The sequence below is a fragment of the Cricetulus griseus genome (assembly GCF_003668045.3).
Source record: "Cricetulus griseus strain 17A/GY chromosome 1 unlocalized genomic scaffold, alternate assembly CriGri-PICRH-1.0 chr1_0, whole genome shotgun sequence".
NCBI lineage: Eukaryota > Metazoa > Chordata > Mammalia > Rodentia > Cricetidae > Cricetulus > Cricetulus griseus.
The window spans coordinates 190,185,596-190,329,774 of NW_023276806.1; the positions used below are offsets into that span (position 1 = coordinate 190,185,596).

Here is a 144,179-nt window from a genome sequence, read left to right on the forward strand (position 1 = left end):
CATATAAGGTAATGATCACATTTGGCAAGAGCAGTGTGTGTGGCCAGGGTGTGACATGACACCACACGCCCTGGGACTTTGATCCAGGGCTCTTAGAGGTAAGCGCTGGAATAAGTTTAGATCAAGGCTGCTAAATCATAATGAACATTCTGCGGGGGGGGGGGTTGTTATCAAAAATCAGTGTTAGGTAGAGTTTGACTTTCTTTAAGCTCCTATTAGAGTTTATGACCATTTAGCTTGTATTCACCTGAACACATTGCCACTTGTCAATGGTTATGCCATGAGACTTAGAGATCACAACAGCAGTGTTACTTGTAGAAAAAAACTCAAGACAATTTTTTTTTAAATAATATATTATGTATCATTACATGAAACATGGTTCTCAACTGTCTTTGATTCAGCAAAAACTGGCAATGGTGAAATTTAACATTATTTTGAAAAGTTACTATGGCATAGAATAGAATAGTGATTGTTTGGAGTATATTAGTAGACATTCTGGCTGAAGTACATAAAAATTATGTTTACCCTTAATGAAGCCCTGATCCCCCTTATCAATAATTCTCAAAATAATTTACATAAGAACTGCTTTAACTCGGGTGACAAGTATGGAAGACAATCTATCAGAGAACAGTATTCTAAGACAGCAAAAAGAAACGTACTGCCCAAAGTTCCACAGCTATGACTGGAGAGATGGCTCAGGGGTTAAGAGCATTTTTATCGCTCTTGCAGAGAGGACCCAGGTTTGGTTCCCAACACCCAATCCTCTGTGACTCCAGTCCCAGGGTATGCCCTCTTCTAGCCTATGTGGGTGGGCACCAAACACAGGCATGGTGCACACACATATATGGAGGCAAACGTGCACACATGTGAAATAAAAATAAATAAGTCTTTAAAATATTAACAACAACAACAACAAAAGTTTTCACAGCTGCTATTCAAAATGCTGGACTTAAGCGCACAAGTTTAAGGTATGCATATTATCCACTTCCCCCAAGTAACAAAATGAAAAAACCCCAAAGCTGAGGGCATGGTGGCACACGACTTTAATCCCTGCACCAGGGAGGTAGAGGTAGAAGGACCAGAGTTCAAGGCCAGACTGAACTGAACCCCTCTTTCCCAAGGATCTATATATTGTCAAAGTTTGATCAAACTGTGTTTGCAGAACAAATGTCAGCAGTACATTCAAATCAACACAACACACATCACCATATAACACATATTTAGGAAACTGATGAAGACTGTCAGAATATATAACTGGGTTACAGACCACTTACTTAGAGAATGGGAAACTATTGCTAATAAGGTATGCACACAACATTCCCCAGCCATCAGTCTTAGTAAGTAATGTGATGTGGCTAGAACTCATCATTCCCCCCGCCCCCCAAGCATGGTCTCGCATAGCATCGGCTGGCCTAACCTGGCTATGGAGGATGACTTGGAACTCGTGATTCTCCTGCCTCCCCCTTAGTGCTGGCACGTAAGTGTATGCTGCTATATCGACCGTACCCAGCTACAGCACAGGAGGCAATGCAACCAAATAAATCCTCACGTCAGCTGCATTTTATTCTGTCAATCTAAAGAAAACATCTTCTCTAGTCAAACAATTTAAATGCTTTAATATGAAGTTTACTATGGCAAACTAAAATGTTCTTGCATTTGTCAAATATTGGGCTACTAAAATGGTACAATGGTTTTATTCTAAATCTCATTTGGTGCTTTGTTCATCTGAGACTCCACCCCCACCCCACCCCCACAAAAAAAAAAAAACCCAACAAGCAAAACGGATACATATTTTTTCTCTCTCCCAGAAAGAAAATTAAACTCTAAATTAAGGCAGATCAATGATAAAATATGAAGTTCTGTTAAAAACAAAAACAAGCAAGCAGAGAGCCAGCAAAGAGATGCTTCAGAAAAAAATAACTTTTCCCCACTTATACCACCCCCTACAATTGATCTCTTCCAAACCCTGCAACATACTTTCGACTTGAAACGATAAAGACAGGGAACTGAAACTGGGTGGCCACCCGGGCACAAGCTGAAATCTTCTATCAAATATTGTTGTGCCCTACTGTATTATATATTTGACGGTACTACTAAAAGCCACACTACGAGCTGGGCATGGTGGCACACACCTTTAATTCTAGCACTCAGGAGGTAGAGGCAGGCGGATATCTGATATCAAGGCTTGCTTGGTTGACACAGTGAGTTCCAGGACAGATAGGGCGACAGAGTGAGACCCTGTTTTGATAAAACAAAACAAAACAAAAAAAAACAGGAAAAAAGCCACACTGAAAACAATGAGGCTTTACAAGCACCACCTGCACAGTAGGGGACAAAAAAAGAGAACAAAACCAAAAACCACCTAACATGCACACTTACTTCCTTAAAGGAAGCTGAAGAAAAGGTAGATCCAGAAATACAAGAAAACCTGGCCTTGAAGACCTGCTATGCCCAATGTCTCTGACAAGATAAAAACAAAAACAATAGCAAACATTTATTTTTCCTGATTTTCTTTAATGCATTTTCCATCTTACAGGGACACTACTAGGTGTGTTAATGCCATCTGTCTACACCTTCCCAGCAGGCACCCAGGAAAGAACTCTTCTTCCCACTTATGTTTGGGGAGGAGCGCTTTTAAGCACAGCAAACCAACTCTCATGGTTGGCCATAAGTAACGGGTAGTGACATTCTAAAAATGGATTATCACACACACTCAAACCACACTAAAATCTCAACTTACTTCAAAATCTATTTTCTTTCTATTGTAGCTTTTATTCCCAATTGTATGAAATCCAAGAAGTGGGAAGAATGTCTTTTCTTTCTTTGCTGTTTCTTCTTCCTCCTCTTATTCTTCTACACATTTCCTTCCTTCCTCTTTTTTAAATTATCAATGACAAGAGGTTAAAGAAATGGGTTATTAATGAAACCAAAGTCTAGTAAACAGCAAAAACAGATCAGAGAACTCACAAACCCTTCTGTGTCATGATGTTAAAATCACCGACAAGGCTTTTGTTTTTATTTGTATAAAGGACATTTTCTTAGACAGTATTTGGCCCTGGAGCTGCTTATTTCAGCAGTTGGCGGTCCTCCAAGCTCTTAAGACGCTTCTTCCGGGGCTGCACAAAGTCATCATCTGAGTCATCACTGAACTTACTGTCTTCTGGTTCATTCCTGAATTCTAGTTTTGGGAACCTTTTTTCTGGGTAAAGGTTCTTTAAAAGTTCTTCAAAATAGCTTTCAAGTTTTATACCAGCATTGGCTACTTCAGAATCAGGCTGTGGGATAAAATAAAGATAGGAATTAAAAACCAGAAGACCAACATTTTAGTCAATAAAACTAACCTCTGACAATTCTGTTCCTTTTTGTCACACAACTGTCAAACAACGGACTGTTGAGAGAAGTATTAGACATGTCGCTAACATAAAACAAGTAAAAGTCTGGGGCTACATGATGAGGACTCTGTTACGATAAATATTTCCGCCAAAAGCCTCCGAGACCCACCGCCACATGTGAGCTTTACGCCAGCCGCCTGCCCGAGTTAGGTCCAAATGAATACACAGAAACTTGTATTAGGTTCAAAGCTGCTTGGCCAATGACTAGGATTCTGCATCTGTTAGCTCAGTCTTAATTATCATAAATCTATATATTTTATAAGACTTATCTTATCCTTGCCGGTGGATCACATTGTGCCACTGGAGCAGGAGTGGAGGGGGAAAAAGGGACCCTTCCTGTTTCTCCTTCGCTTAAAAATGAGTCTCCTTGCTATGTCACTTCCTGCCTGGATTACCACTTCTCTACTACATTTCCCAGAATCCTCTTTGACTCCTAGTCCCATCTAACTTTCGGTCTCATTGGCCAAATCAATACACAGTACATTCCCCATCAGGACTCTAGAGAGGGCCAGCAAATAACAAGACTTTTTTTTACTGAATCATTCGAAAGGAAATTGACAGGGATGGATCACATCCTTCACGATCAGCAAGATGACAAGATCGTCATGCCTGGGGATCTCAAGAATGAAAAATGTCATACAAAAGAAGAACAAACAGAAAAACCAATGAGAAAGACATAGTTTGTCTAGACAGAGTGATACAAGATTGCTAAAAGAGTACTTTTTGGTACATTCTATTTCAAGATAAACACAGAAATCAAAGTCTAGAAGTACAAAGAGTTTGCAAAATAAAAGGAAGGGATGGTAAATACTTATGTATTTTCTAATCTGTCTGGGTATCAGGTGTCTTGCACTTACTACATGATACAACTGCAAATTACATGTGGGTAAGTCTTCCTAGTAACCTCTTTCACACCCTGGCAGACCTGAAGCACCAGAGAACCTCTTCCACTGGCACCGACACTGGGGGCGCCTCCCTGTTGGCAAGCTGTGGGCTACCATTACTCTTCCCATGTTGTTGCCTCTCCCCGTCTCACCTCATTGAACTCAGCACAGTTTTGAAAGATCAATCTAAAATCAGCCACAAAATCTTCAGGCTTTGTATACATGCAATAATCCTCCTGAAGTCTTTTCTTGATGGTTGATAAGTCCATTGGGTTTTTAATTATTTTATAATAATCAGGCACCTTACAAAACAAATGAATCAATATAAATAGGTAAACTGTACCTGGTTCTAGAATACATGCTATTTTTCTTTACAGTATTTTGTCACCGGTGAAAAACAAAATTAAGAAACAAACCTATTCATCGACATTTACAAGTGCCTACTGTGTTCCATGCCACAGGTTTTGTGGCACTTTCTCTAAAATGGTTTACATTCATTGAATATAGTGTTGGGTCTCAAACAGGTTAATGTAAGTATATCATGTATGTATGTATAGAATGCATCATGAACGTATCCTCCCTTCCTTCCCTTTAGCCCACATTCCGCTTTTCCCATCCCTAAAGTCTCCTCTTTGAAACTCCCAGATCCCTTTAGCTTTTGTGTGGCACATGTTTATGGAATACAGGAGACCCATAACTGAGAAAATATGCAACATCTTTCTGCATTTCACTTAATAGTTCTCTCTATTTGTATCTATTTCCTAGAGAATGTCATGCTTTTATTCTTTACGGATGACTAAAAATCCCACTATGCATACACACACCATTCTTTAAATCCGTTCACCTGCAGAGGATCAACAGTTAGGCTTATTCTATCAGCTACTGTGAACAGTGCTGTAATAAATGTGACCGTGCAAACGTCTCTCTTGTACAGTGTCCTCTGAACGATAAATCAGAAGAGATGAAGTATAAGTGGCCAATAAACATAAAGTGTTTAACAACCTTGTCAGCAAAGTCAAAACTGAAATAACATTGAGATTCTACCTACACACACACACACACACACACACACACACTCTGCTGATGAGGATACAGAAAAAAGCAAACCCTTCTATACTACTGGTGGGAATATAAATCAATTCATTATGGAAATCAGTATGGAGGCTGCTCAGTACCATATGATCTAATTAACAATGATAGTGAGATCCAGTCTCATTAAAAAAAAAAGAAAAGAAAAGAAAAAAATGAGTAATTGTAAACCATGGTTGCTATACCCAGCAAAAGCTATCTGGTAAATCTGATGATGGAGAAGCCTGGCTGTGCTGGTGCACTGGGGAGGCAGATTCAGGAGAATCTCTATGAGGGCCAGACCAGCCTGGTCTAGGTAGTGGGTTCCAGGCCATCAGAAGTTACATAGTGAGACCCCGTTTCTAAACAAGCAGACAAATACCCATTTAAAAAGGATGGGTCAATGTGATCTTGTTTTGTCCTATTCCAAGTAGTGAAGGACCCAACCCTCAGATCTGATGCTCAATAGCATGATCCTGAAAAACTCTAACCCTGCTGAAAATCAGTTTATACTCCAAATGAATAATCCTGGCAATTTCAGTGTAAGTTTTATGGAATGAGGGGGGGGGGAGAGAAAAAAAAGAAAAAGGGGTTAACTTGTGCCTACTGCTACTGTGAATAAAAATGCAAGCCAGAATCACAGAAAGTAACAATTTTGGGTTCTATTTTTAAGTATGCACTGGCAACACGAACACCCACTTCTTTTGGGTATGAAAGATCCTTTTTCCTAAAGGACTGATTTCCCTTTCCCTGAAGGATTGATATCCCTTTTTGGGCTGGGGCTGTATGTAGTTTATATTTTGCATATATGAGCACTGGGTTTGTTGATTCCATAGTACCCTAAGAAAAGTCACTTCCAAAAACTTAAATATTAGAAGTAGACATGGTGATGCAGGAGGATCCAATTCCTTCAAGTCCATGGCCAGCATGGTCCACATAGGCTCCCAGGCCAGGCAGAGCTACGCAGTGGGCTGTATGTTCACTGCACACAAGAATGGGTTTAACTGCAATATTTTCTAACATGAAACTGACTGTCCTAAGTTAACTTATTTATTAGTTTTCCTTTTTTCTACTTTGCATTAATTTTTAAAATCCAACAAACCACAAGTAGAAATGTAATTAGAGGGTGGAGGCAGGGGGATCAGGGAACTCAGGATCATTTTCCCTGTATACTCTGAGGCCAACCTCAGATATATGAGATCCTGTCCAGAAAACCCAACCACAATCACAGCTACTCAATTTCAAAAAGAGCTTACATACCCCAGAAGGAAAACACATTTTATGGGAGGGATCCTTTCTGATACTCTAAAGGTATCAAAGTTATTCCACACTTTCAATACAGACCTGGTTGAGACAAACATTCCTGGCCTTTTTCCATTATTAAATTCTACTTGCTATTCTAAGTCTAGACCTATCAAGAAAAATATAGAAAATTATAGAGGCCTTTAAAAAACAAACAGTGGCTATTTTCTCCAACAACTCATGTCATATAAGCCTTCTGAGATTCTGACAACATAAAAATCATCATGGCAACATGAAAGTCAATTGGGTGGGCCAAGAAAGTGAATCCAAGAAACAAATACAAAGTATCAGCCAATTGTCACTAACATATATTTATCTGTTTAGTGAAATGACATCATTTATATGTATCATTATGTTAAGTGAACTAAATGAGAGAAAAAGAAATGCTACATATGACATGTAAGTCAAGTGGAACTATGTGTGGGAGGAAGAAGCTTCAAAGTGGCGGAGAGGAAACAAGGCAGGGTAGCGGGAAAACAAAAGACAAGCTTTGTCCTCTGTCTTCTATAGAATTTAGATTTAACACACACACCCCTACACACACACACACACACCTACACACACACTCCTACACACACACACACACACACACACACACACACACACACACACACACACACACCTACACACACCTACCTACACATACATAAACACAGGCACACATACGCACTACAAGAAAGCAGATGGCTTGGGGAGAGGAAGGGAATCAGTGAGACAAGAGTATATAGGAGGATAGTGAGAGACAGACAGAGAGAGAGAGAGAGAGAGAGAGAGAGAGAGAGAGAGAGAGAGAATGAGCGAACTAAATGATGTGTAGGTTTGAAAATGTCATAAGGAAACCAAATATTTTATGAGCTAAAAATTAATTAAAATAGAAAAAATTAGCATGTATTTAATATGAAAGCATTGTATGTGTGTGTGTCTTTAAGATTTGGATTAGGAATCTGGGGAGACAGTTTAGTTATCAAAGCGCTTGCTATGCAAGCATGAAGACGTGTTTGATCACAAGCACCTATGTAAAAAGCCAGGCATGACAGCACACACTTACAAACCCAGCACTGAGGGGACAGAGACAGGCAGATTCCTGGAGAGTCCTAAATCCCATGGAGAGATCCTGTCTCACAAAACCACATTCAAGGGTGATCTCAGCCCCCTCACCCTAACACCTGTTCTCTCCTGCAGGACCACCCACAAAAGACTTGTATTAGATACAAGAAACTACTGAAATGATAAATTAGGTTCTCATGAATCAATTCCTAAAAAATTATTCCACCATGTAAACAACGTACAAATGACATTAATACTTACAGTTAGAGGAACAGGGTCTTGGAAAGCCAGGCTCATTTCATGGCAGTAAAGAAACAGAAGCAGACGTTCACATTTCTAATGAAAAATACAATTAATAAAATAGTGAAGGCACAGCTTATTTTCTAAAATAATTCACAGCCCTCAGAATAAAAATTAAAGCTCTAGGAATACATAAGAAAACACTGAATCTAACCAGGCAGTGGTGGCGCACGCCTTTAATCCCAGCATTTGGCAGGCAGAGGCAGATGGATCTCTGTGAGTTTGAGGCCAGCCTGGTCTCCAGAGTGAGTTCCAGAACAGCCAAGGCTATACAGAAAAACCCTGTCTAGAAAAATTAAAAAACAAACAAATATCAACTTAGGGAATACGGATACAAGAGTCCCTGTAATTGTGTAAATAAACCAATCTCATTAGAAAACACACATTTTGAGTTCTTCAAGATGAACCCCCCCTACCCCCTCATCACCCGTGTGTGATGTGTGAAGAGTCGGCAGTCACTGGAGGAAGCAATGTGGAGGCAGAGCCTGGTCCCTGTAAGCCCTGGTGAAGACCCCTCTTGCAAACAGAGCTGTCCTGCTGTGAACTCTGCTACTTCCTCCTTTCAGGCCAGTGAGTGCCTCCCAGTGAACATCTACAGTACTGGCACTGAGTGCAGGCTCTCCCCTCTTACATATCAATTTTCACATAGTTTCTTTCTTTCCTTTTCTGGTGCTAGGGGGGTGGGGTGGGGGCGGGCGCGGGGGTGGGAGACATGGTTTCTCTCTGTATCCCTGGCTGTCTTGGAACTCACAGAGATTCACCTGAGTGCTGGGATCAAAGGTGTGAGCTACCACAGAATGGCTTATTCTTTTTGATAAATTCTTTAGTAATAAAAAATTATAGTTAAAATGTTAAATAATAATGTGGTCAAAGTATGGAATTATTTGCAGAAACATTAAATAAAAAAAGTCAATCTCACTGTCAATTCTCAAAAAAATATTCTGAAAAAGAAAATCAATTAGTGTGAGAAAAAAATGAAACAAGACAGAAATTAAGGTAGGCAAAATTTAAAAGCTTAGACTAAAGCTAGGCACAGTGGCTCATTCCTATAAACCCAGTGATGGGAAGCTGAGGCCAGAGGATAGCCATCTGATGACAGACTGGACTAACAGTGACACCTTGTCTCAAAAATCAGAAACAAAGCGGGCCTGGTGAGCTGTAATCAGGTGTACTTGGATGTCCTGAATTCAAGGTGAGCATATTATGCTACACAGAGAGTTCTAGGCTAGCCTGAGCTACAGAGTGAGGCCAAGCTTTAGGTGGACAGTCAGTGAAGTCAGGAGTGCCAGGACTGAGTTCCATTGGGATGTAAGGGAGCTGGATGTGCTGATAACTTTAAAGCCTAGCAGTGCAGACATGGACCACGATGGCACCTCAGAGCTCAGCGCCCAGGAAACCTACCCCAATCCCCAAGCACCGAAGCAATGAGAGATATGTTTAAAAAATGAAGTCACCTAAGGCTGTCTTCTGGCACGCCCCCCACTCCCCCCCGAAAGCCCAGCTCTACCTACTGTATGTAGGACATACAGTTCACTCTGTTCAAGCACAGTGCTAAACTTCTACCTAATAACGCTCTCTTTTGTTTAATTAAGAAGTTATGGTTCACTGGGTCAAGTACTTTTCTATGAAAGCACAAGGACCTGGATTTGGATCCACAGAACCCAAGTAAAAAAGTTAGGCATGCTGGCACCCGCTGTAAGTCTAGTGTGAGGGAGAAGGGGAAAATGACTGAAGTTCAGGTGTGTGCTGCCTAGCCAGTCTAGTCCTGTGAGCTTCAGGTTCAGTGACAGGCCTTGTCTCAAATTAAGGTAGATAGCAAAAAAGGAAAATACGTTAGGTCAAACTCTGGCCTCCATGTGTAGAGGCATGGGTTAGAGCCCACATACATGTATACACACACGCACGCACACGCACACGCACACGCACACACACACACACACACACACACACACACACACAAAACACTATATAGCTTGCTATTGATTATTTAATATTCCTTTTCTTCTGTGTGTAGAAAGAAGGAAAAGGGAGAAAGAGACTTAAGCAACCATAACCATCCTAATACTTCAGTGTAGAAATGCGCAAAAAACAAAACAAACCCCAAACTTACCCTTTTATCTATTGGCGTTAATTTACTAAGGCCTTCGATTTTCCTTTTATCTGAGTTGTGACTGCGAGCATCACAATCATATTCAACTTCTGGCTTAGATAAGTCTCGGCAGAAAGTACAAATCCATTCTCCGCTGTTGGGATAATATGCCTTTGAGTTCTGAGTGTATCAGGGCTCTCTCCATCCCCCTTCCCACCCCCTCTGGCCATCTACGACACGCTCCTTTGGCATGGGTTTTATTCTCTGCTTATTTATCACTACTAGGTACAAAGCAGTATGGAGAACAAAGAGCAGAGCTGTGATGCAAAGGTCTAAGATGTTAGTAATATTAAACTCTGACTAAACATCACACTTCTGATCCTCCCTCTTGTCTCCTCCAGGTGTGTGCCACTAAGGCCAGCCAGGGCCTCTTACTGTTTATCACAACAGACGAGCTTTCTGAGAAGAACAAAGACCAAGGACCTGTGAATCGGGGTTAGAGATTATGAAGTATGCATTTGTGCCAAATGGAATTTAATCCTTCTAAGTTTTGTTACTAACAATTGTCAAAAATGTTACAATTGTTAATTAAAAAATCCTTCCACCTTACTTTCTTCCCCCTTCATTCTCTCTTTTCCTCCGTCATGCCACTGTTTCCAGACACATCCACTTTCTTGTAAACGCTGTTACTTTTTATTTCCTTAAAGCAGTGGGGAAAAGCACCCAAGCCATGTGTATGCTAGCCAAGAAGCCCTAGCACTATGTGACACTCCAACCCCCCCCACTCTTTAGAGGGAAGTAATGTCTTACCTCGGGAAATTGGTCAATGTGGGCACGTGGCAACTCAGATGGAATACTTTAGGACACTTTTCACAGCAAAGAAGCTCCCCTCCATTCTGACAAACAGCACACCAGTCTTCATTGGGATCGTCCTCCTTCCTTGCCTCTCCGACAATCACAGGGGACTTCTGAGAGGCATCCTGCCACTCGGGCTTTCCATTCGAGGAGTTTTCCTGATGAAGGACAGGTTGATCTCCTGTGCTGTCAGGAGCATCAGATCGTAACACGGCTTCCTCAGAAGAAGAGCTCTGATTAGTGTTTAAGAGGAGGGACGTAAGTATGCTTCTTGGATAGTTAGTCTGCAACCAGAGAGAACATTATTTATGTATGCATGCATGTTTTCAAAGTGACCTTGTAATCTCCCAATGGCTACAATAATTAAAGACTAAATGGGCAGTGTGGCAGTCAATCACATGAACTGTAAAGATGGTTTACTGTAGCTACTAATCCAAATTACACCTTTGGACACTGTGCTGGCTAGTTTTATGTTGACCTGATGCAAGGAGGAGTCATCTGAGTGGAGGGAGCCTCAATTTAGAAAACACCTACATAAGACTGGATTGTGGGCAAGCCTGTACTGCATTTTCTTAATTAGTAACTGATTGGGGAGGGCCCAGCCCACTGTGGGGCAATGCCAACCCTGGGCTGGTGGGTCCTGGGTTCTATTAGAAAGCAGGCTCAACAAGCCAGTGAGCAGCACCCCTCCAAGGCCTCTGCACCAGCTCCTGTCTCCAGACTCCTGACCCATTTTGAATTCCTGTCTTGAGGCCCTTTGATGAACTTTGAAGTGGAAGGGTAAATTAAATAAACCCTTTCCTTCCCAAGTTGCTTTTGGTCGTGGTGTCTCATCACAGCAATAGAAACACTAAGACAAAGATTACGTCTAAATTTTGTGTTTGACCCTAGGATGGTGAAAATTTCCAATTAAACAGAAGGTTTTAGCTCCTTAAAATTTTGTTTCTGAAAGCTGAAAGTAGCAAACATGGATATAATTAAAAATGGACATTCTTTGGAGGTTAATTATTTCCAAATTTAATTTGTTTCAGAACAGCAAGTTGGCTTAGTGGGGAAAAATTATCAGATAACCTGAGTTCAATCCCTAGAACCTTCATAGTAGCAGAGACTTTTATTCCAGAAAGTTGTTCTGACTTCCATATGCTGCCCCCATACAGACACACAATCAAGATAAAACGTTTTAAAATGTTTTTAGTTTAGTGTATGGAGAGCTGCCTTAGTGGGGAATCCGGGTTCAGTTCCCACTGTGCACATGGTGGCTCACCATCACCTGTAACTCCAGTTCCACTTCTTGAATGGACCTATACAGACATCAGACACACATGTGGCAGACATACATGCAGGCAAGACATTCATACAAACAAAATAAACCTATTTTAAACATTAGCTTGTTCTACTGTCTTCATCTTTCCTTCCCCCCCTCTTCTTTTTCTAAAGAAGGTTGAAATTCTGCCTCACTCTCTGAGTAGCTGGAATTGTAAGCACACACCAATGTGCTCAGTTTATCTCCATTATTACAGTAAATCTCTCCCAGTTTGCTTAATTCTCTTCGTATACCACCACTATGCCCATCCCCATGGGGCTGTTAAGACCCCTCTGACTACTGTCTGGATAGTTTTCTCCCTCCACAACTGCCTGTGGAGCTTCCGTTCTCAGACTATTTCATGGGTGTCCTATCAGGACTACCCTTTTCTTGCCTCTTAAATGGAACAGTATTGCAAGCACTGATGTAATTACATTTTGAGGTCTAGATTCTTCATCTGATTCTTGTTTTACTATAACAACAGGAAAATCATAATTTTCAGGTGGTCCACTGTTTTCTTGCTTTATTCGGATTGGCTCCAACATGACTACTGGGACTTTGTGTGTAGAATCAGCTCCTGCTGGTTTGCTGGAAGAGCCAGAGCTGTGAGGGAGAAAGGAGGGAAGGGACATAAAAATTAAGACAACCTAAAAAACAGTCAGTTGAAGAACATTCTGGAATAACTTAACTTCACAATAATAACCATATTTTATATCAGCAGTGAATGATGTTAAAATTGTGGAGTCAGCACAAATTTCCTTGATGACAGACTAACAGACTAACCTTTCAAATAGATTTATCAAGTATCTGAAAACATAAGTAAAACCTGGCTTGAGTATTCTAAGGTTCTCTAACTGCTCAACTAGACACAGGGTCTTAGAAGGAACATCTTTTTGGTCTTTCCCAGTTCCCTGTCTAGTCACGAGAACTCTAGGCCAACAACTCCAGGCTTTTATGCGGTTTGTATTAACACACTAGGATACCATTTGTTGGTGGTTCCTCCTTAAGGGTAGTAGCTAGACAGAACCCTTACACCATTAGCTACTCTGCATTTTTTTTTTTAATTTTAAGGATTTATTTATTATGTATCCAGTGTTCTGTCTGCATGTTTGCCTGCATGCCAGCACCAGATCTCATTACAGATGGTTGTGAGCCACTATGTGGTTGCTGAGAATTGAACTCTTGAAGAACAGCTGGAGTTTTTTTTTTTTTTTTTTTTTTTTTTTTTGAGAGAGGGTTTCTCTGTAGTTTTTTAGAGACTGTCCTGGAACTCTCTTTGAAGACCAGGCTGGCCTCGAACTCAAGAGATCTGCCTGCCTCTGCCTCCTGAGCGCTGGGACTAAAGGCGTGCGCCAATACCGCCTGGATCAGCTAGAGTTCTTAACCACTGAGCAATCCCTTCAGCCCAGCCACTCTGTTCTTATGGAACTACAGGCAGACCTCCTCTTAGAGAATGCTAATTTCAAAGGATAAACAAAACATGGAATTTAAGTCTAGAAGTAATGTTTAAAGACAATGAGGGTAGAACTAAATAATAACTTAAAGAAGGAGCTTAATTGTCAAAATTTTCTTTTAAAGTAGAACCAACGTTGCATCATTGTAACAGTCACAGAACCCTGAAAGAAAGATTGCTTCTTCACTCAGAGACAGGAGCACCATCACAAGTTAATAGGCCAGTCCCATCTACATAAGAGAGCTCCTGACCATGTGACAGCCTGTCTCAAAACAAAACACAACAGAACCCATGAGGAAAATAATGCTTGTTTTTCCTAAATTTGCCTACAGATCACTGTGTTATAAACACTTTTGTCTTTGCTAATATGATGTCAAATACTATCCTATTTTTAGCATCTAGACAAATACTATCTTTAAAGATTAACATTGTAGTTTAGCCACTCTATTAACATATAAAAAAGATACTCCGAGTGTCAAAAGATTGACAACTGCAAGGAATTTATGCACAGTTGGCTCTTAATGTCCATGGCCTTCACATATATGGATGGAAAAATACCTTGTGGGAGGGAATGTGCCTGTAACTGAACATGTACACACTATTTCTTTTTTTTGGGGGGGGTGGGGGTTGTCATTATTCTCTAGACAATGCAATATAACAAGTTTTACAAAGCAGTCACATTGTATTAGGCACCATCAGTAACCTAGAGATGATTTTAAGTATACACCAAAGTATGTGCAGGTCACATATAAATACTGTACCACCTTATATAAGACTTGAGCATTTGCAGATTTTGGTATTCTCAGATGAGTCCTGGAATCAATTCTCTGTGGATCCTGAAACAAGACCATACCAGGAAATATGGCTGAATCAAATTACCTTCCTCGGCTCCCAACGCTGGAGGCACTGGGTGAACGTATTGGGGGATGGACGCTAGTCATAGTAACAGGCCCTGAGGAGAAGGAAATAGACCATATATATATAATATATAAATTAATAATTGTGCATTCATGTTTGTTGAATGTGCTCACTTAAATTATAAATAAAATTCTTAGAAACAATAAACTTATCTATAGTATTTTGTTACACCATGGTACTATTGATTTCTGGGCAGTGGGGAGTTCTGTGCATCACCGGAGATATCCCCATCCTCCCAACCTTAAGTACTAGTAAAACTTTTTCATCAATTCTTTCTTGCAGTAGAGTTGCTAGAGGGTTCCAGTGTCAGTGAGAACTACAGAGGAGAAAGGGGCTGGTGAATACAGTGACACCTTAGAGGTTTAGGGTGCTTGTCAGCAAGCCTGACAACCTGAGCTCAATCCCTGGAAACAAATGAGAACAATTAATTGGAGAAGTCAAAGTTAGATTCAGATATGAAGCAATTAAAAAATGAAAATAAACATTTATTTTCAGCAGGTTCTGAACTGCTGTAATAAAAAAGAGAGTCTATGCTCAGGTTGCTGAGATGGCTCAAGTGGTAATATTGCTTGCTGCCAAGCCGGATGACCTAAGCTTCATCCCCATGGTGGACCCACCCATGGTGGAAGGAGAGCCTGGATCCCATAAAGAGTCCCCTGACCTCCAAGGGGCATGCTGCAGCACTCATATATAGACGTGCACACACACAAGTAAGTTAAGTGTAATAAAGTAAATCTATACTCTGGAGTCAGTATAGGTTGTATGGGATCTGTCTAGTGTCTGGCAGTCCACAGAAGATAAATGTTAGTCTTAGGATACTTGCAATAATGCCTTCAGAAATATTTTGCCAAGTTACACTATTATCAGTACACATGAAAGTAGCTGTTGACATTTTCATCAATGGAATTGTTACTATTAAAATCTTGACTAATTCAGCAGTAAGAAACCAACTCCTATTTAGGTGGTTCTTATGATGACTGGAGATAGAAAAAATTTTTGTTTAGTCTGTTTTGTTGGAAGTCTTTACTGTGTAGGGATTACCTATTTATGTGTCTTTCAGCAACACCAAGAACATTCTAATTTGTTCCTATGCACTTGTCCTTTATTTTATTGTAAATTCAAGTTTAAAATAAAAATCTCCACTTAAACTTCATAACCACCATATTTTTGGTAACACTGTAGGAAAAATTGAGTTCCCTCCTTTCCACTATTCCCTGCAGGTGCTGTTGTATGGCTGAATTCCTCAGAACTGAAGCAGACTCTCCTCCAGGGAAAGGGGAGGCTCCTAAGACTCTGGAAGATGGGGAAAAATAGGAGGCTAATGAAACTTTTCAAAATCAAGGAAGCTCAAGAAGTTAAGGTTCAGAAAGTCAGAACATTTACACAGGCAAGTGCCAGGACAGAAAAGACTCTGGTGAAGGGCACTGCAAATGGTGTAGCTGGCACCGGGGACCTGGCTCTGCTGAGTTACCCACCACACCGGGCAGGGATGGTGAGCTCACTGGTTCACCAGGCCAGATCTGAATGCAATTCTTTCTTTGGCTTGTAACCAGCACATTATTTGGATGTATTTGTTCATGTCTCCTCTGGAAGTCACATGACAGATGACTGCTATATCAAGCTCCAGGAGTAATATCTGGAGTGTTTCTTGGAGGAAACAGGTTGTTGTTTAGGTTTTTTTTTTTGAGACCGGGTTTGTTTGTGTAGCATTGGCTGTCTTGGAACTCACAGAGATCCACCTGCTTCTGCCTCCCAGATGCTGGGATTAAATGTGTGCACCACCAGCATCTGGCTCATGAAATATTATTTTTTTAGACGCTTACTTTTATGTGAATTGAGTGTCCTGCCTGCATGTACATAAGTATACCACATGCATGCAACACTTGGGAAGGCCAGCACTGAAGTATATGGCACTTGTAAGCCAACACTGGGTACTGGGAACCCTGTTCTGCTGCAGGAGCAGGAAGTGCTCTTCCCCACTGAGCCAGGCATCTCTCAACCTCCTCATAGAAAGCCATTGTTAAACACAACTAAACAACAAAGAACAAAGTACCAAAGAATGCTCTCTTGTTTATTTTAATTAATCAAATTTGACTCTAGACAAATTACATTCTAGAAGAGACCACATCACAGGCAACTAAATGAGGGTGTGCTAAAAATTTGCTCAATGGTTGCTGTAATGACAAAAAAAAAAAACAAAAAACAAAAAAAAACAAAACCTTGCTGAAATTGAAAAATGTAAAAGTTTAACTTTTGTTTCCTTCCTTGTGAGGAGTACTAGCTTTACATGGTATAATAACTCTGGATGGTGACATGAGCCCAGCGGGTTAAAGCACTTGTCACCAAGCCTGACAACCTGAGTTTGAAGCCCTACCTGGTGGAAGGAGAAAAATCAAGTCCAAGGTGTCCTCTGACTTCCACACTGCACTATGGCACACAGGCAGAAGTATACACACACACACACACACACACACACACACACACACACACACACACACACACACACACACACACACACGGAAACCTTAATATATACATATTATTATCCCCTCACTACAAAAAATGAGGCAGAGCGCATTTTTTAGTTATGATGAGTAAGGGTAGCTTTACCTGCAAGGCCTGGAGATGGCACTGATGAATTTGGTGACTGCACCGTTCTGTTTGATGGAGGTCTTGGCTGGCCATGATCTACACTTGTATCTTTCCTTGCAATATTGTCCAACATGATAGTACTTGAACAATCAATCTTCCAAGAGAATAAATTATTGCAGAGCAAATTAACTTTGCAAACTAAAAAAAAAGCCACTTTAAATTTGCAAGAAAGCTTCAATCCTGAGTTCTATCATTTGTTTGAGACAGGGTTTCTCTGTGTAGCACTGGCTGTCCTGAAACTTGCTCTATAGACCAGGCTGGCCTTGAACTCAGAGATCCACCTGCCTCTGCCTTCCCAGTGCTGAAATAAAGGTGTGTGCCACCACCTCTGGCTTTTCCATTTGGTTCTAAGTGCTATCAAGCAAGGCACCAATTGTGAAGCTCTGCTAGATGATTCCCCCATCAGCAAATCAAAACAGAAGTTTATTCTTTGTTATATTCTACCCACAGCAAATATACTGAGGACACGCACGTTACATTATGCACGCGTGCGCGTGTGCACATGGGCACACAGTCAGTCTCATGCTTTAAACGCACATACTTTGTCAGGCTTAAATACACCAAGTTTACTAAGAACATAGACAATTCCTTCATACATTTCTACCTTTCTCAATTGGGATTCTGTAAGAGACCTGTTGCGTGTCCTATGGCCAGGGTACAGACTGTCTATAATGAAATAACACAGATGAAAGGGAAGGAAAAAGTTTTCATTTTCTATGGACTCTCCTTTATGGTTGTGGGAGATGGGAAGCAGACAAGATCATTTGTATCTTAATATTCTTAGACACTACTTTAGTCACTAATTTTCAGATAGTACATAAAGGTTTGGGTTTCTTAATGTAATAGAAATAATTTATAGTGGAATAATCCTAAAAGCAAGATAAAACTTAAAATTTAGACTAAGGTTTCCAAAGTCTGATGTATGCATGAAGAGGTACACTCTATCCATTTAGAATACATGCATTATAAAAACTGAAATGACTGTGGTGAGATTAATAATGTAATTATTAGGAAATAATAATTGATCTCAACTTGGATTAAAGAAAATTTAAAGTTCTTTCATATAACATTACAGATAATTCCTTCCAATTAAAGTGTGCAAAATATTTCACCAATGGAAATGTTTTAAGTTTGGTTGTAGATACATTATGACATTGAGATTACCTAAGCTTGCAGGGTAAAAAAAAAAGGGGGGGAGGGAGGGAAATGGGGCTGAAGAGAGAGGTCAGCAGTTTAAAGCATTGTGTATTTTTCCAGAGCACTGAGGTTCTATTTTCAGCACCTACAAGGTAGCTCACAACTGTCTGTTAACTCTGTCCCAAGGGACCTGACACCTCCTTTTGGTTTCCAAAGGCATCAAGCACTTGTAGTGCACAGACATACATGTAGTACAAATAGTATTTTAAAAAATAAAAGGGAAACAAATGACGAAGGTGTGGAGAACCAGCAAGAGAACACTATTTTCTGCCCTTAGATTCTTAAAAAGTCATTTGTCAAGTTAAGGACCCTAAGGATGGACTGACTCATTACTTAATTTAAATATGCAAGGACCTGGCTTCTAACTCTCTGTGGTAATATGCTCAAGGAGAGAAGTCTGCTGTGGGGCTAAGGGCATCTCTGCCTCTTCCTGGTTCTTATATTTCTGGTATTCACTCTACTCTTATTCTCCACTTTCCAGCTGGAAACATTCCAGTCTTATCTGTCAGCCTACTTCCCTCCTTTCCCAGCCTTGACTCTACGATGCATCATCTACAAGCATCTTTCACGTCAGAGTCCAGAACATTCTTTTGCATGTCTTAAGTGTTCAGAATTTGCAATTTTACTCACATTTTATTTCTAAAGAAAACTAAGCTTTCAGAAAGAGCTGGCAAACCAATAAACCCACACCTTAAACTAAATCCAGATTGCTGACAATTTTCAAATGAAGTTATTAAAACAGATTTTACATAAACTTACATCTGGAAGAGATGGAAGATTGTAAGACCCTCCCACTGGTGCGCTCAGATCGATCATGGGTGAACTATAAGCCTTCCCATCGTACCCTGCTGCACTTGTGATTGTAGGACTGGAAGGAGTGGAGGGTGAGCTGCTGGCAGCTGTGGGCGGAGCCTGTCCACTGCTGATCTGCCACTGGAGTACCAAGATGAGAAAAGAAACAAAAAACCAATTAATGTAATTAGTCACTCAGGTATCCAAGACAGAAGGCACCGCCTGCTATTTCAGCTCAAATGTTATTTCAATGGAAACAGCAAGGGAGAGAAGATGGTATATCATGTGTGTGCACACACATGTGTCAATCAGATCAAAACATAAGTTTTTTTTTTTTCTTTCCTGGTAGAGAATAGTAAGCATATACCAGAAAACCACCCTACCTCCTTGCAAAATATACATACATATTCATGAAATGGACAAGAAATATAAGCACACAAATCAACTTCAAAGTAAAGCTGGAAAATTAAAAACATACATTTTCTTTTGTTCCTACATGAAATGCCTAAAAATAATCAGCCACAAATGAGGGCTGTCAGGTTTTTATACTCCTCTTTTCTTATTTTTCACATCTGAATGGGTAACTAAGCCTTACTGAGGAAGCCTTCTCATTCAAGTTGGAAGCTATGATAAACACAAAGATAATGCTAGGTATGCTGTGCTGAATGATACAAAATCTAACAAATGGGGAAGAAAATTAGTTGAATGCTTGAAAAATTCGAGGTATTTATACCTTAGAACAACTCTCAGCATAACTGCAAGGAACTCTTTATTTTTATAGCTGGAGTGATATCTAAAAATAACATACGTTCCAATGCCATAATCTAGGAAAAGAAATAGAATTTGATGCCAAGCAACAACTTAAACTTTCACTTATAATGATGAAATAGAACAGTATGAAATTTTAAGTATTATTAAATAAAAACTGGGGATGTTCAATTAGACCTTGACTACATAAACAGAGAGTAGGTAAGGACTCCTTGATGATAAAGCACCGAGATGTAGTTTTGTACCTCTGTCCCCACAGATCTGTTTCTAAGTGTGCTCTGGAATTCCTATTCATTTAAAAAGGCAAGCAGGCAAGCAAGCTTCTTCACTTGTTGCTCATTGTAAGTTCCTATGAGCCGAAGCACAGAATACAATGCACAGAAAGGTGATACACACCTGTTTTATGGCCTGTTGAGCCAAAAACGCCATCTGCAGGGGGTTGGGTTTTATTGCCTGTCGTGGTATATTCTGGTTTGGTGGATATCGCAGCTGTTGAGGATAAGGAGGAAGAACTGGTCCATTGGGTTTAGGGCTGTGATTCTGAAAGTTTATTAAACGTGGTGGTGGATGCTAGAAAAACAAAAAAAAAACAAAAAAACAAAAGCACTGCAGTAACAGTGTTCTCCTAAAGAGGCCCAGATCTTTCCTGTGTAAAATTCCAGAGGATAGCCGCTCTGCCATAGAAGACTCACTAAGACCACAAGAAGCAACGGGGAGGATGGCAGTCATCTACTTTTAAAAGGGGAAGGGGGAAAGTGACTGGGAAAGGGAAGGAAAGGAGCTTTCCTGGTGGAGGGGCCAGGTGAGGAAGCACACACCTGCTTGTCTCCTCTTCCTACTGCTGAAGCCAGTAGGCTCAGCAAACCCCAAGCTCTCATGCCAGTCTCTTTCCCAGCACTCAATTGTCTTTACAGTTGGGCATCTGCTGCTTCTTTGTTTAAGACACCATAAATGTGTATGATCAGAGCTTCTTAGAGAAGGAGTACGTCTTCCCTTTAGAGAAACAACTAAGTCCTTATCACCTATAAAGTACCAATACCTCAAACTGTGAAGGCTTGAAGTGTAGCTCTGCCCCCCTGCCCCCCAGTTTTTCCTACTTCTGCAATTCCTTTCGCCCTTTTTCCCTCAGTTAAGAATGTATTACAGAACCAGTGAAAAACAGATTTATATACTGTTTCTAGACTGGCTGAAATTCCACAGGTGAAGAACAAAATAGAATTAGTGGGAAACTGCACAGAGAACAAGTCAGAAGACCTAACAACTGTTGGTGATTTTTCTATGAAACTTACGATATGAGGGTTTTATACTATGAAAAAAACAAGCAGAAAATAGTGAGGACTTACAGTAGAGATTTTCTAAATTTTAAGGAAAAACACCCAAATGGTTTTTCATGGAGAATAGACATTTTCTGTCATCTGAGTCTCATCCTCTCGGTAACTGCTCAAAATAGTAATTCAACCAAAAAAATAAAAGACACTTGATGCCAGAGGTCTGGGACTAAATGCTAACCCTGCCTATCATTAAGACCCTTACAGGTGAGCAAAGTGTAGGTGGTATTCTACCCATTCCTGAACTGCTACAGTTGGGTTAATTTATGAGAATACTTTAACAAATCCAAAAGACTATTAAAAACCAGATACGATTTTTTTGGGGAGTGGGTGGGTTCAGAGACAGAGTTTGTGTGTCCCTGGCTATCCTGGAAATTGTTTTGTAGACCGGGCTGACATTGAACTCAACAGAGACCTGCCTGCCTCTGCCTCCCAAGTGCTGGAATTAAAGGTATGTGCCACCAACTGGTTCAGATATGATTTTAAAATAAATAGCAAAAGTAGTGATATTTTGTTTAAATAATTCATTCAAGAATTACAAGATGAAAAGAAAACAAATGAGGAAAATACCTGAGCATGGTGAAATTGCAGGCATGGGCACAGTGAGAACAATGGCTATAAATCACATATGGTGATAACATGCCAGTGCTCTCAAATGAACAGATATATCCATAGGGTGCAATAGTGTGGACTGTAGAGCACTAAATCAACAGTCTATCAAGTCTGCTCTGCTTATTTTTCTACATAATGAACTAATCTACATTTGCCATCACCCAGCACTTTAAGAAAGCAAGCGACATGGTTTATTTTTAGAAGAACTATCATGTAACTGACTTTTTATAAGCACAATGCTTTCAGTCTACCTGTCTCCATGGGCAAGTGCAGAATATGATTTGCACCCTGCACATAACCACAGACACAAAGACCCACCACCTGTCTCAGACAGGCAGTGCAAAAGTGACATGTGTATGCACAGTTATGGGCACAAAAGCTGGTAGAAAATGAAGAAACTAAAAATATAGGGAGATAGTAAACTAATAGCCAGGAAAAAGGTAGAAGTGGGTATTTGACAGAACAGATTTAAATAGAAGTTAAGAAAAAGGATAGAAGACTAAAAAATAATACATAAAGATGTAAGAAGTACTTCTAGATTAGAAAATTAAGTTGCATAGTAGAGACTTTTCATAAATTATACTACCAAATGCTACAGACTGAAAATCAAAAGCCAGCTTCTGAGAAAAGTAGGCTGAAGGCCTGAATGCTCATTTTGATTGTCATTGCTTTTATGTGAAAGCAACTTCTTTTACATGGGTAGTGACTGCTTTGGTTACTTCTTAATAAGAAGGCAATTAAGATGACGGATTCACTCCTTTCCAGGTTAAAAAGTATTGGCAGAACACGTGCAGGTGCCTGTGCAGGGGCCTGGGCTGTGTCCCGGTACTGTGAAATGCGCAAACAACAACAAAAGCATGGATGTCTATAACTCTCAATTCAGGTTGAAGGATTCTTTGAAAGCTATTTCAATGTATTACTAATTGCTATTCAAGAGTCTATGCCATTTGTATACTTTTTCCATAAAGAACCATTTTATATATACTAGTGCTAATAAACTACTAGTAAAATAAAGTTTTCCCCCTATTTAATTAATTAATGTCTCTTTTTTTATTCACGTCTGTATTATCCCCGTTTCCTTTGCGCTTTTGCTGCCAAGGCATTTTGAGCTAAGCTTTGTCTTAAATGTAATGAGAATTCTTAGCCTAGCTCTGTCCCTGCGCTTGACCTTTGTGAAACTCCAGTTCTCTTGCACCATTTACCAAAATCGTTACAGACTCCAGGTCCACACAGAGAATATAAAATTAAATAAAAATTTTATATTCTATGAAAGAGATGGATGAACTCTTTGCCAGGCCTTTCTTTATTCATCGAGGTACGTCCGTATCTAACCTAAACAGGATTGGTTAAAGTATTGCATAAAAGTACATGGAACAAAAACGGGTTTGGAGGGCTTGGAGAGATGACTCAGTGAATGGGTGAGTAAGATGCTGACGTATAATCTCAGCACCCAGGAGGTAGAGAAAGATGTTCTCCAGGGCAAGGTGGCTACCTAGACTGGCTAACTCAGTGAGCTCCCTGAGACCATGCCTCAGTAAGTGGCAAAGCCATACAAGAAGATACTGGTGTCAATCTCTGGCATCCACATAGGACATGTGTGCATGAGGACATGCACAGATACACTTGTTCATCATAAAACGCATACACATGCCAAAAAGAAAAGGATTGAAAAACGACAGAATATTACACATCTAGTAAGAATAGGAATAGTATATGGATTTGCTCAGGAAAAACTGAAAAGGCTGAAGACAGGATTCTAATGAGCCCCTGACTTTCTCCATTGTATATTACCCTAGCTTCTAGAATGCAGTGTGGGTTTCTAAATACTATTTCCAAAGAGATTCATGCACACATATAGGGATTAGAGGTACACAACTTTTTTATCCATCACAAGCATAAGTTATTTGGGAATGCAAACATTTATCCCTTGCCAGAACTGGATGACAATGTGTAGAGATTGAAAATAGATATAGCAAACAAATAAATCATTAAATCAGTTTGGAGCTGAGCTAAAAACTAGGTGCTAGATCAAGGATCCTTTAATGTAGTCATTTTTTTTAATATCTAAAGGAAGGACAGTGTGTGGTGGTGCTGGTTACTATAAGGTGCTGAACACAATCACACTACAGTTATCTAAGTTAGGACAGGCCTGCTTCCAAATTTACCTGGTGAGAGATGGAAGGCTGCTGGATGGGCCCTTGCATTCTGGGGTTTGGTAAACCCACAGGTGCTGGCCTCCGTTGCACCTGTTGCCTCTGAGCCATTACCTGTTGCTGCATATGCTGGAGTCGTAACTGAGCTAGGCTGATCTGTGTGGGGAACTTGGATAACTGGTTGGAAGGTAAACCACCTGGTGGCTGTGAACTCTGCTCCACGACAGGACTCTGCTTAGGTATTTGTGGCTGGCTCTCTTTATCCTCGATAACTAAAGAACCTAAGTAAAGACAAAGAAAAGAAGATAAAAACTTTTTGATAACTGATGAAATACCACACTTTATTTTATATGGCTACTGAGTTGGACTTCAATTGACAAAGAATTTTGGACAAAGGACCCTTCTGAAGTATTAAAAATAGAGGATCCCAATGAGGTTTTAATGTGTATTCTATACGAACTGACCATGTAAAAATTTTTATGAAAATATAGTACTAACTCATTAAAAATACTAAGACTTTCAAGAACAGCCATCTCCCTAGCCCACATTTTCTGTTTCTAAAGCTGTTTCTTTTAGTAAGGTCAATCGAAGTGTTTGAGAGTCCAGGTGTTGGATAAGCAAATGGCTAGGAATATGTCTCCAATTGTCCTGCAGGGGTCTCTATCACCTAGGCTCTTATGATTCTTTTTGTTTTTCCTTTGTATGTTTGACATTGGGCTAAACCTGTTTCTTCTCTTTTCATTGTGCAATGTGATGAACGCATATCTCCACCAGCTGTGTTTTTTTCTCCTTTCTCACATATAATCTGATGCCGGGGGTGGGGGTGGGGTGGGTGGGGAACAACTGTGTTCCATGATGCTAAAACAAATCCAGAACCCAAGTTGCCATCAAAGGAAATACTGGTTGTTAGAAAAAATGTCTAAGGAACTTTGGAGATTTTGTTAGTTATCATGTCCCTGTGATGAAATTGAAGAGCAAAAGAATATTTTTATTCACTTAAAAGAGCAGCAAGATAGCTTAGTGGTAACTTTTGATTGCATTCCTTGCAAAGATTACCTACTTCCTATTGTTACCAAGATGCTATTTTCTGACTCAATGAGCTCAATACTTAAGACTGAGTACTTCTCTGTATGTCACCCATCAACTACTTACGTACCCCTGTACCCCTCTCCCTCAGCACAATTTATAACCTGACCAGGTAAAGATCTAACCCAAAGCAAATGGGGAGGGTAAGGGAGGAGAAGGAAAACTTTCCGTAAATAACATGAAACAGTTGAAGTTCAAATAAGTTGAAGAATGGTTTTAAACTTATACTGCTGTCCACCCTTCTGAAATGGTGACACAGTGTTGTCACCTAAAAGCTTGAGTTTGCAAAGTCAGAAATTATCTTACGAAAAACAAGATTGGGAGAAAAAAATCTCATAACTCTATGATTTCATGCTGGGTAGGCTGTGTGCTGGGCATCTATAATCGCAATACTTTGGTGGTGAAGACAGGAAGATCAGGATTCTGCATTCACAGCCAGCTCAGGCCAGCTTGAACTACATGACAACTGTGCTCCACCCCTACACCTCCACACCACCACCAACACAAATAGGGTAACGTGGGGCTAGAGAAGTGGTTGAGTGGTTAAAAGCTCTTGCTGCTCTTTCAGAAGACCTGACTTCAGCTTCCAATACCCAAATTAGACAGGACATAACCCCCTGTAAGTCCAGCTCCAGGGATTAAATGCCTTCTTCTGGACTCCACATGGGAAAACAGTATTTCTTTAGAAAACATTCTAACTACCAAAACCCCAATTGACACCCCAAACACCAAAGCCTCCATATCACATACAGTCAAGAGGAAATACACTCTGATACAAAGGTAACCAACAGGTCTGGAAAGACGGCTCAGTAGTTAAGAGCACTGACTGCTCTTCCATTCCCAGCAGTCAAATGGCTGCTCATAACCCTCTGTAATTCTAATTCCAGGGGGATCATATGCTCACTTTTGGTCTCTATGGGCACTGCACACATGGTGCATAAACATACATGCAGGCAAAACTCCCATATACATAAACAAAACAAAAAATAAAGCTGAAACACAAACAGGATTCTATTAGGGGAGGGGCACTCCTAGATTCCCAACCTTAGATACCTATAAGCTAATGTATTTTCATACCATCTCAAAACAAGTATGTATATGCTCAGGCATCTGTGTTACCATATGACTATATTAATGACACACTGGAAAAACGTGTGGCTGTAAAACAAGAAAATGGATAGGGATGTTACATTCGGTAACAGGTCATGACCAACAGAGTTCTACACCAAAATAGTCACACAGAGAAAATGTACATAATGGCCTACCCAAGTTGATAATATTTTGGGCCCAGAAACTAGGATCACAGTGAAACTGGATGGTGTTGTTGGTCACAGGAGAAGCATCACACCTGGCACGAAGAAGATGCCGTAACCTATATGTAATCTAGAAGGGAGAAGAGAAAGAACATTAGTGTATTTCTTGGGCAAATAATGCCTTATCTGTCCGGTCAACAGCTAAAACAGTTTCTGGCATGTGTGCAGACAATCACAGGTGAGTTATAAAAATGGTCATATAAACCAGGCATGGTGGCGCACGCCTTTAATCCCAACACTTCTGAGGCAGAGGCAGGAGATCTCCTGAGTGGAGGATAGCCTGGTCCATATAATTCCAAGACAGTCATGGTTACACAGAGCCCTGTCTCTAAATAAATAAGTAAACAAACAAAATTTTCTGTTCAAATGTCACAACTTTGTGATATGACTTGGCTGTATTGCTTACTGAACTAAAAAGTATCTTAAAGTAGCAAGTTAAAACTGTCAGAGCATGGTCCAAGAAAGGAGTCCTGTGAGAACTCTTTGATTTGAGTGCTTGTGAGAAAGACAGGAGTGGGTTTACTTCAGCTGCTGTTATTCACGAGTCTTGATGGAAAAACATGTTTTTGCCATGTGTGGCTTATCCTTGTGACTGAACACCTTACCCATGTGATACTTCTTAACCCTCGGTGTATAAATTGATGCACTGAATAAAGTTGGCTATTGCATGAGACTTTAGTCTGCCTCAATTTTACGCCCTCCTCTCCCAGGTTAATGGTACCAACTAGAGCAGAAAACAAATAACATTTTTTAGAATTAAGGACAAAACCATCAACTCACTTTCCTTTCTACTGAGCTACTTTCTTTCTCTTCCTCCCCCCCTCCATTCTCCTCTCCCCCCCCCCTCATTTTTTGTTGTTGTACCATGTTCATGCCTGGTGCCCTGAAGGACAAAAAAGAGGGTACTGGATACACCAGAACTAGAGTTAAAGACAGCTGTGAGTTGCCACATCAGTGCTGTGACTTAAATTCAGGACCTCTCTGTAAGAATAGCCAGTGCTCTTAACTGCTGAGCTATCTCTCCAGTCCCTAATTACTTAGTCTTTTAAAGTATTCAGAATCTAGATTTAGGGAACTAAGGAATTACAGAGATACAACTGAATCTCTGTTTAGGAAATGGAATTAGCTGTGTATTGGTTGTGCATGCCTTTAATCCCAGCCTGATCTACAAAGAGAGTGCCAGGACAGGTTCCAAAGCTACACAGAAAAACTCTGCTTCAAAAAAAACCAAACCAGCCAATCAACCAACCAATCAAACAAAAGCACCCCCCCCTAAAAAATTAAATAAACAAAAACTGCTTAGGGATTAAGCTTTTTTAATAGTCTAAGCCAGATGTGGTGATATGTGCCTATGGTCCCAGTAGCTCTGGAGCCCAAGCCCAGAGAACCAACCGTGATAGCAGTGGGTGGTGGTTGTGATAGACAGAAGCATAAACAAATGTGTTTCAGGGGAGAGAAAGGCTTTCTATGGTCAAGCATCCAAAGAGCACCGTGTTCTGAGTACTGAGGGTTGGGAGTAGGGAGCTGGTAGTAGGGCCAGAAACAGACATGATTGTTGGGATGGGAGAAGGGGGAAGGCAGGAGATCCAATCACCTCTGTCATACTTGCTCCTTCATACTCTCCTACCCATGGGCAGTAAAGAAATACCCAAGGTCATTACAAATTACGGCTTTTTCTTAGTCTCTACTAACATAATTTCTCCTGCCTTCCTTCTAAATAATAACACACATTTAAAGTTTAACAGATGACAAGAGAAATTCTAAGAAAGTAATGTGAAGTTTAAGTATTTTAAAATATACTTTTGGACTTTTGAATGTATGCTCTCACTTCATAGGGCTCAGCCAGTTTCTGTCTCTTCTTCAGAATATGAAAAGATGAACTAACTAAATTAGAAGATATAAGATAAAGAAGTAAGGCTAAATCATACTAAAATGCTTCTGCCTAATCAAAAAATATTAAGCAAAAATGTTTCCTTGATTGGGAGGGCAAGTTAGCAAAACACACAGAGACACACAGATACACACAGCAAAAGAATAGTCATTTTCCCAAAGATAAAATAAAAATATTTAGCAGGGATGGAGAGATGACTCAACAGCTAAGGACATTTACGGGTCTTTCAGAAGACTGTTTAGCACCCATTCTGGGAGGCTCACATGGGCGACCAATAACTCCAACGCTAGGGGATCGGATGCCCTTGGCTTCCACAGCACCTGTAACATTTGCATATTCCTACACAGAAACACAACTATAAACGAGTCTGAAGAACTGTCCAATAGGTCTATGAACAGAAGCTCAACCCCACAAACCAACAAGCTAAATGCAACTCAAAACCACAAGGATTCACCACATCACACTTGCAGCTACAGCTCTTAGTTAAACAATGGTCACAGGAAGTGCAGGTGAGGGGTGGAGATGGGTGGGAATGTAAATTGGTATAGCTATTATGGAAAACAGTATGGAGGTTCTTCAAACAATTAAAATTAGTGGTACATGCCCTAGCAAACTCTCCAACCACATCTATTCCCAGAGAACTGAAAAACATGGCAAAAATTTGTGGCCTTCCATGTCTATTGTATTTTTCATGGGGGTAAAGATAGAAAAACAACTTAATATGTCCACTGATAGATGTACATACAGATCTCTATACCTTTGTGTATCTGTTGATGGACAGTGATAAACACATTTACAGACCTTTGTATCTTCATATATCAAATCTCATATACAATGGAATGATATTTAGCAAACAAACTAAAACCCAAAAAACCAACAAAGCCCCTGCTATTTACGACAAGAATAAAATAGTAGGCTATGCTTAGTGATACCACTGTAACTGAAATTAACATAAGACAAAATTGCTTTATTATCTCACACCAAATCTCAAAATAACAGAAGTCAAATATGTAGAAACAGAGTACCAGCAGTAGAAAAAGGTCGATAATGTTGAAGGCCAAAGACTGATTTTCAAAAAGTTAGCTACAAATGTGTCTATACTATATAATTATTTTTGCTTAAAGCAGTAAAAACAACTAAATCACTGTTAATCATGAAAGAAAAAAAAGTAAAACAATTCATGATCAAGAATAATTTTAGGAGCTGGAGAGATGGCTCAGATGTTAAGAGCACTGACTGCTCTTCCATAGGTCTTGAGTTCAACTCCCAGTAACCACATGGTGGGTCACAACCATCTGTTATGAGATCTGTTGCCCTCTTCTGGTATTCAGATATACATGGAAGCAGAATGTTGTATACATAATAAATAAAATCTTTAAAAAAATAATTTTAGATAAAAATAAATTTAAAAACCAAAAATTTTAAAAAAAGAATAATCTTAGAAATGTTTACAAGTCAGTATTGTAACAGCATTCAGCCACACTTTGAGAGACTGCCTTTAATGAGCCAAACTTATATAACACATATGTGCTATCTCTGCCACTTGATTCTGAGGTATAAAGGACAAAAGTGGAGTCTTACTACTTCAGAATCTAAGTATCTGTTGACTTTCTAAGCCGCAGTCTTGCTATTCAAACCAAAGCTGAGAATCAAGGATATAAGCAGCCCTGGAAGCTCAATGGAAAAGGAGCTTGGCCCCTGCCAAATGCACTGGCCAGTGATGCTACTTGCTGCTGGTGCAGTGCAACACTTTCAGTGGGTCATCCTGGTGGCCCTATTCAATACCCAAGGGAAAGGTATGCTGCCGAGTGAGGCTGACAGGGTAATCAGACTCCGTGGTAAGGCTTGGTTACAGCACTTTCCAGGACGGTGTTAGGCATGCTATCTACCTCTGTGCCTGTTTTCAACATCTGTCCAATGAAATGCCGAGGCACATCTAGTTACAAGGTAAACATTCAACATGGGAAATGCTTAGGATTATATCGTGACATGCAGTAGGTGACAGTAAATGTTTACTTTCAGTATTTATTATTATACTGGTTTGGTTCATTTGCCACAAAATGGGGGGGGGCAGGGAGAACAAATAGAAGTGGCAACAAGAAATTAAAATTTATTTCAGGTAAAAAAAATATATATGTATGCGTGTGCATGCGTGCATTGTGTCTGTGTGTGTGTTTCAAGACAGTTCTCTGTGTAGCCCTGGCTATCCTGGAACTCACTTTACAGACTAGACTGGCTTTGAACTCACAGAGATCCACCTGCCTCTGCCTCCTGAGTGTTGGGACTAAAGGCGTGGGCCACCACCACCTGACAGGTAAATATGTTTTATTTAATTGGTCAATTGGTAAAAAAAAAAAAAAAAATTGAGGGTAAATAGTTTATCTCTGTGTTTTTGTATTGCTGACTTTTTTTTTTTTGCACGTGTGAGTGTGTGTGTGTGTGTGTTGATTATATATGTGTGTGTGTTTGTAGATAAAGACTCACAAAGCAATCTTAGTAGGTCTGGAACACTCACCATGTAGACTAGGGTGGCCTGACTCAATTTCCCCAGTGCTGGGATTAAGCCATGCACCAAGTTACTCAGACACCCACCAATTTGTCATCCGCCTCCCCCATCCCCTGTGCACGCACGATCGCCTCACAGAATTTTTTGTGTAGCCCTGGCTGACCTGAAACTAGCTCTGTAGACAATGCTGGCCTGGAACTCAGAGATCTGCCTGCCTCTGCCTCTTGAGTGTAGGACTAATGGTGTGCGCCACCACTGCTTGGTGCTCGTGAAACCCCCTCCCCCCCATTTATCCATCTTACCAGGCGCTTGCTGTAAAGCAATGCCGTACTGCTGCCACTGGAAACAGCCCATTTAGAAAAATGCATGACATGCTCTAACTGCTTGGAAAGTCCAGCCACTTCCTGCTGCTGTTGCATAAGTTTCATTCTATGGTCCTTTGCAAGACTCTGCAAAGAAAATAATTTCAGCATTAGTCTCTATACTTCACATTTATTTAAACGGTTATTTCCAGATAATCAACTCAGAATAAGAAACACTCTGTATTCAACCGACAGTAATCAAAAGTGATAAGTTCTTTCCTTCATAATTCAAAGCATCACTCTGAATGTAATAAAAGTACTGCCTTAGAGTTGTCTCCAACTTTTGCCTATAGGTCTGGTTTTATATTGGTCTCTGTAGGAATTTTGCTAAATTAAACAAACAAACAAAAAAGCAGACATGGATCAGCTATAAAATTGTAAATGTTCAATTCAAAACACACAAGAAAACAGACATATCATCCAGTTATCTACTCAAATTACTAGTTCATGCTAAGATTTAACCAATACACAGTTCTACTTTTTAGAGATTCTAACTCCAACTGCCACTAATCTGTACCCAGAATCATATCTGATGGTAGCTGAAACTTATCTTGTATTTGGTATTAAAAAAAAAAAAAAGAAATCAAATTATTTGTCTTGAGAGTTACTAGAGGAGCCAGTAGGCAAGTACTACTGTTAATACATTCTCCAGAGTAATGAGTTCTATGCCAACATGGCACCCCCCCCCAAAAAAGGGGGGGGTCAGAATACAGCCTTTCTCCGTAGAAAATATATACTTAGAAAACAGATAGCAATCAAAAAATGGAAGGCACTGTACTTGGGTTATTTAAAAAAACAAACACACAAACTTCATTCATAACCTAGGAAAGGAGGCAGTAACAGGGCTTTCTATTAGTTTAGAGCAATTACAACAATGGAACTAAACTCTCACTACCTGCCCTAGTCAGGTCTGTTTGACAATCATACAGCTGCACTGCTGAACTACCAGAGGTGCTGCTTACTGTCAATGTCTTTGTCACATCTACCTTAATTCTGACTCAGACAGAAGGTAATTTACCTACTAGCTGCATGTGACCTCTGCAAGCTGCAGTGCTGTCTTTGGAGTGGAGAACTTTCTGAAGACTTGAGATTACTGGAAATTGAGAATATGAAGCTCTGGTATCTTGGTTTTATGAGGTAGCAAACAAAACTGACTCTATTCATCGGCTGCGCAGGGATATTCTGAACCAGAGGAGTGGGCATCAAGTCTTGAGGCGTACTCAATGGCTACTCAAGTCTTGAGGCGTACTCAATGGCTTCTCAAGTCTTGAGGCGTACTCAATGGCTTCTCAAGTCTTGAGGCGTACTCAATGGCTTCTCAAGTCTTGAGGCTTACTCAATGGCTTCTCAAGTCTTGAGGTGTACCCAATGGCTTCTCAAGTCTTGAGGCGTACCCAATGGCTACTCAAGTCTTGAGGCTTACTCAATGGCTTCTCAAGTCTTGAGGTGTACCCAATGGCGTCTCAAGTCTTGAGGTGTACCCAATGGCTTCTCAAGTCTTGAGGCTTACTCAATGGTTACTCAAATCTTGAGGCTTACTCAATGGTTACTCAAGTCTTGAGGCTTACTCAATGGCTACTCAAGTCTTGAGGCGTACTCAATGGCTACTCAAGTCTTGAGGCGTACTCAATGGCTACTCAAGTCTTGAGGCGTACTCAATGGTTACTCAAGTCTTGAGGCGTACTCAATGGCTACTCAAGTCTTGAGGCGTTCTCAATGGTTACTCAAGTCTTGAGGCTTACTCAATGGCTACTCAAGTCTTGAGGCGTACTCAATGGCTACTCAAATCTTGAGGCGTACTCAATGGCTACTATGAAATTTCCAAGTCTAAGTTCACCAACACTAACACTGAAGACCAAGCACAGTTTTGTAACGTGTAGAGTCTCACTCATCTTTTTTTTTTTCTTTTTCTTTTTTAAAGATATATTGATTATGTAGATACACAATGTTCTGGCTGCATGTATGCCTGCAGGCCAGAAGAGGGCACCAGATCTCATTATAGATGGTTGGTAGTCATCATGAAGTCACTGGGAATTGAACTCAGGACCTCTGGAAGGGCAGCCAGGGCTCTTAACCTCTGAGCCATCTCTCTAGCCCTCATCCTTATTTTTTAACACTGTTCAAGTGAACAACGCCAAGGCACTACTGTTAAAGTGATGTGTGTAAAAAACTGAAAACATCAAATTCTGCTTAAAGTGCCCATTTTTAAAACAGCAACCACAGAATCTTAAAAACACAGTTACCATAAGTGGGCACCGATTTCTTCTATTCAAATCACTTCCAGCAAGGATAGGACTTTCCAATACAGATCTTATCAATTGGTCAACTATGAATTAAAGTTCAATTCTTTACACACTAGCATTCTTTCTGCTCTTGTTCTCAACTGCTTCTTGACTATAAATTTTCTCTTGACACACTCAAAGAATAAACACTATACAGTAAGTTTACATGTCATATATACTGTAACCTTATAGTATAGCGGGTCAAACAAGGACATCTGCTGTTGCCTTTGGTGAATTAAGAGCGCACATGGTGGCGCTCGCCTTTAACCCCAGCACTTGGGGAGCAGAGGCAGGTGGATTCCTATGAATTTGAAGCCAACCTGGTCTACAAAGTGAGATCTTATCCTCCCCACCCCACCCCCAAATGACAAAAATGATCAACATAGTACATTTTAAAATTGTTTTACCTGTAATTCTGAACAACTAACCTGTCTTGAGCATATACTCCCTAAATGCTGCTTTCACAACTAAAACTATGAAATGCAGCTAGGTATGATAGCACAGGCCTGGAACCCAGTATCTAGGAGGATATGGCTAGAGGATTTTGAGTTTTAGGACAGCCTGGGCTACACAGGGATTAAAAAACAAAACAAAACAAACAAAAAAACAGGAAAAAAATGTATACAATATTTTATCAATATTTTATTTTTGTTGCTGCTTTGAATCAGAGATCTCAGTATGGAGGCCTATCTAGCCTGAAACCCACAAAAATCCAAGCTGCCTTTATCTCCTGGATGCTGAAATAATAGGCATAAGCCATTACACCTATTTTACCTAATTTCTCAGGTTAATTAAATGCCATACACTACTAACAACAGGCTGTAATAAATGTGTCATTTAGTATTTTTATCATAGTGCAAGCATTACAGAGTACATACATCAAAGACGGGTGGCCATGAGGTGACACAGTATATAATCTTAAGAGATCAGTATTACAGCTTTGCTATTGACAGGAACATTATTATGGTTGCGAGACTCTATTCAAAAACTAAATATCTCAAACAGTGTACCTTTCTAGAAAATTCTGCTAACTCCACCATCCCATTGGTGATACAATGGCTGTCACTTCAGTAAATGTCTAAGATGACTGATCAGCATTCATAGATATCCCTAGTGAAGCCTTTTGCTTAGTGCTGTAGAGCACACTGGGGATGAAACCATTCTCATGTATGGCAGGCTCTAAGCAGGCGGCAAAGGGAAGCACGCCGAGGCACAGTCCCGTAGCGTAGCGTTGCCCTGACTCACCTCAAGCTGGTGCAGCAAGGCTTTCCCTTTCTTGTTAATCTCCACCATCAACGTAAAGATGGCAACTTTAATATCCTGTTCCACCTGCTTTTGGTTTTGATTTACTTCAATTATTCTGAAAATGAATTGAAAAGGACAGAATATCTAAAATTAATGGCAGATTTTTCAAATATTGGCTATTTTAATATCTAAATTAGACTAAAATGTTTAGTCTTTCAAAGTTCTATCTCTAAGCCCTATTTAATTTGTCTAGAAGAGAAGACATTAGAAACAATAATTCAGTTAAAGAGTAAGTACATTTTAAAGAACATGGTTAAAAAAATATGTCACACAGCAAAAGCAATATGCTGACCTAAAAGGACAGGGACAGGGAGTGAAGTACACCAATTTACAGTCAAGATAAAACGAAATCATGACTGGGGGGGGGCAGGTTCTGCTCTGTGCGTGTGATAACTCTGATCTCAGGTGTCTGAACTGGCAACTTTTCATCACAGCAGGTTAGAGAAGCAAGAGTCAACCATAACAATTAGTTTACTTTTCTAAATGGTCCAGAGGGCAAACTACTTGCTGCTGCACAAAGTCCCCAGAACCCACACAAATGCAGGGTAGATGTGGAAACCCCTGTGATTCCAGCCTAGGGAAATGGAGACGGGATCCCCAGAGTGAACTGGCCAGCAATACTAGCCAGTCAGCCAGCTCTGGTTTAACTGAGAGACTCTGCCTCAGTGAACAAAGTACAAGACAGAGGATGTTCACTGACATTTAACCTCAGGCCTCCATACACACGTATACTCATGTACATGCCCACCAGCAAAATCCAGGTGCCCATACACATGCAAACACACATACACACACACACCCCCAATAGACATGGAAATGGGGGGGTGGTCAAGTAGCTGAAAAGGAGGAAAAAAATTAACAAAGTTTAACATTAAATACGATTAGAACAGATTTACTAATAAGCTTACTTAGGAAATGTTGGGGACACAAAGGTCCTAGCACCCACAGATCACCAAGCAATCAGGAATGTTAATCATGCAGGGTATCTTCTCAAAGAAAGAAATATGTGTTTTCCACACAGAAGGCTGGGAGTGGATGCTGTTAATGACCGGGCAACCTTTTGCTATCTGTGAAGGCAGACCTCACTCAAATCCCCCACAATGTTTATCCCCGCCTTCCACCACCCTAGGTTAATAGAACCCATCCTTAGGGGAGAGGTCACTGTGCTTTGTAGCCTGCGGACCTCTACACTATCCGTCAAGAGACCACACTAACCTTTTAGCTACAGAACCTACCTTTAAGGTCACATGTACTCTGTAAAGGAGTTTCTATGTAGTTACATCTTAAGCTTTAATGCGTCCCTGGGACTAGAATGATTGTTGCCTGGAAACTTTGCCCCCAATTCTACTGTGTTTAAATATGCTGACAATAAACTACCTGGCATCAGACTCTAGAAATTTGATCCAGTTTGATAAAGTCAAACTGAACTGAGCTTTCATTCTCACCTCTTTGTAATTTGTTTCCTTGCCTGCAGTGACACCTGCAGGGACCCCCTTAAGAAAATATTAAACTACATAGAAAGAAATTAAGCCTAGTGTTATTCAATGACTTTAAGACAGATATCTTATTAACTGGTTTCTCCTAGACAAACAGGAAAGTAAAGAAAACAGTTATACTTCTGACTTAATTAGAACTTAAAGTTGCTGAAGTTGTGCTTTTATAAAATCACCCATTAGAGCTGCTTGCTCCATAAAAGTCCAGACTTCCTAGAAGAGGCAAACTTGAAGACACAACCTTATTTAAGAAACTGGAACTGGTAGGAACTTCTGTCCTGGGGTCTGCAGGCAGGTCGACTTGGCCCCTGAGGACTAAGCAACCCTGAGTCTGCTGAGATCACTGGGCTACTCCCGCTGCTTCTGGCCCTTGCCTTGGGCCCAACTCTGGCTTGCCCACTCTGGGAACTCCTGTCCTGGGGTATGCAGGCAGGCAGACTCAGCCCCTGAGGACCAAGCAACCCTGAGTCTGATTACATCTCTGTGCTAGTCCTGTTCCCATCCACCTGGAGAGTTAGTTAGTGCCTCAGACCCGCCTCAGACCCATCAGAGTATTGGACCCTCTTGCATCCACCGGAAGAGAACCTTGGACCTATACACACCAGGAAAGGAAGAGACACCACCTGCACACACTGGAAGAAGAGATGGGAAGACGACAACATAAGAACACAACCAACAACAGAAAAACCAATATGATGCCACCAGAGTCTAGAGACTCTACTCCAGCAAGACCTGAACATTCCAACACAGATGAAGCACAAGAGATCAACCTTAAAAACAACTTCATGCAGATGATGGAGACCCTAAGAGAGGAAATGAGAAAATCCTTCAGAGAAATGGAAGAAAGGATAAACCAAAAGATGCAAGAAATCAAGGAAAGCCAAGGAAATACAATTAAACAGCTGAAGGAAACCGTTCAGGACTTGAAAACTGAAATAGAGACAATAAAGAAAACAAAAACTGAGGGAATGCTGAAAGTGGAAAAGCTGAGTAAACAATCAGGAACCAGAGATGCAAGCATAACCAACAGAGATGGAAGGCAGAATCTCAGACGCTGAAGATAAACTAGAGGACATAAATTCATCAAGCAAAGAAAATCTTAAGTCCAACAAATCCTTAACACAAAATTCCAGGAAATATGGGACACTGTGAAAAGACCAAACCTAAGGATAATAGGTATAGAAGAAGGTGAAGAAACCCAACTCAAAGGTGCAGAAAACATATTCAACAAAATCATAGAAGAAAACTTTCCCAACCTAAAGAAAGACATGCCAATGAAAGTGCAAGAAGCCTACAGAACACCAAATAGAGTGGACCACAAAAACAAACAAACAAACAAAAAGACCCCTTGTCACATAATAATTAAAACACCAAACATACAGAATAAAGAAAGAATATTAAGAGGGCAAAGGAAAAAGGCCAAGTAACATATGAAGGCAAACCTATCAGAATTATGTCGGACTTCTCCATGGAAACTCAAAGCCAGAGGACCTGGATAGATATTCTACCAACTCTAAGAGAACACGGATGCCAGCCCAGACTACTATACCTAGAAAAGCTTTCAATCATTGTAAATGGAGAAAACAAGATATTCCACGACAAGAACAGATTTAAACAATATATAACCACTTATCCAGCCCTACAGAAGGTACTGGAAGGAAAACTCCAACCTAAGGAAGTTAACTACACTCACAAAAACATAGGCAATAGATAATCCCACTTTACCAAAAGCCAAAAGAAAAAGTAGGATAAATCCACATACAATACCTCTACCAACCACAAATAAAAAACAAACAAGGATAAGCACTCAATGATCCTTAATTTCCCTCAATAGTAATGGTCTTAACTCACCTATAAAAAGACACAGGCTAACAGACTGATACAAAGACAGAATCCATCCTTCAGTTGCATACAAGAAACACACGTCAATTTCAAAGACAGACATTACCTTAGAGTAAAGGGTGGGGTGGGGATAAGATATTCCAATCAAATGGAGCCAAAAAACCAGCTGGTGTAGTTATCCTAATATCTAACAAGATAAACTTCAAAGTAAAATCAATCAAAAGAGATGAAGATGGTCATTTCATATTCATCACAGGAGAAATCCATAGGGAAGAAGTCTCAATTCTGAACATCTATGCCCCAAATACAAAGGCACCAATGTTCGTAAAAGAAACACTACTAAAACTCAAATCACATGTAAGACCTCACACAGTTATAGTGGGAGACTTCAACAACCCACTCTCACCACTGGACAGGACCACCAGACAGAAACTTCACAAAGAGACAAAGGAACTAACAGAAGTTATGACCCAACTGGGTTTAACAGACATCTATAGAACATTCCATCCAAACGCAAAAGAATACATCTTCTTCTCAGTGCCACATGGAACCTTCTCTGAAATACACCACATACTCAGCAACATAGAAAACTCAACAGGTACAAAAAAATTGGAATAACCACCTGTGTCTTATCAGACCACCATGCTTTAAAGTTAGAATTCAAAAACAACACAAATTGCAGAAAACCTACCAACTCATGGAAACTGAACAAGATGAAATTGCACGACTCCTGGGTTAACGAAGAAATAAAGAAATTAAAGATTTCCCACAATTCAATGAAAATGAAGACACAACATACCCAAACTTATGGGACACTTTGAAAGCAGTACTAAGAGGAAAGTTCATAGCTCAAAGTGCCCACATGAAGAAACTAGAGAATAGTCACTCTAGAGAGTTCTCATCACAACTGAAAACTCTAGAACAATGGAAGCAAATTCACCCCAGATGAGTAGACACCAGGAAATAATCAAACTGAGGGCAGAAATCAATAAAGTCGAAACAAAGAAAACAATTCAAAGAATCAATGTTGCCAAGAGTTGGTTCTTTGAGAAAATCAACAAGATAGATAAACCTTTATCCAAACTAACCAAAGGCAGACAGAGAACAGGCAAATTAACAAAATCAGAAATGAAAAGGGGGGCATAACAATGGACACTGAGGAAATCCAGAGAATCTTCAGGTCATACTTTAGAAACGTGTACTCCACAAAATTTGAAAATTTAAAAGAAATGGACAATTTTCTGGACAGATATCACTTACCAAGATAAACAACTTAAACAGACCTATAACCCCTAAGGAAACAGAAGCAGTCATCAAAAGTCTCCTAACCAAAAAAGCCCAGGGCCAGATGGATTCACTGCAGAATTCTACCAGAATTTCAAACAAGAGCTAATACCAATACTCCTCAGATTGTTCCACACAATAGAAGAAGGTTCACTGCCAAACTTTTTATGAGGCTACAATTACCTTGGTACCCAAGTCACACAAAGACACAACTAAGAAAGAGAACTACAGACCAATATCCCTCATGAACATTGATGCAAAAATACTCAATAAAATACTGGCAAATCGAATCCAATAACATATCAGAAAAAAATCATCCACCATGATCAAGTAGGCTTCATCCCTGGTATGCAGGGTTGGTTCAACATACGAAAATCCATCAATGTAATCCACCATATAAACAAACTGAAAAAGAAAAACCACATGATCACCTTGCTAGATGCTGAAAAAGCCTTTGACAAAATCCAACACCCCTTCATGATAAAGGTCTTGGAGAGATCAGGGATAACAGGAACATACCTGAACATAATAAAAACAATATACAATAAACCAACAGCCAACATCAAACTAAATGGAGAGAAACTCAACGTGATTCCTCTAAAATCAGGAACAAGACAAGGCTGTCCACTCTCTCCATATCTCTTCAATATTGTCCTTGAACTTCTAGAGCAATAAGACAACAAAAGGAGATCAAGGGGATACAAATTAGAAAGGAAGAAGTCAAGCTTTCACTGTTTGCAGATGATATGATAGTTTACACAAGTGACCCGAAAAACTCAGGGAACTCCTACAACTGATAAACAAATTCAGCAAAGTGGCAGGATACAAGATTAACTCAAAAAATCAGTAGCCCTAACTATATACAGATGATAAGAGAGCCGAGAAAGAAATCAGAGAAACATCACCTTTACGATAGCCACAAACAACATAAAATATCTTGGGGTAACACTAACCAAGCAAGTGCTGTACAACCTATACAGCAAGGATTTTGAGTCTCTAAAGAAAGAAATTAAAGATACCAGAAAAATGGAAGGATCTCCCACGCTCTTGGATAGGTAGGATCAACATGGTAAAAATGGCAATCTTGCCAAAAGCAATCTACAGATTCAATGCAATCCCCATCAAAATACCGGCACAATTCTTCAAAGACCTTGAAAGAACAATACTCAACTTTGTGTGGAGAAACAAAAGACCCAAGATAAAGGAACTTCCGGAGGCATCACCATCCCTGACTTCAAGCTCTATTACAGAGCTATAGTCCTGAAAACAGCTTGGTATTGGCACAAAAATAGACAGGTAGACCAATGGAATCGAACTGAAAACCCTGATATTAACCCCACATACTTACGAACACCTGATTTTTGACAAAGAAGCTAGAGATATACAATGGATTAAGGAGAGCATCTTCAACAAATGGTGCTGGCATAACTGGATGCTGGCATGTAGAAGACTGAAGATAGATTCATGTCTATCACCATGTACAAAACTTAAGTCCAAATGGATCAAAGACTTCAACATAAATCCAGCCACACTGAACCTATTAGGAAGTGGGAAGTGCCCTTGAACAAATTGGTACAGGAGACCGCTTCCTGAACATTACACCTGTAGCACAGACACTGAAATAGACAATTAATAAATGGGACCTCCTGAAACTGAGAAGCTTCTGTAAGGCAAAGGACACAGTCAGCAAGACTAAATGGCAGCTCACAGAATGGAAAAAGATATTCACCAACCCCATATCCGACAGAGGGCTGATCTTCAAAATTTACAAAGAACTCAAGAAGCTAGTTTCCAAAACACCAAACAATCCAATTAAAAAGTGGACAATTCTCAATAGACAATTCTCAACAGAGGAATCTAAAATGGCTGAAAGACACATAAGAAAGTGTTCAACATCCTTAGCCATCAGGGAAATGCAAATCAAAACAACTCTGAGATACTATCTTTCTCCTGTCAGAATGGCTAAAACACCAATGATAACTTATGCTGGAGAGGATGTGGAGAAAGAGGAACACTCCTCCACTGCTGGTGGGAGTGCAAACTTGTACAGCCACTTTGGAAATCAGTATGGCGATTCTTCAGGAAAATGGAAATTAGTCTACCACAAGATCCAGCAATTCCACTCTTAGGCATATACCCAAAAGAAGCACAATCACACAACAAGGACATCTGTTCAACGATGTTCATAGCAGCATTATTTGTAATAGCCAGAACCTGGAAGCAACCTAGATGCCCCTCAACTGAAGAATGGATAGAGAAAATGTGGTACACATTTACACAATGGAATTCTACTCAGCAGAAAAAAACAATGGAATCTTGAAATTCGCAGGCAAATGGATGGAACTAGAAGAAACCATTCTGAGCAAAGTAACCCAGTCACAAAAAGACAAACATGGTATGCACTCACTCATATATGGATTTTACACATAGAGCAAAGGATTGCCAGCCAACAATCCAAACCACTAGAGAAGCTAGGCAACAAGGAGTACTCTGAGAGACATACATAGTCCCCTGTTGAGGGGAAAGGGATAAGATCTCCTGAGCAAATTGAGAGCATAGGGAAAGGGGAGAAGGAACTAGGAGAATGGGAAGGAGAGAAGAGGGGGGGTGAGGAGGACATAAGGGAGCAGGAAGGTTGTGTAGGGGGAAGAACAGAGGGGAGCAAAATAAGAGATAACATCAGAGAGGGAGCCAGTATAGGTTTAAAGAGAAATCTGGCACTAGGGAAATGTCCAGAGATCCACAAGGATGACCCCAACTAACAATCTAACCAATAGTAGAGAGGCTACCTTAAATGCCCTCCCCCACCCCCCGATAATGAGATTGATGACTAACTTATATGCCATTCTAGAACCTTCATCCAGCAGCTGGTGGAACTAGAAGCAGACAGCCACAGCTAAACACTAAACTGGAATCCAGGTGCAGAGGAGGAGTGATGAGCAAAGGGGTCAAAGACCACACTGGTGAAACCCACAGAAACAGCTGATCTGAACAGGGGGAGCTCTTGGTGCCCAGACTAATCACTGGGAAACCAGCATAGAACTGATCCAGACCCCATGAATGTGGGTGTCAGTGTGGAGGCCTCGGAAATCTATGGGGCCTCTTGTAGTAGATCAGTACTTATCCCTAGCATAGAAATGGACTTTGGGAGCCCATTTCACATAGAAGGATACTCCCTCAGCCTAGACATACAGGGGTGGGCCTAGGCCCTGCTCCAAAGGATTTGACAGACTCTGAGGACCCCCTATGGAAGGCCGCACCCTCCCAGGGGTGCAGAAAGGGTATGGGATAGGGAGTTAGTGGGGGGCAGGGGAGGAAGGGAAGGGAGAGGGAACTGGAATTGACATGTAAAACAAACTTGTTTCTAATATAAATTTAAAAATGGAGAAAAAAAGAGAAACTAGAACTGTGTTTCTTTGACTCTAAGAACTCACTCAAACTGCACAGAAGATCAGACAGCACCTGCTAGGGGTCCTTTTTTACTGGGTGCCTAGTAGAATCTTTTGCTGGCTTGAACTACTTTATGTTTTATGAAACCATTATTTTTATTATTAGGGAAAAATGCAGAAGAAATGGACAGAAAGAAAAAGTAGCACCACACACCACCACACTGTAACAGTTTTCAGGAGACATTTGGTGCCTACGCACCCAGTGCCACACAATTACACAAAGCTTTATTTTTCCTGCCTGCTCCTCCCACAGACACTCTAAAATTTAAGATCACAGTTGCAGAGATTGTACTATTGTAAATTTTCGAGATAATTGCTTGAGATAAATAGTGCTTCAGAATTAGGGAAATCAGGTAGATATACAAAGCACCTAAACTCACTCAAATCAGTGGTTTAACAGAATAAATAAGGAAAACACCGCCATATTTTAAAACAATACCAAAGTTAGCATAATTTTCACCCTTCTGCAATTAGGTGGACCGAAAAAAATATATATAAGCAGGCTAAAGATATACTTCAGTGACAATGTCTCAACATGCAAGAGGCTTTGTACTCAATCCCTAGAAAGATGGAGAAGGAATGACAAAGGGAAAGAAAAGGGTGATTAGCACCAACGTAAAGATTCTTTACTATCACAAAATTCAGAAACCAAAGCCTCCTATGCAGCAACGTGTGGTGGCTGAACCACCACCAAGTCTAATGGAACCTCCACTTGGTGTCTGCACCACGACTAAGTCCGAGTATCCAGCCAAAGACTGGAGATTTAGTTAAAAGCAGAGACGTCCGGCTGCTTGTGCCATGTGCATCTGTCCGACTTTATTCCAGGGGGAGAGCAGCCTTATATACACTTAACAGCACAGTGTCGAAACCCCAGGTGTCAGAGCTCGTGGAGAAGAGCTTGTGGGGCAAGGTGGGGGCTGAAGCCAGGACTAGAAAACAGGATGCACCTGTGGTTATTGGCTGACACGCAACTCACAGAGACCTCATGGAGGTTGGGACCCAACAGCAATGCTATTATTTTATTTAAGGAAGTAGTCCATTTTTGTGAGCCAAGTGGCTTTTGAGATGGATGAAACTCAAGATAAGCGTTGTCTACACAGCAAGTTCAAAGCCAGCCCAAGCTACATGTGATATTGCCTCAAAAACAAATTCACACCCAAAATGAAAATGCACATATTAAAGGGACGCTAACCCGTCGGAGCATGGCACATCCGGCTATGGCAAGGCCTTGCCCTTCTCCCATTCTCTCTGCCTTCCTAAAGTTAGTCACCGAGGTCTGGTCCCTTATTTGGCTACTTCCTCCCCCTGAGGCTAAGTACCAAGGTCCAGCTATCAAAGTATTCAAGTCCAGCAATCAAAGCCCCCTTTGGTTCACCTAGTTAACATGTCCAATTAAAACAAAACACTGCAGCCTAACACAGGTGTTCCCCTTTTATCTTTATAAACTGCCATTTGTCTACCTGCCATACCTGTCTCCCATCCACCCAGCAGCAGCCTTTTGTCCTTCCAGGGCAAATGTCCCTCTGCCTCTCCCTTGTCCTCTTATCTCTTGTCTTGGTCTCTCATTTCCAGCCCGCTATCCTTCCGGGACACATAAATATCCTTGTAGGAGAACTTGGTTTCAGGGTATCTTGTGCCAATCCCATGCCTTTCATTGTGGATCTCTGTGAGTTCAAGGCCAGCCTAGTCTACATAGTGAGTTCCAGGACAGCCAGGACTATACAGGTCTCTTCAAACAAACAAACAAACAAACAAAATCACACAAAACTTTGTTTCAAAAACAAAACTAAACAAACCCCCAACACTGCATCCCAATCTGTTTCATAAGACAGTGAGAATGAGGGAGTATGATGAGTGGTTTTAAGCAAATGACCTGCAAAGGCTGACTCAACTCTGCTCATGAACAGTGCTGAGATGCACAGCAGTCTCTCTTATTCAGGGTCTCCCCACTCAGCACTTCTCCTGTAGACAGTTGCAAATTGCTTTTGTGCATAAAACAAAAGAAAGAGAGTTCGGTATTGCTTGGTGTGCTAAGGTGAAATGTGAACTTTAGAAAGTGCCCTAAGTGGATGTCATAATGGGGGACAGCTGATTTCCTTCATGGAGCAGAAGAGGCTTAATAAGTCATATCCAGAAACAGACAGAATAAAGTATTATGTAACGGTTTTCTGGAGATTGAAACATTCCATCCTACAGGGACGCTCCTTAAGCAGGAAGGTAAACAATTTAAAGTAGCTTCAGGAAGTCCCTGAAACTGACCAAGTTCACTAAGTGTCTCCCTGCCAGAGTAAGCAATAAACGCTGAGCTTTCCCATCAGACAATGGAGCTGAGCTTCAAAGACGGCCAGACCAGCTGATTGGAAGATGCAAAAACATGCCCAGCTGCCTCTAAGAGGTGTAGACCAACTCAGGTACCTGGCAAGGCCACTCTCCAACTTGTGGAGATGTCTGTGGGCTGTGCGGTGAGCTCCAGGTTCTGGGCTTTGTCAACTGCCTGCCACCCATGTGTGTACTGTGCTGATGCAGCTGCCTTTGATTCATGTTGGCTCCCATATTCCTGTAAGTAACCCCAACAAATCTCACTGGCTAACCAAACTGGACTCTCACGGTTCTTGTTCCTCCAACTCCTAACCTCCAAATTCATGCTATTTTTTATACATAGTGTGTATGTGTGTATTGGGTTCCCTATCTGGGGTGAGCGGACATGTGTGCTGTGCCTCCCCAGGAAATGTTTGGTCACTACTAAAGGGTACATCAAAGTTCAGTAATACCAAGTCTCAATGTGCACTAGAGCTTCCATCCTGGGTGACAGAAGGATCAGGGCCCAGGGAGGCAACTCGAATGACAGCAAACATAGAAACAGCAATTAAGTACATATTCGGGTAGTAAAATAGTTGTTACTGGCAAAGCTAGCCTTTTCTCAATCTTGAAAAACTTAAAATTAGAAAACACCAGATGATTCTAAGTACAGTCGAAATAAGCTATTACTTATTATACATTTTCATTTTATTAGTGAAGAAACTGCTTTCTAACCGAACGTTTCTGAAAAAGCCTTACCAACCATAAACTATGTATAATTCAAAAGCTTACCAATACTTTACGGTATGTTAAGGGAAAAAAAAAATCTAGAAATGCATTCGTTTACTATACATAAATAATTTATTTACAGTGTCATAAATATAAACTTACCTGTTTTGGATCTGATTTCCTGTATATTTTATGTATTTTGTTTTTTCCATCAGTTTGGTGATTAATGTATCTATGATCACTTTTTGATTCTGAAAAGCTTCTTCTATAAATTGATATCTGAAGAAATAATAAGCAGATAACTTCATACAAATATCTATACAAAAAGTTCAAAAGTTTAAACAACAAAATCTAATATAAGGAGAGACTGTGGGGCTAGAGAGATGCTTCTGGTTAAGAGAACTTCTAGAGGCCCTGCAATCCCGAGGACCATCTTCTCTGTGGGCAACTGAACCCACGTGCACATAAGATACACACATGAATAAACGAGTCTAAAGGAAGAAAGACAATATAAAGGGTATTTAAAAAAATAGTGAATATGGGCTGGCAAGATGGCCCCAGTAGGTAAAGATGCTTACTGCCAAGTTTGCTTTTGATTCCTAGGACCCCTATGGCAGGAGGAGAGTTCCCACAGCTGTCCCCTGATACACACACACACACACACACACACACACACACACACACACACACAGTCTAAAAAAGGTAGGTTTTCCCATATGCTCAATTATTACTCAAGAAAGGAAGTCTTTAGATATCTTTATTTCAAGATACAGTAGTAAACACCCAACATTCATAGTTTTAGAGGCTTACACAGCATAGCTGACAGATGTAGCAAAAAGCACTCAAAGGTTTGCTAACAGTAACTATTTTGGAACTTCATAATCATGAAAGTTGCTGAGAATAAACATTTTCACCCAGTGGGTGGTGATGCAATTAATCCCAGCATTTGGGAGGTAGAGGCAGTAAGATCTCTGTGAGTTCAAGGACAACCTGATCTACAAAGTGAGTTCCAGGGCAGCCAGGACTGTTTACACAGAGAAACTCTGCGTCAAAAAAACCCAACCATCCAAGCAACCAACCAAAAAAACACTTTCAAGATCATTTCAAAAGAGTAAACAGCTGTGTTGTACAAGCCAAAAAATTACCTTTGGTGAAGGCGCTTGCTGTGCAAGCCTCACAACCAGAGTTGGAGCCCCAGAACCCAGGTGAAAGGAGGGAACTGACACCCAACAAAGCAGCACAGGTGAGCCTGCACACACACACACACACACACACACACACACACACACACACACACACACACACACACAGAGTGGCACATGCAAGCTGGCACTCACAAACAGACATACTTAGTTGTGTGCCATGTTGGCACACAACTAAGGAAGATCTCTGTGAGTTTGAGACTAGCCTGGTTACATAGTTCTAGATCAGACAGGGCTATAGAGTAAGATTCCACATAAATAACAATAAAAAAACATCAAACAAAACAAAAACAAAAGCCCCACGAAAGCAAAGTCTTCTCATTTTGTCACAGTAGCAACTAATACTTTGTTATTTTACAAACAGCACGGTAAGCCAGTGACTCTCAATATAAACTGACTTTGGCCTATAGGACATTTAGCAATGTCTTAGGGATATTCTTAAATTATTTTTGAGCTTTCATTTATGGGGGCAGAGGCATACAGGGGTAAAACTAATGTGAGAGCCAAAGTTACATTTTAAGTTTTAATTACTATGCCTAAGAGATGCATGAAACAAAAATATCCCATGATCCGAAAACCCCTTGCCTAAGGACAAATCATTCCTGAAATGCTGGAGGCTATTGCTTTTGGGAAATGACAAGCTACATATTTTTCACTCCCCTAAACAACTTTGTTTGACTCATCTGCACTGGATGTGCTTGATCCCATGTGGGCAGGGTGTTCACAGGCAGGAAAATGTTAGGGTGTATGCTTGCCCCTGACAGGACCTGATGGGAAATAAGTTGATATAAACTGTGATTCGGGGCCATTTCCCAGGAATCTGAGTTTGGACCTGGCCTGAGCCCATCCATCTGGCCAGTATTTAATTAAAGCTTACTCCAAATTTGGCTTTGAACTGGAGTAGTGCTTATTCTTGACTGATGGGAATAACACTAGCACCTAAGTGGTAAGAGATCAGGCTGCTACTATCCACCATATCATGTGTCGCATTCAACGTACTGTCTGGACCAAAATATAAGGAAAACTGAAATCGAGAAACCCCTATGTAAGCCAGCTTGCCACTGGCCAAACGAAACACATGGATTGCCATTCCGCTGGAGCAGCAGTCAGTCCACAGGCAATGTAAAAGGTGTGCTGCCCATCGGAATACAACAAATGATGCTGGTACCTATGCTCTTTGTGTTCTAGCAACTGGCAGTCCCGACATGTCAATTTGTCACATGTTTCACAGTAAAGTTTCAACTGTTCCTTTTTATGGAATGGACAGAACACTGGTCGCTGACTGGTCACACCAACTGCCTCTGCAAAAACAAGAGATAGCAATGGAACAGGAAATCATTAGATAGTTAGTCCATTTCTACTCAAGTCCACAGACATAAAAGACCCACATTTCTTTCATCCTATGTAGTCAGCCACCACTGCATTACAGATTTTGAAATAAATATTCTCAAGGCTGGTGACTAAAGGTATCTGCCTCCAAGCCCGATGAACTAAATTCAATCCCCAGGACCCATGTGGCAGAAGGAGAGAACCAACTATCCCACAAGGGGCCTACACACCTACTCACATGGAATAAATTGTAAAAAATAAAAAACTTCACAAAATCCCTTTCAAGACTCTTAAGGAAAACAGATTAAGACTTTTTACTTTAAGGAGTAATTTAAATGATTAGATATGTAATGAAAAATGTTTATTGAATTACAAAGTCTTTAGTCCCTTTGAGTATGAACTAACCAAATGTTTTCTATCCTAACTATGAGGCAGGAGGATCAAATATATGTGTAGACTTGGACTCAGTAGCCAAGAGCAGTGGATGCTCTTCCAGAGGACCTGGGTTCCATCCCAGGAACCACGTGGCACCTCACAACCCTCTGTTAACTCCAGCTCCACAAGTACCAGGCACTAAATTGGTAATGCACAGACACACGTGCCGGCAAAACACCCACACACATAATAAAATAATTCCTAAAAAGTTGTGGACTGGCCTGGGCTGGTCTATAAACTGGCTCTCATGAATAGGGCCATAGTTGAGTATGCATCTCTGTTGTATACTGATGTAGTTCTTCTTCATAAGATAGCTGTGCTCTTAGCTTGTGAACGCCCTCTAGAGCTTTATATAAGCTAAGCAAATATTTTACCACTGAGCTACACCCACCAGCTATTTTCAGTTTTGTGAGGACTGCACGAATTTATCTTCCCATCAACACTATAAGGGCTCTTTTCTCCTTGAATCCTTGTTAGATTTTTTATTATTATTACAGCCATTCTGACTTCGGTGAGATAAAATATAAATGTAGTTTCATTTGCATATTCCTGATGGCTTAGGCAACTGAACATTTCCTTAGACAGTTATTGTCCACATTTCTTTATTGACTGGACTATTTCAGGGGTGTATTTTGATGTCTAATTTTTTTTACTTCCTATATTCTAAACTTTTATGTATGCTCACATATGTTTAGGTGCACATATGTGTAGTGCATGTGCACACATGTGAACATGTGTATATAGAGACAGGAGATAAACCTCAGGTGTCGTTCCTCTGGAGCCACCTAACTGTTTTGAGATGGAGCGTCTCATTAGGACCTACAGCTGTCTAGTAAGCTAGGCTGCCTGGCCAATAAGCCTCAGGAGCCAGCATGTGTCTGTGTCCTCCACTCCAGATAATATTAGTGAGAGGACTCAGTTCCTTGTCCTTGTCCAGCAAGTGCTTTACTCATCGAACCAACTCCTCAGCTCTTGTTTATAGTCTAGGTCTTAATCCTCTGTTGATTAAGAGCTATAGCCTTTTTACTTTTGTGTTTACTTTGCTGGACAGAAATCTTCTAGTTTCATAAAATCCCATTTGTCAATTCTTGTTATTATTTCTTGGCCTATGTGGTCTCTTTCAGGAGCTGGAAAGATGACTCAGTAGTCAAGAACACTGGCTGCTCTTCCAGAAGACCCAGGACCCCCATCAGCAGCTCAAAGCTGCCTGTTGACTTTAGTTTCAGTTCAGACATTATCTTCTGACCTCTACAGGTACTGCATGAGTGTGGTACAGATACACACATGCACGCACGCAAGCACATATTCACAATAAACAAATCGTTTTTTATTTAATTAGGATGACGTTTATATTTGTGATCCTGGGAATTGAACTCAAGGCCTGGTGCATGCTAGATAAGCACTCTACCACTGAGCTATATTCCCAGCTCTATCAACAAATCTCTATTTAAACAGTCCTTTCTCAAAAAGTACATGCATAAACCTGTATTTTTCAGGTAGGAACATAGTTTTTATGGCTTCTATTAAAGAAAAAGTTTTCCCACTCTCATAGGGAAACTTTATTGAATTTAAATATTAGAGATATCTAAAACATTTATATGATTTTAAATTCTTAGAAAAACCTTAGGAGTAGCCAGAAAGGAGATTGAGTTAATAGATTTACATTATCTTACCATGAGTTAATGAAAAGCTGATAATAAAACCTAAGAACTGGGAAATTTTCCTTCTTTCTTTTTTAGAATTCTTGCAAGGGTTAGGGATACAACCCTGTTGGCAGTATCTGACTGGCACACATGAACCCTTGTGTTCAATCCCTGTCACTTTATAAGCAGGGCATGTTGGCTCAGGCCTGTAACCCCAGAACACAGAGGGAAAGGCAGGAGGATCAGAAGCTCCAGGGAATGCTTCTTCACTACAATCAATTCTTGGGTTCACAATAATCACACTGTACAGCAATTTACATTCAGTAATACATCATAGTCATTCATACAAGTACCAAAGCAGAAAGCAAGTAAAAGAATCCAAAACACTATAAGCGCAGAGTATTTGAAAATGAACTGAAACAGTGCTAAGCTATAATTCAAACACTTATCCTAAAACACGTCAAGTGCATAGTTCACCTGACCCAGTGATCACTGTTTTGGGGGGGGGGGGACACACACAGGTTTCTGTCTATTACGTAGCTTTGGCTGTCCTGGCACTTGCTATGCAGATTATTAGGCTGCCTCTGCCTCCTGAGTGTTGGGATTGAAGGTGTGCATCACCATACCCACGTCTAGTAGTAGAAATTTAAAATAAAATTAAGGGAATTGAAAAGAAACGCAAGGTTGATGAACTAAAAGGTATAAATAACTGGGTAAATATACTCAAAGAGCTATTTCTATAAATAAAAATAAAGCCAAATCTACCATGTTAAAAGAAATGGTTAAAAAAAGTAAAACAATGAAAAAAGAAAAATAACCATAGAAAAATTTGGTAGTTGTTACGGTTCAAATGTGAAATGTTCCCTCTGTCCCCAAAAGCTCTTGTTTTGAAGGTCTGGTCCTCAGCTGAAAGGACTGGATTATGAAATTCTGCAACCTAGACTCCGGGACTGATCACTCTACTTCTTCCTCCCAAGTGCTGGGAGAATAGGCACATGCTACCAAACCTTCCTCATGTAAACAAGTTCAAATGACTTTGTAAGTCAAGACAGGGACCTTTGCTTCATTTTAAGTACTCATCTCTAACCACACTGTACAATTTTTGTTGCTCAAAATTATTGTTTCTTTAATTATCAATTCAACAATCCCACTAATCACTCTTCCTTTCTAACCTTCTTAGTTTATTAACCTGACTATATTACTAATCCCTTGTCAGTTACAGCCAAACTACTAATCAAAACTTTATTCCTCTTATCCAGTTAAAATCCTCACCACTTCAACATGCCACTATTTGAATCTTGTATACTATTACATTTCTCTAAGATCTGTCTAGCTACCTCAACCCTATACATGTCCAATTTTCTATGCTAACATTCAGATTGCCAAGACCTGATGGAGGAAGATTTATGGTACTTACCTCATGCAACTCTTCAGATTCTACAGCTATTTCAACTGGAGTTATTTGGCCTCCAACCTAAATCCTAGAATCTGAGGTTGGGACTCTTGGTAAATATTCTAACAGAATTCAATAGGCCCAACTATGGTTATTTATTTACTTACATTCTTTATTATATACTCCTATAGTACAGGAGGCATCTTTCATTTTCATTTCTAGTAAATAGCAAAATTTAGAATATAAAGGAGGCACACACACATACTGGTGGCTCGAAAACAAAAGAATAATAATATGTATGAGTTCTTAAAACATTATATGCTGTGGGGCTGGAGAGCTGGTTCATTGGTTGTGATAGAGCAGCCTGACTCCATGTTAAGGATGGAAGCCACTTTGTTATAAGGTCAGAACAAGTTCACTTTTGTTTGCTGCAAAATACAAGTAGACCATGCTTTACCCCTGTTTCTGTAACCTGATGTGCTCCCCACTCTATGGAGTTTGACTCTCACCTTAAACGTTCTCTGATTAGATAGATGTTCTGTCAAATAATTTTGAAATGTCCAGCCAAGTTCCTCAGAACCAATTTTCCTCTGAAAATCTCCCAACACTTGAAAACCCCCAGAGTCTTATAGTTTCTTGGGCTATATAACCCTACCTTCTCCTGTGTTTAGGGCTACTTTCTCAAACTCCACTTCAGAAAGATAGCCCTGTTGGCCAGAAAATAAAGCTTACATAATTTGCCAAAGAATTTGGATAATGGTCTTCACTCTCATTCAGTGGGATTAACAAAAGCAAAGGGTTTTGTTTTGATTGTTTTCTTTCCTTCCTTTCTTTCTGATCATACCAAATTGAATTAACAGAAGCAGGAGAGCTGGGGATATGAATTAAGGCAAAATTCAATAATATAATTCATACTTATCAGCACCTCATAGTACAATTAGAATGCTGACTTCTTTGTATCTAAAACATTTTAAAGTACATGTAATGTTTATAGCAGTGCTAAAATACATCAGGGTAGGAAATGTAAAAACACAGTTTCAGAGAGAGAAAAAGAGAAGGGCAAACCCTGATTCATTACCTGGCGACACTTCTTCTTTCTGCCTGACGGTGTGGTCTTTTGTGAACTTCACCCTCTGGTGAGCTCTAATACATGTTTTGCAGAGCCATTCAACACACTCTACACAAAACCCATTGGCTTCTGCGTTGTCTTCACAGCTTGTACATACCTAGTAATAAAAGAATCTGGTCACAAATTGTTGAAAAATATTAAAAATAACATACCCACCAAATAGACTATTAGTTTTCTTATACCATTCTATGTTTAAATTGATAGCATGCATTAAACTATAAGCATATAAAATGAAGTTATTATGTAGAGGAATTGTCTTTGTGGATAAGGTCTCACTATGTATCCCTGGCTAGCAATGAAAATATTATATAGAGACACTGTCCTTGTGGATAAGGTCTCACTATGTATCCCTGGCTAGCCTGGGACTCACTCTTTAGACGAGGCTGGCCTTCCACTCATCACCTGACGCCCACTGTCTCTGCCTCCTGAGATCTAGGATTAAATTAAAGGTGTGCAACAGCAGACTAGACAAAGATTGTTTAAATACATTTTCTCCTTAGCTTTTAGACTGATATACTAGACACTAGGCAAATGACACATGTAAGAATCACTTCAAGGGAAACGCCATCCATCTCTCCAGCTCTGGATCTGGGTCATGTTTTATCACAGCAACAGAGTGCGTACTGCAACAGACTGTATCCTTGGACTATGATCCAAAATAAACCCTGTTCTCCTTAAATTGCTTCTGTTGGGGAATTTCATCAAAACAATTCAAGAAACTCATTCAGGAGAAGTAGTGTCAGAGGGAAGCCTGAGCCTCAGACCCAGGAGCAAGTGTCAGAGAGAGGCCCAACCCTCAGGCTAGGGAGCAGGGAGCCACCAGTGGGTGAGAGAACAGCAGCCATTTCCAGCAGTGGCTTCCAGAAGCTATTCCAAGGTCATCTCGGAAACAGCACCTTGTGTCTCAGCCAGAATCCACTGCCCAAGATAAATCACTGCTACAGCCACCACTGGACCCTCAGCCCCACCTACACCCAGAGGAGCAATCACCAGAGACATGGCCCTGCCTCCAATGTGAGGAGCATACAATGGAGATGTAACCCCCATCTGCACCTCAGGGGGAACCACCTGAGCCTTGGTCCACTTCCACCAGGAGGAGTGATCACCAGAGGCCCTGATCTGCTTGCACCTGGAGGAGCAGTCAGTGGACCCACAGCCCCCACTGGAGAAAGAGACCCCGGAAGCACAAGCTCCACCTATACTGATTAGAGGACAAGATTGGTAGACAACAAAGTAAGAACACACCCAACATTATAAAGAGCAATTGGGCAGCACTAGAAACGAGTGGCGCGACAACACCACGACCTAAACATCCCAATGCAGATGAAGGAGGAGAAAAAGACCGTAAGAATAACCCCCTCAATTCCATGAGGATGACTGAGACCCTTAAAGAGGAAATGAAAAATTCCCTTAAAGAAATGGAGGAAAAAAGAAATGGAGGAAAACAAAAAAATTAGAAGAAATCTACAAAGCCCTTAAAGAAAAACAAGAAGAAGCAATTAAACAAATGAAGGAAATGATTCAAAACTTGAAATCTGAAATAGAGGGAATAAACACAAGCTGAAGGGATCTAACTCTAACGCACAAACTGACTTAGTGGAGCCCATTCTATATGGAAAGAGACATGATCTTGCTCAGCCTAGTCACAGGGGTGGGGGTGGGAGGGCCTTGGTCCTGCCTCAATGAAATGATGGGACAGACTTAGTAGACTTCCTAGGGGAGGCCTCACCCTCTCTGAGGAGCAATGGGAGGGGAGGAGGGAAGTGGGAGGAGCAGGAGGAGAGGAAAAAGGGGAACTAGGATTGGAATGTAAAAAATAAAATAAAGTAATAAACTAAAATTATACTAATACAGAAAGAAAAAAAGAAGCACTACAAGTGATTGGAGAGATGGCTCCAGTGTTACAAGTGCATGTTGTTCTTACAGAGGATCTGTGTTTGATTCCCAGCACCCACATGATTGCTTATAACCATCTGTAACTCCAGTGTCAGGAGATCTGACATTCTCTTCTCACTTCTGTGGGCACCAGGAATATACGCGGCGTACATATATACATACATGCATTCAAACATACAAACACTCATAAACACAAAATAAATAAAACAAAAATAAATGTAAAAAGATTTAAGAATTGGAGAGATGGCTCAGCAGCTCTGAGCAGTTGTAGACAACACTGGGTTCAGTTCCTGGCACCCAAACGGCAGCTCACAACTATCTGTAACCCCAGTTACAGTGAATCCAACGCTCTCTTCTGGCCTCTGAGGGCACCAGACATGCTTGTGGTACATAGGCACATACATGTGTAGGCAAAACAGGTCTATAGAGCGAGTTCCAGGATAGGCTCCAAAGCTAGAGAAATCCTGTCTCAAAAGCAAACAAACAAACAAAACCAAAAAAGAAGTGCCAAATAAAAGGAATTATACCAAAAGTTGTCAGTGCTTATGATGGAGACATAGGATATTATGTAGTTACAGCTTTTTCCAAATAACTAAAAAGACTTTCTACACCAAGCTATGGAAGCTAATAGATGGAAAGCCTTCTAGTCAAAACTTCAAGAAGAGAGTAGCTGGTTTAGCGAACCGGAAGGAAGGAAGGAAGGAAGGAAGGAAGGAAGGAAGGAAGGAAGGAAGGAAGGAAGGAAGCAAGCAAGCAAACAAGCAAGCAGGAATCAGGGAGAGTTTGACAAGAGAAGGGGCTGGTGGCAAGGCGGGCAGGCAGGCAGGGGTCACGTGACCATGGTAGTCGTTGGCAGAAGGAAGATTAAATAAGAAAGGCATGGATAGACTTCTATTTTTAAAATCAACATTACTGCAATGCAAAGAACAGATAGAAAAGTGCAAACCATTCTCACATAAGTTAGTCTGTATGAGGGTTAGAAGAAGTGAAGATGAGAACAGAAAGGAAAATTCGGGAAGCAAAGGAGGGGAGGTTTAGGAGGGCAAGTAAGTTTGGAGAGTGCCCTGGGTATGGGAGGTGAAGAGGAAAGTATCGGGTGCGTGCGTGCGTGCGTGCGTGTAGTGGCACAATAATGGTGTAGACAGTGGCAGAGTGTCTTTGTAGTTGCAAACAAAAATGCACATAATTCAGAAGCTGCCAAATTCCATGCCAAATTCCAAGTATGCCAGAACCAAACACCTGCCTTTTCTTAGGGCTCTCCACTTCCCTCTTCTCACACTGTCGCTGAGTGCTCAGCAGTGCTGGTCATCGCTTCTACAATCTGCCAACCCTCTTTGCCTTTTCAATGCCACTTTGGATCCCACCCGTCTCTTCTCTTCCTGACTTTGTGGGGGTTCTACTACATCTAGGGATATCTTTAAGTTCAACTATTGTGTCTATAAGGATGCCATGTAAATTTCTAATCTTCCACTGCAGGCTACAAAAAGGAATGAGGAATGGCTAATATGCACGGCTCCAGATCTCTAGTAAATGAAACAAAATATAAAATGCAAAATAGGGAGAAGATGCAGTTAGACCTGCCATCCTGGGAGGGAAGCAAGAGAACTGTGAGTTCAAGGCCACCCTGGGCTGCATGGCAAGAGCCTACTGAAAAAAACAAACAAAGAAACAAACTCCAGCAAGGTATGGGGTAAGTGCCACCCCCGAGAGGCCTAGAAACTCATAGTCTCCAAAATCAGTTTCTATATTTTTACTCTTAGAGCAAGCCATTGAGTCCAGGGTCTCCTGCATGCTACACACTACACCTGAGGTAAACCCATAGTTAATTTCATTATTTAAAGCTGGTTTCACAAGGAGAAAGTTTATCCCCTGCAGCAAACCCAATTTTGTCTTTGGGGAACAATGTGGATACTGTTAAAACAACAGAATTTTAATTAGTGTTAACTAAGTTCTTTTATAAGTATAATGAACCCTAAATTCCTATAGTTACATCTCAGGAATAAAAAGTTGAAAATGAAAAGGGGAAACACAGAAACCAGTCACACATAAAAAAGAATTCCCAACAGACAAAATTAATTTTTTTCCTAACTAGAACTAGAACTAGATTTAGTTCTTTCCTGGACGTTACAAATGAAAGGAGCCATCTAGAAGACACCAATGAGTCAGAACTCAACGTGTACACTAATTTACTAGACCAGGCACATACAAGGGAATCCACCTTAACAGGGCTATCCCACGCTAGAACACCACACTCTCTCTCTAGGGATAACCTATCTACATTTAAGCTTAAATGAGTGAAAAAGAAAGAAAAGATATTGTTGCAATTCAGCACCTTGGACAATGCTACTAACGAGGCTTTCAAGCAACACCATGAATACAAGATTTTCTTAAACATATAAACCTCAGAGTATGAGAGATAGCTAAGCATATAGAGCTATTTCCTGACCAATGGTGCAAGCCTGATGGCCTAAAATAGAGTCCTAGAGTACGAATAAAAATGGAAGGAAAAGCCGGGTGTGGCAGCACACACCTTTAATCCCAGCACTCAGGAGGCAGGAGGATCTCTGTGAGTTCGAGGCCAGCTTGGTCTTTTTAAAAAGCAAGTTCCAGGACAGCCAAGGTTGTTACACAGAAAAACCCTGTCTTGAAAAACCTAAATGGGAGATAGATGATAGATTGATAGGTGGATGGATAGGAAGGAAGCAAGCATAAGATAAAATGAAGGAGAAAAGGCAAACTTCACAAAGATGTCCTCTGATTTTATAGCTACCAAGTGTGCACAGACATATGCACACACTAAAAATGATTTTTCTAATGTAGAAATCTTACTGATGAAAAATATAATGTATTTTATTTGATCAATAGTACAGTTTTAAAAAGGAGGCTGGGGCTAGAGAGTTAGCTCACTGGTTGAAAACACATTTGCAGCTCTTGCATAGGACCTGGGTTAGGGTCCCCATACTCTCAAGAGGTTGGCTATTGTCTTTAACCCAAGTTCCAGGGGATGAGATGTCCTCTTTTGGCCTCCACAGGCACTGAACACATGTAGTATGCCTAATGGAATGCAGGCAAAACACCAATACACAGAAACACAAATCTTTTTAAAAAGAATAATAAAGTAACAATTTCAACACCCAGTAACTCAGTAGTAAGAAATTAAATAATGCTAAATATAGCATATTGTTTCTTGTAGCATACAGAAATATGATGATAAAAATCATGGGCACTACTTATATTCCTAACTTCAACTACTCACGATTGTTCATACACTTAAAAAAGATGTAATTTTGTATACTAATGTTCTAAAATTCGGCTTTTTTTTTTAGAACTATTTTTATTATTTATTTATTTATTTTTTTGGAGGTTTTAAAGTCACCAAGGGACTGCTTTTAATAGACCATATTTTTTCTTTCTTTTTTTTTCTTTGCTTTTCATTTTTTACAAGATTTCTTTTTTTTTCCAACTTTTTTTATTTGAATTAGAAACAGGATTGTTTTACATGACAATCCCATTTCCCTTCTCCCTCCCGTCCTCCCCTACCCACCCCCCAACTAAAACCTTATCTGTCACATATCTTTTCTGCTCCCCCTGGATGGTGAGGCCTTTCATAGGGTGTCATCAGAGTCTTTCATTTCCTTTGGGGTAGGGCCTAGGCCCACCCCCGTGTGTCTTGGCTCAGGGAGTATTCCTCTATATGGACTGACTACTCCTGCACTTAAGCTGCTTCATCAAGGATAGTAAAGGCTTAAATTTACACTTACCTGATTAGACTTTTCTACTGTACTACTGGGTACCTCAGTAGTGTCCTTCACAAAAAAGTTGTCTATGATGTGTCTCTCAGCACACTCTTGACTGCAAACTGGGCATCGAATGACTCCAACTGGGAAAGACAAAATTGAATTTGAAGTTTAATATACTGAGACCACCACATCTCATTTAAACTGTAACTGGATGGAATTTTTGTTCCTAATAATTTTAAAGTTCCTATTTGCTTTCTAAATTCATAATATAATAAACACACTAAATATGGCATACGCCCTTTTAATTTTAATTGGTATGCCCAATGGCTTTTGTTTGTACTAATCAACAATCTCTCCATCCCTGTTTTTCAAACCTAAGTAGTTTGTGTTTTCTGTGTATTTGAGATAAGGTCTTGATGGGTCATCCCTGCACCCAATGTCACATATACTTTCTACGGAACAAGAACTCTGGATCTCTGCAGACCAACAGAATCAGAAATTCTGGAAGAAATTACAATCATCTCTGGCTAAAGCCTCCACAAGCCCTTAAGAAACATGATTTTGTTTCCTTGAACAGATTCAAACTGTTTCTATGGGAAAGTCCGCTCTCATAGAAACATGTAATATACACAATGCACTGGTCTAATGCAGACTTAAGGAAACGCCAAGGTCTTCAGATACTTATGGTTTGAATGTGAAATGTCCCCTACAGCCTTAGCTGGCAGCACTATTTTTGGGTGTTTGAGAAATTTCAGGATGTAAGGGCTAAAGGAAACAGGCCAATGGATACATGTCTTGCAGATCATATCAGGCCCCCAGCCTCTATAACTGCCGGTCCACATGAGGGGAACAGTCTCCCTCTAACTGCTCCCTATGTCACCATGGGCCCAGAATCATCAGAGCTTAAACTGTTTCTACTTGGTATTTTGTCATAGCAATGAGAAAAATGGCTTTTATAAATATATTTTTGCCATGAAATGTATGAGATATGCATAAGAACAAACACAAAGTAATGCAAAGGCCAATTTTATCTGTGTACATTTAAATAACAACAACAACAACAAACAACAACAACAAATCCTATGGGGCCATGCCTTTCATCCCAGCACTCAGGAGGCAGAGGCAGTCAGATCTCTGAGTTCAAGGCCAGCCTGGTCTACAAAGGCGTTCCAGGACAGCCTCCAAAGCTACAAAGAGAAACTGTCTCAAAAAAACTCCCCCACTCTGGAAAAAAATTCCTAGGGCTGGAGAGATGGTTCAGTAGCTAAGAGTTGGCTGCTCTTCCAGAGGACCTAGGTTCAACTCCCAGCACACATGGCAGCTCACAACCACCTGTTATCCCACTTCCAGGGGATCTAATGCCTTATTCTGGGCTCAGTGGGAACTGCACATAAGTGGTGTATAGACATACTTGCAAGCAACACACACACACACACACACACACACACACACACACACACACACAGTTAAAAATTAAAAAAAAAACTTTAAAAATATCCATCTGAGATCTCACACATGTGAGACTCTAAGTCTGACCAGCAACTGAAGCAAAAAAAAAAAACAAAAAAAAAAACACAACACACACACACACACACACACACACACACACACCCACCATTCAAACTCCACAAGAGCCATAGGTTATCTAATGAAACCAGGCATGAGAACCCAGAATTTGAGTTGTCCATAAGGGAGTCCAAGACACTCCCCAAATAATACATGTTATTGCTGTTGCTGTTGGTTGTAATACAAAGCTTGAAGGTCAGTCCCTATTGCTGAAGACACTATATACTTCAGACACAAGACCTGGAAGAACTGAGCTAGATCTGATTTGAAAGCTTCTCCCTGAGAGTTAGCTTTTATAGTACTGGCAGGTACTATGCAAGCTTCCAAGGGAGAGCAGCAACCAACAGACTTACATAGCTCTAATGCCTATGAACCATGATAACCATAAGGGTCCATAAAATGGCATTAATCTTGGTGGTAACCAACAGCTTTCCAGTTGGACTCAAGACCTACTCAACAGGAGGAAAACCATGCCCAGTACCAGAAACCTAACCAACTACCTAGGGCTAGGTTGAGACCATGGATCTTAAAGGAGAACCTACCATCATCACTTTACTGAATCAGCGTACTCCCTAACTGCACTCTGAATATTTATCCTAACACCCACAGATAAATGTAAGTTTTTACCCCTCATCCAATAAGCTCATCTTTACAACCATGGGAGACAGAAAACCACAACTGGTTAAAAATTAAGAGGACAAGTGATCATGAAGTGCCCAGCTAAGACTCGGGACACTGTGGAAGAGGGAGCAAAAAGACTATGAGCTAGAAGACCAGAAAATTTGCTGTGAGAATGTGTCTCCTAGACATGACAAAGCATAACAATATGACAGCCTAAACAAGACCTGAAGAGCAGTGCAACACCATACTAACATAGAAGGGGAAACCTCATAGGGACACACCCACAGACAAAGATATACAGGCAACAAATGAATGCTTGAGTCAAGACAAACTGTTCTTCCCTAGGGATGATGCCCCTAATTGGTTCTCTAATTTCAAGTGGTCAGTCATGAAATCACACAAGTAATACTAAACTGACTGACTGACTGAGCAGGTATATTTATATATTTAGGCATTAATATATTAATATATATATATATATATATATATATATAGAGAGAGAGAGAGAGAGAGAGAGAGAGAGAGAGAGAGGCCATGGTTTCCAGAGGGGGTCTGGGGGGATATATCAAATAAATTAGAGGGAGGAAAGTAAAAAAATGTATTTCATAATAGCAAAATATTAAGAACTTAAGAATAAACTTCACAAGATATGAGAGGTTGCTGCTGAGAAAAATGCTACATTATAAGACAAAAACTTCAAATAATGAAGAAAACATGTTCAATATAGCTATACATCATGGTAATCTCTGGTTTTTACTAAAATTTTGTTTGGAAAACATGTTTATTAAATAATGGCACTTAACTACTAAGCCTTAGTACATGGTACTAAGGTAACATGGTACTTTTGTAAAAATAAGAAAATCAGAACTGAATATGCACACCAGAAACATCTCCGTAGAACTGATGTGGCACCAGCAATGAGCAGGAAAACACATTAACTCTACAAGTTGCTGGGATGGCACTAATTATCTGTTGCAGGATATTTGATCACACTGTGAACCTGAAATTGTTATTTACTGGAAAAATCTCTTTCTAGTTGTAGTGTGGCTCAACTCTAGCACACACCTTGAATCCAAGAGCTTTCTGCTTGAATATTGTAAACAGGATTAAAAGGTCAACCTTATGTCAAGAGGTGAAGCAAGCAATCAGTTGACAGGAAGTGAACAGGAAGGAAGCGACAGGAAGGAATCCTATAGAAATACTAGATTTAAGAAAATTTAAGGAATTGGTTATTTCACATGGTATGCATTCACCCCTGATCAAGCAGTTATTAAATTCAGGGGCAATTAAGAATAGAATTATCTCCCAAGACTGGAAACATTTGGCAACAGCAATACTGGAAGATAGTCCTCAGTTACAATGGAGCACATGGTGGAAAGAGAAAGCTAGGGCCGTAGAACAACAAAATGGTGCTAAGCGTATTAATATTTCCCAAGATCAGTTTCCAGGCAAAGGTCAATATCTTGAGTTACAAAGAAAGTTTCAATTTGATGTTTACACCTTGGTGCTATGCTACTTAGGAGCTTTGCTTTGAATGCTTGGGAAAAGGTTAAAGAATCAGAAAGAGGTCTAAGTCATTTATTAAAGTTATATAAGGCCCAAAGAAGCTTTCACTGATTTTTTTTCACAAAAATTGACGTCAGCTGTAAATACAATAGTATCAGATTCAGAAGTCAGACAAATATTAGTCAAATCTTTGGCTTTTGAAAATGCTAATTTAGAACGCAAAAGGGTGTTTAGGCCTTTAAAGGCAAGATCAGTACCCATAGGAGAATGGATCAGAAATACAGTTTGATACTGGACCTTATACTTCTAATGGTGAGACTTGGAAATGAGCACTGTTTTCTAAAAATAAAGAAAAACCAAAATGTTAGGTGTTTTAATTATGGTAGACAAGGACATCTGAAAAGGGAGTCTAGAGGCAAGGTGCTCCAGAAACAGTATTCTAGAAGTAATTCAAATGGAAGACTCCAGTCTTCTGGAGTATGGAGGTGTGGCAAAGGCTGGCACTGTACTAATTAATGCAATCAAGGGACAGGCAAGGTAACCCTTTGCCATTGGGAAATGCCCCGAGGGGCCACATGCCTTTAATCTCAGCACTTGAGGTATGTAAGATGGGAGCAGATATTCAGTAGGGGCATTTTTGGTCTCCAGCCACATTCCAAGCAATTAGTTTCCAGCCACACTGAGGGCAGGATTGCTTCAGCCTGGATAGAGGTTAAGAGCTACTGGCTTGGTTGCTTTGCTTATCTGACTATCAGCCTGGCCTCTAATATATATCGCTGAGTTTGATTTTTGCCTATTTATATGCCCCTATGAAAAACAAGTTTTTGCCACACGTGGCTTGTCCTTGTGATTGTATACAGCTTGAACTCATGAGAACTTCACTCATGACCTTTATTAACCCTCAGAATATAAACTGTCTAATGCAACTAGTCAGTGGATGTGGTGCACACCTTTAATCCCAGCACGCAGGAGGCAGAGGTAGGCTGGTCTCCATGGGTTCAAAGCCAGCCTGGACTATAGAATGAATTCCAAGACAGCCAGAGCTACACAGAGAGACCCTATCTCGAAACTCCGGCTCCTCCCCACTCCCGGCAAAAATAAATCTAATGCTCTGAATAAAGTTGGCTATTGCATGAAACTTCAGTCCACCTCATTTGTCAGCTCTATTATCCATGTCTCACCACCCCTGGACAGGTGACGTGCTCTGATATCCATCCTCCTACACCTGATCATTTTATCTTGCTCTAAGTCTTTTTTTCCCATTCCCTGTCATTTACCTTATCATCTTCTAATTTTATTTACCTATGTTGTTTATTTAGTGCCTGGTAATCCCAAGTATAATATAATCCCCATTAAGACAGAGGTATTTAGTCTGTTTAGTTCACTGATAGTCCAAAGTACACTAACAAATGGGCCTGGCACATGGTGTTCAATAAACATTTGTTGAGTAAATGTACAACGTCCTTTGTGCAAAACACATACCTGTTAGCCACAATTAAAAATTATTGAGAAACTCCTACTTTACCATCTGGAGATATGTTCTAAGAATGCCAGTAACATTTTATATAAAAGATCTTCTTTTGTAACAGCCTAAATGTGTATACAGTAGCAACAAGTTCCTGTATACCACATTCAAATAGTAGATAGCTAGACAGGAACAAAATAAACACAAATAAAACAAACAACTTAGCCAAATCAAAATGAAAAATCTTGTTCCCTTGAGCTTTGCCTATCCTGAGCTTAGCTGCTCCTGGCAGTCAAACTGGATGGGTACAATAGCCCTTGTTGGCCCTGAGGGGCAGGCAGCCACACCCAGCCTGGGTCTGCTTGAGACACAATGAAGGAAAAAATAAAAGAAAGAAAAAAGAAAAAATCCAAGAAAGCACGCAGAACTAATAAGACTAGAAGAAAAACCTAATATAGATTAGTAAAAAAACTCTGACAATGGCTATGTCTAGAAAGAGGAAGCAGGGCGCTTCAAGTTCTTTCCTGAAGTAAATAGTTTCCAAGCCCCAAGAAAAGAGGCTTGCCAGTTTCTGTGTGAGCTCTTACTTGGTTCTGGAGGAGCCCAAGAACCTATAATCTTCACCACGTCAGTTCCAATGCATTCAGTGTCACACAGAAATAGGAATCACACCTTCAGTGCCATACAACATTACCTGAATAAATAATAATAAACAGAGCCATACTGATCTCAGTTTCTCTCAGGCTAGGGAGGTCAAGCTGACTGGCCATGGCGAGTAAGCACGTAGCTCTGAGTGGTCAGGGTTCCCAGACAGAAAGTGACACTGAGATAAGGATTTAAACAAACAGCTGGCTGAAGCTTGAGGTTGGGAAGTGCATAGCTCAGAAAGTTAAGTCTACTAAAGCTGCTTCATGCTCTGACCTTGGATCAGCAATAAACACCTGGGAAATTGACCTTGTGTATTTGTCTCCAGGGGCAACCAGTTTGTTTTGAAGTCTAAAATTAGCTGTCTTTGTGACTGAGAATAAATACGATTACTTTCCTATGTCAGTCTGAGTAATGAAAAAATAGCCTAGTATTCTTTCTATTCATCAGAATTATACAGTTAAGCAGAAATCATCTTCCTGACTACCCACAGTTATGTGTGCCCAGTAGATGTAATATTTTCAGGAGATAAATACACAAGCAGTGGGAATAATACCCATAGCTGGTTTTAGTGGCACATGAGAAAAACTACAGACAGAGATAGTTATTCACAGTCAGTAACCCCATGATCTTTGCCAAGTGGGGCTTCCCATCAGAGAATTATTCATCTGGCAGGTCAGCCTGTTGAATACTAGTTGTCACCTGCTGTATACTTCCTGACCTCTGGCATGATTTGAACCCTGCCTCATAGATAAGTATTTAAATAGACAGATATTATGGCTAGGGGCATACACCTCAGTGGCAGAACAGCCCAAAGGGTCTAGGATCGATACTCAGTGCAAAATGGAACAAAAAACCAACAATTAACGAAAGCAAACCAAACTGGCTTTAAAGCCATGTGGACCGTATTCTTAGATTAGCCCTCTTTTATTGATGATAACTCCTAATCTGTTATCCTCTCTAACTTGGTATTAGACACCAAATCTGTACTTCTCAATTACATCCCCAAAGCACATGTGTTTTCAGTACAAAAATAAGCAAACAAAACTTTAAAAAGCTAAGACATTTCATATCATACAGTAATTATAATCAATGTCTGACTGAAGTAAATCTATTAGACACACCATCCTAGGAAGAGTGGGGATAATGGAGAATACAGATAATTTTCTTTATTTTTAAGGAGATATTTGAAATTACCCAGGCAAGGAAGGTGTCACTTTAGAGAAATCAGAAAGCAAATGAAATAAACTGTTTCACTTTACCATTGCCTAACAACACTAAGAATGCAGAATATATTCCAGAAACAAACTAAACTACTTGCTTGTTAAGTTGGAACTTACTAACAGTGTTCTTTTCTGCATTCTAAAACAAAGAAACACAATACAGAATGTTTTCTTTGCCCATCTAAACTTAAGTTTCTGTGTTTACTAGAATTACAAAGCATATTTGGGCGATTGTAAGTCATAAAACATGACTGCTGTAAGGAACTAATTTACTAATCACAATTTTATAAGTGTATCCAAAAATCAACTAAGTATGATTTACTTTCATTCATTTTTATTATAAATCAAATGTCTTATTTTAGCTTCTGGATTCTGCGATATATGACTTGCTATCTCACTTTTAGTCTTTTTAGTCTTAGTCTCTAAACGTGAGCTTAATGCAGTTTATAATTTTACTTTGTATGTCATGAATGGTTAGCATATTTTGCTCATTTCTATGAAAGAGATGTAGATTTTAAGGTCTAGTTACATGCCCAGATTAAGTGACAGGAAGTGAATGATCAGAAGTGAATAATCAGAGAATTATCATCCCCAGTCAAGACATATCAATCCCAGCTATCTGTGGAGAAAAAGGAGTTAATGTAGAAACTACAAATTAGTGATCTGTACGTGGGCCATTCATACTATTAATGGCTTGCTACCAAGACACACACACCAAAAAAATCACATGACAATGATGAGGGTATGGGGAGAAATGTATTGTCAGGCAACTTATCAAGCTGTTAACCACACAAGAGTGTATTTAGACAAACTAAGATGGCTATGAAAGTATTGTAATACAGCTGGGTGATGGTGGCGCACCCCTTTAATCACAGCTCTTGGGAGGCAGAGGCAGGCTGATCTCTGTGAGTTTGAGGCCAGCCTGATCTCCAGAGTGAGTTTCAGGACAAAACAAAACATCCCAACAAATTACTGTAATACAAACTTATGGAATCATCATTGCAGTCTGCTTTTGTTTGTTGTTTGTTTTTCGAGACAGGGTTTAGCTTTGGAGCCTATCCTGGCACTCGCTCTGGAGACCAGGCTGGCCTCGAACTCAGAGAGAACTGCCCTGCCTCCCGAGCGCTGGGATTAAAGGCTTGCGCCACCAACACCCAGCTGCAGTCTATCTGTTGAATGAATGAATTATGTGGTCTGTTTATCAAAAGACTTCAATAATATCAACAGACGAATACTTCACATTTAAAAAATTTTAAGATTTGTATTAATTTTATGTGTATGAGTACTTTGCCTGCATGTACATATGTGTATCACATGTGTATAGTACATACAGAGACCAGGAGAAGGTATCAGATCCTCTGGAACTGCAGTTACAGATGGTTGAGAGTCATGAATGGGTGCCGGGAACTCAAAGAGAAGCCAGTGCTCATTGCTGAGCTATCTCTCCAGTGCCTGTATAATCTTAAGATGCTGGGGACTGAATCCAGGGCCTTACACATGCTACCCAAGTGCTCTGCTACTAAGCGACATACCATTAGCCCAGAAGCCTACTTTTAGCTACACACACACACACACACACACACACACACACACACACACACACACACACACACACACCCTACAATAGAGATATATTCAGACATATGTTCAGGACAGTTAGTTATTCAGGTGAAATTGGACAGAGGCATTTCTTTTTTCTCATTTGTAGTTCTTAGTGTTAGGGTGCAAAATCTTGAAATAAGGAGCTGAGTGGAGCAGCCAGATCCCTGTTCCGGTTGTCTTGGAAACAGGATATCCTTCACTGCTTTAAGTCCAATGAATATTGTTGCCACTGTTGTTATACAACCAGGGTAGCTGTTTGCTTTCTGTAGTTCCTCACTTGCAGTACACAAACAATACTTTATCTGCTTTGGACAGATTTCCTTGAGGGGCTGGTTGGCAATGAAAACTTAGCTTCTCCTGGTCCTCTGATGTCTACTTTGAGTAATAAACCTCCATCATGTAACGTGTGTATATGTCTCACTGGACTTTAAGTAGTAAAACTGCAGCAGAAGGTGCAGCAGGCTAAAATAGTAACCAGGCTTCACGGGAGGAGAAAAAAAAAATCAAAAAAGCAGAACCTAGAGAAAGCACACTGACTATACAACAGTTATCATCAGAAAACACTGATGATGATCATAAAGGGTAGATCTTCATCTACAATCTTAAGAATCTACAATCTTAATACACAATGCACCTAACCAATAGAACATAATACATTTTAAAAAAGACACAGCTGAAAAGAAAGATAAATTTGCATTATAATTGGATATTTCAACTCTCCTCTCTGAATAATCAAGAGTAGTGAGTAAAAAATCAGTGGCAATACTTGAAGAGCCAAATAACTTGATAAAATGACATTTAATTATCACCCAACAATATCAGAATGTAAATTTAAATGCAAAGGAGATGTCATCGAGATGTAACCTTATGGTGAACAATAAAACTTGTTTTGAAAGAACTAAAAACAGGGTTGGAGAGATGGCTCAGTGGTTAAAAGCATTGGTTCCTCTTCCATAGGACCTGGATTTGGTTCTCAGCAATGGCAGCTTACATTTTCCAGGTCCTGGGATCTAGCACCTTCTTCTGGCCTCTCCTGGCACCAGGCATGCACACAGTACACACATGCATGCACACAAAGGCAATGTATTTATAAACAATAAAGTAAAAATAAACTGAATTCTTAAAAACTAAAAAAAAAATACAGCCTGTTTCATGACCAAAATGAGACATCTTAGAAATTAGAAATAAGAACTTTCTAGATATTTGTAAATTAAACATATTTTCAAATAACTCATGGTTAAAGAATGATTTTTAAATTAATAATGTTTCTATCTGAATAATTTAAAAAATAAATTTGAAGGACTTAACACTATTTGTCCCCATAACTATAAAAAACACTTCAGTAATCTAGATAAGTGGTATTCAAGTCCATTCAGAAATACAAACAGTTTGGGGCTGGAGAAATGGTTCGTTCATCCGGTAGGAGCATGCTCTTCCAGAGGCTCTGACTTCAGTTCCTAGCACCCACAACAGGCAGCTGTCTTCTGGCCTCCATGGACACTGTACTCATATGTACAAACCCATACTCTGACATACATTTATACATAAAAGTAAAAATAATGGAAACAATGAAGCAGAGCAAAAGTCCAGAGATAAACACATATACCCACATAGAACACAAAACAAGTCTTTAATCAGAATCTCAAAAAGAATTTTATAGAAATGAAATAACCCTAAAAAGTTTCCAAGATGAGTGAATCCAAAGAATAAAATAGTTAATATGCTAATACTGAAATCAAAGACAGAGAGAAAACTCTTTAAAGAAAAGGAAGGAATTATCATGAAAGAAAAGAAAGACAAGACTCTTAGCTACAAAAGGAGTTAGGAAATAGGAGAGAGAAAAAGGAAGGAAGGAAGGAAGGAAGGAAGGAAGGAAGGAAGGAAGGAAGGAAGGAGAGGGAGAGGGACAGGGAGGCAGAGAGAGAGAGAGAGGGAGAGGGAGGGAAGGAGGGAGGGAGAAGAGAGAGAGAGAGGCCCAGGCAGCCTGGCATAGTGACACATGCCTACAATCTCGAGGTAGAGGCAGCAGGATCTAGAATTCAAGGCTAGCCTAGGCTACAGGAGACTGTCCCACACATACACACATACATGCAAAGAAAAGAAGAAACAAAAAGAGGGGAGATCCTAAACTTAGTAGATATATTATTAATACTATATAAAATGTGCTACTTGAAAGTTAATGTGATAAATAAGTTTTGATATAATAGACTTGGTGATAAAATTAATGGTATGTCACCAAACTAGCAAACTTATTAAAATCACTTACTTTACTTTTATGCTGATAAAAAATTGTGTGTGAATATGTACAACATTTGTCTGTGGTCAATAGTCAAACTTCTTCCATTATCACTATTTCATCCCATAACTGTTATAGAATATTTTAAGATATTTGCTTATGTTGTGGAACATTTGTTTAATGATACAAAGATACGGAGCTGGAGAGGTGGCTCAGAGGTTAAGAGCGCCGACTGCTCTTCCAGAGGTCCTGAGTTCAATTCTCAGCAACCACATGGTGGCTCCCAACCATCCATTGTGAGATCTGGTGCCCTTTTCTGGTGTGCAGATATACACGAAAGCAGAATGTTGTATACATAACAAGTAAATAAACTCTTAAAATTAAATAAATGATGCAAAGATAGTTGCATTCTTTTATGTTGCATTTGTGAAGCTGTGTTACTTTACCTGTCTAAAACACCTGCTTGGTCTAATAAAGTTTAGTTGAATGGCCAGTAGCCAGGAAGAAAAAAAGGATAGGCATGGCTGGCAGGCAGAGAGAATGCAACTCAGCCAGCCATGGAGTAAGAGTGAAAGTAAGATATAAAGAAGAAAAGGAAAAGTCCAGAGACAAAAGGTGGATGGGATAATTTAAGTTAAGAAAAGCTGGCAAAAACAAAGAATAAGCCTCCATGTATATATATTTATTTGGGAGCTGGGTGCCAAGCCCCTCAAAAGAACAAATAATATAAAAGAGTAAAACAAGACAAAAAAACAAAACAAACAAACAAAACCCAACACCTTACCTAATTCCATTTAGGTAACCATTTTCATTAATTGGTTTACTAAACCATTTTTTAAAAACATTTTCTAGTTTATCTAATATCTAATTTTTTTCTGTTTTGCAAAAGTATTTTTCTTACACAAAAAGTAGCTACCTACTGTCTATACTACACTTCAGCTTGCTCCTGCCTATTCACTTATGGTTAATTTCAGTAAAATACACAACACATCTGATTTTGTTACCCCCCCTCCCACACACACACACTGGGTGATTGTATCTGAGTTATACAGCATTATGTCTCCTCTAATGGCTTACTTTCAATCTTTTGCATTACAGAGACAGAATGAGTAACTGTCTATATATCACTTTAGACTCATGCTAGGTGTGCTTTTAAAATAGACTCCTAGAAGTGGGTTTATGGGTCAAAAGATAAAAGAATCACCAACATTTCAAGAACCGTCAAATGTACCCGCATTATAAATGCATGCTATCTAGTTTTCACACAGACATACAACTGCCTCTTCCTTTAAGAGTAATCCAAATGGGCCCAATACCAATCGATATATCTGTAACACAATTGCTACAACCAAAGCTCAGGGAACACTTGAGAAGAGGGGGCAGGAAGATTCTAAGAGTCACAAGCCCAGCTGCTTTAAAAAACAAAACAAAAAACCAAAGAGTAATCCAAATAGGCCCATCAATCACAAGAGAACAACCCTCAAGAAGGCTGAAATATGAAAATTTTTTTAAAGATGGGAGGGGCCAGAAAGATGGTTCAATGAGTAAAGGCACTTGCTACCAAGCCCAAGAGGAATTGGCATGGTGGAAGGAGGGAACCCACAGGTTATCCTCTGACCTCTAAATGCATGTGTTGGCTTGCACACACAAAAATGAGTGCAATTTTTAAATGAGATAATATACTTTGATCTCAGAAGCCCCGACTTTTACTGATAAGGGAACTGACTAAGGTAATCCCATTTTGTCCAAACTTCACTGTGTCTGCCTAGACACTTCTCACCCTTCCACCCCTGCCCCAATAGCCACAATAGCCCTTGGCAATGCTTTGGGGCTATCAGTGACCCAGACCATGGTCCAGATGCATTAACCAAAATAATTAATGTTTGTGTAAGCTAAAACAAACTAAAATTATCTAGAGGAAGTACCAATCAAAAATAATTGTGTTGTGTCTGGAAAATACTGCTTAGCTCTGCAAAAAACCAGATGGTTACAAGGTTATTTCAACCCCTCTCAGAACACTGATGTCATTGTGGTTTTTGTCTTTAAAAATGGTGTACCCCGAGCTTAGGCACCAAGAGACTTGATGGTGACAGCCATTATTAAAGGACCCTTACACTCCTACTGGCTTAATGAGCATGGGTAACTATCTATCTCACGTGAATCGTTTCACTAAACCCGTCTGAGTTTTTATAGAAAAAGCACAATTTTTTCTTTTCCCACTTTCTTTCCTTTTCCCATACTGACTCAAATCCTAAACCTTAATCTGACAACTAGCATTCTCATGACACCAACAGCACCACCCCATACCTGAAAAGGAATGACTTTCCCCATCTTATGTATCTACCTCCTCCCAGCAGCTGCTGGCTTGTCTGCCTTGAGTTCCCTTCAGGGACTATTTGAGACTAAGAACCAGCAAAAGGAGACCCAGATTCCCATTAACACAATTTCCTTGGCAGAGTTGCCTGCATCTGCATTTAGAAGGTCTCTTGCTAGGGACCTGAGAATATAGTTTGGTGGCAGAGAACTTGATATATCTTGAGTGAGGCTTTAAGCTCAATTCCCAGCACCTCTGTTCCTCTCACAGCAACCCCACCCTCACCCCACAATGCTGCTGGGGCCACAGTTCAGGACGTACAAGAAAAGACCCTGGAGTCCATCTTCAGCACTATTCAATCTCCAGTCTGGGTGTGGAACTAATATTCCAGCTGGGTTGATTTAATCACTTTGGCTAAGGAAGCACTCCCAGGGAGATGGGATCACCTTAAAATGAAATTAGTTCTTTAATGAGGTACTGGAATTTTCCTTCCCAGAGTCCCCCCTACCTCTAGTGCAGAACTACAACCATTTGAGAGGATCATTAATCTGCCTGCTCTTGAATTGCTCAGGAAAGTGTAGCTTTTCCTTTTTCTTCTAACTCTTTTCTAAGTCCTCCTTAACACTTTGGGCTCCCCTCGCTCCCAAAACATAATGGACTTCTTTATCAAGCCTCCCAACCCACACTGAGTCCTATGCTGGCCATACACTGGCCTCAACGCCAGTTCAAATGACACTGCCCTTTGCCCAGCTCCCCTTCACTCCACTCATCTCCTAAGGGCAACAGGTGAGGTTTTACAATTTCCCCGCCTTGTGGTTTTTCTCTTAAATTCTATTAACAGTGTCTTTGTGCTTCCATTTGAGTTCACTCTTAAATTCCTTCATTAATGCATTCTGGTAGCCCCAACAGACATCCTCATGTTCCCTGCATCAGCACCACAAAAGCAGATAGGTAAAGTTGCATACAGAGGCAGGGCAGTGGGAGCACCTCTGTAGTCCCAACACCTGGGAGGCTGATAGATGCAGCAGGATTGCCTGGAGTTGGAAGCTAGGCAGGAATATATAGTAATACAAATTCCAAACAACAACAAAGCTAGATAAAAGCTGCTTATAGATATCACCAAGTTAGTGCCAAGCTTTTTAACAAAAATACAAATCTCTTCCAAAATGTTTCACTGTCAGGTTGTTTATGAGCCTACATCTGTTCTGTTGAACCCATTTCCTGAAATCTGAAGTTCTTCTAGCAGTATTCTTTCTCAAATTCACTGCAAGCTTCTACCCTGGAACTTTCATTACCCTGAGAATTCCTCTGCCTAGGCTTTATGACACATGAAACCTAAATAGTTTCAAGTAACCATTAGGAGTAATGTTAAATAATCACTAAGCAAACTACAAGATGTTATTTTGTGCTTCGGATACCATATTCTAGAAAACACAGTATAAACAGTAATTTGAGTTCTTTACATGTTGGTAAAACAATCTGTAAGAATATCTGTTGGTTTTGTTTTTTTAATTTCCTATTGCATGGGTCTGTGAACCCACGTGTGGGCACCTGTGCCATGGGTATGGAGGCTGGAGAGCACCCTTGATACAGTTGGTTCTCTCCTTCCATCTTTATGTGGATTTCAAGCATCAAACTCCGGTCTTTAGCCCTGTGCAGTGTGCCTAGACCCACTGAGACATCGAGCAGACTCCTGGTAGAATCAACACTATGACACACAGCACACTTCCACAACACCTGGAAGCACAAGGCTGTATTTTCTCTTATTTCTTTTGTCACTGAGTCCTTTCGGTAGATAAGAGTTACACAAAATGTTATCATACCTTTCATAAAATACACTGAAGAGTATAGACTCTCTTGTGCCTTGCTATTTCCACTTATTATTGTTGCTATACCTTGGAATTCACTCTGTAAGAGTCTGTAGCAGTGGTTCTCAACCTGCAGGCTGTGACCCCTTTGGGGATCGAATGACCCTTTCACAGGGGGTCATCTAAGACCGTCAGAAAACACATATTTCCTGTGGTCTTATGATCTGAGACCATCTATCCTTCTCCAGGCAGGTCTGCTCACTTGCAGATTAGTACACAGCATCAAGAGCCAACGCCATCACACACACCCCGAACAAATACAGGTGTCTGTGACAGGGTCGGTGCCATAATGTACTTATTCAGACTAGTCACACGTGTAGAGAGCACCCCTACTGTATTGAAAGCAGCAGCTCTGGAGATAAAATGATACTTCATAAATTGTAATTACTAGGTAAATGTAAAGCCATTAATTACTGATACACCCTCCACCACCACCACCACCCACCTCCACACACACCACAGGAAGTAACTGGATGCTGATCAGTCTTTTTATAGTCAGCTGTGGTTGATATGAATACTGCCACCTTGTGATACTAACAGGTATGTTAAAAAAAATTCCAACATAGGGAATGGTAAATCATAAGAAACTTTAATAAATTGCATTGACTGAACTTTGCTATGTATCAATCACCTTTGTGTTATTAGATATTATTTGTGTTGTATTATTTATATATTATATTTGTGTTATTATATATTATTTTCACTAGGAAACCATCCCATGACAATGGGCCATGGAGAGAAGAAACTTAAGAAAACATAGTGAGGATTTTTTTACAGTATGGTTTTATCTCAACCATTACAGCAGGAATTGAGACACAGCGATACGCTATTTGTTGTGAAGTTCTATTAGCCGAATCTAGGAAACCAAACAAACTAAAGCACCACTTTGATAGCAAGCATCGGAGCTTTGAGGGCAAGGATAGCAACTATTTTAGAAGCAAAGCTGATGGCTCACAAAAGGCCGAGTTGACACTGATGGCAAATACCACAAACAAAACATAGCAGCCATTGAAGCTTCATACTTGGCAAAACTCACAATCACCAGAGCTATGACAGCTTTTACCACTGTTGAGAATTTAATGTTGCCAGCAGCCAAAGACTGAGTTACAATTGGAGACAGATTAGTTATGCAATGGAGTACAATTTCCTTATCTAATTAGGTCACTGTCTGTTTGCTTAATGGACATCTTTGCCTTCTTGAATGAGCTATTTTCTGCAATTCATTCCCCCCAGCCACCCCAAGACAAGTTGTCTGTGTCATCCTGGCTGTCCTAGAACTCACTGTGAAGACCAGGCTGGGCTCAAATTAACAGAGACACTAAGTGTTGAGCAGCTCAAGAAGCTTAAAAACCCATTTTGCAACTTTTCCTCACCAATCATCTCACTTTAGGGTGAAATAAGACATTTCTTCAGTGCCTCCAACTCATTACACAGTTGCAAATACCGTCAACTATTTGAAGTGCTTGTCTTTACAAAATTGACTAAACTTACGTTTTATTGCTTCTTGTAACTCTTGTGGCAGTATCTTCACTGCTAATATTTGCCAGTGAATCATGCAGTGAGTCCCGATGACTTCTGGTGACTCATTTAGTATAAACACTGAAATCCTGATCACCATCCTAGCATAGCTGGAGCACCAGCTGTGCAAACACTACAACCTTTCCCTAAGACATCTTACAATTGTTTATTTGAATGAATTAAATTTATCATTGTAAGGACCAAATGTAACATGCCTCCATTTGTCTGAAAAGATACAATGAAACCTGAGTTCTGGCAAATAAAACAGATGGATGAAAATAAAGTTTACATATTATCTACCTTTTCTGCTAACTTTGAGGAACATGACACTGAACCCGACAAAAGGATGATAATTTCTGTGAAAGAACACGTGTACATGCTTGCAGATGAAATTCCATCATATTCTCCAAATCTACCTGATACCCCATTTGTACTCTCCAGAAGCCCATTCACAGTCAAAGCTCAAGATGTTTCTGAGACAACAAGGGATTCACTGAACTCACTGACAGTGATAATGCAGTGAGGACTCATTTCTCTGCAATGGGTCAAATGTTTGCAGTTATATCCAGTCTGTCTGAGACTGTGTTTTGTCTTCTTCCATTTCCAACAACATATCTTTTGTGAAATAGGGATTTCCAGCTTGTTGGTTATCAAGCCTCAATACAGCGGTAGACTTGCAGTGGGAGATGATTTTCCCGGTGCTCTTGCAAAGACTGCCTGAGAACTTCTGGTCTCACTGTCATTGAGTTTTTACTCATACTATTGCAAAATGTAGCAATGTTATTCACTGTTGTGATATTAAGACTGTTATTCATGCTACACCATGCTTCAAGACAAAATTTTATTATTTGTAGTTAGAAATATTTCACAATATATAATTACATATTGCTTTGTGATCAATCACTATGCTTTAATTGTGTTCAATTTGTAACAATTAAAATACATCCTGCATATCAGATATTCACATTATAATATATAACAATAGCAAAATTAGTTATGAAGCAGCTACAAAAATAATTTTCTGGTTGGGTGTCACCACAACATGAGAAGCTGTCTTAAAGGGTCCCATCATTAGGAAGTTTAAGAAGCACTGGTCTACAGGGATCTTTCATTTTTTTACTGTCAAGTGACATTCATTATTAACAATGAAGCATAACATTTTATGCTTTTGTATTTGCATCTTTGAGGTTCATTCCTAGAAATAAGACTGTGCAGTCAACAGAAAGTGAATTTTCTATTTTGCTAATCCCCTTGCATATGCTTACCACACAACTTTCCCACTGACAATATAGTAAAGTGTCTTGTTTTCTTTGTGGCAAATAGTTTTCTTTTAAATGTAGAACATTAATTTCTCATATATTCCACATGTATTTGTAAAGTGTTCTATTTTAGAAAATATCCAACCATAAAGTAATTTTTGCTTGTGTTATTAAGTTCTTGACGGTCTTATAAACCAGTTTTTGTTTTGTTCTGCTTTTTGAGGCAACATCTCATGAATCTCAAAGGCTGTACTTTCTTTCCTTAGTATCTAGGTTATGACATTCTTCTCTATTTCTTAGAAGTTCTTCCTAATCTAGAAGCCACTGTGCTGCTAGGTGTTTTTCTTACTCCACCATCCAAAATGGAAAATGAAGGAAAAAGAAGACCTAACTGGGTGGTGATGCACACCTTTGATCCTAGCATTAGGAGGAATCTCTAATTGGAGATCAGCAGGGGCGACAGAGTGAGTTCCAAGGCTGAGACACTTGTCTAGAAAAACAAAACCAACAAACAAAATAAACAAAAAACACAGGAAGGAAGGAAGGAAGGAAGGAAGGAAGGAGGGAGGGAGAGAGGGATGGAGGAGGAGGGAGGAGGGAGGGAGGAGAAGGGAGGGAGGGAGGGAGGAAGGAAAGACCTTAAAGGAATCAGAAAAGTGGTAGCCAGCATGTAATACCAAAAAAGTCATGTAACATGCATTCAATTATATATGGATATTAGCTGTTAAGTAAATGATAATCGAGCTGCAATCCATAGAACCATAGATGCTGGGTTTAGAGTCCGGTTGTATGGGGTACAGATAAATCTCATTAGGAAAAGGAAAAGAGAGTAGATAGTTAAGAATGAATGGCGGTATGGGCTGGAACAGGAGGATTAAGTGAGAGGGAAAGGGAAGAGAGGAATGAGGGAGGAAATACAGATAAAATCTTATTTAGGGAGAAGTAGTATGGAATCCTAACACAGAAGCTTCCTAAAACATATACTCATATGAAGGCAATTGAAATGAAATTGCCAAAAAATTGGGGAAAACAGCCCCAACAGGACATCTCATCACCAAATTCCAGTACCAGGACTGGGTTACAACTAATTGAGTTATTGGCTAAAGGGGTCCCATGAAAACTCCCAAACAACCCAGGCTGACAACAAGGCCCTAGTGTTGAAGACAACACCTTCACAATTCATTCAACATGGAGAAATGGAGCTGTTGCCTACAATAGAGCCTTCACTCCTATATTCTAGTGTCATTGGTATAGAAAGGTATTCTGCATGCCACCAAAGGAGACTTGTAAACAAGCTAGCCACAAACCCTTTGACCTACAATGGTGTCCTGCCTGTAAGATAGACTAGGGTAATGGTGGCATAAAACTTGTGAGAGTAATCAACCAAGCAGTATCTGATTTGAACTCAAGGCCTACTCCATGAGATAGAACTCATATTGACACGGGGTGACAAAGAACCAGAGACCAGATAGCCCAGGGACCTAGGGGAAAACCAAATGCTACCGTCTTAAAAGAAAGCAGCAACTAACAACATATAACTCACAGACTTGTGGGGTAGAAAATAAAAATAAAAATGAGCCCCATACTGGACGATCCTTCGATGACCAAGAACCCGAGACTAGATAGCCCAGGGACTTACAGGGAAACCAAATACTACTGCTCCACTAGAGAAACACAGCAATAAAATGACTCTTAATGACATCTGATCAGTGCCTTGCTCAGCCATCATCAGAGAAGCTTTCTCCTGAAACAGATGGGAACAATACAGAAACCCACAGCCAGACATTATACAGAGTGAGACACCGTGGAACACAGCCCTGATTAAATGTCTCCAACATAGCCTTCCCCTCAAGTCTCAGGGAACCCTGTGGAAGAGGTCAAAATGGATGGAGGACACTAAGGAAACAAGGCCCTCAATCTAAATCAACAGAGAGGACCTCAACAGAGACTGGTGCAGCACACACAGGGCCTGCACGGGTGCGCACTGGATGGATTCGCAGGAGAGGAAATGTGGACACATACCTCCAGTCCCTAACCCTGAAGCCATCTCTAATTGATAAACACTCGCAAGTGAAAATTTAGTTTTCTCCAAGGGAGTCTCATTGGGGAAACAAATTACTCTTAAGGGTAGCTACATGTTATTTATATATTTTTTCTCTTTTTTACCCCACAGGTCCCCTGCATGTGGTATTGTGGCTTCTAGTTTAGTGTTCTTATGGGATTCCTGAGTGTGTGAATGAGTGGGTCTCTGAGTCTTTATCTGTTTCTTATGCCTTTTCTTTGGCACTAAGGACTGGGTATAACAATTTGTATATATGTCCTGTTTAATATGTACCTATATTACAGTACTAGTATGTCTAGTATATAACAAATTATATAAGCATAAAATATTTAAAAGGATAAAAATCTTTGAGATATCTTCAAACCCTATTTTTATGGATTTGTGTGTTTCGTCTGTGTGAACCACATGCTTACAGTACCCAAACAGGGCAAAAGGGGGCATCAGAACCCCTGGACCTGGAGCTACAGGCTGTTAGTTGTAGGCTACCCAATTTGGGTGCCAGGAACCTGGGTCCTCTGCAGGAACAGCAGTGACTGTTAACCACTGAGTCATCTCTCGAGCCCCCAGGAGATAACATTTTTAAGTTCCCAAACAAATTCTTGGTCCCATTTCCCCTTTCCCTGGTTAGTCACTGCTGCTAACCTTACAGTGAAACTGTTAACTGCCTATGAGGTGCCTGCTAATGCTCCGTGTCTAGACAGATGATATCTATTATAGCTGGACTAAGGCTTCAGGATTGAAAGAAATTCAAGGCTGGTAGAAAAACAAACATCGATTCCATATAATCGACACTATAAAGCACAGAATGGGATAGCAGCCAGGAATTAGTTGTGGTGGATTTCTTAAATCCCAGCATCTGGAAAGCAGAGGCAGGCAAGATCTCTGAGTTCAAGGCCAGCCTGATCAGTTCTAGGACAGCAAGAGCTACTCAAGGAAACTCAGTCCTAACAAAACAAAGGCAAAAATTGGGCAGCAATAGTTATAGCTTTCTATAGAGCACATGTCTCCTTGTCAGCTAATTGTATATTTAATTCCCAGGAACACCAGGCTGTCATCTACTATGACCAGCACGGAGGAGGCAAGAGGTCAGTAGTTTAGGGCCATCCATGGTTGCATAGACAGTTGGAGAACATTTCTGGCTACATTGTTAATTCCAGGCTAGCATGGATTACCAAAATTAAAAAATAAATAAATAGTGCCAAAGTAATGCTAAGAAGAAAAACCATGAGGGAAGGAAAGAATTATCAGGTAGAACCCAAATATCACTAATCACTAAAGAATACAAACTAAATTCAAACTTTTAAACTTTATCTCTTTAAATTATACTAATTAAGAAAATGAACTGCTGAGTATGTGCACACCTTTAATCCCAGCACTCAGGAGGCAGAGGTAGGTGGATCTCTGTTTGAGGCCAGTCTGGCCTACAGAGCGAGTTCCAGGACATGCTCCAGAGATAACAGAGAAACCCTATCTTGAAAGACTTGGAAGGAAGGAAGGAAGGAAGGCAGAAGGCAGGAAGGAAGGAAGGAAGGGAGAGACTAGATTAGAAAACAGGATCCATCCTTCTGCTGCATCCAAGAAATTCACTTAACTATTAACTATAGACATCACCCCAGGGTAAAAGAAAGGTAAACAGTATTCCAAGTAAATGAACCCAAGAAGCAAGCATGTGTAGCTATTACAATATCTGATAAAATAAACTTCAAACCAAATCTAATAAAAGAAACAATCCACCAAGAGGATATTAATATTCTAAGCATTTATGCAACTTATGCAAGGTACCAAAGTTCATAAAAGAAACAGTACCTTAGCTAAAATCACACCTTGACCCTCATACACTGACAGTGGATTACTTTAATACTCCACTCACCAAGGGCCAACAGCTCTATAACAAAAACAGGAGCAGAGGCAGGAGGATCACAAGTCTGAGGCCAGACCACCTAGCTCAGTTTGTAGAGCATGAGACTCTTAATCTCAGGGTTGTGGGTTTGTGCCCAAAGCTGGGCGCCATTTTGTAATGTGAGGTTTTTGGCCTGGCAGGTCCCCTGGCCCTTGAGCTTCCAAATAAACACTCAGACGCTTTATTAGTTATGAATACTGTTGGCCACTGGCTATGGTTTATTGGCTACTTTTGTCTCAATTACTAACCCACTTCTATAAATCTAAGTATTTCCACGTGGTCTTATCCTACCAGAGAAAAGGTCTGGCCTCTTACTCTGTTTGGGTCTACATCACGTCTGTTCAGCGTCTCTGCAGAGAAGGGAGCAACTTCCTGTTTGTCCCTGCTTATATTCTGATTCTGCACTGCTACTCACTTCCTGGGATCCCATGATGACTCCTCTCTGCCTACACTTCCCAGAATCCTCCTTGTCTCCTAGTCCCACCTATCTTGCTTCCCTGTTGACCAACAGTGCTTCATTCATCAACCAATAAGACAGACAAACATATACACAGAAGAACATTCCTCATCACCTGTATTTTACCAAACGAGAAAACTTAAGAAATGGCTGAATTTCTTGATATATATGATCTACCAAAGATGAAATAAACAATTTCAACAGCAAAACAGAAGCAGCAATCAAGTTTCCCAACTGAAAAATGCAGCAAAGAATTCTGCCAGACCCTCAAGAATTAATGGCAACACTCAAGTTATTCACAAAATAGAAACTAAAGGAACATTTCCTAATAATTTTCACAAAGTTGCAACCACCCTGATACCTAAATCACACACAGACTCAGCAAAAAGAAAATTATAGACAAATATCCCTTATGAGCACCGACACAAAAATTCTATTCAACAAATACTCAAACTAAATCTAAGAATGCATCAAGAAAATTGTCCATCATGATCAAGCTGGCATCATCTGGGATGCCAGAGACATAGGCACAGCTCAACACAAATTATCTGATAAACATAATCCACCACGTAAACAGACTGAAAGACAAAACCTACATGATCATCAAATTAGACAAAGAAAAAGCCTGACAAAAATCCAACATCCCTTCATGGTAAAAGTCCTGAAGAGATTAGAGAGATACAAGGACATGATATAATAAAGACAATTTACAGCAAGTCCACAGCTAACATCAACCTAAACTTAAAAAAAAAAAAAAAGCATTTCCATTTAAATCACAAACAAGACAAGAATGTCTACTCTCTCTGTATCTATTCAATATAAAACTGAAGTCTTAGCTAAAGTATTAAGACAAGGAGATCAAGGGGACAGAAATCAGAAAGGAAGAAGTAAAAATATCTTTGTAGATATAATTTTATATGCTAAAGACCCTAAAAACACCACTAAGAAACTCCTACATCTGAGAAACAATTTCAGCAAAGTAGAAGAATGCAAAATTCATACATAAAAATTGGTAGCCTTCTTATATATAAAAGAAAAACTACTGAGAAAGGAATAAGTGAAAAAAATCTTTTACAATAGTCTCATAAAACAAACAAAAACTGTATAACAAAAATTTTGACACTGAAGAAATTGAAGAGGTATCAGAAAATGGAAGGATCTCCCATGCACATGGATCATTAAGATTAATATAATAAAATGGGTATCCTACCCAAAGCAGTGTACAAATCCAATGCAATCCCTTATCACATCACCCTGTACAACTCAACTCCAACACAATTCTTCACAGAACTTGAAAGGATAATCTTCAACTTCAAACGGAAACAAAATACCGAGTAAAACTAAAACAATCTTGAATAACAAAATAACTGCTAAAGGTTATCATCCCTGATCTCAAATTGTACAATAGAGCTATAGCAAAATAAAAACAGCATGGTACTGGCATAAAAACAGATGTTGATCAATGGAATCAAATTAAAGACCTAAACATAAATCCACCCACCAATGGACACCTTATTTTTGTTAAAGAAGTCAGAAATACACACTGGTACTGCCAAAAAAAAACCCAAAAAAACCAAAAACAAACACAAAAATGGTTGGCTGCACGCAGAATAATCCAAATAGATACATACTTGTAGGGGAAGCTGTAGCCACGCCTTCTTAGGGGCTAGCTACAGGAGTACCTGAGGGCTTGTGAGGGCGTGGTCAGAGTGAGTAGGGGGACTGCGTTTTCGGTTTCGGTTTCTTTTTGCTTCTTGCTGTACAGACTACCACCGGCTGGCTGGTTCGCTCTGTAAGTAAGGCTTTTCCCTATTAAATACCCTTATATTTCTACCTGACTCCGTATTGGTAATTTCCTACTATATCTGGCGCTCTGTATTGGTAATTTCCTACTATACATACTTATCATCCTGCACAAAACTCAACTCCAAATGAATCAAACATCTCAACATAAAGTCAGATACACTGAGTCTGATAGAAGAGAAAGTGGGAAATAGTCTTAAACTTATTGGCATAGAAAGCACTTTCTGAATAGAATACCATTAGCACAGGCATTTACAACAACAATAAATGGGACCTCTTGAATTTTACATAAATTAAGTAATCCAGACCCCAAAAGACAAATCTATCTTTGCTTTTATGTGGATATTTGTGCTACAATCCGAATAACCACTAAGTTGAGGACCTAAGTAAAAGAACCAAGGAGAAAAGGATCTACAGAGTCAGGATAGATTAGAATGTAGAGTCGTGGAAAGATTAAGTGGAAACTAGAGTAGGAGGATTAAATAGGGAGGGGTGCTGGAGACCGGCTTCTGCTTCCGCAAGGGGTTCAGCTCCCAAAGAGGATGTGTGGAGAAGGAGGAGACAAACACCATCTGAGGGTGAATCAGGTTAGCTGCCAGCAGCCTTTAATTGAGAAAAGATTACACCTTTTATACTGTACACAGAGGATTAAGTGGGAGACAAGGGGCTGTTATGCCCAGTTCGGGGAACCCCAAAAGAACCAACGCCAAGCGGGGCGTTGGTGGCGCTTGCCTTTAATCCCAGCACTTGGGAGGCAGAGGCAGGCAGATCTCTGTGAGTTCCAGACCAGCCTGGTCTCCAGAGCGAGTGCCAGGACAGCCTCCAAAGCTACACAGAGAAACCCTGTCTCGAAAAAACCAGGAAAAAAAGTCTCCTGTTCTACTGACTGAGCTAGCTAGGATCTTACTAGCTGATTCAAATGTAGATACTTTAGAAAAAAAATGTTTGAATAAGTAAAGTTTTGCCTTGCTGGGGATTACAAATTGCTCCTGACAAAATACAAAGAGGAGATTCTACTAATTACTTAGGATATAAAATAAGTCAACAAAAAATTCAAACCCAAAAGGTACAAAATCAGGAGAGATCAATTGTGGATTCTTAATGACTTTTAAAAATTGCTGGGAGACATTACTTATCTACTGCCTACTATTGGAGTAACAACTCAAGAACTCAGAAATGTGTTTCAAACCTTAAAAGGTGAAAAGGACTTAAATAGTCCAAAAGAATTATCAGCTGAAGCTGACCAAGAATTGGCATTGGTGTAAAGAAATTAGAGGATGCACATGTGAATTTTTCCGACAAGAGCTGGATTGCATCCTCTCCATTATACCCTCCACACATTCCCCTACAGGGATTCTAATGCAGAGGGAAGATATTATCTTAGAATCGATATTTTTACCACACTAACAGAGTAAAAAATTACAGACACGTGGAAAAGATCTCTAGATGATTCTAAAAGGAAAATTAAGACTTCATGATTGACAGGAACAGGCCCAACAGAAACACAGTACCTTTATACTACTGCTGAAATTTCCTCTTTATGGGCAGAAAATGAACATTGACAAAAAGTAACTTTTGGAGACAGATTAACAACAGATATCCCAAAAGCAAGAGACTTCAGTTCATAAAAAGAACCAATGGGGCCCTTCCTCACATTATGCAGGGAACACCAATATCTGGAGTCCCATATTCTATACTGATGCAGATAAATCAGTAAAGGCAGGTTTAAATCAGAAAATTTAAATAAAGAGGCTCAAAGCCCTTGTGATTCTGTCCAAAAGTCAGAATTGTATGCTATTCTCATGGTATTAATGGATTTTACAGACCTCTCAATATAGTTACTGCAGAAAGAGTTGTTTTACACATTGAAACTGCTGAACTTATTCCTGATGAATCAGAATTAATCAGGAATAGGAATCATCCCATATATATATAACACATATCAGATCCCATATGGGTCTGGCAGGCCCTCCAGCACAAGATAAAATTGATCAGCTATTAGTAGGAAATGTGCTGAAGGCCTCAATTTCATAAACAAAAACAAAAACAAAAACATGTCAATAGCAAAGGTTTAAAAAAAAAAAAAGGACTTTTCCATCACTTGGCAATAAGTAAAGATAATTATGAAAAAAAAAATTGTTCCTTGTATAATCAAACCCCACAGGGGGGTGGGAGAAAGAGACAAAGGATGTAAAACAGGGAGGAACAACTAATGTTAACGGTTATTAGAAAAATCCCATGGAAACCTGCTTCTGTAGAATAGTAGTTCTCAACCTGTGCGTCACGACCCATTTGGAAGTCAAGTGACCCTTTCCCATGGATTACCTAATACTACTGGAAAACAGATATTTACAATTCACAATGGTAGCAAATTAGTTATGAAGTAGCAAGGAAAATAATTTTATGGTTAGGGGTCACCACAACATGAGGAACTGTATTAAAGGGACTAACTGTATTAAAGGGACTCAGCATTAGGAAGGTAGAGAACCACTGCTATATAAGCTTCCTAATATACATACACATATGGAAGAAATCTAAAAGGAATCACCAAATAATAGGACAGACAATGGCCCAACTAGATACATCAAAATGTTTCAAAATGTCACCAAGTGAAATCTCCAGTGTCAGGAATGGGTTACTTCTTGTTAAATAGTTGGCCAAAGGTATCCCGTGAAACACCCTCTCACCCAAAACATCACTTGCTCTTGCCAAAGCTATTGGTTCCTCTCTGCAACCTGATGGGATCTGATATGTGTTATATATATGGGATGATTCCTATTCCTGATTAATTCTGATTCATCAGTGAGGTTTCTAGCTGAAAACACCTAATTATGTCATTGAACATGGAAATGTCTATCGGGCGCCTAACTAGAAGCTTCATCCCTACTGACTAGCACTCTGCATGGAACCAGAGGAGAAAGGTGATCATCAACATCACCCAGCAACAAACCCTTTAGTCTACAATAGTGACCTACCTACAAGATATACTGGTGTAATACAACGCCAATGTTATGGCAGTCACCAACCACGTTTTTTGGTTGGATTTGAGGTCTCTCATACAGCTAAAGTGGACAAGAATATGAGAATAGATAGGTCATTGCCTAGGGGAAAACCTAATACTATTATTCTGCTAAAGGAACACAACAATTAAAATTACTCCTATTAATATACTGCCATACCCATAAGCCAGTACCTCCCTCAACCCACATCAGAGAAGCTTCTTCTTGTAGTAGACGGGAAATAACACAGACAACCACAATTGGACAATGTACAGAAAGTGAGAGACTTTGGATCACTTACTCCTAAAGAGAATGTCTTCATCAAACCCTTCTTAAGGCTCAGGGATCTATGCAGGAGAAGAGATAGTAAGAGCAAAAGATAGTAAGAGCCAGAAAACAGTGTCTTTTATATGCACTAAGACTAATGCACATATGAACTCAGAGACTGTGGCAGCATCCACAAGACCTGTACAGGTTCAAGTGAGATGGGATCCCACCTCTAAACAAAAAGCTATTACAACATGCTAGCAAAGGGAAAATCAGTTTTCTCCAATGGAGCATCACTGGGTATATATCAACCACACTCCAGGGCAGGCCCATGCCAGGAGTAGTTGGCCAAAGCAAAATGAACTCCATGTTTTTGTTAATATTTTATTCTCTTTTTTTGTGGACTTTTGTTTCATTTTGGTATATTTTGTTATACTGGTCCATTGTGATTTTGTTTGATGTCATGGTTTTTGTTGCTTTGTTTGTTTTGAAAGAGAAAGAAAGAACATAGAGTTGGTTGGGTAGGCAGGTGGGATCTGGGAGGAGTTTAGGGAGGGAAAAAAAATCACCAAAATTAAAACCCAAATCACCTAGGGGCCAGAGGATGGGGGACTCTGCTATGACTCGGCTCCAAGGAACTAACTCACATTAGTTATAAGTCAGCTCGCCAAATTGTGCCTATTCTGTAGACTGTCAGTTAACAAAATTGGGAGGGCTGCAGCAGTAGTAGGGTGCTCGCCTGGCATTCGTGAGACTCTGGGTTCAATCTCCAACACTGCAAAACTAAATGAAAGTCTTAGTGGTGGGAGAACAAGGGTGGGGCTGGAGAGAGAGATGCCTCATCTATTAAGAGGACAAGCTACCCTTTTAGAGTTTGGTTCCCAACACCCACCAGCAACTCACAACTGCCTTTAACTCCAGCTCTAAGTAAGGGATCTGACAGCCTCTTCTGGTGTCTAAAGGCACTCATACACATGGCACACATTCTCAGATACACACAATTTTTACATCAATACAAATTCTTCAAAACAAACCAGCAAAACCTTAAAAAGAAACATGGATTGGATTCTTGTGTTTTACTATTCCTAGACAAATAATCTGACCCCTGTCAAAATCATGATTTCTATTCTTTAGAAGTAGCTCTGAATAGTTTACTCCTTGGGCTGGACAGAGCATGTTACCACCATGTTAACATTTCTCCAAGATGTTTTCCAATCTAATATTCTAGAGAAAAACTAAACTCTTAACTCTTTTTTTTTTTTTCTACATAAACCAAATGGATACTAAGAAAACTACAGTGAGCCAGGCATGGTTCACCTGTAACCCTAGCACTTGGTAGGCAGAAGCAGAATGACTACCACAAGTTTGAGGCCAATTTAACCTGCAGAGATACAGAGAAACCCTGTCTCAAAACACAACAAAAGGACAGTCAAGACTGAGGTGGTTACCTTGTTCTCTTGTGGTCATTCATTCCCTTTAATGAGCAGCCTCAGAAAAGCAATTAAATGAGGGTTCCAGAGAAGTGATTGCTTAGTGACAAATGTAACTGTCTACTTTTACTGTTGATACTTTTTAAAAAATACTAATTTAAAAAAATACTAATTTTATGTGTGTTGGTGTTCTCCCTGCATGTCTGTGTGCTACATGCACACAGTGTCTGCAGAAGCCAGAAGGTAACATCAGAACCTCTGGAACTAGAGCTAAAGACTTCTGGGTTCTTGGACTTGAACCCAGGTCCTATGAAAAGAGTAGACAATACTCTTAACCGCTGAACGATCTCTCCAGCCCCTACTGCTGCTACTTTTATGCTTTAATTTGAAATGTTTATATAGTAAAACTATGAGCTGAAGTGTGGTACACTCTTATGTCAACACTTCGAAGGTAGAAGATAAAAGAATTTGAGGTCAGCCTGGGCTATATACCCTCAGACTGGGAGGGGGGGGCTCTACATCTTTCTTACCTGACCTGCTTAGCCAATAGATGCTTGTGCTCAATTTGTGAGAAGAATGTTAACCCAAGCAAACCTTATTTCAAACACCCACACGGGGGACACACAAAGGTCTAGAACAGCAGCACACAAAGGTCTAGAACAGCAGCTCTGGGGTTCCTGACACCTTCTTCTGGTCTCAGTGGTCCCTGAATACATGCTGTGCACAGATACCCTCTTCTTGCCTCCAAGGGCATTAAGCATACACACATACAGACACACATGAAGACAAAACCACCATGCAAAACCATTTTTCTTTTTAAGTCATAAGAGTTTGAAAGGAGATAACCTGCATGGCTACACAATGCTGGTTCTACAACCAATCATCACTAAAAGAAAATCTCAATCTTAGGGTTCTGAGATGTCTCATTGGTTAAGAGAGCCTACTGCTTTTGCCAAAGAGGGCCAAATGGACCAAAACTGACTCTTAGCATCCTTCCTGGGAAGATCACTGTCACTTGTAACTCCAGCTCAAAGGACCCAATGCCTTCTTCTAGTCTCTACAGGCACTGTACTCACATGAACACAACCACAGAGAGACACTCTTACAGAAATCTTCCCCAAAAACGATCTTTCTGTTCCTTGGGGTTGCACACTAGATGTAGGTAAGACTCTACTGCTAAGCCAGCCTCAGTAACGCAGGCCTCTAATCCAGCATTTGGGAGGCAGAGTCAGGTGGATCAGCACTCGGGAGGTAGTTCCAAGGCAGCCAGAGCTACACAGAGAGACTCTGTCTCAAAACAACAACAAACCTATTGCTGACAACATCACACATGAGTTCCAAGACATAGAGAAATCAAGCTGGAACTAGAACTAACTTCCTTTCTGGCTAGGCTTTCAAGTGCCAAAAAGTGCTATGCAGGCTGTTGGGTGTAGAGGGAAGGGGAAAATCAGGGTCTCACTGAGCTATGAACCCCACAAACTACAATATTAACCAGCCTGGGAAAATGCCCAACTGTAAAAGAGGCATGACTGTTATGAAGGTAACCAAGCACCTGCTGTTAGAATTTGAGGCATATTCCTTAAGAGGGAATCCACGCCTCCTAATACTGGAAACCTGGTAAAAAAAAAAAAAAAAAAAAAAAAATTCCATGTTTATTAGGTGTGACAGCACATGTATTTACTACCAGAACTTGGGAAGCAAAGGCAGGTGGATCTCTGTAAGTTCAAGACCAGTCAGGTCTATACAGTAAGACCCTGTCTCAAAATAAAACAAAAACAAAACCAGGCCTAGGTAAGTCATATACCCAAGAGAGTAGGGGAGCCCTTATTATTCTTGGTTAGTAAATACACATAGTATAAAAGTTCCTCCTAAATATCCTGTCTATAGAGACAAATACTACTCTTACTCAAAGACTACAGTGAACCATGGTGAATACAAAGACTCATGGCTACAAAAGAAAGTAAGTATAAATGATGGGCAAGGGTTCAGCCCTAAACAATACATTTATATCACCCACTCTAAGTGTGGTGGCATATTGTTTATGATTTATTAAAGCTTGCCTGAGGATTCAGAAAGCAAAGTCAGCCACAAGCCATAGAAGCCAGGCACACACCTTTAATCCCAGCAGCCAGAGCTAGGAGGTGATGGTACACACCTTTAATCCTAGGACTCAGGATTAAGAGATAGTTGGGTCTCTGTGAGTCCAAGGCCACCCAGATCTACACAAGAGTGAATCAGTCTAAAAGAGAATTGCAGCTCACACCTTTAATCCCAACATTAGGGAAGTAGATAAGACAAGAGCAAGGTCTCAGAGAGGCATTTATTCTCCAGCCACACTGAGGAGAGGTTACAGTCTGAGGCTTGGATGAGAGCTCATGGAGGCAGGACCAGCCCATTCAGCCTGAGGTAGAGGTAAAGAGCTAGTGGACAGCTGCTTTGCTTTTCTGATATTCGGCTTGAAGCTGGAACCCCAATATCAGTCTCTGGGGTCTTTTATTACTTCATGTTTCAGTAAGCTTCAGGAACGAACATCAAGAAAAAGGGGGTGGAAAGAATTCAAGAGCCAGAAAACAGAAATCCTGCAAACTGCTTTCTTCTAGGGAGATGAAGCCTTTCAACCAGGAGCTCCAGCAGCTGTGGTTACTACTCCGGGCTGGCCCTGCCAACAGTCAGCCATGAACGGGGAAGGGCCTCAGGAACCCCTACTCTTTTCTGCTACTTTTGGTACTGACAATGCTAGAAATGGAGAGTCATAATCTTCAGTTGTGTGCTCACTGTGTGTTCACCCATTGTGTGCTCACTGGTGACCCCACAAACCCACGGTCACACAGGTGGTCCTGGGATACAAAACAACACAGAAAGTCATAAACATGGGAAAGAGATTTGTAGGAAACAAGAGAGACTGACAGGGATGGGAGGTAAAGGAGGGTGTGTGCTGGAGGCAGTGATCAGAATGTATTATATTACAAGTATGAAATAACATAACAACAAAATAAAATCAACAAACAAAAAGGCAAACTAACAATAGAAAACCCCTCAGCTGGCAAGATGGCTAAGCAGGTAAAGGTGCTGCAAAGCCTGGTTATCTGTGATTTCAATCCTCCTGAGACCACACCAAGGGCAGAGAGAAATGTAAGCCTGGGCTAGAAAGAACTTACCTCAAATAACAAATAAATAACTTTGACTCTTTATGCAAGGCAGTGGTGGCGCATGCCTTTAATCCCAGCACTCAGGAGGCAGAGGCAGGTGGTTCTCTGTGAGTTCCAGGCCAGCAAAACAAAAACAAAAACAAAAACAAAAGTTCATTTTGTCTTGCCTTTAGTATAAAAACATTTTAATTTAAATCTTTCTATTTTTTGTTTTTCTTTGTGACATGATTTCTCTGTGTAACATCCCTGTATGTCCTAGAACTCAATCTGTAGACCAGACACATATGTGTTATACATACAAACATGCAGGCAAAAACACACACATTAAGAGGAGCATGAGGGAGGGAGAGACAAAAAGAAACCTTAAAATGTGTCTAAGAATTACAAACTGGGGGCTTCATTGTAGTGTGTGGTTTTTATTCACAAGGCTTATTCTCCAGCATCAATATAAACATAAGTATGTATATACATACACATGTACCTTAAAGACTAAGATTTATGTGGGCCTGATAGAGCATGCCTTTGAACCCAGCACTCAGGAGGCAGAGACCAGCAGGGTTTGCAAAGTGAGATCCTGTCTCAAAAAACAAACAAGAAACAAGATTTGTCAGATAGTGGTGGCACACCCTTTTAATTCCAATACTCAATAGGGAGAGGCAGGTGGATCTCTGTCAGGTCAAGACCAGCCTGGTCTACAGAGTGAGTTCCAGGACAGCCAGATCTATAGAGAAACCCTGTCTTGAAAATCAACAAACAGAAGAAATGAGATTTACGTTATACCTGCACTACCGTTTCAGCAAGTAAGCCACTTTGAAACAAACTACAATAAATGATCTGAGATTCCACCTTATCTGCAATCTAATAAAGTAGCCCAAGTTTCACAGATGGTGAGCAAAGGCAAGTAACTCAAGGAGCAGAGGGGGGCAATAACACGACGAGCAATAACACAAACCAGTACTCAGTGACACAGCAAGACAAAGCAGGCGTTCCTCCATCTTGCCATTTTAGGTGTGACTAGAATTTGATCTCCTTGAAAGAAAGACCAATGGAAAATTACTAAACTCAATTCTAGGAACCTGAGGCCAAGGAGATGGACCATGGGGGTGTTAGAGAAAATAGTGCTTCTCAGAAGAAAGGCCACCAGGCTGACTCTACTGCAGCTGGTCCCTTCTCTCCCTAGCACACAGTGCCTCTGGTTATGGGGAGGCCAGACAGGCTTTGATGCTGTAAGATCATCATCTGCCTTCCCCTTGAGGGAAGTGCCAGGATCCTATTACAGGTAGGAGGAAGAAGAGGGAGAGGGCAGTGGTCCTTTTTCCTACCAATAATTTATATAACTGGAAGGCCCAAACCCACCCCTCTTTAGGACAGGACCTTATTAGTCTGCTGGAAACTTTTCTGTACACACCAGATGACTTGGAGTGATTACCAGGAGCTCCTGGCCACCCTGTGTGATGTGTTACATTTGTTTATGCTATGAAACATTTGTTTTAATGATGCAAAGATGTGTTGCATTCTTTTATGCTGCATTTGTTTAACTGTGTGAAGCTGTGTAACTTTGCCTGTCTAAAACACATGGTTGGTCTAATAAAGAGCTGATTGGTCAATAGCCAGGCAGGAGGAAGGACAGGCAGGGCTGTCAGGCAGAGAGAATAAATAGGAAGAGAAATAGGGGAGAAAAAAATCAGGAAGCAAGAAGAGGAGGAAGAGGACATCAGGGGCAGCCACCCAGCTACACAACAAGGCATGGAGAAAGAAGTAAAGAAAGGTACACAGGAATAGAGAAAGACAAAAGCCCAGAGGCCAAAGGTAGATGGGTTCATTTAAGTTGAGAAAAGCTGGCAAGAAACAAGCCAAGTTAAGGCTGGGCATTTACAACTGTGTGTGTGTGTGTGTGTGTGTGTGTGTGTGTGTGTGTGTGTGATTCATTTGGGAGCTGGGTGGCAGGCCCCCCAAAGAGCCAAAGAATAAGTAATACAACCAAAAACAACCCTATTTATAGCCAAGAAGGTCCAAATCTGGCTAAAAAGTAGTAGGCACTGGGATTGGGTAGATGGACACTCCCCAACATAGGAAAGGTCAGACACAGTGAACCTTCCCATTAACCAGACCCAGTTGGGACTCTAATACCAGTGACGGTAAGGAAGCATTGGACACTTCTTTGCAAATATCATTGTGAGGATTAAATGTAGCAGCTGTAAAACCTACCAATTTACCCAAGGTAAGTCAGGTTACTCAAGAACCTGATGACAAAGTGCCCGCTGAGGTACTGGAAAGGCTCTGTGAGGTACAGCAGGTTATTTACCCCCATAAACCTAGATGCCCCTGAAAACCAGTGAGCCACTAATATTGCCTTTGTCGTGCTGTTGGCCCCAGACATAGAGAAAGAAAGCTGCAGAACTTAAAGGATGTGATAGTCTGAACCCACAGGAAGTGGCCCTATTAAGAGGTGTGGCTTTGTTGGAGTGGGTGTGGCCTTGTTGGAGGAAGTATGTCATTGTGGGAGTGGGCTTTGAGGTTTCCTATGACTAAGATACCGCCCAGTATCTAAATCCTGTTACCTTCTAATCAAGAAGGTAACAACATGCTCAGCACCATGCTCCCTGCCATGACAATGGACTGCACCTTTGAACTGAAAGCACCACCTCAATTATTCAATTTGAAGCCATGAGTAGGTGGCAACTCTGCAAAGACACAGAAATCTTCCATGTGGTGATGGCTGCCCTTACAGAAACAGATGAGAGCAAGTAGGGGAAAGAGACCTCGAGAAAGGATTTTAAAATGCACCAACATGGTTAGTTGAAGCCCCAAGGTTGGAATTTCAACAAAAGTATCCACAAAGCAGTGTACGCTTCAATATACAGATGACCTCTCATAGCTTTGACCACTGAGGAGGAATGTAGCCAGGCAACAGAAGGCCTTTTAGAATCCCCCCAAGCCCTAGGGTAAGTCTCAGCCAAGGAGGTTCAGCTGTGTGTACCTCAGGTCATATACCTAGAGGAAGGAAAGTAAATGCCTTCCTACAACCGTATTTCAGCTATTCTGCAAATCCCATATGGGTGGGTGGGTGGGGGCACGGCCAAGTATGGTTATTCCTGGGAGCATTTGGATATTGTTGGCTATGAAAATGGATTTGCTACCCAGCCAAGCCCTTCTATGTCAGCAGCAGGGGTATGAAGCCTTTGGAATGGACCGAGGCTGAGCTGAGGGCCTTCTTCAAAGCCTTGAGAAAGGCCCTGGTGTCTGCCCTGAGCCTTCCAGACATTAACCCATTCCACCTGTATGTGGATGGAGCCAAAGGCATCCCCAAGGGTCCTCAGGCAAACTCTGAGATCCTGGAAAAGACTGGTGGCCTATATTTGACCAAGAGACTTGACCAAGTTGAACCGGATGGCCAGCATGTAAAAGGGCTAGAGTTGCCACCACTCCGCTGGTAAAAGCAGCTGACAGATTAACTTTAGGGCCCAAATTCTACTGAGGCCCTCTTGAGGGGGAACCTGACAGATGATGTCTAATGCCTGGGATGGGTGAGGGGACCCAATACCAAGCCCTGCTTCTCGATCAAATCCACATTTGGTTCCACATGTCAGCCCTTGACCCTGTCAGTCTCCTATGGGATGACTTCGCAGAATCTCTTCATGACTATACTAAGGTGAGGAACTCTGATGGACTTAATCCAGTCTATCAGGCCTGATCTGACTAATGCCCCATTGGTAACACCAGATGAGGTATTGCTCACAGAGGGGAGCATTTTCGTTCATTCAAGATGGTACCAGGTATGCAGGAGTAGCAGTGGTGACCTAAGATAAGACTATCTAGGCACAATCTTTAAGCAGGAGAACCTCAGCTCAACAAGTTGAGCTTTTAGCTTTTACAGAGCATTCTGCTGGGGGAAAAGACTATATGATATCACTATATACACTGACAGCCAATGAGCTGTCACCATTGGCCAGGTCAATGGGGCTCTATACAGGGAAAAGAGAACTTTCAACCTCAGCAGAAAAAGTAATCAAAAACAGAAGAAATCTTAGTCCTATGAGAAGTTATATGGTTAAGAGGGCAGCCACTGTCCATTGCAAAGGACATCACAAAGGGGATTCCCCAGGAACCAAAGTAATAAAGTGACTGACTTGGCTGCCTGGGAAGTAGCCCCTAGAACCAGTGGGGCCTCTCTAAGTCTTAGAGGCTCTGCTAGAGCCCAGTTTACCAGACTACTCATAATGCACGCCAGGGGAAGACTGTATGAAAACAAGAATTCGCCATCTAGGATAGATGGTAGTAGATCCATCCTTCCCATGAGTCTGGGAAAGTGATGGGTTAAGAACCCCACTAAGCCACCACGTAGGAGTCATGAATACTGTTCAACTCCTCAGATCTAGGTATTATGTTCCAAATTTGAAAGCCTAATTAAAGACATCAACTTTAGAAGTGCCATCTGTACTCAGCTAAACCCCAAAGGGAGAAGAGCCCACAAAGGACCTAGGCTTGAGGAAATGGGCCTGGGGAACATTTGGAGTTGGACTTTATTGAAATCAGGCCTACTGGTTTGGGCTATAAATATTTGCTGGTGTCTGTAGACACCTTCTGGAGATGGGTGGAGGCCTACCTCACCAGAACACAGACTGCTCTAACAATTACTAAGAAACTTCTTCAGGAAGTAATTCTTAGCTTTGGACTGTCCCTAGCATTGGGGTCCAGCAATGTCCTGGCCAAAGTGTCTCACACTCAGACAAAGGTATTAACTGGAAATTGCATTGTGCATTTAGGCTAGAGCTCATGTCAGGCAGAGAGGATGAATAAAACTTTTAAGGAGACTCTGACCAAACTGGAAACTGGAGAACACTGGGCCAACCTCCTCCCTTTGCCCTGCTCAGGGCCCACTGTACTCCTCACTGGAAAGGGATCACTTCTTTGTGAAACGATGTCTGGGAAACCACCGCCCATCCTCCCCAAATGCCAAGATATTCCCCAAGCAGAAATGTCTAATCATTCCCTTCTCAAGTACTTGCACACTTAGCAGGAACTTGCCAGGCCACTGACCAGACTGTGAGGGTATCTTGCCTTCGCCCACCTCTGAACCCCCTCACCAGTTCCAGCCATACTTGGTTTGGATAAAGTGGATCCCTACCTGGAACCTGTCTAGAAGGGACTCTACCCAGCCATCCTCACTAATACAACTGCAGTCGAAGTAGCTGGTGTTATCCCTTGGAGTCATTACTCTCAATTAAAAAAATAAAAAGAACCACTGAGGACAGATGGACAGTCACTTGGACCTCAGACCCCTTAAAGAGAAGACTGACCAGAGTTTACTAGACATCGATATATAATTCCCATCAGCCCCAAACCTGGACATGGGAACTCAGAAAACCCAGGGATAAGAATTTTTTTGTCAGCCAGGTGTTGGTGGCACACGCCTTTAATTCCGACACACGGGAGGCAGAGGCAGGCTGATCTCTTGAGAGTTTGAGGCCAGTGTGGTCTACAGAACGAGTTCCAGGACAACCTCCAAAGCAATACAGAGAAACCCTGTCTCAAAAAAGCAAAACAAAAAGAATGTTTTTGTCCCTTCCAGTGGTGAAACCATATGGATCTAGAGAAGGGACAAGGGTCAGTCAATCAGGTTATAAGAAAAAAGCCTTTAGGGATTATAATTTTATGCATGTCTGGCCAATGGTGAGTTGCCCTGCCAAGGACAAGGTGCCTACATATAGTCCTCAAATTATAATCTTGCTTCTTCAATAATATTGCTTTACAATAATAATATTTGCTCAGATGTCCAAAGAACCAATATTAGCCTAGAAGACTGCATATTCTTTCTTGCCCCTGAAACTACCTACGTGGCTTGCTTGTATTAATAATTTAACTAAATGTGCCGCCTCCAACTCACTGGAAAGTCACACTCCTAACTCTATGCATGTATATTGGTCTATGTTATCCTGTTCGTACATGCCTGTAATAAATAAGAAGGGAAACCTCATCTTGGCCTTGTCACAATGTTAAGTCAAAAGGGACCCAATTCTAGCCCTGATCCTAGTAGAGACAGGAACAGCCAGTACAGCTGCCATAGGCACCTCAGCCTTGGTTGTTGGAACTCAGTTCCCAGAATCAGTGAAACCTAGACCACTTCTAGGCTGGAGAGCCAAGCTGACTCTCTTGCAGAGGTAGTCCTACAGAATTTAAGGAGGCTAATCTACCTTTTTTTTTTTTTTAAGTGAAACAGAGGGTTTGGCATGTTTCATGCCAACCAACAGGGGTTAATAAGGGAAACCTTGCCATGGTCAGGGAAAACCTTAAAGAAAGGGAAGAAAGGCGACACAGACAATTGTTATCAGTCTGTTTACCTGGTCCCCACTGAGGTGTCGGGGCCATGACTAAGTTCCAGTATTGGGCGAAAGCCTGGAGATTTAGTTAAAAAACCAAGCCGTCCGGCCACTTGCGCTATGTGCACCTGTCCAACTGTATTCGTCTTCTTTATTCCAGGGGAAGAGCAGCCTTATATACACTTACAGCACAGTGGAGAAACCCCAGGTGTCAGAGCTCGTGGAGAAGAGCTTGTGGGGCAAGGTGGGGGGCTGAAGCCAGGTCTAGAAAACAGGATGCACCTGTGGCTATTGGCTGACAAGCAACTCACAGAGACCCCATGGGGGCTGGGACCCAAAACCCATAGCTGACCACCCTGTCAGCATTAGCCCGATTGTTGATTCCTATCCTGATCCAGCTAACTGGGGGACCCTGCACCCCAACTTCATGACCAATATATCAGTCAGAATAAACTCAGGCTACTACTGGTCCTTAGGACCAACCATGTCCCCAACCCCCAGAACAGGACAAGCCAATGCTTCAACTCATGCCCACAGAACCAATTAGGGAATGAACTGACAGGGCAAGATAGTGCAGAGGTTTCTGTACCTTGTATTTTGGCTGAGGTCATTTTAGGTTTGACTAGAGTTTGGCCTCCTTGATGGAGAATCTTGAGGAAAATGATAACGCTCTATTCTAAGAGTCTTGAGTGAGGTCAAGATGCCCAGCTAATGTATGTTGGCTTCTGTTAAACTGCCTGCTTGTGCAAACCTCTTCCAGTTAAACTGCTTACCTTAGCATCTGCTAAACTGCTTGCTTGTACAAACACACCCCCCACCCTTTGCAACTGCCAGTGGTTTTCAATCTTGCTAATGCTATGACCCCCTAACCATAAAACTATTTTTGTTGCTTCTGTGTGACTGTAATTTTGCCTCTATTATGAATCATAATATAAATATCTGATATGCAACCCCTGTGAAAGGGTCATTAGGCCCAAGGGTTGGACCCTCAGGTTGAGAACCACCAGGTGTAATCCCAGCCAACTGGAATAAAGACTTTAAATTGGGTATAGATGACTGAGTAGTCTCTTGTGGGCTCCCCATAACAATAGAGACCCACGAAAACAGTTTCCTATGACTGAAGACAGCGCTAAGACAGTGAGTGCTGAGTGAGTTTAAGACAACAATCCAAGCACACAATCTCATACCAACATAGTGTAATTTAACATACTAACTCAAAGCAGTTATTCCCTTTCAAACACATGTTAAAAGTGAGTAGCCAGCCGGGCGTTGGTGGTGCAAGCCTTTAATCCCAGCACTCGGGAGGCAGAGGCAGGCGATCTCTGTGAGTTCGAGGCCATCCTGGTCTACAAAGCTACACAGAGAAACCCTGTCTCGAAAAAATAAACAAAAAAGTGACTAGCCAACAGGTGTGATGGCTTATACCTGTGATCCTCATTCTGAAGAGGCTGAGGCGGGAAGATTGCTAGTTGCGAACAAGTCTGGATGGCTACATAAGTCAAACAAAACACACACACCAATAAACAAAAACAAAACACGAATAGAAACAGATTTCTCTTCTCCGGTTATGTCGTATTCTTAAAAGACGTCAATTTGCCCAAATATTGGCAATGTGAAGAGTTAAAAGCTTCTAGCGCCCTCCCAGAAATCCCTGCACTAAACCTGTTAACAGAGGCAATGGGAACTACCTGTCAAAAACTAATTACCCAGGAACGCCACAAACGAGAAAGTAACTTCCAAACGCTGCGTGTACAAAACACTCTGCAAGTCCATTTACTTTCTGCCGTCTATCGCGTCGCTCAAAATGATCATCTCCGAAAAAAAGCAGCAGACGACAAAACTCGGTCTCCCGCTTCCTTTGTCCCCGGCGGAGAGGACAGAGGAGGGGGAACTCATTAAGGTACAAGAGCCCCGGACGCCCGAGATTCGAAACAGACGGCAGGCAATCTGCAATCAATCATCAAAGAAAACTCCCCATCACCGCTTCATCTCCATCCTTCCCTCCCTCCATCCCTCCCCCTCCTTCTCCTCCTCCTCTCCGGCTCGTAGAACCCGGGGTGTGCACGAGCCGACTGGCATCATCGCCCGCACCCGGACAAAGCTCGGCGGAGGCAGCTGCAAACTCAGCCGCGGCCGTCAGAGCTCCATCCCAAGTCGCCGGGCCAGCCCTCCCGGGCCCTCGCCGCCACCCCTCCCGGGCCGCGTGACAGCGGGCGGCGGGGCCCCCTCTCACCTTGGGTAGCGAACGGCGAAGGACCGCCGGCGGCCGGGGAGCCCGGGGCGGGGCGGGGGGCGGGACGGGCGGGGCGGCGGTCTCGGCCGAGCCGAGCGCGGGCGCCGTCAGCATGAGGTAGCGCTGGGGCGCGGGCAGGCAGCGCTGGCAGAACGAGTGCAAGCAGGGCAGCAGCTTGGGCGCCCGGCTCTGGATGTTCTGGTGGCACACGGCGCAAGTGTCCAACAGGTTGAGCCGGGCTGCCTCGCCGCCGCTCTCCGAGTCCGGGCCCTGCCGGCTCTCGGCCTCGTTCTCCCCGCCCGGCGCCGCTCCGGGGCCCCCGGCCGGAGCCGCCGCCTTCTCCACAGCCACCTCCATTGTCCTGCGGCCGCCGCCGGGGAAGCGGGAGCGCGCTCGCCGCCCCGCCGCCCCCGACGACCGCCCTCCGCCGCCGCCGCCCCGCCGCCGCCCGCTTCTCCTCGGAGGCCGCGCGGACTCGGCGGAGGAGGGAGCGCAGGGAGGAAGCCGCCTGCCTCCCGAGTGGCGCGGCCGGAAGACGCGGAGCTGTCAACGGGGACCGCTTCTCGCACCGCGACGCCGCCGCGCGGGCCACCGGGCAAACGGCCGCCCAGCCGCTCGAACCCGCCCAGCGCGACCGCTCGCTCGCTCGCCCGCCCTCCTCCTCCTCCTCCTCCTCCCGCGCCCAGCAGCCTCTCTCTCGGGCCCCCTGGACCACCGCGGGCCCCGCCCCCACCTCCCTCTCCCAGCAACCGCGGCGCCAGCCAGCGCCGCGCCAGCCAATGGGTGCCGCGCCTGCCTAGGGGGCGGGGCCGGCGGGAGCCCGCGAGGCTCGGACGGCCCCCCGCGGGAGGCTGGGAGTGGGCGGGGCCGGCCCCCGGCTCCGGACGCCGAGGCCCGCGGCCGCTGATTGGCTCGCGGGGTGAGTCTCCGCTCTGAAGGTAGTAAAACGGTCGTTTGTTACGGAGCGCGAGCCGGCGCCCGGTTCGGCCCGCGGCTGTGGCCCCGCCCAGGGGGCGGGGCTCCACCTTAGCTGTCCAACCTGGTTAATTAGGAAACTCCTTTGAAAACTGCTTTCGCTGCGCCAGACCGCGAGGGGAAGATCGGGGGAGGGTCCAGGGAGGAGGGCGAGGAAGTAAGAAACGTGCAAATGAGAAAAGAACCCAAACACGTTTGTGCAAGCAAGCAAGCAATCGCGCGCACACACACACACACACACATTGTGTGAAAGGAGGAGTGTGCACGCAGCCTCAATTTTTTTTGTGGGCTGAATTCATCTCTGCGATGAATGAAAGAGTCTGAGGCATCGGGAGAGAAATTGCAAAATTGTCGGAATTCTTTTAAAAAACTACCCCGATGGAAAAAGGTGAAATTAATCTTGATCTTAGATGAATAAAGGCAGTTAATTTTTCTAGAGTTAAAGATTTGCAAATATTTCAACTACATGAATAAACTATTAAGAGAAATAAAACTCCAGACCTGGTAGCACACACCTGTACTCCTAATATTCCAGAGGCTGAGGCAGGAGAATTGCTACAAATTCAAGATCATCCTAGGTTATAGTCGGTGTAAAATCCTGTCTCAAAGTGGGGGGGGGGCTCAATTCTAGTTTTAGAGTTTCAGTATTATATTTCATATCTCCCATCTCCCATCTCCCGAGCTTGTTACCGGAAATCCTGGGGAGTCCCATGGGATTTGCCACCTGTTACTAGGGAAATCAGAGTCCCCTCTTGAGATTCTTGGTCTCATTAATAAAAGAATTTAAGAAGAGCCTCAAAAGGAAGCTGGAGGAAATTTTACTAGAGTTTAAAAGGAAAAAAAAAAAAAAAACAACAACAACAATGAAGGCAAGCTGTAAATCTTGCCAGGTGCCCAGAGGAAGATGGAGAAGTGTTAGGCAGACTTAGAGGTCAGCAGCCTGGTTACAAGCAGACATATGGTTACTGTAAGCATTCCGACAGCTCAGATGGGATGGATGGGATGGATTATGGCACTAGGTAGCCAGAGAATACTGAGTGTTACAGCTCGGATGGAAAGGTATTCTGGCACTAAGGAGACACAGAAAACTGAATATAACAGCTTGGATAGCAAGGAGCCAAGAAATACCACAGGTCACAGTAAACATAGCAGCTTACAGCTCTACTGCAGGGAGAGGCTTCCCCAGTGTATCAGCCCTGTTCCTGCAGAAGAGGGTTTCCCCACAAAGTTGTTACAGTTCGGCTCCAGTCCCCCAGAGAGCAGAGTGTAACAGCTTCGCTTTGCCAGGAAAGGATTCCCCAGCAAAAAGTGTTACAGTCCTGCTCCGCTCTGCTCCACCCAGGCTCATCTCTGCTCCAGCAAAAGAAGGTCTCACCCAGACCTCATTCAAGAGATATATTGGAGGGAAGAATCCAGTAGAGTGGCTGCCCTCTGCCAGGGTGGCAGAGGACAGCCGGGCAGCCTGAACAGCCACAAGCTGAACAGACACAGGGTTTATGTAGGGACTCTTAAGGGGAGGAGTTTTTCCAGCGTGGGAATTAGTCAGATTTCAATCCCTGAGTTTAGGATGGCTAGATCTGCTCAGGGATTGTTTAGTTTTCTGCGAAGGTTTAGGGTCAGATTCTGCTCTGGTTTCAGGGCCAAAGTGTGTTTCTTTCACTGGTCCTTTATTGGCCTTTTGGCTCTAGTTTTAGGGACAGGTGTATTTCTTTCGCTGGCTCTGATTCCAGGGGCAGGTGTTTCTTTGGCTCTGCTCAGGGTGTGTTTCTTTGGCTGGTCCTTTTCCCCTAAAGTTACAAGCAGCCACATGGCCAGGAGGGGAGCTCTAGAGGAAGAGTAAGAACGCCTACCGTACCAGAGAACTTGCATTGGGCCAGCATCTGAAAGAAAGATGAAGAAGAGAAGAAAAATGGAAAGATGGATGTTTCTGAGTCAGGACTCCTGGGGAATTTGGAACTACTGCACTAGAGGCCAAGAATTTTTTGAAGGGAAGGTATATTATCTCCTTCAAGGGTGGATTATTCCTCCTGTCTCTTCTGCAGGGATTAAAGTGAACCTGCTTTCCCTGAGGGGTGATTCCTTAGCCACATGATTGTCAGGCACAGTTGTAAGGTTTAAAGATGAAAACAATGGTTGGTCTCTGTAGGGCCCTTCTGGTCCTCCATTTGGGGTTATATTTGGGTCAAGCTTGTGGTTTCTGGCCGAAATGTTTTGTGGTTCCTTTGCAGCACATCCTGTTTTTCTCTTGCACAGCTGAGCACTCTGGCAAACGTCTTCGGGAAGCCCTATAGGCTTGTGACTGTGACCTTTTCACCCTGGGGGTTTTCCACTGTGCTGCAAGACAGTATTTGAGGCTCCCCATTCCCCCAAATAAATGGCATTCTGCTTGCATGAATGACCCGCTGTCTTGTGTCTTCTTTAAGTCTCCAGACCTTTGCCTGATAATCAATAGTCAAGTAGTGCAGGCTCTACAAGTGGAGGTCCCACCGAGATCGGGAAAGCAAGGACGTCCTCGAAGGCTGGCCAGCAGGTAAGAGAAGTTTTTGTTGAGGGTGTATTGAACAATGGGTGCCAGTAACTCAAAAGAAATATTAGTGGAACAATTAGTTATTTTATTGAAAGGACAGGATACCGGAATCAAACATAGGACAGCTAAAGAATTCATTGCTGTCCTAGAGAAACAGCCCCTGTTTTTTGCAGGCCAGAGGCCTAAATATCCCTTATTGGGAACAGGTTAAGGCGGATTTACAGAGAGCCTTAAAAGATCAAGGTCCTGATCATTTCCCTATTGCTACCTTCTCGCTATGGCGATTGGTGAAGGATGCACTACTCAGAAATAATGTCAAAGTGAGAGAACAAAGGGAGGAAATTAATAAAACCTTTGGTGAAACTCAGGATCAGGAATCAGAAAAGTCCACTCGGGACCAAGAAGAACAAGATAGTCAGGAACCTCCAACTAGTCTTCCTGACGAGGAAGACTCTCTTGAAGCTGAAACAGAACAATTGAAGAAAAGAGTAGCAGCAGAGGATGAACGGGTCCCTCCCCTCCTAAACATAATCCTTTTGCGGAGGATCCATTCATAGCCACATCAGCCCCCAGAAGTTTAGAAGATGACATAAAAGAATTACAACAAGAGGTAGAGACATTAGGAAAGGCAAAACATCTCTATCCAGTAGTAAAAGTGATAGACCCACAGAGCAATTGAGTCAGACAACATAATGCACTACACTTTAAGGACATCAGACAATTCAAAGAGGCAGTTAGAGCCTATGGACCTCTCCGTGGTGATCTTTGAATCCTTCGCAGCTCTTAATTGCACTCCTAGTGACTGGATGCAATTATGTAGGGCAGTGGTGAGTGGAGAGGATTATTTGCTGTGGGGAGGAGAAATGCAAGGAAACTGCTCCAGGAGGTTAAGCAAGCCTTTGGAGATCTTCAAGATCATCTACAAACAGCAGACTTAAAAATTGCACCTGAAAAAGTACATCACCATTTTCCTTATCAATATCTAGGGCACGAACTTCTGTGATCAGGAATGGGGCCTCAAAAGGTTACTTTAAGACTGGATAGACTAAAAACTCTAAATGATTTTCAAAAACTTCTAGGTGATATTAATTGGCCTAGGATTGACCACTGGATAATTACGGTCCCTTTTCAATATCCTACAGGGATATCATGACCTTACCCTCCATAGCATGAGACTGCTTAAAAATCATAGAAGAAAAAATAGGACGGGCACATTTAAACTATGTTGATTATTCCAAACCATTATTGTTGTTAAGTGTTGCTTCTGAATACAGTCCTTCAGGCATGTTTTGTAAACTGGACCCATTCTCTGGGTGCATGAACATGCTTCTCCAAGTAATGTTGTTCTTTCCTACCCTCACAAAATCCTTCACGTGACCCAAAAGGCATGTAAGATGAACTTACAAACTTTTGGTAAGATACCTGATAAAAATGATTATACCCGCCAGGCGTTGGTGGCGCACGCCTTTAATCCCAGCCCTCGGGAGGCAGAGGCAGGCGGATCTCTGTGAGTTCAAGGCCAGCCTGGTCTCCAGATCGAGTGCCAGGATAGGCTCCAAAGCTACACAGAGAAACCCTGTCTTAAAAAACAAAAACAACAACAACAAAATTATTATATCCTACACTCAACAGCAAATATCCTGGTTACAAAATTTTAATGATCAATGAACACATTTTATGTGCTCTTTGACAATCATTTTCTTTCCAATAAATTAGCTCATTTATTCAAAAATCATCCAGTCTGATTTCCAAAGGTAATCTCCATGATTCCATTAAAAGGTGCCCAAAATGTTTTTTACTGATGGCTCCTCTAATGGGAGAGCTGTCGTAGTCTCCTTCCAGGTGATCAAACGCACAACAGTAGAAATTAAATCTGCTCAATTTGCACAACTGGCTGCAGTTCAGTTAGCTTTACAGTGCTTCCATTATGAACCCTTTAATTTATTGATGGATAGTAAGTATATTTTTCAAATATTATCTCATTTGGGGTCTGCAGCATACCTTGCCCCAGTTCCCTGGGTGCAGGAACATTGATTGGCCTTAGAGACTCTTATTTGGACAGGTACTCATTCTGTATTTGTGGGGCACCTTCGAGCCCACTCAGATCTCCCAGGTCCTCTTAGTGAGGCAAATGCTTTAGTTGACAAGAACACAAGGACATCAATGTTTGTGGTCTCCCTGAAGAGCACAGGCTATAAGGCTGTGTTGAAAGCCCATACAACTGTCCATCTTAATGCTGGGCCCTTGAAATTTCATTTCAAAATCACTAGAGATCAAGCAAATAATATAGTTAAAAATTGTCCTTTGTGTACAGAATCATTGCCCCATTTAGGGATTACTCCCAGAGGAATCTCACCAAATGCTATCTGGCAGATGGATATTACCCATGTGGCCTCTTTTGGTCACTTACAGTTTGTCCAAGTCTCAGTGGACACATATTCTCATCTCATTTTTGCTTCTGCACATACTGGCAAAAGACTTCAAGATGTTAAAAGCCACTGTCTTCAAGCTTTTGCCTATATGGGAGTTCCTAGACAACTTAAAATGGATAATGGTCCCACCCATACCAGTCAAGGCTTTAAAAGCTTCTGTACAGAGTTCTCTACTATGCATAAAACCTGTATTACTTATAATCCACAAGGACAGGCCATGATAGATCGAGCACATGGCACTATCAAAGCCTACCTTCATAAAACAAAAAAGGGGACCTTACCGGTTCCCCTTACAATCATCTTTCTCTTGTTTTATATATTTAAATTTTCTTAACTATTGATGAGGGCACATGTTCTGCGGCAGACAAGCATTGGCACCCTCAGCTCTCTCCCCATGGTCTGGTCAGATGGAGAAATATAGCCAATGGCCAATGGTATGGTCCTAACCCGGTCCTAGTGTGGGCCCGAGGTTCCGTTTGTGTTTTTCCACAGGATGCTGAGAATCCTATTTGGGTGCTTGAGCATCTGGTTTGGCACACTGAAAACAAGGAGTAGGACAAAGGACTCCGTTGGGCCCTTCTGCAGAATCCTCCCATGCTGATGCCAGTGGGCCTGAGAAGTCCTGTATGGCCCTTTTTTCTGACTACCAACCTTAGCTTGGGCATGGCTGCTGTTCCTTTGGAAGCCAGTAGAGAAAATATGTCTCTTTTATGGGATTTTACTGATGCTTTGTGTTTTCAGCAGATAAAAAAAGACTTCCCTCTTACCACAGGTTGCTTTTACCCCTGATGGGTGTATTGCTTGATGGATGCATTGCCTTAAGCAATGCCTCCATTGCTGATTTTAGTCATAATAGTACCAACGCCTCTATTACAGGGTTCAGAAATGTCTAGATGCTGTTACTGCTAGCACGGTGGATGATCTTTCGGTTCAGATGGCTACAGCTCTGGCCACACAAAATGCTCTAAATCATCACATCCAAGTGAGTCTTCTAAAACTAAGTTTGCAAACGAGCCTATTACAAAAACAATTAGACATGCTTTGGGAAGCCCAACTGGCTGCTTGTTTGCCCTCATGTCCTTAAATCTGTGTCACTCCTGCCAAGGTGGCCCATGCCTCTTATTGGGTTAAAAATCTTAATCCTTATCTTAAAAGACCTTGGAATGAACGGTTTTTAAATTTTACTAAAATTAATGAGACCAGAGTGCCCCCAGTTGGAGCAAATGAGCTCCTCAATGGTCTGCACCTTGCAGGATGACTTATCAAGGACTGGGCAGGATCCCTGTCCTTGGGGGTACTACGTGCTGCTGGAGCCATCGTTCTTAGCTTACACCTTAAACTTCGGAACCAGAGACAGGCCCAGGACAATTTTGTCACTCGGCAGATACTAGTATCATTGGCCCAAGACAACCCCTGTGTGCATGCATGAGACAAACTAATCACCAAAGACTGGTAAGGTACACAGGGGTGGATTCCAACCTAAGACAGGATGGCTAAAGGCCTGGGTAGTGTTATCTATCCCATGACAGCTAAGGAATCAAGCTGACATCCAGTGCCACCTAAAACAGGTGTTAGTTTATATAAAGAAGGAGGACCTGTAGGGTCCTGCTGGTCCCCCATTTGGAGTTATATTTGGGTCAAGCCTGTGGTTTCTGGCTGAAATGTTTTATGGTTCCTTTGCAGCACATCCTGTTTTTCTCTTGCACAGCTGAGCACTCTGGCAAACGTCTTCGGGAAGCCCTATAGGCTTGTGACTGTGACCTTTTCACCCTGGGGGTTTTCCACTGTGCTGCAAGACAGTATTTGAGGCTCCACATTCCCCCAAATAAATGGCATTCTGCTTGCATGAATGACCCGCTGTCTTGTGTCTTCTTTAAATCTCCAGACCTTTGCCTGATAATTAATAGTCAAGTAGCTCAGGCGCTACAGGTCTCCATCCCAGAGGTAGATTCCATTGCTTTTTTGGCTGGCAGGCAACATCTTTTGGTTAATGGGCTCTTAATAAAGATAATAGGGCCAGGCTGTGGTGCTGAAGGCCTTTCATCTCAGCACTCCGGAGGCAGAGGCAGGTGGATCTCAGTGAGTTTGAGGCCAACCTGGTCTATGAAGTGAGTTCCAAGGAAGCCAGTGCTGTTACACAGAGAAACCCTATCTTGAAAACCAAATAAATAAATAAAATAGAAGTTACATATTCAGCCAAAAGCTGGGTAAAAAGCTAGGTGTAATGGTGCACACATGACTAAAAAAGGAGAAAGACAAAATTATCACTGCCAAATCTATTAAAAGCAAACTCTTTATTCATACACAAGGGCTGTATCCTCCTAATGTGGGGTTCAAGAGGTCAGCCATGGACGTGAGGAAAATCTGGGTTTTATAGCTTAGGGTAGGGACTTTCCAACTGTAGGATTCAGGAGGTAAGTGGCCAAGGTTATAGAGCAGAACATAACAAGGTAGTCATGACCTTCTGAAACAGAGGTGGGGTTGCAAGATGGTCATTACAACTTTTTTGAAACAAAGACATGATTTCAGTCTCCTGGAACAGGGAGTACAGAACCATTTGTACTTAAGGTTACAGGTGGGGCATAACCCAATCCTTGAAAAACAGAGATTTAATCATAAACAGGAATGAACCCAGTTTGTCTTAACTACAAGATGACTGTCAGGCTGGAGCGCTGGCTCAGCAGTTAAGAGCACTGGCTGTTCTTCCAGAGGTCCTGAGTTCAATTCCCAGTAACCACCTGGTGGCTCACAACTATCCGTAATGAGATCTGGTGCCCCCTTCTGTCCTGCAGGCAGCTATGTAGGCAGAACACTGTATACATAATAAAATAAAATAAAAAAGATGACTTTCAAGCCTAAGATGGAGGCAGGCTGGTTCCTCAGTGCTTCTGTGTAAGTGAAGTAATTCTGGACATCGCTCAGAATAGGATATTGTTCTGTGTGTAAGGCTTTGCTAAAACTGAGATGACCCTGGAGGAATTAATTGAATAACGTAAGAATGGAAAAAGTGACGTCAACAACACCTCCCAACCTGCTTCCCAGGACAGTTAATAGGTCTCCAGAATCAGGTTTCTGCTACTTACCTGTTGCAAGTTATTTGGTCACACTGTGAACCCAGAGATTATATTACTTACTGGGAAAACCTGTTTCTAGTTGTGGTGTGGCTCAGCCCTAACACACACCTTTCATTCAAGAGCTTTCTGCTTGAATATTGTAAACAGGATTAAATAAAGTCAACCACACTGTACGTTAAGAGGCAGAGCAAGCAACCAGTTGACAGAAAGTGAACATAGGGCTATTAAGAAAAAAAACCATAGAGAGTGAAAAGAAGTGAGGAGGTTGGAGAGAGAGACACACATAGGAAGCAGAGGGAGGAACATTCAGTTTGAGGAGTCTAGCTTGAGACGGTGGAGAAGAAAAAGAGGATTTTGGAGACATCAGCTGAGGAGGAAGGGGAATTGGGTACTCTCAGCCTCTCTGAGCTAGCAAGCTATCACCCCAGCATTTGGCTCCCAAGTCTTTGTACGATCGAGATTTTGTTAAAGAAAACACTTAATGATCTTCAATGGCTGTTCATTTTGTGCAGACCACCTCTCTAAGCCTTTGTAACATGCTTTGTGTATTTGGGGATTCAATCTTAGGACAAAATTATTCACATACAAAAGGCATCTTGGGGGCTGAAGAGATGGTCTGTAGTGGTATATTATTTATGATCTATTAAAGCTTGCCTGAGGATCCAGAAAGCAAAGTCAGACACAAGTCATAGAAGCCAGGCACACACCTTTAATCCCAACAGCCAGAAGATAGGAGGTGGTGGTACACACTTTTAATCCTCAGGAAAAGAGGTAGATGGCTTTCTCTGAGTTCAAGGCCACCCAGGGATTCACAAGACTGAATCAGTCTAAAAGAGTATCAGAGGCAGAGGCAAGTGGATCTCTGTGAGTTCGAGACCAGCCTGGTCTACAAGTGTGAGTTCCAGGACAGGCTCCCTGTCTCAGAAAAAAAAACAAAAAACAAAAAAACAAAAAAACCCAAAAAACAAAAAATCCAAATACATTCCAAAAAATAGCAATAATGATGCACCTGTACTCAATACTCCCTAGACAATATAGCATAACAACTATGTAATATCTATACTTTACTGGGTGTAAGTAATCTACATTTGATTTCACACATACAGATGAATTTATATACATTATATGTAAACATTTTATGTAAGAGAAATAAGTAAACATCCACAGAATTTGGTACTGTGGTTATCTTGGGAAAAAATCCCCATCAATATCTAGGGAAGCCTATGTAACACAAAACATAAAAGAACCAGAGATTGATGTTGGGATTCAAGCTTCACCCTGAAGATCAGAAAAGAAAAGCAGCCAGTCACTAGCTCTTTCCTCTATCTCAGCTCAGACCGAAGGGGCGATCCTCAAACTGCTCCAGACTTCACTGCTCCTCAGATTCACTCAGACTGCTATGCTCTCCTCAGAGACTCTTGAGACTTCAATGTCTTCCAATCCTCAGTGTGGCTGGAGAATGAATGCCAGCCCTGAGACCCTGTTTCTGTCTTAAATACCTCTCAAGAGTCCTGGGCTTAAAAGCGTGTGATCCCAAGTGCTGAGATCCTCTTTGTGTGAGCTGTTTCTCTTTAGGACTGGGTATATTTCTTGTAGCTCAGTGTGGCCTTGAACTAACAGAAATCTGTCTACTTCTTAATCCTGAGGCCTGGGATTAGTGGTGTGTGCTATCACTGCCTGATCTTTAGAGCTTGAGCCTGACTTTGCTTACTGAATCCTCAGGCAAGTTTTAATAGATCATAAGTAATATATCGCCACAAGCCTGGAGCAGTTGCTCAGTCATCTCTTTGCATAAAAATGACCTGGGAAACTTATTTCAATGCAGTTTCTTTCCTTCCATCTCCATTTTTAATTCTAACAGCATTCAAAGTTGTTAAGTACCTGTTTCCTTGAGATTGACCCTTCCAGGAGGAATGAAGGAAGTTCTAGAAGCTCAAGAAACAGGACTGTGGAAGCTCAAGAAACTTGTAAGACTCCTTTTTATTTTTCTAAGCCAGCAGAGATCTCTGCCAAGAAGCAGGTAGCCTGAGGATCATAGCACAATAAAGCTCCACGGAAGAAGGCATCACAAACTACAAAGGAAGATACATCCGCCTGGCCCGAAGGACCAGAAGAGGCCACCTGAAATACAGGTTCGAAAGGAGTTACCAAGGACTGACTGCCTCCTCCTCACACCTGCCAGAATCCCAGGAACACTGAGGCTGCAGAGACCCACTGGCTCTCCTGCATAGAGCACTGCATAGAGTCAGAGGGACCTGAGAAGTTCGCCTTTCAACTCAGCACAGCAGGGCCAGCAATTCTTGCTTTAAGTATTCCATTTAGTTCTTGCTGTGTATTATTTAATTTCCATTCCTGCGGATATGGCTCGTGAAAGCTTTATTTTTGTTTGTGTATGACTCAGGCAAATTTCTAGGTCTGTTGTTTGTGTTTCTCCACCCAGTTTACTATCGTGAGTTTCCTCGCTATAGTCTCCAGCCATGTCTCACATATCCCCATCTTACCCGTGTCTTTTCTTCTTTCTCTCATTCTTTCCTCTTCCTACTCCATTTAGATTTATGTTTTTCAATGTGTATGAGTATTTTACCAGTGTCTTCACTATTTTTCTTTTTTTTTTGGGGGGGTGAGGGGGTTGAGACAGGGTTTCTCTGTGGAGCTTTGGAGCCTGTCCTGGAACTCACTCTGTAGACCACACTGACCCCCAAACTCACAGAGATCCGCCTGCCTCTGCTCCTGAGCACTGGGATTAAAGGCGTGCGCCACCATCACCCAGCTGATAATCATTTTCAGAGAAAATTATCTTCCATATTTTTAGCCTTCTATTCTGGTTTGGAAATAAAATATCCTTCACAGTCTCATGTATTTAAGTCTTGGTCTCCAGCTGGTGATACTATTTTGGGAGGTGGTGGAAATTTTACGATGGAAGACCTAGTTGGAGGAAGTAGGTCACCGAGAGCACACCCTGGAAAGATAAATCCTGTTACCAGCTCCTTCCTCTGTCTCTCTCTGTTTCCTGGCTCTCACAGAGGGAGCGGTTTTGTTACGCTGCATTCTTCTACAGCAGTGTTCTGCCTCATAATGGCTCTTGGAAAAGTGGAGACATCTGGCCATGCTGTGAGAGCTCTGAAATCATGAGCACAAATAAATCTTTTCTCCTTTTTAATTGTTTTCTTGGGTACTTATCAAAGAAACGAAGAGTCTAATATATCTTCTTAATGCCACATAAGATAGTTGTATTTTTTACTTTGTGTAAGTATACATGGTCTCTGTCTTTTAAGTGTAGATTTATCATTTTAGCTTCTTTTGTCTAAGTCAGGTTAGTTCCTTATCTTTCTATTGCCCTCTGCTGTAGAATACTGTCCTCTGTACATGGCATTGCTATTGCCCTCTGCTGTAAAATACTGTCCTCTATACATGGCATTGCTATTGCCCTCTGCTGTAGAATACTGTCCTCTGTACATGGCATTGCTATTGACCTCTGCTGTAGAATACTGTCCTCTGTACATGGCATTGCTATTGACCTCTGCTGTAGAATACTGTCCTCTGTACATGGCTTTGCTGTTGCCCTCTTGAATTCTCAGCAGATGTGATTACCCCTCATGAAGCCTGCACAAGATCCGGCCATACATGGTCAGTCAAGCTGTAGTGGGGTTTGGGGGGCTCACAAGGCTCCACCCCTCTCTGAGGGCTTATAGGAAGTTACCGGTTTCTGGGTACAGAGACACTGTCTTCAGTGGTGTAACTACTTGTAAGTTTCCCATGCTTCTGCAAGTAGCCCCTGGCCCATGCTCTTGTACAGAACCCCAGTTAAATTCATTGGTTCACCAAGCTATGCTTTGCTTGAATTACTTTTTTGTTTCTGGTTTTGCTGCCCTGTCTGTAATGAATAGGTGTTTATTTGTCTCCTCAGGAAACTCACACAATGTTCTTTTTGTAAGTATTGTTCCAAATTCATTTCACAAAGATCCACATCGCTTGTGAATGACTCTTCTTCAGTTATAATGCTCAGTGTCAATTGTTTTAGAATTTTCTGTTTTCCCCACTACACGGAAAGCTTTTCCCAGTTTGGTTCCCACCTGATCTTCCTGTTGGCATCACCATCTTCCCACACACATTCTAAACTCTGCTTAATTGGACGACTTGCCGTTTTCTAAACTGAGTCTTGCCTTTGAAGATGGTAGAGTGTCAGCAAAGAGAGCCAGGACATTGTATGTTGGTGACGGTTTCTTACCCAACCTGCAAAAGATGGTAGAGGGAGGAAATTCTAAAATGCCCAGGGAGGGGTTTTTGTGGGATTTTTGTTGTTGTTTGTTTTTATTTTTTGAGACGGAGTTTCACTGTATATTCCTGGCTGTCCTGGAACTCACTCTGTAGACCAGGCTGGCTTGGAACTCAGACCTCTGCCTGCCTCTGCCTCCCGAGTGCTGGGATTAAAGGTGTATGTCACCATGCCCAGAAGGAGTTGAAGTTTATTTAAAGGCAATTTTAGCTTGAAATTTAAGCACTTTGGTTGAGAGAAAGAGAAGTATTCAGGAAATATCAAAGTATGAATGATACTTTGGTTTCTCAAAAAAATATTGGTTTCTCAAAAAAAAAATCTCCCTTCATTGTCTTTATAGTAGCCAGCTATATCATTTTGACAATTTTTGAAGTTATCTTCAAGGAGTCATTAAGGAATTTAACTGAAATTGCAGTGTACTTCTAGAGATGTAACCTAATAGATTATAATTGATAAAGTAGAGGCTGGAGAGATGGCTCAGTGGTTAAGGGTGCTGGCTTTCCTTCCAAAGGACTTGTGTTTGATTCCCAGCACCCATAGGGCAGCTCATTCCTGTCTTTAACTCTAGTTTCAGGGTATTCTTTGGACCACCAGCTCCCAAATAACAAGGAGACTTTTTATTAAGTATGAAAGCTTGGCCTTAGCTTAGGCTTGTTCCCACCTAGTTCTTAAAAGTTGAATTAACCAATTTATATTAATCTACATTTGGCCAGGTGGCTGTTACCTCTCCACAGTACCATATGTCCAACTTGCTTCACATCTAGCTGTCGAATCTCCCTGGCTCTCAGATTCTTTGCCTGAGTTCCTCTCTCCCGGGAAGTCCTACCTATCCTCTCCTAAATGGCTATTGGCTCTTCAGCTCTTTATTAAACCAATCAGAAAGTGCCTTAGCAGAGACACATGTTCACATTGTACAAAAAAATTATCCCACAACAGGAATCCAATGTTAATCCTACTGGATGAGATTGAAGACCACGGACTCAATTTTTTTGGTCAATTTAAGCAAGCTTTACCTCTGTGCCTAGCAAAGCCAGTCTGATGGCTGTCTTCCCTAATTTGGGGCTTAGGAGATCAGCACTGAACACAAGGAGTGTGAGGATTTTTAAAGCCTACAACCATAAGCTTGGGGGATTTCCAATAAGGAACTTGGCAAGCAAGATACAGAAGCCGACAAGATTGTTTGGCAGAACATATCATGGTTTGGTGAGGGGTAGAGGTCAAGGAACCATTGGGGTTGTGAGTCAAATTCCATAAGGTATGGAACATGTCAAATTTCTGGAAAAGGTCAAGGCACAGTTAAATTTTACAGTAAACAGAAATGAACTTATTTTGACCTTCTGATGTTAAGATGGAGTCAGGCTGATACATCACCTACACCCTCTTCTGGCCTCTGAGGGGACCAGTCACTAATGTGCATGAACATACATATATATATATATATATATATTATAATATATATATATATATATTAGTTGATGCAGTAAAATTGAATCCCAGATCACAGGAATATAGGAAGTTAGGGTATCTTTAAAAAAAAAAAAGTCATCTTTGTGAGATTCCCAGAAAATATTCAGTATTTAAGCCTAGTTTATCTCTATTTTTGGTGTTTTTGTTTTATTTTGTTTGAGACAAGGTCTCCTCTAGTAGACCAGGCTGGATTCAAACGGATAGAGATCCACCTTCCTTTGTCTTCCAAGTGCTGGGATTAAAGGCATACCCCATTACATCTGGCTCTATTTTAATTATTAATTTTTTAAATTGTCTATCAGGCCGGCGGTAGTGGTGCACACCTTTAATCCCAGCACTTGGGAGGCAGAGGCAAGTGGATCTCAGTGAGTTCAAGGTCAGCCTGATTTACAGAGCAAGTTCTGGGACAGCCAGGATGGTTACACAGAGAAACCCTGTCTTGAAAAACAACAGATAAAATTGTTGATCAGTATGTATGTGTATGGATGTGGGTGATGTGAGTGTGTGTGTGTGTGTGTGTGTGTGTGTGTGTGTGTGTGTGTGTGTTATGGTGCTTGTATAGTGCCCAGAGGACAACCTGTCAACTAGATTCTCTCTTTCCATCTTTGCTTGTATAGTGCCCAGAGGACAACCTGTCAACTAGATTCTCTCTTTCCATCTTTGAGTGAGTTCTGGGTATCAAACTTACTTCACCAGGTATGTATGGCCAAAACTTGTACCACTTAAGTCATCTTGCATATCAGCCTGACTGGCTTCTAAACAGTCCTGAATACCAAGACTTAAATGAATTTCCCTTCCTTCTTCCCCACTCCTCTTCTTCCTCTTCCTCCTCTTCTTTTCTTCTTTGTCTGCCCTTTCTCTTTTATTCTTCCCTTTCCTCTATTTATTTATTTATTTATGACTCATATAATCCATCTTTGATTCCAACTCATTGAATGTTGAGGGTGACCTTGAACTCCTAATATTTCTGCCTCTATATCCTAATTACTGAGAATATAGCGTGCACCCTCACGCTTAGTGTCTTGTATATTCTGTGATGTGGAAGAGTAGGTGTTATTTGTTGTAACTCCCAGAGGAGGGGACCACTGGAGCGTTGCTCCTGGTTTCTCATGCTCTTTCCCTATATACTCTTCTCTGTGTGCTGATTCGACTTTCCCTCCTTTTGATGTAATAATTTATACCTAAGTGGATGTCTAACATTCTCTTCTGTGTCTTGTGTTCTTGTAAGCAGCTCATTCAAACCCAGGGTAATATTCTGGGTGCTCAACCCAGGGACAAGTTAACTCTAGCTAGACTACAATTTATTAGAACCTAGAACTACCTCTTGTCTTCTGCATTCCTTTTAACATTTCCCAAATTTCATGGATGACAAAAATCTAGAATTTTCCACCCTTGCTTCAGCCTTCTTGTCCCCTGGTCCACTATAAGCGTTTGCTTCAATTAACTCCCTAGTTTCTTCTTCTGAGCCATATGCTCACATGCAAAGTTCATGACACGTGATTAATGTGATCTCTCCCTTCTCTTATCACCTCCCAGCCTTAATTTGTTTTCTTCCCAGGTATTTTGTGTTTTCAGAACATTATGCATGAATGAAAAGAAGTCACCAAATGGTTAAAGTGGCAGAAGTTGGGGTGGGCCATTGTTGGAAGCTGTCTTTTCGGGGCTGCAATAAGAGCCAGCAGAGCAGCCCTTGGTCCGTGCCTGGGAGGGGGGAGTGTGGAGGAGAGAAAGGGTAGCTAAAGGGGATAAGATTCCAAGACAGAGACACAGGATAGCTGTTGGGAGAGCTGTTCAATCTGTACTGAACATTTTTTCATGATCTTATGTATTCAACCAACACTGAGGACAAAGGCAGAAGACTTCTATTATCATGTATAAGGGGCAAAGAGACTTACTTCCCTTAATCCCTCAGGTATCTGGTAGCTACATCTGTCACCCGGCATTCAGGGTGGAGAGTAAATGGGGAAAGCAAGTCTATTGTTACTTACATAAGAGACAGCCACCACCAAGGCCAAAACATCCTGTAGCCACCAAATTAATATCTTATGGATAATAAGACAGATGTGAGCTCTCTGAACTTGAGGCAAGATGCAATGGACTCCTTTTCATGGGTCCTGACAGGGCATATGTAGTACTTTTTTTTTTTTTTTTGTTTTTTTTTTTTTAAGACAAAGTAATAGATTGAAGTGAAGCCTGGTAACACAGGCCTGATTTCCAGCTAGTTGACATGATGCATGCCATGAGGAAGCTATGTCAGAAACACACATGATGTAATTTGTGTTTTTCTACAATATCAGAATTTATTGAACAACTAATATTCATAAGGTACAGTGGCAGTCTATCAGATATTTCCACTTTCCTTGGTAACCCCAACTGAGGTGAACGGGTTCTTTTATTTCTGTCTTCAGTACTCATATTCACTCTTAGGCTACACACTACACATCACACAATAAGTGCATACCAGAAGGCTTCAAAGGGTTAAGAAGCTGCAGAGTTTCAGAGGCCTGAGAGGCAGGGAACCTGATACAGGTGTGGAGTCTCTTTGAGAGGTTAGATAACCAACCACTTGAGATGCTGCTCCTGCTGCTCCTGCTGCTCCTGCTGCTCCTGCTGCTGCTGTGAGTCAGACCTGCTGCAGGTCACAGGCTGAGAGAAAAGCTGCAGAATTGAGTCCATACGCTGGAGTAAAGGAGCAATGCTGGTCCAGGTGATGAAATGGGGGGATGGATGGCAGGTCCAAAGGGGTGAACAGAGTATAGACAGATGGCAAGTTGTCGGGAGCCAGGAAAATCCCATTAGAGGATTTCTTGGGGTCCAAACCTCTGGTTCCAGTAACCAGGAGCTCCAGTCTACATTGTATTTACAGTTGCTAGCTAATCTGCTATAGAACGGCATAGCCTCAGTGGAGAATGCCTCCTAGTTTGCATCTCCACAGAACTAAGCATTTGAATAGGCCTGCACCAGGGCAGAGGGCCAGGTGTATGTAACAAGTGAGGACAGATAGTTAGGAGGTATCTGGCAGAGAGACGGTTGAGAGAGATCTGCTGATAGGGCTAGGGAGATGGAAGAGACATGATCTCGGGGTCAGGAAAGAATGGTTAGGAAACAGCCAGAAAGATGCTGAATAAAGGAGAGACTCCAGTTTTGCAGCAAGGAACTGAGAGCTCTCTAAAGATGACAAGATGCCTGTGTCTGGTCTTTATCGTCCTTGGGTTTGCCAGGAGTTTCCAAGTCCACACTCCCCCACTCAGGCCGAACCTTGTGGCTTCTGCATTTTGGGGCTGAGACATGCCAGGCCACGACAGCAAGTCACATAAGCCATGTCAACAGTGGGCACTAAGCCAATCCAAAGCCCCTGGGACAGTTAGGAGTTCTGGGCTTGTAGGATCTACACACACACACACACACACACACACTGGTGGTCAGAATCCAGGTCAGTGGAGGTCACTGCCATCTTAATGTTAGGTGTTCATCTCTTTATGGGTGAAAAGTTCAGGCATTATGCTGGCCTGAGCCCTGTTACCTGGCAGAATGCACTCAGGCAGGATCCTGGTCAGCCCAGGGTCCCATGAGAGCTAGTCTACATGCAGGTGCAAAGGACCCCTTTAAGAGACAGACCCCTGAAGGGCGGTGGTGGTGCACACCTTTAATCCCAGCACTCGGGAGGCAGAGGCAGGCAAATCTCTATGAGTTCGAGACCAACCTGGTCTACAAGAGCTAGTTCCAGGACAGCCTCCAAAGCTACAGAGAAACCCTGTCTCAAAAAACCAAAAAAACAAAACAAAACAAAACAACAAAAAAAGAGAGACCCCGTCCCCTGAAAATGGGCAGGGCAGGCATAGAAGGTCTTGGATAGATACCCTACAAGCAATAAGGGAGCATGGATGTCAACCCAGACTACTGTACCCAGCAAAACTTTCAATCATGATAGATGGAGAAAACAAGATATTCCATGACAAAAACAGATTTAAACAATACATTTCCACAAATCCAGCACTACAGAAGGTTCTGGAAGGAAAACTCCAACCCAACGAACATAACTACACTCACAAAAACACAGGCAATAGATAATCTAATTTTACCAAACACAAAAAGAAACAGGAGGGCTAAATCCACACACAATGACACCACCAACAATAAATCCAAAACAAACAAGAACCAATGAACAATGGACATTAATATCCCTAAATGTCAATGGTCTTAACTTACCCATAAGAAGATATAGGCTAACAGAATGGATACGAAAACAGAATCCATCCTTCTGCTGTTTCTAAGAAACCCACCTCAACTTCAAAGGCAGGCATTACCTCAGAGTAAAAGGATGGGAAAAGACTTTCCAATCAAATGGGCCCAAGAAACAAGTTGGTGTAGCCATCCTAATATCTAACAAATTAGACTTCAAAATAAAATCAATCAAAAGAGATGAAGAAGGACATTTCATACTCATCACAGGAAAAGTCCATCAAGATGAAGTCTCAATTCTGAACATCTATGCCCCAAATACAAAAGCACCCACATTGGTAAAAGAAACATTACTAAAGCTCAAACCACACATAAAACCACACACACTTATAGTAGGAGACTTCAACACCCCCCTTGCACCATTGGACAGAACCACTAGACAGAAACTAAACAAAGAAACAAAGGATCTGACAGAAGTTATGACCCAACTGGGTTTAGCAGATATCTATAGAACATTCCATCCAAACACAAAAGAATATACCTTCTTCTCAGCGCCACATGGAACCTTCTCAAAAATTGACCACATAGTTGGCAGCAAAGCAAACCTCCACAGTTACAAAAGAATTGAAATAACCCCCTGTATCTTATCAGATCACCATACATTAAAGCTAGAATTCAACAGCAATATGAATTGCAGAAAACCTACATACTGGTGGAAAATGAATAACAACCAATTAATTGCACCATTCCTGGGTTGAGGAAGAAATAAAAAAAGAAATTAAAGACTTCCTAGAATTTAGTGAGAATGTAGACACAACATACCCAAACTTATGGGACACTCTGAAAGCAGTGCTAAGAGGAAAGTTCATAGCACTAAGTGCCCACATGAAGACATTGGAGAAAAGTCACATTAAAGAATTGACAGAACAACTGAAAGCATTAGAGCAAAAAGAAGCAAACTCACCAAGGAGGAGTAGATGCCAGGAAATAAGCAACCTGAGGGCTGAAATCAATAAAGTAGAAACTAGGAAAACAGTACAAAGAATCAATGAAACAAAGAGTTGGTTCTTTGAGAAGATCAACAAGATAGACAAACCTCTATCCAAACTAACCAAAAGGCAGAGAGAGAGCATGCTAATTAACAAAATCAGAAACGAAAAGGAGGATATAACAACAGACACTGAGGAAATCCAGAGAATCTTCAGGTCATACTTTGAAAGTCTGTACTCCACAAAATTCGAAAATCTAATGGAAATGGACAGTTTTCTGAATACATATCACTTACCAAAATTAAACCAAGATCAGATAAACAGTTTAAATCGACCCATAACCCCTAACGAAATAGAAGCAGTCATCAAAAGCCTCCGAACCAAAAAAAGCGCAGGGCCAGATGGCATCACTGCAGAATTCTACCAGAAATTCAAACAAGAGCTAATTCCAGTACTCCTCAAACTGTTCTGCACAATAGAAGCAGATGGGATATTGCCAAACTCTTTCTACGAGGCTATAATCACTTTGATACCCAAGCCACACAAAGATATGACTAAGAAAGAGAACTACAGACCAATATCCCTCATGAACATCGATGCTGAAATACTCAATAAAATATTGGCGAATCGAATCCAAGAACATATCAGAAAAATCATCCACCATGATCAAGTAGGCTTCATCCCAGGGATGCAAGGATGGTTCAACAAACGAAAATCCATCAATGTAATCCACCATATAAACAAACTGAAAAAGAAAAACCACATGATCATCTCACTAGATGCTGAAAAAGCCTTTGACAAAATCCAACATCCCTTCATGATAAAGATCTTGGAGAGAACAGGAATAACAGGAACATATCTAAACATGATAAACTCGATATACACCAAACCAATAGCCAACATCAAACTAAATGGAGAGAAACTCAAAGCGTTTCCTCTAAAATCAGGAACAAGACAAGGCTGTCCACTCTCTCCATATCTCTTCAATATTGTACTTGAAGTTCTAGCTAGAGCAATAAGACAAGAAAAGGGGATCAAAGGGATCCCCTTTGGAAATTGGAAAGGAAGAAGTCAAACTTTCATTATTTGCAGATGACATGATAGTCTATATTAGTGACCCGGAAAACTCTACCAGGGAACTCCTATAGCTGATAAACACCTTCAGCAAAGTAGCAGGATACAAAATTAACTCAAAAAAATCAGTAGCCCTACTATATACAGATGATAAATCCAATGAGAAAGAAATCAGGGAAACATCACCTTTCACAATATCCACAAGCAACATAAAATATCTTGGGGTAACACTAACCAAAGAAGTGAAAGACCTGTACAATAAGAACTTTGAGACTTTAAAGAAAGAAATTAAAGAAGATACCAGAAAATGGAAAGATCTCCCATGCTCTTGGATAGGTAGAATTAACATAGTAAAAATGGCAATCCTGCCAAAAGCAATCTACAGATTCAACGCAATCCCCATCAAAATCCCAACACAGTTTTTCACAGACATTGAAAGAACAATACTCAACTTTATATGGAAAAATAAAAAATCCAGGATAGCCAAAACAACTCTTTACAATAAAGGATCTTCTGGAGGCATCACCATCCCTGACTTCAAGCTCTACTATAGAGCCATAGTTCTGAAAACAGCTTGGTATTGGCACAAAAATAGACAGATAGACCAATGGAATCGAATTGAAAACCCTGATATTAACCCACGCACCTACGAATACCTTATTTTTGACAAAGGTGCTAAATCTATACAATGTAAAAAAGATAGCATCTTCAACAAATGGTGCTGGCACAATTGGATTCGGACTTGCAGAAGATTGCAGATAGATCCATACCTGTCACCATGCACAAAACTTAAGTGCAAATGGATCAAAGATCTCACCATAAATCTAGCCACACTGAATCTTCTAGAAGAGAAAGTGGGAATTACCTTTGAACAAATTGGCACAGGAGACTGCTTCCTAAACATTAAGCCAGTAGCACTGACATTGAGGTCTGCAATTAATAAATGGGACCTCCTGAAACTGAGAAGCTTCGGCAAGGCAAAGGACACAGTCAGTAAGACAAAACAACCACCCACAGAATGGGAAAAGATCTTCACCCATCCCACATCTGACAGAGGACTGATTTCCAAAATATATAAGGAGCTCAAGAAGCTAGCCACCAAAACACCAAACAATGAAATTAAAAAGTGGGGTGCAGAACTAAATAGAGAATTCTCAACAGAGGAATCTGAAATGGCTGAAAGACACTTAAGAAAGTGCTCAAAATCCTTGGCCATCAGAGAAATGCAACTCAAAACAACTCTGAGATACCACCTCACACCTGTCAGAATGGCTAAAATCAAAAATACCAATGACAATCTATGCTGGAGAGGATGTGGAGAAAAAGGAACACTCCTCCATTGCTGGTGGGAGTGCGAACTTGTAAGACCACTCTGGAAATCAGTATGGCGGTTGCTCAGAAAAATGGGAATCAGTCTACCTCAAGATCCAGCCATTCCTCTCTTGGGTATATACCCAAATAGTGCATGTTCATACAACAAGGACATATGTTCAACCATGTTCATAGCAGCATTGTTTGTAATAGCCAGAACCTGGAAGCAACCTAGATGCCCCTCAACTGAAGAATGGATAGAGAAAATGTGGTACATTTATACAATGGAGTACTACTCAGCAGAAAAAAACAATGGAATCTTGAAATTCGCAGGCAAATGGATGGAACTAGAAGAAACCATCCTGAGTGAGGTAACCCAATCACAAAAAGACAAACATGAGCCCTCATTCAGTGGCTGATGGAAGCAGAGACAGACATCCACAGATATACACTGAGCCGAAATCTGAAATTTACTTGAAGAGAGGGAGGAATGAAGATCGAAGGGGTCTGTACCAGGTTGGAGAAACACAAGAAACAGTTGGCCTGAACAAGGGAGAGCACATCGACCCCAGATGCTGTCTGGGAGGCCAGTACAGGACTGATCCAGACCCCTGAACATGGATGTCAATAAGGAGGCCTCTGCACTCCAGGGAGCCTCTGGTAGTGGATTAGTATTTTTCCCTGGTGTAAGAAGGGACTTTGAGAGCCCATCCCACGTGAAGGGATACACTCTGGCCCTGGACACATGGGGAAGAGCCCAGGCCCAACACAGGAAGATTTGGTGGACTTTGCAGAGCCCCTGTAGAGGGCCCTACCCTGCCTGGGGGTAGGTTCGGGGTGGGGGAGGAGGGTTGGGGTGAGGGGAGGGAGAGGGAGAAGAGACTTACATGTGAAACAAGCTTGTTCCCTAACTTGAACAAAAAAAAAAAAAAAAAAAAAAAAAAAAAAAAAAAAAAAGCATGAGACAAACTCTGAAAGAAAAAATGGGCGGGGCAGGCCCAGTGTTGTGACCATGTCATAGATACTTCACTTATCATGGGGCTGGGTAAGGTCTCGGTATGCATGCGTGAGCTCCCCCTTTTAAGTGAGCAACTCCACATGGTGGTGCCTTCCTCTTCTCTTCCTCCTCTTACTCTCATGCTCTCTTACCTTCCTGTCTCCTCTTTCCCTCTCTCAGTCTCTCTCTCTTTCGATCTCCCTTTCCCGCCCTGTAAAAAACTGGTTAATGTACTCTCTATGGTTCATGTTCCTTTCTAATTTTTAAACTTAAACAAAAGAACAACAATGGAGTCCAAGTAAGGGACTTACACCCATTCTTTGTTCTGTATGTCTGAAGCATCATTGCATCTGGTTTCCTTGCTATAATTTTATTATTATTTTTAAAGGTTTATTTTTATTTTATGAGTATAGGTGTTTCGCCTGCAGGTAAGTCGGTGCACCATGTGTGTTCATTGCCTATCAGATTCCCTGGAACTAGAGTTTTCGACCGTTGTGGTGGTACACCTAGCTGGTTACTCACCATGAGGAAGGAGAGAGACAACACTTAGGGGTTCCAAAGATTTTAATCAGTCAATACATAAGGAGCTCAGTCATTGATTGGGCTGCTAGGCAAGGACTCGGAAGCCTTGTTTCTCCTGATAATCCCAAACAGGGGCAAAAGTGTGGTTTATAAGCACAAAAATCACAAATATTTGTTGCCAAGCTACAGTTATAATTTTTATCGATCAGAAATCAAAGATTAGGGACTTGTGTGTTCCGTCATTGTCAACTGACATACAATGCAAGGCATTCAGTCAAACCAGTCGGATTCATTTGTTCTTTCTGTCAGCCATAATGTCTCCAAAGAACAAAAGGTTCATAATGACTATTTCCATGGTTTAGGGAGGAGGTTGGTCAGCCATTGGGAAGCTGAACTTTATTTTGCCCTACAGGTAAAATGGAGTGTAAAGTCAGAATGGCAGTACTCAGGCCAAGGTGCTTTTGCCTGTTCCTGTCATATGACCCAGTTCACCCTGGTAAACTTACAGGTGTGGGGCCCAGAACAGTTTAGACACACCGCTGCCATGGCAGACTCAATAGAAACCAGATAAAAAGTAGGCCTCGGTTTCAGTTTACTGTCCTGCAGCACTGGGTTCTAGGAAAAGCCATAAACTGATACCACCTAGGGAGGGCCAGCATCTAAGGGGAAGTACCTGACATTCCAAACATCCCAACCACTGTATAAGATTAGATAAGACCACCAGATGTCCTTGAGCCCAGCATGCACCTAGTCCCTTTCACCAAGATACCCCTAGACAAATGTCAGCCAGTCAGGGTCTTGAATCCTGAAAATCCCCTCACCCCCAACTAGTACTATGATAAAAACAAAAACAAAAACCCTACCTTGCCCAGGCTGGGCACTCTGCTCTGAACGGATACAGATGTTGGAATAAAGACTCTTTGCTGTTGCATACAGATTCAGTCTTCTGTGGTGATCTTGGGGGGGGGTCCTTGAGATCTGGGCATAATGATTTCAGTCTGAGCAACATGGATAATGCATTCATCTGTCCACCAAGGTTTAGTCATGCTGCATTCTCAAAATGGAGTCTCTCAGAGCAAGGCACAGTCTGGAAACTGGTACTATACACAATATGGCATAATGTAGAATAAGTAGCCCACAGCCAAGCCGGTTCCAACACTAAAGCAGAAGGATCACAAAATTCAAAGGCAGCCTGAACTACAAAATGAGTTCAAGGACAGACTGTCCAACTAACAAAAGGCTGGGGATATAACATAGGTTAACACAGATTGTCTAGATGTGTGTAACTGACTGTGGACTAGAAAGTTTGTCTGGTCAATTATTTCTATTTTGGTGGGCAGTGTCTCAGGGTTTCTATTGCTGCAACAATATACCATTGAAGGGACCAGTCCCCCATTTCGGCAGCCATGACAGTAACACGTGCTCGCTATGACCTTGTCTTAGTCTCTAGAGGTTAGGTGCCTGCCTCGTGACAAGGAACCAATCAGAAGTTAGCTGGTGGCGCTATGCTTTACGACCCTGGGTGTACTTTACAGACAAGCACACAGCAATGACGCAGAGCATGGCAACCACACTGGGAGGGCTTATGGGCCATAACAACCAGTTGACCAATCAACACAGGGCAAGCCCTCCAAGGCTGGGAGGCACACCAATAGTGAGCCTGTGCGTACCCCTAGACACTCCCCTTACGCTGCCCTATAAGATCTTGGTCCCGTGGCTTCTCAGGGTCTTTGCTATCCATCCGCCATGGTGGGTAGGTGAAAGACCGGAGCTAACATGGGGTTAGCTCGTTAAATTACAATAAAGCCTCATGCAGTTTGCAGCAAGCTCTCGAATCTGCCTGGTGATTGGGGTGACCGCGGTCGTGGCCTGGGACCCTGGATACCTGAGTTTCCGGGAGTCTAACACCATGACCAAAAAGCAAGTTGGGAAGGAAAGGGTTTGCTTACACGTCAGCATGGCTGCTCACCAGTGAAGGAAGTCAGGACAGTAACTTAAACAGTGCAGGATGCCTGGAAGCAGGAGCTGATGCAGAGGCCATGGAGGGGAGCTACTTACTGGCTTGCTACCCATGACTTGCTCAGCCTACTTCTTATAGAACACAGGACCATAAGTCCAGGGATGGCTCCACCCACATGGGCAGGGCCCTTCCCCACGGATCATTAAATGAGAAAAGCCTTACAGCTGTATCTCACAGAGGCATTTCCTCAACTCAGGCTCCTTCCTCTGATGACTGCAGCTTGCGTCAACTTGACACACAAAACCAGCCAGTACAGGCAGTCACCATGATGGCTAGAGAAAGCCCTTTGCAGAGAATACAGGGGCAGAGAGAGTACCCCCACATTTTGATGTTCTGTCTAGCATGGCACATTTCACTGATTTGTTTGTTTGGTTCTTTTAGACAGTGTCTTTGTAGCTATCCTTTGTTGTCATGGAAATCACTATGTAGACCACCAGGTTGTCCTCAATATCACATTGATCCACCTGCCTCTGCCTCCCTAGTGCTAGGATTAAAGGCGTGCAGCATAGCACCAGGTTACTTTTCACTGAGTTTGAGTATGTGTTGATTAAGCCAGAAAGGAATAAGAAAAATAATGGAATAACTCAATAGAACCAGTTAAACAAGAAAAACTGTGCAACCAGGAGCTAGAAGAGGGAGGAGATAAAGAGATTGATGGCACTCCATAGGAAGGCAGGGTCCCTCCTTATGTAGCCCTGGCTGTCCTGGAACTTAGTATGTCTCCCAGGCTGGCCTTGAACTCACAGAGATCTTCCTGCCTTTGCCTTCTAAGTGTTGGGATTAAAGGTGTGTTCCATTATATCCCACAGGATTAGATGTGGGGTGGGGGGGCTCGGGGACATGGACCTTGATCTGAGTAAATTTCCACAGTGGCTGCTGTTGGTATATAAGCCTATTCCCCTTTGAAATAAACGGCATTCTCCTTGTAAGAATTACCCACCGTCTTGTCTTTATTCAATCCTCAGATTCCCTCTCAAGGACTGCTTAATGAAGCAGGCCAAGCAAGGTATGGGAGGTGCATGGTTGCACTGGGCTGCTGAATTCTTTCTGAGGGCACCACCCCTTTTTTTATAGTCAACTCCGAAGCTCTCCTAACCCCATCAGTTATAGGTTTTATGGAGTCATTGTTACACAGGTGTGAGGGATCAAATCTTTGTCTAGGCGGAGTCCATTTCTAGCCCTTCTCCTTTTACAGAGGTGGTGGGGAGGGGTAGGTCCCGACTCCCTCATCAGCCTCGAGCCTTCTGGAGACCAGGTGTTACTTTGAAAGAGCTATCTCAGTAGCTCATGCTCAGGCTTAATACGAATAACAGAGGACACTCTGTATACGCCTATCTCTCAGGAAATTCCAAGGATTTGGTTGAAGCTTCCCTGGCAGCCATCAAGGTCAAAGATGTATTAGAAAAAAAAAATATTCTTCCTTTAACTCTGTCTTTCAGGACACTATAAGGAAGTAAAGGAACTGGGACAAAAGTCATGGTTGTTGTTGTTTTTAACTTGGCACAGACTGGAGTCATCTGTGAAAAGAGAACTTCAATTAAGAAAAAGTCTCCATCAGATTGCCTGTAGGAGAGTTTATGGGGCATTTGATTAATGATTTCGAGAGGGCTCAGTTCACTCTGGGCAGTGCCAACCCTGGGCAGATGGTCCTGGTTGTATAAGAAATTAAGCTGAGCAAGCCAGTAAGCCAAGCTCTTCCATGGCCTCTGCTTCAGTCCCTGCCTCCAGGTTCCTGCTTTGAGGTCCGAACCTGATGTCCCTCATTGATGCAATGTGACATGAGAGTAGGAAGATGAAATAAACCCATTTCCTCTCCAAGTTGCATTGGGTCATGGTGTTTTATCACAGCCATAGAAAAGTTAATATGTCAGACAAAACCAAATGTGTGTTTCTTATTATATATCAAGCCCTGATTCCAATATATGCGTGCCTTCAAAAGAGGAAGACGGAAGTGAGCTTTCTTCCTCTCCATACTTGCCAACATCAAAGAAAGGCCATGTGAGGCCTGAGAGAAACCAAAAAGAGAAACTTCCAGAGGCATAATTGACCAGAGCCTTCAACTGGGGCTCGTCAGCCTCTGTAGCCTGCAAACAAAAAGATTTCTGTTGCTGAAGCCACCCTATCTGTATGATTTTCATAGCACCATAAGAAGTTGGAAGACATTTGACAATATAGATAAGCACCTATATGTTTATAAAAATTAGGGCTGGTGATTTTCTATGATTCCGTTATAAAGTAATTTTTGTCAAGGCATGAGTTTTCAGACAAACATTTAATTTTTTAATCACATTATTTATGTATTTATTTGGAGTGAGAACAAGAGCATGAGAGACAGACAGAAAGAAAGAAAGAGAGAGAGAGAGAGAGAGAGAGAGAGAGAGAGAGAGAGAGCCTGCACATGCTACAGTCTGCATATGAGGACCAAAGAGGACAACTTAGAGGGATTGGTTTTCTTCTTCCAATACGAGGTTCTGGGGATCAGTCTCAGCACCTTGACCTACTGGGATATCTCGACATCCCTCGTTGGTTTGAACTATATTCACTTTAGTTCTCTTTCGTAGGATGTGGCCCAAGGTAAATCTGCAACTCTACTTTTCAATTATTCAAAGGAAGAAATTCCTTCTAGCTTATTATTCTACCGTCCTGTAAAATGTTGTCCTATGTGCAAGGCCAAATGTGCCTAAGTGGTAACATTGTAAGGGGCCCTGCTACCAGCCAGAAGCTGACTCTTTAAACTGTGATTTGTTCTGAGAAACCGCGATCTGTGATGGAGCCACTTCTGTCTCCCTGCAACCTTTTCTTCATGACAGCGCTGACAGAGGGACAGAACACAGGAAAGCAACTGTAGTTCAGCCTCCAGGAGAGTTCGGTCATCCAGAGAGATGGCCCAGTGGGGAAAAGTGAGTCTGATTGCAGGACATGGTGGTGCATGCCTTTAATCCCAGCACTTGGGAGGCAGAGACAGGTGGATCTCTGTGAGTTCAAGGCCAGAGTGGTATATATACTTGAGCTATAGTTCCAGGACAGCCTCCAAAGCTACACAGAGAAACCCTGTCTCAAAAACAAACAAACAAACAAAAAAACAAAGACGAAAACAAAACTCAAAACCATAATTTAAAACAACAACAACAAAAAACAAAACAAGCAAACAAGCACCCGAAGGCAGAGAACCTGTATGTCCCAGAGGAGGATAACAGAGGGGGACGACAGCTATCTGAGCTACTGGTGTGGGCGTCAGCAACGTGGTAACAGATACTGCATGTGCAGAAGATACCAAGTCTATATAATCAAGGGATTTTTCTTTCATTTTTTTCTTTTTGGTTTTTGGACACAGGGTTTCTCTCTAACAGTCCTGGCTGTCCTGGAACTCCCTCTGTAGACCAGGTTGGCCTTGAACTCACAGAGATCCGCCTGCCTCTGCCTCCCAAGTGAGCACTGGGATTAAAGGCATGCGTCACTGCCACCCGGCTATCAAGTGATTCTTTACTAGATGAAATTATATTGGGTAGTTGTTGGAAGAGCAGAAGCATACCTAAGACTGTGGATAGGTGTTTCCTTGAAAGTGACAGAATTTCTATGCTGTTAAGAAGAGATCTGTCTGGGGAGAGGGAGTAGAAGCATAAGACGTGTGATGAAGGGAGCTATGTTTTGCTCAGAGCTTCAAAGAACTTCGTGTCTGACTCCAGACAGCACCGTGGGGAGCCAGTTCCTGAGTTTCCAGGATGCTTCTGAGTTGGTTATTAAACTGTTGCTAATGTAAAATGGGTCATGGTGGAAATATTTACATCATGGAGACCAGCCAACAAACAAATGGACTTTTTGTACCCAGTAAGACAGCTGTTAAATATCTACCAGCATACTGCTCAATCCAGGTAAAGAGGGCAGGCTCAAAACACAGTGACCATATGCCCCTCATGTGCCTGGCACAGCTCACCATACACACACTTTGCTCACATGGTTATTAGTGTTATGGAATTAATATGCTTTCCCATTGAGAAATCACTCTGCTCAATTAGAGGTTAATAAATAAAATGCTCTTTAACAATATCATGTGACTCCTTACTAGCTAATATACCCAAAGGAAGCCAGTATTGAACAGTAAATCTTACCAGTTATCTACACTTTAGGCTTATATATTCCACATATGCAGGCATCCTTAAGGCTCTCTCAGGTCCCAGTGCCAGCTCACACTTTGAACAATTTAAACAGAGTCAGGAGACTGCAAGCCGGGTCACTAAGGCAGATGGGAGATTTACACAGCCAAGATACAACCAGAATTATTTTTAAGCACGCTAGTGTTGTTCTTTTCAAATAGTTGGTAAGGTCATCTTGCCCTCCTGGAAGGATTATGCTTTTTGTTTGCTTGCTTGCTTGTTTTTGTTTTTTGAGGCAGAGACAGTGTGGCCCTGGCTGTCCTGGAACTCACTCTGTAGACCAGACTGACCTCAAACTCAAGAGATTTGCCTGCCTCTGTCTCCCCAGTGCTGGGATTTAAGGTGTATGCTATCACTGCCTGGCAGAATGATGCTTTTCTTAAGAGAACTGGGGACTTTAATGGCAAGCCAGGACCAGGACTTAAAGATAGTTGTCATCCTGTCCTGCCCCTTCAACCGCCCTTTATGAGGCCTGTTCTCTGATAGAGAGATGGACCTAATGGCTGGTTGTAAGTCAGATTTATCTCTTTTTGTTATGAAACCTATTGGCTGATCAATCCTTGTGAACAATTTCTTTTTCTTTCTTTCTTTCTTTCTTTCTTTCTTTCTTTCTTTCTTTCTTCCTTCCTTCCTTCCTTCCTTCCTTCCTTTCTTTCTTTCTTTTTTTTTTTTTGATTTTTTGAGACAGGGTTTCTCTGTGGCTTTGGAGGATGTCCTGAAACTCACTCTGGAGACCAGGCTGGTCCCAAACTCACAGAGATCAGCCTGCCTCTGCCTCCCGAGTGCTGGGGTTAAAGGTGTATGCCACCACTGTTGGGCATGAACAATTTCAGAAGCCCTATCCTACTGAGTGATTTATTTTTATTTTATGTGCATTGGTGTTTTGCCTGAATGCATGTCTGTGAGAGTGTCAGATCCCCTTAAACTGGAGTTACAGACAGTTGTGGGCTGCCATGTGGGTACTGGGAATTGGACCTGGGTCTTTTGGAAGAACAGCCAGTGCTCTTAATGGCTGTGTCATCTCTCCAGCCTGAATCCTAACAATCTTAAACTTCACTTATCTCTAATAAATCTGGTTAGCATTGTGCTTATCATGGAGTTATTTTGGAGGCAGCACTTCCTTAGCTAAGTTCTATTTTGTGTGACTTAATGTCTTCTTCTATGCAAAGTTTATTAGTAAACCCTTTCTAGCATCAGTTCTATTACACATCACTATAATTATTTTTACTGTCATACTATTCTTGATGGGCAGGGAATACTTGATAGTGTTGTGGTTTGAATGAGATGTCCTCCAGAGGTCTCATTCACTTAAATACTTGGTTCTCAGTTACTGGCCATTTGGGGAGGATTAGAACACTTGGCCTTGCCACACCCAGGACCATTGTGCCCCACAAGGAAGGAGAGAGACAACACTTAAGGGTTTTCAAAGTCTCAATAAGTCATCACACTAGGTAGGGCCTGCTATCATCCAGGCATTCTTGTCCAATATCATAACAGGGCTGATAATGGATCAGGGCTGCAGGTCAAAGGCTCAGGAGCCTGGTTTCTCCTGGCAGCCATGAGCTGGGGCAGAATCAGGGGTTTGTAAGCACAATCCCATAAACACACTTGAGCCAAGTAACAGTTACATTTTTCACCAATCAGGACTCAGGGATTAGGGGACTTTCCCTATGTGTTCCATCATTGTCAAAAGACACAGAATGTCCAACCAATTAGATTCATTTGTTCTTTTTGTTGTTGGGAACAGGTTTTGTTGTTAGGGGCAGATATTATGTTTTGGTGAGCTATTTATTGTCGCTTAGAGAGTGCCTAGAAACTTGAATTTTTGTCTCACCCTTATAGGTAAGACGGAGTCTGAAGTCAATATGGCAGCACTTAAGGTGCTTTTACCTGTTCCCATTAGCCTTCATGGAGAAAGTTTGTCCCTGGGGACAGATTTAAGGTTCCAAAATATGCATGCCATTTTGACAAAACAAAAACATTGAATCTAATCCCCTTTCTTCAACTTTCTTCCTGAACTTAACCAACAACATTTTGTAACCAATCTCCCTATACAATGACAATATCCATAACCCAATGAGTGACAAATACTACCGGCCCACCTCTTGGGAATGCAGGCATCATGTTCTTAAAGTTATTTCCTGCTGTCTGGGGGTGATAGCATCTTTAAGGGATCCTGAAAAGAAACATTTGTGTTAACTGTCAAGCGGTATCATTTTTGTGGGTGAAAGGCCCGAGCTAACATGGAGTTAGCTCGTTAAACAACAATAAAGCCTCGTGCAGTTTGCAGCAAGCGTTCAAATCTGCCTGGTGATTGGGGTGACCGAGGTCCTGGGCTGAGACCCCGGAGGCCTGAGTTTTTCCGGAGGTCTAACATTATCTTCACATAGCTTTTTTTTTTTTTTTAATTGCTCTATTTCTTTTATTTTGATTTTTTATTTTTTGGTGTTTTGAGACAGGGTTTCTATGTGCATCTTTGGCTTTCCTGAAACTCACTCTGTAGACCAGGCTGGCTTTGAAATCACAGAGCTCCGCCTGCCTCTGCCTCCCAAGTGCTGGGATTAAAGGTGTGCGCCACCACACCCAGCTACTCTACTCCTTTTTAAAGGACTTTCTCTATCCCTTTTCTTTTCTCCCCGAAGCCTATGTATATTTGTAAACACACCGTAAGCCATTTATACTTTTCCCCCCTCTGAATTTGTCTACTGTATATCTCTATCTTTTCCTGACCACAGGAGTCTTTATTCTGATAAACTGCATGGCTAGGATTAAAGTGGAGGGCTTGGCTGCTGGCTCCATCCAGTTAGACTTCCCAACATGGCGGGGGGTGGTGGTGGTGGTGGTGGTATATGACTGCCAGCTCTGGGAGCTGTGCTCACCACTTCAACTCTGTTCTATGCTGCCATCAAGCAGCTTATAGGACACTGCCCATAAACCTTTTTTTTTTTTTTTTTTTTTTTTGTTGTTGTTGTTGTTTTGAGACAGGGTTTCTCTGTGTAGCTTTGGAGCCTATCCTGGCACTCGCTCTGTAGACCAGGCTGGCCTGGAACTCACAGAGATTCGCCTGCCTCTGCCTCCCAAGTGCTGGGATTAAAGGTGTGCGCCACCAACACCCGGCCCTTCTTTGTCAGTATTAGTAAAAGCTAAAGCTGCCATGCAGCATGCTGTGCTCAAGCCTGATGCCACAGCGTCTCTGCACCATGGCCTGCATGAGACTGTGAGACTAGGAAGCCCACTGCAGCACTGTTTCTGCGCATTCAGAACCCTTTTAAAGCTTTTGTCAGGTTTTATGTGGAAATTCTCGACAAATGTTAGGGAGCCACATGTAGACAGAAGTTTCTGTCCTGCTGGTCCCACAGCCATTTAGTCCCAAATAGATACACAGAGTCTTATATAAATTATAAACTGTTTGGCCAATGGCTCAGGCTTCTTATTGGCTAGCTCTCTTTTAATTATTAATCCATTTCTATTACTCTGTATATCACCACGTGGTCTTGCCTCACCAGTGATGCTTGGGTGTAACAATGTCTTTCTGCCAGCTGCCCAAGCCCCATCGTCACGTGTTGGCCCAAAATAACACACAGAGACTTATATTAGGTTCAATGCTGCTGGCCAATGACTAAGATTTCTTATTTGCTAGCTCTGTCTTAAATATATATATATATATATATATATATGCACATAAGTATTAATCTATATATTTTATAAGCTTATCTTACTGAGGACACTGGCGGAATGCATCCTGTCTTCCTGGGATCACATGGCAGCTGTGTTCCTTTCCTACATTTCTCAGAATCCTCCTTTCTTCCTAGTCTCACCTGACTTCTTCCTCTATTTGTCAACACTGCTTTACTTACCAACCAATAAGACAAACATACACAGAAGGACATCCCCCATCACCTGGGTCTCTTGCTTTCTTGGTAGCTACATGGCATCTCCCTGACTCCACCTACTACCTTTCTCTATCCCTGTTTGTATTTGGCCGAAACAGCTTTATTCATCAACCAATAAGAGAAGCATATAGTCACAGCATACAGAAGGATATCTCCTATCAATCCATGCTTCTGTAAATAACCCTCGCCTATACCATTGTAAGCATTTGTTATGAGGAGCCCACCAGACATGACCACGAAATAGTTTTTAGTCAACTGAAAGTCTTTATTCCTGCCAGCGGAGACTACACCCAGGTAGGTATTAGGGACCCAAGTGTAGCACCAAGTGTCCAGAGCAAGGAATTTTTGAAGGGAAAACCCACATCCTCACATCCAATGTGGCAGCTGGGGGAAGAGGAGACTTCAAGTAAGCAAGCAGTTTAACAACAGATAACATAAGCATTTACCTGGGGATGGGGGAGGGGATGGTTCTGTGCAAGCAAGAAGTTTAACAGAAGCTGAGAAAATCAGTTAGGTGGGTGGGGTAGGAGGAGTGTTTCTGAGCAAGTGAGAAGTTTAGCAGAAGCCGAGATTAGCAGTTAGCTGGAGGAAGGGTTCTGCTCAAGCAGGAAGTTTAACAGAAGCTTTTGACACATTAGCGGAGGCATTTTGACTTTGAGTTCCTAGAATAGAGCTTATTTGCTAGCTCTGTCTTAAGTTTTCCATTGGGGTTCTCATCAAGGAGATCAAATAGGAGTCAAACCTAAAATGGCCTCAGCAAGAATACCTTGCACTGTCAGACAAAACCTCACCAATCCTCCTATGGTAACCTCTTACCCATATTCCTGTAGGTGATTCCTCACCCATACTTCTGTAAGAAACCCCTCATCCATACTCCTTTAAACAACTGCTCACCCATACCCATACTCCTGTAAGTAATCTTTCACCCATACTCCTGTAAGCAGTCCTTTAAGTAACTTCTTGCCTATATTCCTGTAACCAGATTCTTGCCTGTAGACCTTAAAGTATCATGTCACCCATCCTGATGTAACTCCAATAATCTCAGCAGCTCACTAAGATAGACTTGGGTGACATTGTGTCATCCTGATGTAACTCCAATAATCTCAGCAGCTCACTAATAGACTTGGGTGACAATGTGCCTTTAGCCTATTGTCAATGTCCCCTTGGGGATGAATACACATTTTATTCATGACTCCTCACAAAAAAAAAAATCACATGACCATTTTTGTCCAGCCTGGATTTCATGAGACTCTGTCTCTAACAGCAACCACAACACTATCACAATACAGACTGGGTACATTTCAAAGAAAAGAGGTGTATTTCATTTCCCTTCTCTGGAGGGTCTAGTGTGCACACCTGTAATGGCCTTGCTGGAAGTCCTGAGGCATCACAGACTGTCACACAACATGAGTGCTTGTGAACACTCAGTTTCTCTCCTTTCTAATGCTCAATCCTGGGAGTTGCACCCCAAAGACTGAACTTAATCCTAATCTCCCAGAGGCCCAACATCTAACCTTTACAGGTAGATTTTCTTCCTGTCATTACTTCAGGTTGGTTATTAAATTCAATCCCTGGGGAACATTCTCAGGGAACTGGAGGTACATTTAAATCTTATGAAAATCCCAGAAAAATGCTACTAAGAGTTCTTGATACTCTACCAGAGGACCTGAGGTTAGCTCCTAGCATGCAAACTGAAAGGTTTACAATGGCTTGTAACTCCAGCTCCAGTGGTCCCGAAATCCTCAGGTACCTGCTCACATACGGCATGTTAACACCCACCACACCCCATCCCACATACATAAAAATAGATCCTAGAAGTATTGTGCCCAAATTCTGAATCCCCAAATCACCAATAGACCCATTCTGATGCAAAAGCAAAGAGTCTTTTATTGTTGTTTAACAAGCTAACTGCGTTAACTTGGGCCCTTCGTCTGTCCAACACAGTGCCTAGCTTGAGAAGGACCCTGAGAAGCCACGAGGCTTGGAAATTATAGGGCAGCATAAGGGGAGTGTCTAGGGGTTTGCAACAGTCTCAGGATTGGTGCGCTTCCAGGCTTGGGTGACCTGTCCTGTGTTGATTGGTTTACTGGTTGCTATGGCCTATAGGCTCTCCCAGGGTGGTTGCTATGCTCTGCATGTCACTGTTATACCACTTTTACCGTAATGCATGCCCAGAGCCATAAATCACACCCAGAGTACCGCCAGCTAACTTCTGATTGGTTTCTGGAGGAGGGTATCTGACCTCCTAGTGACTAGGGCAGGCCCAGCAAGGTCAGACATGTGCTGAGTCAGAGGCCTACGTGTCTTTTCTGCAGCCTGTCATGGCTGCTAAAGCAGAGGGCTGGGTGAGGGTCTGGTCCCTTCAGAGAGAACCCACACAATGTGGTGTCAGATGTCTTTAGACCCAATGTTACGTAAAAACTGACCTACAAAGACTCAAGCTTCATTCACGCCTTGCTTGTGGGTAGGGGTGAGCTCCTGATCTGCAATGTCTGGTCCTGCCCTGCAGTTTCCTTCTGTGTCCACAGGCTGAGTAACAGAATTGAAATCCCTTGCCTAGGTGACCTTGTTTCCCATGAGCATCAAGAGGGAAATTACAGTCACAGTTGAACATGTTTATAGAAACAAATATTGAGGTAGCAGTTAAAACATTCTTTAGCAAATAGGAGCTCTTGTTTAACCACATAGACGTGGTGATCTTTTTCTCTGCCCACCTGCTCTTACCTCTAATTATTTATTTATTCATTTATTATGTATTTAGACAGGGTCTCACTTTATAGCCCAGGCTTACATGAGAAGTATATATAGCCTGGGCTGGCCTTGCTTGTGTGTGGCAACTCCCAGAAATCGCTTCTTAAAGGCTGGAAGTGGTGGTGGAGGAGGTTGCAGCGGTGCACACCTTTAATCCCAGAGCTCGGGAGGCAGAGACAGGCAGATATATCTCTATGAGTTCAAGGCTAGCCTGAGCTACAGAGTGAGTTCCAGGACAGACTCCAAAGCTACGCAGAGAAATCCTGTCTCAAAAAACAAACCAATCCAAAAAACCAAAACAACCAAGAACAAGAACAAGAAATATTTGGTTAAAACAAACAAACAAACACCACAAAAAAAGTTGACCTCAGCATACTTCATTTTAGAAGGTTAACTCAGTTTACTTCCATATAATCTTCTATTTCCCAAGGCAAGGATTGTTAGTAAACTATCATAGTACAAAGAAGTAGTTTAACTATGTGAGGTAAAAATAAGTGTACAGCAAATGTTTCTCCCTTCTTCACCATCACTTGGGAGGTAGAGGCTCAAAAATCTCTGTGATTTTGAGGCCTACAAAGTGAGTTCCAGGCCAATCAGGACTCCATATATAGGAAGGCCCCAGTTCAAAGTACAACTGACTCCAATATTGGAAGTACCATTCAGGCTGTAAAACTCAGCACATAGCACCACCTGCCAAAACTAAAGACCTAATCTGTCAAAGCCCATAGCACCGGGAAATGCTCCAAATGTCCTAACCTTGCTTTTTGGCTTCTATATTTCCACTTCTGGGCTAACTGTTCTTGTTCAGTGAAGTGTGTCAACCCAGGACATGGTTTTTGTGCTTAAAAACTCACCGTGAGAAAGACTTGGGGCGACACTGGGATCTCAAACACCCAGTGTTTGCTGATCAGCTCATAAAGACTTTCTATTGGCTTAAACAAGCCTGGTGAATATCCACAACACATAGAAAGACCCTGCCTAGAAGAACCAATTTACTCCATTCCACTCTAATCCCCCTACATTTTCATCCAGTGTTTATCTTTTTGTTCATTTCTTCCTCTTTCTGCACAATTTTCCTACCAATGTTCTTCCTATTGAAGGTTCCTAAACTGATTCATGAACTCAAACTGTTCTTAAAAATGCAGAGTTAGTTGACTTACTAAACCGCCTAGGCTGGCTTCCTATTAGTACCCTGGCTCACAGGCCTCTGCTCACCACCAGGCCCAGCTACTGGCATGGTTTTGTTTGCGACAAGGTGTCACTCTGTAGCCCTAGCTGGCCTGGAACTCACAGAGATTCACCTGTCTCTGACTCCCAAGAGCTGGGATTAAAAGTGCTTGCCATCAAGCTCTGCTCACATGGTTTAAAAAGATAAAACTAGTCCCTGGCTCCAAGACTATGTGTATTGCCAGTTTCTCTTCTAGGCTGAACACTAATTTTATAGGAAGAGTGTCTCTGTCTATTTTTAGTGTTATAGTAATATAGAGAAGTATTGCTTGTGTTAAATTTAAATTCTGGAGACCAGGAATCCTCTGAAATAAAGGTATTCATTGAGTCCTAACAGATGCTAAGCAGCTAAAGGATCATCACTGGGCCAAATTCCATAAACAGGGAACAGTACAGCTTGGCAGCAGCTGGGAGAAAATGTCTGCTAGATCTGAAATACAGAGACTATTTCACAACGGAAGACAGAAGAGAGGATGCTCATGTCCCTTACATGGCTCTGGTGGTTTTAGGAAAAGCACCCAAGCGGTCTGGAGACTGAAGAGTGCTCTACCAGGAGAGGCCATTTCTGCTTGTTGATGATAGAGGTAGCCTTCCTGATAATGTCTTGATAGCCTTCCTCCACCTGGGCTTTCAAGTCAAGAATCTCTGGGGGTGGAGGAGAGACTGGAGAGATGCTTGGGGGTTGACAGTGCTTCCTGCTCTTACAGGGGACCCAAGCAGGCCCCCAGCTTGAGTCCTGCAGCTCCCAACCTCCAGCTCCAGCGCATCTGATACGCTCTTCTGCCTCTTCAGGCACCAGCATATGTGGCATATACTCATAAACATATATCAATAAATAAAGGGCTAAAAAAGAAGAATCAACAGGTTTGGCTCTGTGGAATGGTTTCTTGACTGCTGGCCTGCCATGTCAGCTGAATACCCTTATTGTTCTCCCATCCTCTGGCATGCAGTTAAGTTCAGGACAGCTGAGTTCTTTCCTTCTCCCTCCCTCCCTCCCTCCCTCCCTCCCTCCTCCTCCCTCCTCCTCTTCCTCTTCCCTCCCTCCCTCCCTCTTTCCCTTGTTCCCTTCCTTCCTCCTCCTCTTTTTCTTTTTCTGAGACGGGGTTTCTATGTGCAGTTCTGGCTGTCCTGGGACTCTGTAGACCAGCCTCGCTTCAGAGATCCACTGACTGCTGCCTTCTGAGTGCTGGGGTGAAAAGTATGCCCCACCACTGCCCAGCTTTTCTTTCATCTTCTATCACAGACTTCAGCGGCTGATATACTAGAAGTTGTGTCCTTTTTGAGTCACCCCGACTCCTCCTTTGTTCTCCTTGCCCAAGTAATGTATTCTTATTTGGAACTCCAGTGTCACTGGGGTTGCATCTTGACTGGTTGTCTTCTCAATTTGGTTGTGAGGGCCAGAAGCTGAGTTTAATTATTTCGTTTTGTTTTTTTGAGGCAGGCTCTTGCTACAAAGCCCAGACTGCCTCTAACCCTCTGTCCTATCTCAGCTTCCCAAGTCCTAATGCAACAGGTGTGACCCACTGTGCCCTGTTGATAAGCTTAATCATTTCACGACTATCAGCTTCATACAGGGTCTTTACCGTTTCTTTCTGGAAATCTCTCCTTCTCCCAGCAGCAGCCTTAGTTCTTGTGCCTCTAAAAGAAAAGAAGAAAGACAAGACATAGGAGTAGGCCAAGCAGTCAAGCATTTAAGTAATTACAGCCATTGAGGAAATGGTTTCTCTGTATTGTTTTGGAGCCTGTCCTGGAACTCGCTCTATAGACCAGGCTGGCTTCGAACTCACAGAGATCTGCCTGCCTCTGCCTCCCGTGTACCACCAATGCCCAGCAAAGAGACAAGAATACATTTTTGAGGTCGGGCGGTGCATGCCTTTAATCCCAGCACTGGGGAGGCAGAAGCAGGTAGATATCTGTGAGTTCAAGGCCAGCCTGGTCTACAGAGCGAGTTCTAGGACAACCAGGGCTACACAGAGAAACTCTTTCTTGAAAAACCAAAAAGAAAAAAAGAAAATATATATATATATATATATATATATATATATATATATATACTCTTTGAGAATGAATGAGTCTCTCCCTCTGTCTCCTCTGGGGCAGGCACTTCCTGGAAAAGGTCAAGTTCTTGAAAGCCCATTTTACCCCAAACCCACCCCATTATACTAAGTGTATATTATGCAAAAATACATACAGGGCCATAAGTACCGCACTGTTGAGAAGTTTGTGCATGCTCACACAGAGAAGGAGTTTTGAAGTTGTTTTGATTTGACTTAGCTAACGTGGACCACTTCACCTATTGTCCCTTATATCTGTTCATGGACTATCACCCACTTTCCCCTACATCTGTTTCTGGCTCTGAGCTGGCCCACTGATAGCCTCCTATCAGCTGTTGTCATCATCTTTACACCATATTTCAGGGACTCAAGCTGGCCTACCCATTGTCCTTTATGCCCTGTTTTCTCGAACCTGTTGGTCAGTCCCTCCTAGAGCTAACCTACCTAATATTTACCATAGTAGACGTTTTGCCTAGGGAAGACTAAAGTGAATTCTCTAGCTCTGCTTGCTTTGGGTTGCTTCTAACTGGCTCCGCTATAGAAAGTACCCCTGGGTGAGGTCATTCAGTGGGTGAAAAACTGCTGACCAGAAAATGTGACTTCCTTCTGCTCTCCACAGGGCTGCTGCTTTGCTCTAGCTCCCCGAGCTTTGTAGAGCGAAATGCTGACCATGCCTGCTTGAGGGCTGGCACAAGTGATGCTGTCCACGCCCACTTGGGGGCTGGCACAGGTGATGACCACGAACACTTGGGTGTGGTCAGAGTGATGTGGTAAGGCTTTAAATATGAGGTTGCATGCATGTGACTCTCTCTGTTCCCTTTCCAGACTGGTACAGGACTGTCTCCGTCAAGTGAGTACTTCCTAATAATCTGTTTTTCAAACTAGTTCTGACTGCGTTACGATCCATATTAATTGCGTTTCACATTACCTGGTGTCAGAAGGAGTTTTAATTCTGAACCCAGAATTAAAGGTAGGCTTGGCCTTTGGCGGGATTTATTCCCCAGCCGCATCTTCGCCCGTGGCACTAACCGTCACAGAGTGTCTCTAGCATTTCACATTAGACCTCCTGCAGAAAAGCAGGCATTTGTAATTGTTCCACACAGGGGAGAGAAGCCCTTTGTATCTTAATAATTAACCACAGAATCATTATTTTGAAAGGATTTATTATAAGATTTTGTAGCCAGTAACTTTTATTTAGATTTAAGGAACTTAGACTACCCTGTGGCCTACAGACAACAGCCCAAGTATCAGACAGGAAAGCCACTGAAGTTTACAAGCGTTCTGATGCTTGCCTGTCTGGTGTGCTTCCCAGAGCTCCCAATAGCTTCCATGCCTGCATCCCCAAGGAAAGGTGAGCTTGGTTGGTTATGGCTTCTACCTTCTTTAGCTCTCTCGCTTTCTAAATAGATATTTTTTCTTGCCCTAACAATTTACCTTTGAATCCTTTGCCTGTTTGGTTCCAGGTATTTGATATCTGTATGCTGAATGTTGCTACATCTCCAATAGTCTCTTATCTTTCTAAAACCTTTCCCATTATTTCAGATTCTCTTTCCAACACTACTATTCCCTCAAAGTAAAAAGATGAAACACCATTGTATAACCGCAACTTTCCAGCCCCTTCCCCCCAAATCACAAAAAGTTCATAATGGAATCTTGAGGTCCAGTCACACTTTATTCCCGAGCATATTTTCCTTCTACACAAGTATTAACCATTAAAAGAAATAACTAGTTATTACACTCGATTCATTATTCATTGCTCATAAATATTTGAACTACTCCAAGATGAGATATGATAATAAATGGGCAAATTGAATAATTGACTTCAGAACTGACTGTGTTTCAGATACATTCCCTACCTAAATTCTACAATGAATGAACATAGCTTATTTGTTTGTTTTGAAACAGGGTATTTTGATATAACCCTGGCTGTCCTGAAACTTACTATGTAGACCAGGCTGGCCTTGACCTCACAGAGATCTGCTTCTCTCAGCCCCCAGAGTGCTGGGGTCAAAGGCTTGCACCACCATGCATAGTTTGAATCTGGTTTTCACCTTACACTGACTAACATCTATTCCTTAGAAATGGAAAACACTATCACTTAGTGTCTCCAGAAGCCACTGACTGCATGCATTAGCTACTTTTTAATGTCCGTGACAAAGCATGATGATCTCGGCAACTCGTGAAAGGGAACATTTAATTGGGATCACAGTATCATGTAACCCATGGTAGTAGAGCAAAGGCACAGTGGAAGGCAAAGCTTGCATCCTGACCTGAAAGTGGGAAGCAGAGGGGACACACTGAGCATGGCTTGAATCTTTTGAGACCTCAGAGTCTGTTCCCAATGACATATCTTGTCTTGCCCTGGCCCTCGGGGTTCTGGTAATTTGTGGGTCCCAAAGGGGACTAAGCCTGAAAATAAATGGGCAAGAAAGAAAGAGCGAGACCAAGCAATGTTTTGTCAAGGTCTGTTTATTGAAGTTAAGCAAGGAGTTTTTAAAGAGAAAGGAGGGAGTAAAGAAAGAGGAAGTAAGGGAGGGGAGGAATGGGTGTTAAATGCCCTCAACCCTGGGCAGGTGTCCTGGAACTTTCCTGTGGTTTATCTTGGAACACTAACCTAAGGGGTAGGGTGCTTGACTAAATTGGCGGTTTAGCATGGAGGCCACCAAGCCTCTTGTAAAGGAGACTTTTATATCTGACCAGGCTGGCTCCTGACATTGTCTAAGTCCACACCTCCTAACCCTTCCCAAACAGCTCCACTAACTGGGGACCAAATATTCAAACACATGAGCCTATGGGGACCATTCTCATTCAAGCCACCACACTGTGTGACTGGTAGTTTATATCTCGTATAACATTTTGTAAAAAGCATAGTCTTACTAAGAGTAATCCTACATGGGCGGGAAAACAAAGCAGGGCAATTTTTAATAAATAACAAAAAATATTAATTAGGTAGGCATGCTGGTGCATGTCTTAAAATCTAGTACTCAAGAGGCAAAGGCAAGAGGATCTCTGTGAGTTTGAGACCAGCCTGGTCTACATAACCTCTAGGTCAACCAAGGCTACATACTGATATTCTGACTCAAAAATGGAAAATATATGAATTAATTTAAAAAGAGGCCATTTATTCCAAGAGTCAATACAAAAGCCAAGAGTCACTGCAGTTGGTCAAATGAGGGTCAGTTGTACAGCTGTCAAGTCACAGAGCTGTCAGGCCAAAGGGGATTATATGACAGGCAGGTTCAAAATGAACAGTGGCAAATAGGTGGACCACAGAGATGAAACCTAGGGCTAGAGTTGGAGGTACTTTGGCAGTCATGATTCATATATCTAGTGATCTGATAGGATGATGGAGGTTGATTTGATGTTATCTTAGATGACTCTTCTTTTATTATTTCCTCACAAATCTGCTTTAAAACTCTTTTATCAATGAGACAAAGGACTTAAACAAAGCCTGGAGTCCCTGGGCTATTGCTCTGCAGGCTGAGCCTGGTGGCTCAAGCCTGTAATCTCAGCCCTTGGGAGGTAGGTGGAGTTAGGAGGATGGGCTGGTCTACCTCACAAGCTCATGGGCCTGCTTTCTCTGGTATGTTTTCGGTAAAACATGTTTGCTCTGAATTTAATTTGATAAGTTTATAAATGGTATTTTAAAATTTGCATTGATTAGTGTATTGTCAGTGGGACCAGGGAAAATGGAGCCTAAAAATGAGGTGGACTGAAGTCTCATGTAATAGGCACCTTTATTTTAAGCATTAGACAATTTATATTCTGAGGGCTAAGCAAAGTTACATGAGCAAAGTTCACATGAGTTCAGGTAGTAAACATTCTGAAAGACAAACCAAGCAGCAATGGGTAACCTGAGGCGAACCCACTTCTATTTACTATACCTGGGTGTGGCACGGAAACAAACTCCAAGAACAAAGCCATGTTCAGAAGGAACAGAGGTCACAAGACTTATCTGTTCTCTCACAGGCACTCAGAATTCTCCTCACACAGCTCCGTTCTTGGACTGTGTTCTGACAATCCATGCCTTATCATATGTGCTGTGCAGCTTGGGTTGTTCTTTTCAAACTTTCTGCATGTCCCACATCTGGTGGTTATCACGTGCACAGATAATGCTATTGTGTCTGTTTTCTTTAGTGCTTGCCCTTAAAATGGAGTAGCCAGCTCAGGAGCCACAGGCCACTACCACCAGGGAAATAGGTAGGCTGACTGCAGATTTCACTTCTCTCTCTGCTTCTTCAAATCCAATTCCTCCAGTCTCACACATGAACCTTTAGGCCAAACTTGGCCGGCCACACAGTTATAGAACTATTTTGATTATAAATGGCTTCTAGAAGCATGAGCACCCAGAAGGAACAACATGACCCAGACATCAATCCTTTGTTCCAACCACAGGCCCACTTACCTAGGTAACTCTCCCTCACCCCACCACTTACCTAGGTAACCCTCCCTCTCCCCACCACCCATGAACTTTTTACCTTACCAACATCTTCCTTCTATAGTTTTCTGACATCCTGCTTGAACTAACACCTGGCTCTTGGCCTCTTTTTCCCCTCCTCTCTGTCCTGCTCTGCTGACTATATAAGCTAGCCTGGGAAAAATAAAATTTGCAACTTAATCAGAATCCTGTCTTGTGGTCATTCTCTCCTCATCTCTTGTCCCCATTCCCCTCCCTGAACATCTTGCCCTAGGTTGCTGTTCCATGGGTCGGGAAAACTACATGAATCGAGCAGCTTTACCCCTTCTCACTTACCCCTTCTCACTTCCCTTCCTGCACTCTTTATCCCAAACCCAGCCTCCAGCAGGCATTCTCTAGGAGCCCACAGGCCACTGTGACTGGAGAAGGGGGCACAAGCAGGGAACACTACAGATTTTCTCCTCTTCTTCTATTCCTCCAAGTCCAGTATCCCAGCCTCAAGCCCAGATCTGTAGCAGACTTTTTTCTGTGGCCTCTCCTTTTTCTCCACAGAATGAAAGGAGTGAAATGGAGAAATTAATAAAAGTCTAATAACTTAGACTCAAAAGCCCATATAGGAAAAGGAAAACTTTCAAGCCTTTCTAAGTTCCCAAAAGGTAGCCTGACAGATAAGG

General features: G+C 41.7%; 1 protein-coding gene across 1 annotated transcript; it reads right to left on the bottom strand.

Annotated features, from left to right (window-relative positions):
- Nucleotides 1-2,980: 2,980 nt before the first annotated feature.
- Nucleotides 2,981-99,589, bottom strand: Trim24 (tripartite motif containing 24). The gene is given in 20 exon segments (XM_027391468.2): nucleotides 2,981-3,275; nucleotides 4,429-4,578; nucleotides 7,955-8,029; nucleotides 10,104-10,236; nucleotides 10,893-11,221; nucleotides 12,675-12,843; nucleotides 14,573-14,645; nucleotides 17,222-17,357; nucleotides 19,220-19,393; nucleotides 20,417-20,590; nucleotides 24,126-24,394; nucleotides 26,465-26,582; nucleotides 31,212-31,358; nucleotides 34,799-34,913; nucleotides 46,116-46,232; nucleotides 48,324-48,456; nucleotides 53,034-53,181; nucleotides 58,742-58,860; nucleotides 99,164-99,217; nucleotides 99,220-99,589. Coding segments are annotated over 20 exon segments (3,144 nt in total). The 5' UTR covers nucleotides 99,521-99,589; the 3' UTR covers nucleotides 2,981-3,065.
- Between the last annotated feature and the right edge of the window lie 44,590 nt (nucleotides 99,590-144,179).